General features: G+C 37.7%; 20 protein-coding genes, 1 non-coding gene and 1 pseudogene across 29 annotated transcripts; 7 read left to right on the top strand and 15 right to left on the bottom strand.

Moving 5' to 3' along the window:
- Positions 1-1,353: 1,353 nt before the first annotated feature.
- Positions 1,354-10,496, bottom strand: LOC132790239 (protein kinase C, eye isozyme). The gene is made up of 12 exons (XM_060798710.1): positions 10,114-10,496; positions 9,873-9,904; positions 9,622-9,816; positions 9,027-9,155; positions 8,816-8,972; positions 8,535-8,763; positions 8,082-8,479; positions 7,344-7,545; positions 7,088-7,276; positions 6,895-7,035; positions 6,594-6,834; positions 1,354-1,480 (listed from the first exon to the last, which is right to left on the bottom strand). Exons 1-11 carry the CDS (start codon positions 10,413-10,415, stop codon positions 6,682-6,684), a joined length of 2,127 nt encoding a protein of 708 aa, XP_060654693.1. The 5' UTR covers positions 10,416-10,496; the 3' UTR covers positions 1,354-1,480; positions 6,594-6,681.
- Positions 10,497-13,786: 3,290 nt separating this feature from the next.
- LOC132790240 (protein dissatisfaction) lies at positions 13,787-39,412 on the top strand. 5 transcript variants are annotated; one of them, XM_060798711.1, is made up of 6 exons: positions 13,787-13,904; positions 15,771-16,213; positions 36,624-37,678; positions 37,739-38,172; positions 38,250-38,341; positions 39,044-39,412. In XM_060798711.1, exons 2-6 carry the CDS (start codon positions 16,064-16,066, stop codon positions 39,167-39,169), a joined length of 1,857 nt encoding a protein of 618 aa, XP_060654694.1. In that variant the 5' UTR covers positions 13,787-13,904; positions 15,771-16,063; the 3' UTR covers positions 39,170-39,412. The 5 variants fall into 5 exon arrangements, with proteins under 5 accessions (XP_060654694.1, XP_060654698.1, XP_060654695.1 ...); XM_060798715.1 differs by lacking the exon at positions 13,787-13,904 and adding an exon at positions 14,056-14,187; XM_060798712.1 differs by lacking the exon at positions 13,787-13,904 and adding an exon at positions 14,298-14,342.
- On the bottom strand, positions 29,305-33,702 carry LOC132790266 (phospholipase A1 VesT1.02). The gene is made up of 6 exons (XM_060798749.1): positions 33,375-33,702; positions 30,838-30,937; positions 30,621-30,775; positions 30,074-30,547; positions 29,864-30,017; positions 29,305-29,802 (listed from the first exon to the last, which is right to left on the bottom strand). The coding sequence occupies exons 1-6, from the start codon at positions 33,424-33,426 to the stop codon at positions 29,619-29,621; spliced, it is 1,119 nt and encodes a 372-aa protein (XP_060654732.1). The 5' UTR covers positions 33,427-33,702; the 3' UTR covers positions 29,305-29,618.
- Positions 39,413-39,471: 59 nt separating the features above from the next.
- Positions 39,472-41,453, bottom strand: LOC132790242 (lysozyme 2). The gene is made up of 3 exons (XM_060798716.1): positions 41,358-41,453; positions 40,427-40,603; positions 39,472-40,369 (listed from the first exon to the last, which is right to left on the bottom strand). Exons 1-3 carry the CDS (start codon positions 41,443-41,445, stop codon positions 40,113-40,115), a joined length of 522 nt encoding a protein of 173 aa, XP_060654699.1. The 5' UTR covers positions 41,446-41,453; the 3' UTR covers positions 39,472-40,112.
- A 218-nt stretch (positions 41,454-41,671) lies between these two features.
- On the bottom strand, positions 41,672-42,304 carry LOC132790243 (lysozyme). Its single transcript, XM_060798718.1, has 2 exons — positions 42,053-42,304; positions 41,672-41,951 (listed from the first exon to the last, which is right to left on the bottom strand). The coding sequence occupies exons 1-2, from the start codon at positions 42,294-42,296 to the stop codon at positions 41,683-41,685; spliced, it is 513 nt and encodes a 170-aa protein (XP_060654701.1). The 5' UTR covers positions 42,297-42,304; the 3' UTR covers positions 41,672-41,682.
- Positions 42,305-42,359: 55 nt separating this feature from the next.
- On the bottom strand, positions 42,360-43,261 carry LOC132790244 (lysozyme-like). Its single transcript, XM_060798719.1, has 2 exons — positions 43,126-43,261; positions 42,360-43,068 (listed from the first exon to the last, which is right to left on the bottom strand). The coding sequence occupies exons 1-2, from the start codon at positions 43,193-43,195 to the stop codon at positions 42,710-42,712; spliced, it is 429 nt and encodes a 142-aa protein (XP_060654702.1). The 5' UTR covers positions 43,196-43,261; the 3' UTR covers positions 42,360-42,709.
- Positions 43,262-44,078: 817 nt separating this feature from the next.
- LOC132790975 (invertebrate-type lysozyme 3-like) lies at positions 44,079-45,110 on the bottom strand. The gene is made up of 2 exons (XM_060799741.1): positions 44,995-45,110; positions 44,079-44,926 (listed from the first exon to the last, which is right to left on the bottom strand). The coding sequence occupies exons 1-2, from the start codon at positions 45,074-45,076 to the stop codon at positions 44,511-44,513; spliced, it is 498 nt and encodes a 165-aa protein (XP_060655724.1). The 5' UTR covers positions 45,077-45,110; the 3' UTR covers positions 44,079-44,510.
- A 330-nt stretch (positions 45,111-45,440) lies between these two features.
- On the bottom strand, positions 45,441-48,570 carry LOC132794431 (invertebrate-type lysozyme 3). Its single transcript, XM_060804888.1, has 3 exons — positions 48,355-48,570; positions 45,876-46,046; positions 45,441-45,799 (listed from the first exon to the last, which is right to left on the bottom strand). The coding sequence occupies exons 1-3, from the start codon at positions 48,434-48,436 to the stop codon at positions 45,567-45,569; spliced, it is 486 nt and encodes a 161-aa protein (XP_060660871.1). The 5' UTR covers positions 48,437-48,570; the 3' UTR covers positions 45,441-45,566.
- Positions 48,571-48,695: 125 nt separating this feature from the next.
- On the bottom strand, positions 48,696-49,638 carry LOC132794530 (probable elongation factor 1-beta). The gene is made up of 2 exons (XM_060805047.1): positions 49,463-49,638; positions 48,696-49,348 (listed from the first exon to the last, which is right to left on the bottom strand). Exons 1-2 carry the CDS (start codon positions 49,540-49,542, stop codon positions 48,757-48,759), a joined length of 672 nt encoding a protein of 223 aa, XP_060661030.1. The 5' UTR covers positions 49,543-49,638; the 3' UTR covers positions 48,696-48,756.
- A 375-nt stretch (positions 49,639-50,013) lies between these two features.
- LOC132791986 (protein preli-like) lies at positions 50,014-51,803 on the top strand. The gene is made up of 4 exons (XM_060801164.1): positions 50,014-50,345; positions 50,437-50,617; positions 50,675-50,888; positions 50,978-51,803. Exons 2-4 carry the CDS (start codon positions 50,517-50,519, stop codon positions 51,407-51,409), a joined length of 747 nt encoding a protein of 248 aa, XP_060657147.1. The 5' UTR covers positions 50,014-50,345; positions 50,437-50,516; the 3' UTR covers positions 51,410-51,803.
- Positions 51,804-52,273: 470 nt separating this feature from the next.
- Positions 52,274-57,502, top strand: LOC132794527 (chromatin-remodeling complex ATPase chain Iswi). Its single transcript, XM_060805043.1, is given in 8 exon segments — positions 52,274-52,446; positions 52,580-52,797; positions 52,856-53,110; positions 53,167-53,545; positions 53,547-53,615; positions 53,617-55,281; positions 55,358-55,518; positions 55,585-57,502. Coding segments are annotated over 8 exon segments (3,069 nt in total). The 5' UTR covers positions 52,274-52,398; the 3' UTR covers positions 55,859-57,502.
- On the bottom strand, positions 57,395-63,302 carry LOC132794528 (proton-coupled amino acid transporter-like protein CG1139). Its single transcript, XM_060805045.1, is given in 8 exon segments — positions 57,395-57,945; positions 57,947-58,127; positions 58,339-58,466; positions 58,524-59,004; positions 59,577-59,698; positions 60,481-60,709; positions 60,775-60,881; positions 63,153-63,302. Coding segments are annotated over 7 exon segments (1,416 nt in total). The 5' UTR covers positions 63,153-63,302; the 3' UTR covers positions 57,395-57,777.
- Positions 63,303-70,011: 6,709 nt separating this feature from the next.
- LOC132794529 (methylglutaconyl-CoA hydratase, mitochondrial) lies at positions 70,012-71,363 on the bottom strand. The gene is given in 4 exon segments (XM_060805046.1): positions 70,012-70,531; positions 70,533-70,801; positions 70,943-71,132; positions 71,134-71,363. Coding segments are annotated over 4 exon segments (912 nt in total). The 5' UTR covers positions 71,278-71,363; the 3' UTR covers positions 70,012-70,222.
- Trnaa-ugc (transfer RNA alanine (anticodon UGC)) lies at positions 70,868-70,939 on the bottom strand. Its single transcript has one exon. It is a non-coding gene; the product is annotated as a tRNA-Ala (tRNA).
- Positions 71,364-71,690: 327 nt separating the features above from the next.
- On the top strand, positions 71,691-74,794 carry LOC132790033 (proton-coupled zinc antiporter SLC30A9, mitochondrial). 3 transcript variants are annotated; one of them, XM_060798452.1, is made up of 8 exons: positions 71,691-71,979; positions 72,055-72,904; positions 72,967-73,093; positions 73,154-73,560; positions 73,617-73,945; positions 74,008-74,082; positions 74,144-74,257; positions 74,321-74,794. In XM_060798452.1, exons 2-8 carry the CDS (start codon positions 72,079-72,081, stop codon positions 74,363-74,365), a joined length of 1,923 nt encoding a protein of 640 aa, XP_060654435.1. In that variant the 5' UTR covers positions 71,691-71,979; positions 72,055-72,078; the 3' UTR covers positions 74,366-74,794. The 3 variants fall into 3 exon arrangements, with proteins under 3 accessions (XP_060654435.1, XP_060654434.1, XP_060654437.1); XM_060798451.1 differs by having other exon boundaries at positions 71,691-71,964; XM_060798454.1 differs by having other exon boundaries at positions 71,691-71,816.
- A 266-nt stretch (positions 74,795-75,060) lies between these two features.
- Positions 75,061-79,101, top strand: LOC132790034 (arylsulfatase B). The gene is given in 8 exon segments (XM_060798455.1): positions 75,061-75,351; positions 76,110-76,277; positions 76,801-76,960; positions 77,019-77,106; positions 77,509-77,900; positions 77,951-78,689; positions 78,745-78,772; positions 78,774-79,101. Coding segments are annotated over 7 exon segments (1,713 nt in total). The 5' UTR covers positions 75,061-75,351; positions 76,110-76,142; the 3' UTR covers positions 78,945-79,101.
- Positions 79,102-79,848: 747 nt separating this feature from the next.
- On the bottom strand, positions 79,849-82,669 carry LOC132792711 (pro-resilin). Its single transcript, XM_060802161.1, has 2 exons — positions 81,575-82,669; positions 79,849-81,009 (listed from the first exon to the last, which is right to left on the bottom strand). The coding sequence occupies exons 1-2, from the start codon at positions 82,586-82,588 to the stop codon at positions 80,314-80,316; spliced, it is 1,710 nt and encodes a 569-aa protein (XP_060658144.1). The 5' UTR covers positions 82,589-82,669; the 3' UTR covers positions 79,849-80,313.
- A 1,611-nt stretch (positions 82,670-84,280) lies between these two features.
- LOC132791018 (vitamin K epoxide reductase complex subunit 1) lies at positions 84,281-85,627 on the bottom strand. The gene is made up of 3 exons (XM_060799792.1): positions 85,154-85,627; positions 84,983-85,095; positions 84,281-84,894 (listed from the first exon to the last, which is right to left on the bottom strand). The coding sequence occupies exons 1-3, from the start codon at positions 85,567-85,569 to the stop codon at positions 84,677-84,679; spliced, it is 747 nt and encodes a 248-aa protein (XP_060655775.1). The 5' UTR covers positions 85,570-85,627; the 3' UTR covers positions 84,281-84,676.
- A 2,495-nt stretch (positions 85,628-88,122) lies between these two features.
- LOC132792854 (actin-like protein 53D) lies at positions 88,123-89,747 on the bottom strand. The gene is made up of 2 exons (XM_060802366.1): positions 89,446-89,747; positions 88,123-89,383 (listed from the first exon to the last, which is right to left on the bottom strand). Exons 1-2 carry the CDS (start codon positions 89,531-89,533, stop codon positions 88,236-88,238), a joined length of 1,236 nt encoding a protein of 411 aa, XP_060658349.1. The 5' UTR covers positions 89,534-89,747; the 3' UTR covers positions 88,123-88,235.
- An 86-nt stretch (positions 89,748-89,833) lies between these two features.
- Positions 89,834-90,897, top strand: LOC132792855 (superoxide dismutase [Mn], mitochondrial). Its single transcript, XM_060802367.1, has 3 exons — positions 89,834-89,909; positions 89,976-90,038; positions 90,185-90,897. Exons 2-3 carry the CDS (start codon positions 90,004-90,006, stop codon positions 90,798-90,800), a joined length of 651 nt encoding a protein of 216 aa, XP_060658350.1. The 5' UTR covers positions 89,834-89,909; positions 89,976-90,003; the 3' UTR covers positions 90,801-90,897.
- Positions 90,898-91,363: 466 nt separating this feature from the next.
- Positions 91,364-107,653, bottom strand: LOC132792856 (uncharacterized). 3 transcript variants are annotated; one of them, XM_060802368.1, is made up of 4 exons: positions 107,499-107,653; positions 92,047-92,271; positions 91,821-91,991; positions 91,364-91,764 (listed from the first exon to the last, which is right to left on the bottom strand). In XM_060802368.1, exons 1-4 carry the CDS (start codon positions 107,592-107,594, stop codon positions 91,657-91,659), a joined length of 600 nt encoding a protein of 199 aa, XP_060658351.1. In that variant the 5' UTR covers positions 107,595-107,653; the 3' UTR covers positions 91,364-91,656. The 3 variants fall into 3 exon arrangements, with proteins under 3 accessions (XP_060658351.1, XP_060658353.1, XP_060658354.1); XM_060802370.1 differs by lacking the exon at positions 107,499-107,653 and adding an exon at positions 96,034-96,062; XM_060802371.1 differs by lacking the exon at positions 107,499-107,653 and adding an exon at positions 92,398-92,451.
- LOC132790434 (superoxide dismutase [Mn], mitochondrial-like) lies at positions 94,212-94,885 on the top strand (annotated as a pseudogene).
- Positions 107,654-112,624: the final 4,971 nt, after the last annotated feature.

A 112,624-nucleotide genomic window follows, 5' to 3' on the forward strand; every position in this document is an offset into this window, starting at 1 on the left:
TGCAAGCATCGCCCATTGCGCCGTTAGATAGCACAGTCCACAGCCCACAACCAACACCCACACACCAGCACACACACATACATATACACACACACGCATACATCAACGCCATCAGAGTGCGCTTTTAAAGTGCGCTGAAGCGTAACGAGCGCAACGACCGAGCAACTTAGTCGAGTTACTTTGTCTATTCTATTGACGCTTTTATGCTACAACAGAAAATACTGCGAAGTTGGTCTTTTATTTTACTCGCTGTTGTTGTTTGTGATTTTGTTATTTTTATTGCAGTTTATAACTTTATGACGGATCGTGTCATAAATTCGTTTATAGCAATCGAATGAGCTGCCTCGGACAACGTCTCCATTTTTACATTGCCTACTTTAATTAAACACACGACTGACCACCAGCTGGATATATTCTGCGCTGCACGTCACTGCAGCAGATAACAATAAAATTCTTGCTGAGCTAACTTGCTCGAACAAAGTCGCAACAAAACGAATCGTGCGGAAATTTTTAAATGCGCCTAAAGTTGCCCAAGTATAAAGAGAGCTGCCGTGGCACACTCACACGCACACACCGGATAGTTATCAATACACAACATGTACATAGCTGTGTGTGCTTGTGTATTCGTGTAGTTGGCTTTGGGACTGCCATTGGGACTGGGATTGGGGGTCTACTACCTGTAGCATATATGTATAAAGTAAAGTCTGCATAATTATTTCATGCGCGCTGTTTGACTTGGGATTGGGAATAAGAGACGCACAGCAGGCAAATATGCAAAAGGGGGAAGCTGAGACTGCTCTCTACGTTCCAAACCAACTACATATATGTATGTATGTATGTATGGTATAAATCTAACTATACAACAAATGTGCACATGTGCGTGTTAAAAGCAGCCAGAGACATCCTATAAAATACCTAAAGAGGGTGCTAAAGTTAATACTAGTTAGTGTTGTTCGTTACTTATTTAACGTTCCTCCTCTTCAATTCGCTTTATTTGTAGGTACATTATTATATTTATTTATAGTATTATATTTATTATATATTTAGTTTCATAAATGTTTGCATTTTTATTTCGGTTCGCATCCTGCATCTCACATTTCAGGTCATCAAAAGCGTAATCAAATGAAATACACGAGAATAACAAACGTAGCAGAAGCAAACACGTAAATAAAAGCAAATATGCTACAAATAATTCCACTGAAATCTGAAATCTTTTCAGAATTTGCATAATTTTTGCCGACATGCGTCCACGTGTCGTATTTTTTTCTCGTTCAGTTTTCTCTCCTTGCCGTGTCCAGGTCGTTCAATAAAAAAATAAAAAAAAAATATAGATATAAAAAAATGCCACAAAAATGAAATTTCAAATATTGCTTGCGCATTTATTTTCAACATTTCCGTCGCAGAACTACTTATGGCATACGTTGTTACTAGACCAAGTATTTTATGTCTTGCCCAAGGGCTTCTGTTTATGTTTCCATCTCTACGTCGAATTCATAGTTGGAGGGGAATAAATTGAGAGACACAAAAATTATTGCCTAAGTTTTGAATGTACAGCACTATATTTATGGAATTTTAACTGCAGTCTCTATAAAGGTAAAGTGACGTATTAAATTATAGCTACGCTAAAATATTCACTAAATTAATTAATATAAAAAATAAAATAGAAAGAATATTATTCATAATAAGAGAAAAAGTGAATAGATTGTAGTGTGAAAGATAACTAACATACTTTAACCCGTAACATAAATTCTATTGCATCGATTTTATATGAAAAAATTAAAGGTATAAATTTCTAATTAAAACTCTGGATGTATGTATGTAAATATGTAAACATAAATATTACAAATGTTTTCTTATGATAATTTTCTGAAATTTTAAATTTAGCAACCTCCGAATAACAAACTTTCTTGTTGATGGTGCTACAGGAGTATGAGGGAATAGAATTTGCGTCACGAATTTAAAGGCATTGCTGCAAATGACAAAAAAAAAAACTGAAAGCGTTCTATGTTTGTTTATATAATAAAATAGAAGAAATGCGCACCTTGTGCATATTTTGTTGTTGTTTTTTCAACTGTTGAGTTGTGCTTTTGACAGGAGGGGAAAATGCAAATCGTTTTGGTCCATTGATGGGCACTGAAGCCTGCCGAGTCCCGGCTTAAAATTGAAGCTGTGCACTCACCAAATTGCCGGCTGTCGCCTGACGACTGCAAACTGCAACAGCGAGCGTATTGTGCTGCCTCTGAGGCAGCTAAATGACAGTAGCAGAAACAAAAAAAACAAAAAACAAAAACAATAAGAACAACAAAAAAAATGGATAAAAGCAAACAAGGGCATACGGCAACAGTTTGTTTGTCAAAGTGTTGAAAGCGCGCAACGCATGCCCGAGGGAACCGTGAAGTGGGGCGAAGATGGGAATACAAAAAACAGTCGTAGAAAGAGATACAGATACAGATACGTTTATATCTACAGATAGAGATAGAGATGCAGATAGGAATAAAAAAGACTGAGATACATTTACAAAAACAAACGCTGGCATAGGCATGTTTGCATTGCAGATGAGCAACTGGAGGCTGGTGGGCACGGAGCTTTAAATATTTAGGCAGCACTTACAGAGGATAACAGCAAGAACATCAACAACTAGCGTAAAGTGTAACCAATGAAATTAACCTGAGAGGATCAAATTCATTGTCGCAAGAACACATTGAACTGAGCTCGGCTAATTTTGAGCAATATTTTGTGGCTTTTGTGGGCCTTCAGAGTGGGAAGACCAACCATCAACAGCCCCATAAAGAGGGAGGGTCTGGTCTGGTCTGGTCTGAGAGTGGTGTGCCACAAAAAAAGACAAGCAGTCTGCCACTGGCAGAGACCGAGCCCGAGACTGAGACCGGGGCCGGGGCCGGGTGCTCAAGCGGAAACGGAAGTGACAGTGTATGAAAAAGATGGACGGGCAGCACTCGCAAGGACGTCAAGGGAACGAGAAGTCTGCAGGGCCTGAAAAAGGCACTGAGATGGGACATGAATATGAAACGCACTTCGTAAATCGTAACAATTTTTATCTTTATCGTTATCGTTATCGCTGTCCCTGGCAAACGAACTGACAAAACCATATGCATAAATATCTAAGTATTTACATGCCATATTGTATGCGGGCACTCTCCTAATGTGCCTCTTGAACAGAATGTGTGAGTGTAGCTATGTGTTAGATAAGCTATTCAGCACCCTGCACTTGACTGCTGTGATATTTTCTTTAAGCTTTGCCATTTCCAGCCTCTTAACGACAAATACAAGCTTTATGCAAAGAACGTTAATCATATAATTAAAAGGAAGTATTTTAATTTAATGCATGCTAAAACTAACTCATAATCAGACGCTGCATAGAATTTCAATACGAACAATTCATGTAGTTCATAGATGTTAATAGATTGTACGTAATAAATTAAAGTGAAAATATTGTTAAGAACAAATTCAGATAATTGATGAATTTCCATAGAGAAGCGCAAATAATGATTCGTAGGGAAATGTTTTCTTTTCGACTCTAAAAAATTTTATAAATTTGAATTCCAAATTCATTAACTTTAGCATGTCCGTCTATCTATTATTTATTGTTGCTCGGAATTCAAGTTCGTTTTAGATTTTTATCATTTGCCGTGGCAAGATCTGATAATCTGGAGTATTTTGTACATATATAAATATATGTATACCAATTATATTAGTTTTCGTAATTTTGAATGCAACTGAATATCAGTATACTAAATGTATCATTTGGTAAATTTCGTTATTTATCGATATATTTATTATTGTTTTGCTTTCACTAAAAATGGATAGCGTGTATTTTACAGCCGAAAACACTCGATGGTAGCTATCTTACTTATTTTATCTAAAACTGTAAAATTTAATGGTTATATTGTGTTGTGGTTATATTGATCTTCCAGCACAATTAATATATTTTTGAGTTCGAAAATAATTATGAAAGTTCAGAAATACTAAACGAGTACATATAACAAAATCAGATTGATAATTCACCATCGTTGATACCCCACAACTATGTTATTTAATACTCACATTAAAATTATATAACTAATCATGTTTATTGTTATACATGCATTGTTTATACATGCATTTTCACTTCCCTATTTACGTCGACTGCTACTCATCACGGAGCTTTGCTATGCTCGTAATTGTGGTTTATGTCTTAGTTAGCCTGAGATGGAAATCTTTGAGTGCTGATTTATGCATGCTGTACTCTGGACTAACTACTTGAGTGTCATCTATCGGCGCATTTATCTTGTGGCAGGTCAAGGCTTCCTAAGCATCAGCAGAAGCAGTGAGCTTCAGGGTTGTGTGAGCTGAGGAGGATGTTCCACACTCAGTTGTGTCCCATTTTATTATGCAACAGCTTCCAATTGCCACAGCTACAGCTACTGCCACAGCCACAACTATTGCCACTGCTATATACATCCTCAGCCATCCGTTGTCATCTGCTATGCTATTATTTATATTGTGTTAAGCACTTTAGTACATCCTAATGCGTAGTGTTGTCCCCGCTTCCCTTCTTCTACTACTTCTGCTCCATCTCTCTTTTCGCGTAAGTCAAAAGAATGCCTCAGGCATTAGAAGTGATAGAAAGAGAGCTGCAGACAAAGCATTCGGCAGCTCGTCACCCAACGCTTCCAATGCAGCATTATGACAAACAGGAAATGGGCAACCAGAGCAATGCTCAGCCAAATACATTGAAAAGCTTGCAACGTTCCTAACAGCCACGAAAAGTGCACGTAAAAGCTGTAAATTGCCACTAATAGAGTGCAAATAGCTTTAAAGTCGAAAGACGCAAAGGGAAAAGGACGGAAAGTGAAAAGTGAGAGCAAAAGCATTAGACAATCGAAACTTAAATACCCTCACTTATATTGTGCTGTATATTGGAAATGCCAAAAATTTATCTTTCTTTTTAATTTAATACGGTAAGCTAGAATAATTTATAAAGTTCTTAAAATGCTCAAGTACTTTAATGTATCTTTTTAATTCTTTTCTTTTCGTTAAATTCTGAAATAACTTTTTAAGAAATATTTTAATATGCTTGCATCAATATACATATGTTGTGTGAGTAAAATAGCCTCCTAGGTCTTACAGCCGATTTATAAGGGGATTGACATTTTTATCAGTTAATGGTTCACTCATTTAGTCAGTTAAAACAAAGAAGTTAACATACAATACAGTACAACTCTACGCACTTTTTGATATATGTATAATCGCTGATTAAATGAATCGATCTACAATTTTGAAATCTTTATATGATGATGCACGCGTCTTGAATAACATGAAATAATTCTCTTTTCGTTATTGCACAATCCATTATTTAAAGCGAATAGTGCTATCAAGATCTAACTAGCCAAATACCTGTCAAATGGCTATCTCAAATTGGGTAATTTCATTGCGAATTCCCACTTTTATAGCATACCACAATTTCCACTAGCTTATTGTTGCTTTTTTCTAAAGTCTGACCTTTAACGAAGCAGCGTTGTGTGCCTGTTGGCTGTGCCAACATTTTGGCCATGGAATTTGTATTAAAATGTCTATGGAAGACGAGCCAAGAAATATTTGTTCTGCCAAAAACTATTGCGAGGGTCCACGAACAACGCAGATGCCATAGTTTTCATGTAAAGCCACAATAAAGCAAAAGGCATCTGCCCCATGGCATGTGTGTGTCTATGCCTTAGTATATATGTAAGTGTGCGTGTGTGAGTGTGTATGCGTGTGTAAGTGTGGGCGCCAGGAAAACAATTTTCGAAGAATTTTACAGCTGAGCGCGCCACTGGCAGCTATTGGTGGCTATCAAAAAACGGTGGAGGACTGGGAAACTGGTGGTCGAGTGGCAAAAATGGCAACTAAAGTGCGAAATAAATTTAATTTACTCAAGAGCCTTGACTAATTGTCATGGTAAATCAACGTGTGACAGATGCAACAAGTAAGGCCCAAGAACCTGTCCACCCACCACTGCTTACCCAGCAAATGATTAAATTTGACAAGACCTGTCAAATGCTGAACAGCCAGTTCATCATTTAGCAGCAGGTCACTCAATTAGCCAGCTAGGCTCAGACACAAGTACCGCAGTTGTTAGTCTACAACACCGACACGTCGTCTTAAGAATTCAAAGCACATGGTGAGTTTCATCTAGCGTCTATTCCCCTGACTAATTTCATATGCGAACTTCCCCTTTGAAGGTTAAAGTTCAGTATACATACATACATATGTATATAGTAGTATGCTACAGGGGAAACCGTAAAAACCTCATCGTTAGCTTTCACCTGGTCATAACTGGGGTGGAAGCAGCTGAGCAGCTTCAGCTCGATGCGACTGGGTAACTGGGTGACTCTGAGCAGCTCGGAGACTTGGCGACTCTATTCAGAAACTGCTCGTCCAGGAGTGCGGGTTTGTTTTCATTTACTATCTGGGATTTGAAATGTTAGCAGTTAACAGCGAAAAGCAGAGAGAGCAAAGCCTGCTCTCTTTTTTTTCTCAATCTAAAACTGTTATATTGCCAAGCTTATCGATTACACAATAGCTTTTAAAGCTTGAAAGCTTTCAAATAGCTTTACCTCGTCGTGGTTTCTGCCTCAAGTTTAACGCAAAGTTTTATTATCCAGTTATTTTAGAGCTTTTAAGAATTCACAATAGAATCAAAGCTTAAATAATGGTTATGAATTCTGGATTCATGAACGAAAATCCAATGAAATCATTTTGATCCAAGTTCATCATGAAAAGCTTATCTGTAGGAGTCAGGTCGGTTTTCTCTTTGGTGAAAGCATCATCAAAGTTGCTAATGTCCTTGCGATGTTTCTGTAAAAAATTAAGGAATTACTTAAAATAGTTGATTATTATATCGGTCAAGTAACACACAATCTTGGGCACAATAGGTGGTTCCATTTCTCCAGCTTCGGCCTTATCCCAATCAATCAGACGGTAGAAAGGATGTGTAGTAATTTCTTGCTTGGCATAGCGACCAGCTCCCAGACGATTGTTAGGTTTCTTTGCTAGAAACTTTGGCAGAATATTACAACTTTTAATAGAATATTTTTAGATTTATGCTTACACTAGTGATAATATCCATGGCTTCCTGTGAAAAGTGCTTGGGGAAGACAGCCTTCTTTTCCTTGATATTTCGGAAAACGGCGTTATCATCCTCACCTTCAAAAGGCGCCTGACCTGCCATTAATTCGTATAGCAGCACTCCAAATGACCACCAGTCAGCCGTAGTCGAGTAAGGATCATAGCTCACAATCTAGAAGCAAATAATGAAAAAAAATGCATTCTTGAAAAAAATTCATACGATTCTAATAGAAGCCCACCTCTGGTGCCATATAGTTGGGAGTGCCACAGAAAGTGCGTGTAGTATGTCGATCAGTGACGCCTTCTTTGCTGAGCCCAAAGTCCACCAGCTTGACGTGTCCTTCGGCATCAAGCAACACATTGTCAAGCTTTAGATCGCGATAAATAATCTCACGTTCATGTAGAAAGAACAAAGCAATTGCAATTTCCACCGAATAGAAACTATAAAAGAAAACTCAGTAAATATATTAAACCAGTAAGAAGTCTACAGTCAAGTTTGCCCGACTGAAAGGTACTCGATCAAATAATAAGATTTAAAATACGTGCTTTGATTAATAATTGTAAAAAGGAGATATTTCAAATGTTTCCAAAACAAATGAACCCACAGAAACATTTTTTTATAAATAAGATGTGATATACCCGCTACCCATTTCAATTATTGCAAAACAGTGTGGTACTATTGTTAAAATATAGTAAACCGAAAAATTATAAAATATACCAAAGCCTATTTTTGGTATATCGATTGACTATTACATTCGAAGTAAAAAAAATATACAAGATTGTCAACCAAAGCAACTAAGACCCGAATGCAGTTTTTCTGCGATATAAAATTATTTTTTAGATAACTTCTATGACTATTGTTAATATTAAAATCGTGACTATAGAAAAAAGTCTTTAATCCATGAGCAAAAACATCTGGTTCTTAGACGAAAGAATTGTAGAAAAGTGGTCGGAAAAGAAAAATTGATATAACTTACACGGCCACTGACTCCTTGAAACGTCCGTATTGCTGCATGTGATACATGAGATCGCCTCCTTTGCAGTACTCCATGACGAAGAACAAGCGATCCATGGTCTGGAAACAAGAATGCATTGCAACAAGGAAGGGAGGTCGACCGGACAGTGCAAGGATGCGTTTCTCATTCATTGGCAGCTCCATGTCATCTGTTTGAATGATGACATCCTTGCGCAACACTTTCACTGCATATAATTCGTCAGTGCCACGGCGCTCAGCTAGTAGAACTTTGCCAAAGGATCCTTTTCCGATGACCTTAACAAAGTTAAAGTCCGCTGCACGTATCATGTCCCGTTTGCTCATGTTATGTGGCATGTCCTTGTTGTCCATGCGACGCTTCTCATTCGGTTTACGCTCATGCTGCGCAGGATGCGACAATATACTGGTTGCAACTAAAAAATCAGACTCTACTCACTTGGACCTCATCTCGTAGACGTGCCATGTCATTAATGACATCCACGCAGGGAATGTTGTAGTGCTCGCCCTCCACTTGGGACAGAAACTTGTACCAGCCATCGATGGGCTCCTTTTGCAGCTCCTCCAAACTGAATGAGAATGAGCCCATGAAATCATTGCGCGAGGTACGATCCCAATCCCAGATCTCAATCAGCAGTCGCTTCTCTCTGTCCTGCGGCTGCAGTTCACTTTAAAATAATAAAATAAGTATAATTTCTGAAGCTATCAAGTGTCACTTACAAGGTCAAGGTTTCGTTAAAAACAGGATTGAGGTTCTTCTGTATGGTCTTGGTTTTCTTTTTAGTGCGACCCGAACGATCGGGATGCATTTGAACCGCCACATAAGGATCACTGAAGCCATTGGTATCCATGGGAATAAGATTGGCAGCTTCTTTGACTGCAAAAATGTACAGAGATAAGTTAAGTTCAATAATTTTAAGGTCACACTCACTTTCCACTTTGAGATTGTTACCCTTGAGCTCCACATAAAGCAGCAGCTTGCCACGCACTTCACTAATGTCTGCACCACACATGGGCGGCACTTGGTCCTTGCACTGATGATGCACATTCAAATTGCAGTCTGCGACGCAATAGGATAAATAGGTAAGGATTTGTATACGGCAGCTTTATTTTATAATTAACGGTTAGAGTAGGGCACCTTAAACCTCATAAATTATACATATATATCCTTGATCAGCCAAATCAGTCAACAAGTAAGAGAATAAAATCAGTATGTTTAAACAGCTAAACAAGAATTATAAAAACTAGAAGTAGTGTTTTTGGTAGATCAAGTTTTTTTTCAAATTCCTCCAAGTTTGAGAGAGATGGAATAATAAAATACATACAACTTTTAAAATAAATATATATACATATATATAATAATAAGGAGACACTGATGGATTCATCAAAGCGCTATTTGGTTCTAACCCTAACATTTAAACTTCCTAAACCTAAACTAGTTCTGCACTACCAAAAATGTTGCATTAAGCTCTCACTCTTCGCCACACTAGACTTGCCTCATTATTTGACTTTCATCCATCACTTACTTTCGCACTTGACGCCTTGATGGGCAACACCATGAAGCAACATGCCGCACTCATCACAGAAGGTGGGCGTTGTGTATGTGGTCGAGATCCAGCCGTGTTTCACCTTCGCACAGTCAGCATCGAAATCGGTGTCCTTGCCAGGACACTTGAAAACCACAAATTTGCAGCATTTCTGATGAATATTAAAGCGGCATTCTGTGTAGCAAAACTGTTGAATTTAATTTTGAATTGCTAGATATTCTTTAACATACCCTCGCACTGAAAACCTTGTTTTCCAAAGCCCCTGAAAATTATCCACGGCGCCGCATGCAACAATGCAAAGAGCAACAAAACGTGTCAACTTACAGAATGCTAATTAAATTAGGCGACGCAGCGCTTGCAAGCAAGCGGCAAAAAAAAGAAACTTGCACAATCCGAGGGTCGACAGCACAAATAAATGGATCGTGGCTATATTTATCTTTTGCGGTTTTTGTGGTCCTCCAGCTCACTCACCAGATGAAGTCCTTGCAGTGGCCGCAGTACGTTGGCTGCTTAAAGAAACGCACTGTGAACCGATGTCCGTTCACAATCTCCAGACCCTTCCGCTTCATGGCACCCTTACGCAATCGATTCTTCATATAGTTGACAATATTCGCTTCCCCTGCGATTTCCAGCAGGTTAGCTGGTGCTTTTCCACCAGCTGCAGCTCCTGCTGTAGCTGCCGCCGGTGCTTTTGGTGCGGCAGGACCTGCTGGTGCCGCAGTTGCTGTGGGCAGCACTGTAGCGCCAGGTGTTGCCACTGCTGCGGCCGCCATGGCTCAAAAGGATACTCCAAGGATGTCAAAAGAAATATTGCCTCAAGCAATACCGCGCTATTCGACGCGCGACTGTCAACTGACCCGCTGCAGTCGATAGTTAAACGCTGTTGAACAAAAGAAGCCATCCAAGTTTTTACCCAGCAGTTGCAATGCTTCTCCAGGTCTAGAGGTCAATAAAGTACTTATGCTCGGACTTGCATTTTATTTTTGTTTAGTACTCGTATGAATTGCGCCTTTACTAATTAACAACTATGTAAAATATTGCAAAAGAAAACAAGACAGACAGCTACCGTCGAGTTTTCTCGACTTCAAAGGAGGTATTATCGTTAAAAAATACCAAACTAATATATTTAAATAATAAAATATGCTAAAAATATGGCTTATATCAAAATATCACGGATTTATTTTATTTTTCATTCAATATACAACATATGAAACAAGCAATACAAAGCAATTAAAACACTACTGTTGTAGTTGGTTTTTGTCATATACTTTTAAAAATAAAATACAATATTGATATAATAAGTTGATATATATTACGTTAATATATGTATTTATTAACACAACAATTTAAATTGTAATTTAATTAATTTTATTTTTTTTAGTTTTAAACTAGTAAGAAAACTACAGTCGAGTGTACTCGATTATCAGATACCCGCTAGCCATTGTGAATCAGAGCAAAACCGAGCGGTATTTATTTTAAAATTTACCAAAAATACTAAAAATATACGAAATGGTGTATTTAGTAAAAAGAATATACCAGAATGTTAGCCAATGAAAATAAAGAAACTTTTGCCCATACATAAGTATTTTTATTTGATCGCAACCAAATTTTCAGGAATCATAAAGACTATATTTAATTCAAGTTGTGTTAATTAGAGTTGAAATCACAAAGCTAGTTATTCGCTCAAAATTAATGTTTTCCTCCAATAGCACATTTTACAGCCACGAATTGCTGCAAGTACGCCAAAAATTAGTAATTGGCCAACGTTTTGTGAAAGCATTTGTCATGATAAGTGTAAACAATTTGAGGAAGGTCAGTCAAGTGTAGCAGCTAGCTGATGCTAGTGCTTATGCTTGTGCCTCAAGCATCATTGCAATGCGACAATCGGAGGCAGCAATCACTGAAATCAGCAGCTGGCACCCGCTCTCTATGTGTATGCGTGCTGAGCAGCGTGCATGTGCAGCTGTGACGTCAATGGTTTGTCTGTGAACGGGGACGTCAACAAACTTGGACAATGCCAAAGACAATCACAGAGGAAATGTCTGATGCGGGTGGGTGTGTGTGTGTTTGTGTGCTAAGTAGCAGACTGTCTAAGTGTAAGTGTGTGTGTGCGGATATTCGCCAACAATGTCGATTATTTCTATGCCATTGTTGATTAATTTATACATTTTTGGCATGAAAAATTGCTGCTAGGGCAACAGAGAGAACGATAGAAATAGAGAGATAGAGACAGTGAGAGTGAGAGAGAAAGTGAACGTAGCACATGGCGTATGATTGATATAGCAAATGCTTTGAGCCAGTGTTGGCTAAGAAAAACCATTAACCTTAGCGTGGTAAAAAATGTGTGCAACGAGCTGTGCGGCCTAAAAATAGAAATAGAAACGCAAACGCAAACGCAACAAAAAACCAAATTGAGCACAAAGTGCAAAAGTTTTTAAGGACGCACACAGAGAAATATGAGACACTGAGTGTGAGCATGTGTATGTATGTGTGTGTATGAGTGAGTGAGTGGATATCCTGCGAAGGACACATACAGCAAACAAAGTCAGCAAGCAAACAAACCAACTGCAGGTCGCATCCTGCAACACATGAAACTTGATTTCATTTGAGATTATAAATAAAAGAATAGATTTATACTTTTTTAACTAAACAGGAAAGGTTAACAACAAATTATATAATTTAAAAATATCTGATATGCTTAAATATACTTTTAATAATATTTTTATTTAATATTTTCATCAAAAAAATGTTTGATTGCTTCGCAAACAATTGTAAATATGAGTGGTAACTGTATCCGCATTTAAAAAGTGCACTTGGCCGAACGAATCGACAAATGCTCGACAAACAAGCGACAGCTGAAAGCACACGAGCAGAGCAAAGCAGAGCAGCACCTGAACCTGAGCACATTGCGTGGCAGACAGACAGACAGACAGACAAATCTAAGACGGCAGACGTACAATGCAAATATATTTTGTTTTTTCTTCTTCTTGTTGTTTTTGTAGTTGTTGCAGCATTTGACTTGCTTTCAATTTACGTCATCATTTCCATGGCGTCGAACAGTGTAGTAGATGCAGTTGTTGTTGGCAAAATTGTTTTTGCATATGGCAAAGCAGGCCACGAGAGAGCTTGTTCTCTCTCTCTCTCTCTCTCTGCCTCTCACTGTATAACAACTGCTCTCTCGGATTCAATAGGCTTGCGCTTAGCATGTATAACACTTTAGGTTTGCATTTGCCGCTCTTCCAGTGCTTGTGTGTTTTTGCTTTTGTTTCTGGCATTCGTTCTTTAGTTTGTTTGGTCATTTGGCAATTTGTTTTACTGTTTGTTGTTGCTGGCGCTTAGTTGACCTGCGCTCTTAACACCTATTGATCTGCAGCGTACGTGTCCATATATATGCAGGTGTATGAGTTGCATTTCATTTTTGCTGGGAGCGATAGAGAGAAAGAGTAATAAAATGTTTGCGATCAAGAAAAATAATGATCGCTTCAAGCAACTTAAATTTAACTTAGCGAAACTTAATGCAGCAGTCATTTATATTATTTGTGCTATAAATAAGACGTATTAAATTTGCAAAAACTGACCACCACACACATTGCCTTGAGGGTATTTCTGGTCTTCATCGTAAAATCAGGGGCAAACCGCAAGCTCTAATAAAGGCCACAACAATTAGTAGAAACAAGCAATGCCAACAATAATTAACAAGCTGTCGTAAAATTGAATTGTACCAATCGTCCGACTACAAAACCGCAACAGCAATTGGCCGAGTCTGAAAGTGTCGCAAATGTAAATGTGCCCCCTGCTTGTGATTTGTTTATATTGTTGGACACACACTCACACACACGCTCACACATGCCAAGTTATATACACAGCTGTCCAAATGTGATGACGTTTTGTTTACGAGACTGAGACTCACTCAGTCAGCTCGAGTCCCCATCCCCTCGATATAGTATAAACAACAAATTGGCAAGAACTTTGAAGCGGGCGCTCAACTGTTATACCAAATTGCCGGCTAACTGTCCTCTTTTCCACGTTTGCGCAGTGACTGCTTTTGTTTTTTTTTTTGCTTTTTGCCAGCTGGAAGTCGTAATCCTTGCAGCAGCAGCAGCAGAAGGCAGTCTGTCGGCACCAGACAAACAGTGAGCAGTCAGCAATCGTATGCGAAGGCGCCAAGGCGAATGTTGCAACATACGCGGAACACGCGACGTATACGTAACGCTACAACGTGCCCCGTGCAGTTCGTGAGTTGAGGGCGCGCGCAAATAAAGGTCAATTAATGAAATCATTTGTCAGCGCACAGCTCGACAATAGACAAAGAATTGCGTGTTCGCACAGTCATTCAATTAGACAACAATGCAGACAACAAAACAAACGACGAAACAAAAACAATGTAACGTGTAAAAAATAAATACAGAGAAATGAAAAAGCAAAAGCAAAAATAATAAAAGAAAAGGAAAACTAAAAGGCAACCGCGTGCTGCGAAAATAAACAACCTGCACTGGAAATGCTTAGAGACTCCACCTCCGAATTGTGTTTGCAAGCATACTGGAAGTGCGTACACACATATACACACACAAGCGCACACACACACACACAGATGGGCAGACAGACACGCAGCTTCCAGGATGGTTGCGTGGGAAACTGCGAAGTCTCTGTGCGACATTCGACGTTCTGCGTTGGCCATCGACGCACGTGGCCCACGTAAAGTAACGGACTAAAGCTAACTAAGTCGTGTTTGCTCTCATTCCTTCTCCGTTTCCTCTATCTCCTCCTCCTCCATAGCTGCCTCTTTGTGTGCAGAATTTCGTGCGTGTGTCTGCGTGTGTGTGTGTGTGCGAATAAGTCTTAAAGAAATAAAATTTGCCGTCAAGTCGAAACTAAGCGCAGCGTATAATCAGCCATAATTTCAAAACCAAAAACTCTGGCCCTCCTCAGACAGTTGCCAAGTTGTAAATGTGTCTGCTGTGTGTGTGTGCGAGTGTGTGTGTAATTTCTAATTGAAATTAATGTGTGTCTTCGCCATGTAATTGAATGCTTTGAAAAGCCCAATCATAAAATCCGAAAGTGTTATGCCATAGCTTGGCAGATAATGATAAGAGAACTTGCAACTGAAAAACAAATTAAAAAGGACAGATATAAATATACATACGAGTATATCAGCACTTGAGCAGGATGGCCAAAAACCAATTATTACAATTTTGTTTTTAATTTAAAGTTTCAAACTTATTCCTTTGAAATGTAAACATTTAGTTTACATACAAATGAAATGCACTTCATTAAACTTTCTTGTGCTATCCAAATAATAGTAAAATGCTGATTTTGTAGACTACAAAACTTTATTTTCTATTTATTGAAAGTTGGATTTAAAACAAGAAATTGCTAAATGAAACCTTTTAGAATTTTGTATTCGTCACATACGTGTTCATAGCTGGATCTAAACCTCGAATACTTTATCAACACTACAATACTTTTTCAATGTTTACGTAGGTCTTCAATATTATTCATCATATAAATGGATTTAATTTTTCAACAATTTTATATACTCTACTTTTAATGTCTAATGGAAATAGTTATTCAATATTATTCGTCATACAGATTAATCCAATTACCCAACAATATTAAATTCTCCATTTATTGATTAACTAACATAAATATTTTTTCATATAATAGATGAATCTAAATATTCAGCAATATTTCGTTCACTAATTATTTATTTTATTTGTTAACAACATAAATAGCTATTCAAAATTATTTATCAAATAGATGGTGATTATTGTTTTTTTTTTATTTATTAACAACATAAATAGTAATTCAACATTATTCATCAAATAGATGGTGATTATCTGACAAATTGACAGCTGATCAATAATTTGCAGATGCATCTATAAATACTTGAGCGAATATGTTTTGTAGAAATTTGGGTCGAAGTCAATGTTAGAAACACAACTCATCTGCTCAAGTGTCTGTAAAAACAAACAAACATGTGTTCATGCTGCTGACTGAACTGAACTGAACCGAACTGAACTAAACTGAGCCCCCGGGATATGAAAAACACTTACAACAGCTCTCAAAATCAAGAGAATTGCAATCACTGATACGAGTCTCAATGGTAAATGGTTTTGCATCATTTGCAGGTGAATTGCAATCGAATGCTAAGTGATTGCAGTCTATCAGCATGCGCAGAAAAAGGAAAAACACGATGAAATACAAAACTATGCGAGTCGAGAAGTAAACAAACTGCTGAATATTTCGCTACTAAGTGTATACTGGCAGTTCCCTGTTGGCTACAAAAATGTTCAGATGTTCGATAATCGCTGAAATAACGAGACACTAGTCAAAACTCAATTGTGTATAATCGACAAGCAATAATTTAACACTCGCCAGTTACAAAAGACTCCCCCAAAGAATCCAAAACTGATAACCAACCATGCCCTTTGGACGCAAGTCACCTTTGGAGGCACTCGCCCTGCCCGGCGTCATGCTTGCCTATAAGTACAGCCAGTTCCGGCAACGCCGTCGGGAGGCAGCCAGTCGACGTGTCACCGAACGGGAGCTCTCTGCGCTGCATCATAAAATTGTAAGTAAATCTCAACCGAAAGAATTTTAAATACACTGACAAAAATAATGTTATCGAAAAGTATTAAAATCCATGAACATTTTTAGAATAAAAAATATAAATATTACTAAATATTCAAAGTATTTGTAATATATTATTGGTGTGCAAATTACGCTTTGTGAGATGTCTGGTTTGTTCAACTCTTCAATCAAAACTGATCACGACGGTTTAAATTATTCATTCGAAAGCACAGAGTCTCGAATAGAGAGTTGTCAAGAGAGATTTGTCAGAATAGCTAACGCAAAGTTAATATAATATGTGCGAGTAATCATTATTTAATAAACTTTATCGTTAATTTTAGCGAACCAAATTGTTTATTCCGCATCGTATATTATAATTACTGCTACTTGTACCTTAGAAAGCTTTTCCAATTTATGATCTATAACATCATCAGTTTTTGTCTGGAGAAATCAGCCAAAATCAAGCGGCAAAAAGAACTATCAAGTTTTAATTTGTTAAATGTTATTTGGTCTCTATTATTAATCGAATATAGAAAATTATTTGAATTCTTTAAGCATTACATTTTCTTGTTTATCTCAATAATAAAATATTACCACTAAACATCAAACTTCATTAAGTGCTGCCCATTGCAAGACTCTATGCATTACTTTTCTTCAGTGTTTTCGCAGTTTTATGCTCCGCACATAAAACATGCAATAAAACCGAAGACCGATGTCCCGGGAAGCTTGCTTTTATCAAAGCTGCAGGCATCATTAGCTTTAGCTATGGCTTCAGCCATAACAACAACACAAGCAACAACTACAACAAGTCTCCTAAAAGCAGCCGAGCATTTAAGTGCCTACAAAAAAGTGAAGGAGCAAAGCGAGAGCTCTGTTTTTGCTTCTGCTTCTGCTTATGTTGTTGATGTTTGTCGTTGTCCCTTTGACATTTTAAAACGCTTCCTGTTACGTTACGTTGTTGTTGCTGTTTTATTTGTTTTTTTTTTCTCCTTTTTTTGAGCTGACTTTGGTCTGCCATTTGACGACAGCAAATAGTTCGTAAAAATACGTATAAGAATCGCCAAAGGTGAGGTTTAGCTTCATTTTTGCCATACACAAAAAAAAATCGTCAACCATAAAAAGTGCTCTAAAATGTGTGACATTTCATATGTGTGTGGCACACATGTTATGTGGTTGTGTATAGAAAGTGTGAAATAATTTGCATATCAATGGTCTAATACTATACAACACATTTTCTTTATGCGCCATTTGCCACAGGATGTGATGAATTCAAATATTTAGTAAGATTTCAATTTGAATAATGTTAGCTAATACAGTGAAACTTCCTTCGACGAACAACTCCATTAAGAAGTCCCCTCCTAAGATATATCAATATAACTTTCCTGACTTTTAGACATAATTAAGCGAACTTGAACAACAGACTTGACAGTATTAAGAGAACAGTATTATGTGAAACCTGAATAAACAACAAAAATTAAATTAAATTTTCCTGATAGATTTTTTACATAGAATAATAACTATATTCTACATGATCCTGAAAATTTGGTTTTCAGTTTCAGTTTTAGTTTTGTATAGGGAAAAACTCCTACTTACCAAGTTTTATTATTGTGGTATAAAAATTTGGTATATTTTTAAATACTGTTTTGCTTTCATTAAAAATGGGTAGCGGGTATCTCACAGTCGAGCACACTTTACTAGAGCTTTCTTTCTTGTTTAATTTTAATTTAATGTTATTTAGGAAATTAGGTATCGTGTATTTCACCGTCTGTAGACTCTCATTTGTTTATTTTACTATACTCGCAGCCCATGGATTTATTACATTTTGTCCACACCCACTTTTTTTTAAACAAATTGTAAAACGTATTTTTAAAGCTAAATTCAATTTTGCTCAGACACAATAATAACTGCAGTGTTTGTGTTTCCTGGGATCAAATAAAAAACTTAGTAGGTATTCAAGAATAAGCCCAGAGGATACGAAATATATCATTTGCTATAACTTAGTATGTTTTCGGTATAATTATTCGGTATATTTTAATTATAAAAGCGCACTGTATTGATTTATATTGAAAATGGGTAGCGATATCTCACAATCTCGAACATTCAACTGTAACTTTCTTACTTATTAGTATATTAATTTGCGAATTTTTGCTTCTGTTGATAAATATTATGAAAATTATTGTTGAACCTTTTAAGTTTTGCAACTTTGGAAGATATCTTATAAGAATGTCTAATACATTTTCCTACGATCCCATAAATTATCAGAAATTTTCAGCTGCAAGCTCACTAGCCCTTCAAAAAATACTACGTTATGTTCTAGTTGCTTGGACTTGTTATCAACAGCTCTATTCATAGACTTTTCTCTCGTGAAAGTCATATGCATATCGCAGAACAAGCTACTTGAAAGGAAAAACAAACATTTCTCGTTGCTCATTTACATGGCACTAGCAACAACAACAACTTGAGTAAAATGAACAACGCGACACTGGAAAATGCTAAGCTTACTTGAGATTTCACAAGACTTGTTTGAAATTTATGACTTTCTTAAAGGCATAAGTGGAGGCACACATACACACACTCACATACACAAGCTCACTTCTACTTGTATAACAACAACTTGGCAATTGCGAATGCACAAAATACTTAAAAACTGAGCCCGTTCACTGTTTTGCATAAAATCTGACGCGTGACTGTAATTTCTTCAGGCGACCTTGAAAGCAACACCAACAGAACATACATATACATGCACACAGATACGCACACACACATACACGCACACATACGAGAAAGCTTTTATGTAACATTAAAAAAGTAGAGAGAAAAATGGCGAGTTGCGTATTAAAATGCTTTTACAATTAAATACGAAACTAAAATTGCCCTTTACCTGTCCGGCCTAACAATTAGGCTAATGCCGAGGGCCATGTGCCACTTTTTGGGGCCATCAAATGGATACCCAAATTTATGCGCAACGCCTCAAAGTGTACACAAATGAGGCAGCTTGGGAATGGTTCGTAGAAAGCTAGTTGAAATGCCAAATGGGATGTGAAAGGAGACTTCTTTCTAGCCAAAACAGTTGGGTTCTTCACTGAACTGCCCATTTAATCAGCTGACGACGAGACGTGGCAAATGGGATGGGCAACCAGTGTCCAGTTCACCAGTGAGCTCATTATGGCTATCTAGATACTTATATCATAACGTTGGTCAGAATATCCCTCTGTTAGCAAAAGTATATTTCGTTTTCCTGCTTGTAATGAAATCTTTCTAAGGTCAAATGCAGTAAATAAACAAATTTTTATTATATCTACTTATCCGATTAACTTCAAATAACATACGTAACCAGATAATATGTTAATATACTTGCTTTTATGATTCTGAAAATTGTGTTTCTTTTTATGGGCTTCACATATCCAACTTTAAAAATTGTAACCTTGAAAACTTGCTTGCTGTCCCACTAGAGACCACTTTCATAATGATATTCAATATAAATTCTGTCAAAATAAAACAGCAATTTGAGAAAGGCAAGACAATAACTTAAAAAGCGAGAGCTCGCAAGTGTCATTGCCGCTGTGCTGTTAATCCCCCAAAGTCTGAATCGTTGCGTATACGACATGTTGAGCCCAGTGACTGTCGCTTGACATGGCTTGAAATTTGTTGTTGGGATAGTAGTAGAGACGCAGCTGATTGCCAGCGTTCATGTTGTCTAATTAGGAGATGCTCATGCGAGATATGCATAAAAATGTACTGTTACACGCGGCGTATGCGCGATGTGTTATTAATGCTAACTCGCATAAAATATGATGAATATATGTGACGCCCAGTGTGTGTGCATCCTCGACGAAAGCCCTAGCCATTAAATGTTGATTAACTAAGGGGCGTGGGCGTGGCGTGGCGAGGGCGCTAAACGTTGCGAAGTGGGCAAGGCCTATCTGCCTACTTAAAAGCAGAACGCTGTCAAATGTTAACAAGCTACGGAATTTTATGTTTGCTAGTCGCGTGACATTGAAACATAAACAAACAGAGACAGAGAGAGGCAAACAAAAACAAATACAGCAACAACAACAAGAAGAGCAGCTAGTAAAATAATAATAATAAAATACAAGAAACACGCTTCACACAAATATTTTCCATACATTCTTCGGACAGCTATAAAAGCCTGAAATTTATAATTTAGTTGAGCGGAAGTTGCAAAAAAAACGACGAGGACTCGACTTGACATTGAAAATGGCCTGGAGAATTAATGATTTGCTCATTTCAAAGAATTGTCCTCGTCGCCTTTGACGAATTGCACACGAAAATTGTCGAGCCATCATTGCTGATTATTATTAGGCGTAGTTAAAAAATTGCTTCGTCCTATGCAATTTGCCAGTGGCCAGCTGAGCAGCAGTTGCTGCAGATGCTTTTATACAAGTCTTGCCAATAAATGACCACACAATTTGACTTGGCACCAGCCACTAGCCAGTTGCCAGTTGCCAGTTGCCATTCAGCTGGCATTTTGGGCAAAAATAAGCTTAGTCATCCAAATGCCAAAGCATTTCCCAGGGCTTGGCCAGTGTCAAAACCGAGAGTATGTGTTTTGCGAGTATGTCCTAGGCCTTACCTTGCTTCGCCTCGCTTGTGCTTTTTTGTGGTCTGGTCTGGTCCGGTGCACAGACAGTCAAATAAATCACACAAAGCGTTTGAAAATAATTTCGTTTTTAGTACCGACGTCCTCACATCTACTGCAAACTCCGCCCGCATAGTTTTCCTAGAATGTAGTACAACGTTATAAATGCGATTTTGATGTCTCGCTTTGGGTCTTCAAGTGTTATTTTTTTTCGTAGCTGTTTACGTAAGTCGCTGGCGCTTTTTAGCCAGGTTTTGGCAATAAAGCAGACTGAAGTTAGCCGTTTGACGGCTGCTGAACAGCAGACGCGAATAAATAAATCATTAAAATCAAACATTAATCAACTTGATGACCGTTAAACACGGTCTCTTTTGGCCGCGCCATGCGGTAAAACACACGCAAACTAAACCGGATATCCGCATGGCGGCCATTGCTTTGTTACCCAGCCAACGCCAAGTGGTTGAACCTTAGTGTCCTCTCATCACCGCCGCGTCGCACGCAACCTAAACGCAGTCGCACAAAGGAGCATTTAACTTTACTTAAATGCTTCTGCACTGAGAGAACGTGCGCGAATGCCTTAAAATTCAGATGGCATATAATGCGTAATAAAAAATGTAATTTATTAATTGATTTTAATTGCACAATTAATCTATGAATTTAACATTAAGTTAATAATATAATTGCTTGCCATTTAGAAAACACTTTGAATGTTTCTTGTGTCTTATTTCTGCGAGTGTAAAGTTTAAAATTGCGCTTTGATGACGCACTTTGTCGCTTTGTCGTCTACTCGCTTCCGTCTAGTGTAAAACGCTCCACCTCTTCCCACTCCCCTCTCTTGGCACTTTTCGTGCAGCCCCTGCAATTAGAGTGCATTAAACTTTAGTGTTTACGCACCGAGTTCAAGTTGCAGACATTTTTGTGTTGTGTTGCTGTTGTTGTTGCCATGGTTTCATTGTTGAATTCCTTTCACAATCGACTTCGCCATCGACTTTGACTTCACGTGCTGCACTCGACGCGCGAATATAAAAAAGGATTACACCCCATGGCTCCTCATCGTCTCCTTGGCCTCGTCAACGCCCGCTCTCATAGCTGGGTGTGGCAATGCATTAGTACAACTCACGCGATGTCTGGGCCATTATATCGTAGTATATATAAGTATAACACGTATAGCACATATCCATATGAACATGCTCGTTGTGCAATTGTTGTTGTGCATTTACTTTAATTGCATTGATTGAAGAGTCTAGTGTGGGTCCTGGCGGTCCTCTAAAATGTACTGCACTGAATGGCGTTTCCAAGGCGTGTTAAGAATCATTCCTGATAAGTTTGCTATGTGACATGATTTGTTAAGTGTGCTTCTAAGCAAAGCGTTCGAAACGATTGCCTTCTGACTACGTTCAGCACTTTTGGGAGGTATTTAGTAGCGTTGAGTCCTGCACAAACGAAAGAACACAAAAGTACTATTCAGTAACGTGAGCAAATAAGTTCATGTTCATCATTCTTTGTTGTTAAGTTGTTCAATTTTGTTATTCAGTTTGTTCCTGTTCAATTTTTAAATAAAATACGTAGTGAACTAAGTTCACTAATTCCAAATGAACAAACAAACTTATTCAGTCATTTAAACGGACAAATACAAAGCTTGTCTTGCCTACTTTTTTTTGAAAGCACTAACATTAAATAAAAACATTTCTAACTCGTAATCAAAATGCGAACTTAAACTTTTCTGTTGCCATTTGCATTGTTAACTTAAACCAAACAAAATCAGTTCCATTTTATCTATTCGGTTTTCATTCTCTTGTAGCATATTGTTCGTTTCTGTCTTTTTCTGCCCAGCAAAATACAATCTGTTGTGGTAGATGTTCCCCGTTGGGCTGTCGTTTCATTATGCGCTGCAAGATTAAAGCCACAAAAGTTGCAGCTATCGTTTAGGGCAGCATTGACAATATCGCCATATAACTCAAGCCTGCTGCACAAACTTTTCCTGTAGAGCAGAAACTCTACTCAAAATACCCTGTAAAACGATTGATTGTGAACTGATATTGAAATTCGATTCTAACTTAGAAGTCAACAATGAAAATTAATTAAAAGATAAATCATTAAATTGAATTACATTATACAAATAACGATATATAATATTATATTTGCTTTATAGTTTTGAATTAGAAAATCTCTACAATGTATCCTATCTTACTCACCTTAACTTATCACAGCGTCTCCTAGGGTATTGAAAATTGTTGAGAAAAAGTTTACACAAAACTAAAAGCTTGGAGTAAAAATAACAGGAAAATGTCATAAATTTGCAATGTACTCCGCCGCAATGCCCGGAAATAGGAGACGCGAAATTGGAAAAGCGCCCGCAAATCTACAAACACATACACACACATACCCACAGCCACCCATTTTTGTAAAATGCAGAACAATAGCTGTGTACAACTTGATTTTCTTTTTTTTGGTTGCTTTACAAAAAATAACAAAAATGCGTGTGCTTTAGTTGGTTTTCTGTATGTTCCCCCAGCTTTGGTCCAAGGCCACATTTCAATTAAATCTATGATTGTGTCTGCCAAAAGCAAAGAATCGAGCTACCATCGCGTTGTCGACAATTGTTTTAAATGGGATGAGCCCAACGCCTACGATAAGATGCAGCATTCACTTTGAGCTGCGCCCCAAAGTAGGCAACACTTTAGAGTTTTTGTTTTACTCGCGGTCCATTTAAAAGCTATTAATGCTGACAGTTGCTGTCTTTATGCAGCACTTGTCATACAAGAGCACACTTTTAACTTGTTAAGGTGGCATCGTTGTTCTCACCCCATCAACTACTGCAATTCATCGTTTGCTACATGACTCAACACGCCACATGGCTGCCCCTAAATGCGCGGCAACTGCACATACACAAAAAAGCAAACACCACGTACTTATTCTATACGTGAATTACAATTCAGGCTTTGCTTTTAGCAAGCCCCTTTCACATACCTCAGCTTGCCTTTTACAACTTTAAAATATGCAATTTGCTGAGTCACACAGCTAACTAAGTTAACTAGTATGTATATCATTTACACTCCGGTACCGTCCCGTCACCTCCCCTGGCTCTATCAGTCACTCTCACTCTTCCTGTCAACTGCTTTTCAATGAATGAACCAAAATGGCATCGCAGCGGCAATTTACACTTTTCACTTGCTCGTTGTATGTGCTAAAAGCCATAATTACGCTTGATGAGGCTGCTCTATATGTATGTGTATAAGTGTATGGGTGAGAGTGTGTGTCGCGTATAAGTTGTACGTATGAATGTGTGTGTGCTGTCTGGTTGGCAAATTTGACACTTTTGTCGCAAATTTCTATGGTTGCACTTTAGTTTGCAGTCTGCATGTACATATATGTGTGTGTTCGAGCAGCCTGTAAAGCCCACATTGCATTGTCATTTATGTTGCTGTTGCTTTTGCTGTTGTTGTACTGTCATTGTTGACTATGCTGTTAGTTGGACTTAGTTTGCAATTAGCCAGCCTGCCTATTGATAAATAACAGCAACAGTGGGCAATAAATAGTATAAAAAAATGTAGTCTAAATGTTATATTGTCAATTTGGAAAGGGACACTTGTGAAGTAATATTTACCAAATATTTTACAACAAGCACCTGATATTTAAATTTCAAATATGCATTATTAAAATTATTACATGATAAGCCTAAGTTTACTAAATTAAATTTCCTTTAGTATTAATTATTAAGTAAAGTGCTTTATTGAAAAAAAAAAAAAGTTTAGTATATTTCTTACAATACAAAATAAAAGAAAAAAAAACAAATTTTTGGAATTATTTTTATTGTTCTGTTATTTTTTTTTGAACTACTCAACACTTAACTATGTTATTTTAAGCACTACATAACTCTAAAATGAATCATTACTTATTACTCAACTTTTAAAGTAAGAAAATATCGATAGGAGAAAGAATAAATTATTGAATCTCTACTAAAGCGCTACTTGTGAATGATCGACAATTAGGTAATAAGGCCAACTAATAAACATTTTAAAAACTAAATATATCAAAGGATTTTCCTCTTTCAACAAATTAAAATATTCTTTTCTTTAGTTATTAGAATATATGTATGTATATAATATTAGCATATATTTGTATAGAAATATTTGCCAGAATTATATTTAATTAATATTTTTCGTGACACGAAACTGTCTAACATATGCGTTCTGAACACAATTAACATTGGTTCTTTCCCATTACGGACTTCAATTAGGCGGCATATACATAGATTTGTATGTTGATATGGTTTTAGGTAGTTAATTGGATTTTAATGTTGGCAGCAGTTAAAACGTTCTAATTGCAGCCAGGGAGTAGCCTATCTTTAAACTCCGTCTCCTCCTGGTCTCTCGCCTCGGTCGTTTTAAACATAGTTGCTGTCCGCAGTCAGCTTAAGCTTATTGGTGTCCGTCAATATATAGAGCTATATAAATAGAGTTACGTTCTGTGTGACATGAAAAGCATATTAAATGCAATAAATTCACTTAGCGACAACATCGCATAGACATACACACCTATACCAACATACATGGATATATGTATCCATAAAGGCATATGAGAATGCTGTCACGTAAATGTAATATATGCAATTTTCATGACAATACTCCGCCCGCAAGTATGCAACAAATAGGCACACAGACAAGAAATATGGCACACAAACAAAAACTAAGAGAGAAAGAGAGAGAGAGAGAGAGAGCTTGAGATAGATATAGAGGCTTCTGGATGCATACTCGTTGAATAACTTAATGGAATTGTTTATCGTCTTGCTTTCACTTACTCATCCCCCATCAGATGGTCTCGCTCGCTCTCTATTCTTATGCAAACCCATTGAAGGCAAAATGCATTAGAAGCCCAAGCACCAAGTACAGCACAGTAGCTCAATGCAACAATGCTGAAGGCTTTCTAAGGAGATATTCTGTAAATAACATATATACGAATAATGCAATCATCAGCAGTTGTGTATATGTTGTGAAAGAATGTTTGTTTGATAAATTCTAGAAAATTAAAACAGCTTGTTGGTTTTCTGTAAAACAGGTTCGTTTATTTTTATACTAAATTAATAGTATTACTCAATATAAATATTATTATTATGGTATAGAAGGGTAATATTTTCATTTTAATGTTATTCCTCACACTTTAATACAAATACATATTTTAAATTGTTAAGACATACAAAATTAAACATAAAAATGACTCTCTAATACGCTTCACTATGGAATTTAAACAATTCAATGTAATCTTTATGCAATTCTATGAAACGGAGCTAGAATGCCTTTGATTATTGAATTTTTTCGAACTACAGTTAAAGCTTAGGATAGCAATAGCATGCAGGTAACACATAAAAGTGACGACGAAAGTCAAAGCGCAAATCCCTATCGATTTAATTAATTTTGTGAACCCTTATCGGATCGAGGGCATAGCTATTAAAATGTAAACTTCAAAACAAGCACTCGAAGTCAGATTGACTGACTAAACAACTGACTAACCGGCTGAGTTAAGTAATACTTCCAAACTCATGTTTTGATTAGCCTACTTTGAGGTGTCAAAACGTCTGACACACTTATCATCACCAACGACGAGAAAAAAAGTATTAAATTTCACGAGAGTTGAGCTATAAATAAGTTATGGATACAAGCCAAATAAGAGGAGGAAACGACAGCAATAGCAACAACAACAATCAATTTCAACATCAATCAATCAATCAAGCAGTCAGTCAGTCTGGCTGTAAAGTGGCAGCTGGATCTCAATGCTCCAACGCTCGAGACTCCGTATTCCAAATTCCAAATTCCAATTCCATACCCTCAGAAGGTGCCCAAACAGCTCATTAGGCAACGCCCATGAGTCAGCGTGTCCTGCACGTATGTGTCCCATGTGAGCAAGCCACGTCCATGTGTGTGGGCTGTGGACTGTGTTCGCTTATCAGTCCGTTAGTCAGTTTCATTTTGCACGTGCCTGTCTTGTTTATAAGCTATTGTCATTTGCGACACGGTCGTGGCATGCCACACAGCAATAGCGGAGGAACCCAGACCCCAGCCTTAGACCGAGAACGAGAACGAGAACGATAATCATAAGCACAACTCACACTCCATTGGCCTACTTAACGGGCGCTTCCATTGCTGGCCACAACTCGACCACAAGCCTGCAAGTCCTGCTGCCGCATATAATTGATATAGCAGTTAGCTAACAAATAAGGAACCTCACAAATCAAACGACTCAACGACTGTACTCGAGCATGCTTGGAATTGTGGTAGCTTAAGTAAATTAATTTGATTTCTCAATAAGCAAATTGTGCTTATAAATAGCATTAATTTGCTTCCAATCACAGGCTGTAATGCATTTTCCTTCGGCTTTTGCTTTTTTCCCTAACAATCAGACGATTTTAATTTGAGCCCGCATTTAATATTATTTGCATGACCCTCGTCACAGACACGTTTTAGTTTTAGCAGTGACTCAGGCCAAAAAAACAAAAAAACTACAACCTAAGTAATTTAATTTAGTTGCCCGAAAGCCGAAAGAAATCTAAATAAATATAAACTTTTCGTATACTCTACCAAAGAATTATAAATTATTTACAAAGCCAAACTATGATTATATAAAAATATACTTAAACAAAATGAAGCTGACGAACTCTGAAAGTAACTTAAAACATTTGAAGTGTAAAATTCCTTATGCCCTTTTTGTTAGGGTGTTGAATAACCAAATGTGACATGCAAAGTGCTTTGGGCAGCGACGATGACGCAACGGGAAACCTTAGAAAGCAAAAGGCAGCTGGAAATGAAGAAACAAAAAAAATAACAAAAATATACATATAAAATTAAGTATACGCCCCAAGGGCAACCAGCAAAAATATTTGTACTTCGGTCAGGCCAAAAGAAAATACACACAACAGAAATTCGCCAAAGCCAAGACTCGATACTATCCCCAAATCGCAAGCGTAATTAAAACCTGATTAATTAATAACGCTGCGAGCGCTGCGAGAGGTTGCACAATAACAAATTCCAAATTGCTTATTAGCCACCTGAACGCTCCTCATAAAATGCAAGCGCCTATAATTATGGTGAAAAAAAAAGAAAGAAATGAATAAAAAACAACAACAACAACAAAAAGCCACAAGCATTGCAGACCGGCAGGATGTGCGCCATAATGTGCAATGAGCTGCGGCAGCAGGCGATTTTCAACTCATTTCATAGGCCATCGCTTAACGAGCGGAAGCCGCGGCAAGTTCCAAAGTGTGGCAAGGGATGGAAAATGAAGCCAGTTCTTTGCCACGTGTGTATTGATGCCACCTACGTATGAGTGAATGTGTGTGTGTGTGTGTGTGTGTGTGAATTCGCCTGTGATGTGTGTTGCATTATTAATGAGAACTTTGGCTCATGCCTCGCAAATGCTTCGTTGCAGATTTGCAAACATCGACGAACGACGCAAGTCACACGTGACAGCTTTACTGCAGTTGCAGCGCCACTTTGAAGCGGCAGTTGTAGTTGCAGTTGTAACAACAACATCACCTACAACAGTTAGCGTTTGCAACATTTTTGCAGTTTTGACTGCTGGGCAAATATAATCCGTTCCATTTGAATGATTTGTGAATTTTCTTTGCCAACTCTGCTTCAAATTTTACTGGGTCAGCACTAAGGAAGAAAAAAGCTGTGGAGGAAACGATGAAACGAGGTAGCTGGCATCTGAAAGCCTCATCGAATTTATATTTTATGTAGCAGGTGCCGCCATTGCGAATGACTCTAAAATTGCTGATGAAGGATGTAAATATTCTTGAAAATCGATACAAGCCTGCGAGGAAGGAAATAAAATCAACTTGTTTATTTTACGGCTACTTTTACGGCATTCAAAAGAGCATCGATATTTAAGCGAAGAAGCATTTGCTGAAGAAATGTTTCTTGACATTAAAGCGAGAAATGCTTTAATAGTTAGCTATACAATACCCTGTTTAGACTGGGCTGAATCATAGAAATTTCCGTTAAGTAGAACATTCCGCTTTTTAAATGCCCTCAGTGATGCACAAATTATTAAATTGCTAATTTCCGGTTGTTGTTTCTATTGGTATTCTTCTTTCAGTCTGAGTTTACCTCTTTTACCCCTAAACAGCTCTTCACGTGATGCAGTTTGGTGTAATAGAACTGCATTATTAAAGCAGATTAGTATTAGAACGTGATGTAAATCATAATTAACATAAAATAAACTTACAAATACGTTATATAAGTTCATTATATGTATTTAAAACTAAATCGATATTGTGTATTTTGTTTAAAAACTGATATGGACAATCGAATAGAATGTTAGTCAATAAACCCATAAAAACTGTAGCCAAGTGCATACTACAAAGAATTTTAGACAAGTGACACTTGAGCAACGAAAAAGTATTCATAACATTCCAATTCCCATTCAAGCTACTTAAGTGCTGCCACTGAAGAAACGCCCAATAAAACAGCTTATGTTTAATACTATTTGCTTTTTATGTGCGAAAAAGTGAATAGAGAGCAAAGAAACGCTGCTTACGTGCTAACAATACTTATAAGACAGATCACAAGAGAACTTACAACAACTTACATAAGTTACAACTACGACTACGAATTACAACTACTACAACTAGAGAGTTAACTGTGGGGAACCTTCAACTTTGCGTAAGTGAACGTCCAAAATCACGCAGCTCACATAAATCTCGTGTTGAAAGGACGGCTGAGGAGAAGCCGAAGGAGCATGATGAAAAGATAGACACTGAATGGAGGGAAGGAGGTGCAGTTTCCGTCTGGTTGTTTTCGACATTTTGTCACGTCAATGCGATGTTGTTGCTCAGCATGTTGTTGTCATCCTCCTGCAGATCCCTTGTGGTGTTCACTGGCATTTTATACGAGATGGGCAGCTGAGGCGCAGTGGATGCTGCTCCTGGGCTCTGCCTGTGCCTGCCAAATGGCTTGGCATCGTTCGTCTCCAGATAAAACTTGCCGCGCAGTCTGTCAAGTAGTTGACATAAATGTGTCAAAGTCGCTTCCATATATATCGCCTTAAACTCACCTCGGATCTGCGCCGTAGCCCATGTAGGCACGTTCGTAGCCAGTGCCGCAGTTGGCAACATTTTGCGATGGCTCGCAGCGTTCGCTGGGAAAGGCCAAAGGTTGCTGGATGCTCTCCTCAAAGTACTCCCAGGCTCGCTGATGACTGCAGCCAACTACAATGAGAATCAAGTATTATTCCCGATAACATTTGACTTTACGCTGCACTCACTAATGATGTTCAACCAGCGATTATTGGCGATCTCCTGGCGCGCACAGCCCGGCTGCAAAGGTCGCCCGCCATTCGGGTAGAAGTCCGCATGTCCCATGGCCGTGGGATTGCCCAGAATGCCGCCATCAGTGTGTATGACATCCACGAAGCGAGCATCCTTTGGACTCAGTCGGCGATTGGAACTGTTGCCCTCGAAGAGCGGCAATGCCGGATCCAATGCCGTAATCCTAGTCAGCTTGATGCCCCACTCCTGCAGCTGCTTGCCAGCAAAGCCTGCCACCTCGGCCCCCAGGCTGAAACCAATCAAATGAATATGCTTCACGGCATACCCACTGGTCACCAGATAGCGCAGGAAGCGGGCCAGATAGCGTGCCGTCACGGGTAGATTCTCCACAGCATTGGAGTACCAGGGCACTGTCACCATGGCGCTCCAGTCGACCAGTATCACATTGTAGTTACCGCGCCGCAGAAAAGCTGTGGCGAAAGCAAAAGGATGCTAAGTGCTAAGTGTGTGTTGACAGCGCCTGAGGCATTATGAGTTACCAACCATCCTTTAGCTGCTGACTGCTCTGCTTTTCCCCGGTGGCCGACTCAGAGAAGCCGTGTAGATAGATGGCCAGCGGGTAATTGAAATTGAAATTGCTTCGCGCCAGTCGCGCCTCATCGCTCAGTTGTAGCTGCTGTGGCGCGATGCGGTTTTTTCTGCAAAATGTTGCATCAAAAATGATCCACTAAATATGCATGAGATGCCAGCCGGCACTCACCTTGTGTATAACAGAAACTTGATGTCCTCACGTTCGCGTATCGTGCAGCAGCTGCTGCAGCTGCCACGCGGTGCGGCACTGTAGAAGATTGGAGAGCCCGCTGCAAGCAACGCAATTAGAAGCTTCAGAAGATGCGAATATTTGATTGAAAAATTTGCAATTTAGCATGTGAAAATGTGTGAGAAATACCTGTAATTCTTTAGAGCTAGCTAATTGTGTTATTAACGAGCTAATAAGCTAAGCCACAGCAACAACAACAATGGCTTCGAATAAAACCAACTCCAAATGAAACCAGTCAAGCGTCGCTTTGCTTGGCTTAGCCGTGAACTTGAATCATATACATTTTTTTTGTGTTTGTGGCCACCATAAAAAACACAAGCGACAACAACAGCAACAAAAGCAATAACAATAACAACGCTACAGCTGACAGCTAAAACCAGCAGCACGTGACGTATACGCAGCGTGTTACGTCTTTGCAGTCACTCTGTATGTTAAAGTACACAAAGGCCGAAAGCTAATGAACTGCGACAACTTGAGCATACTCTTTGTAAGCATACTCGAAAACTAGCTCGTTATGGCAAATTAATTTGATGACTACAAATTGAAATTCAAATACTTTGCAAAACATGGCAACAAGAAATATGTAACATTTATATATTGGATTTGACTATTTATAAATTGAAAAACTAAAAAACAATGTTTTCATACCAGCTACTCAAATGGTAGAAGCGTATTATAACTTTGTGCCTGCAGGAAATATATGTAACACACAGAAAGAGACATCTTAGGCCCTCTATGGTATATATTGAATGAAGTATTATACCAATATACCAAATATACTGTATGTTTCAGTATTTTTACGATTTTATTTGATATATTTTAAGAATAATACCCTAACAAAAAGTTTAATGATAAATAAATAAGGAATAGAAATATTTTTAATGATTTATTTACGAAAATTGCAAGATAAAAATATAAATTTTTAAACAATTCAAAGTGATATTCTAATTTCAATTAAATTAAATTTTAAGCCAACATTTTTATTTTCAAGTTTTATTTTTAATTGCTTACCAAGTTAAATCTTTAGTTTAAAATGAAATTTTTATTTGTCATTATTATAATTATCTTCAAATAAAAAAGTGCGTGTAATTTATAAATAACATGATTTAACAAGCATTAGCTCCACTGTATTCATTAAAAGTCCGCAAATTGAGTTACTATCAAGCTATTCTCGCTGTCAATACGTTCAATAAAACTCTGTAATGGGAGGCGGGGCACTAGGTCAAAAATGCAAAGTCAATGACATCGCAGTTACTGCATATGAATGTTTTCCTCTTGCTTTTTGTTTTGCTACACAAGTTTAGCGTTGATTTTGAATTGATTCCACTTGATGAGATGCCAAATGATAGCAACTAAAGTACAACAATAATAATATCACGACCTTCGGCAAGGACAAATTAGTTTGCAGCTTATGGTTTGGTCAACACTTTCCGTTTCGCGGTTCAGACTCAATTTTATGTATGTAGTTTAAATATCTTTTATTTATGTAAATTTACTACCAGTTTTTTTTGCTTTGTTGCTGGCTGCAGAGCGGAAGACTTTTTACCTTATGCTTATGTTAAGTATGTATTTTTTTGTCGTAGTTGTTGTTGTTAGTTTTCTTTATTTTGTTTTGTTCACTTTTGCTTCCACATTTGCGTCACGTTGTGCATTTTATTTAATTATTACTTTGTTAACTTGTTGTTGTTAATTTAAATGTGTTTTTGGTTTTTGGCTCGCACTTATATAACAGCCTTTTTTGTACTCATTCTTTAATGAATTATCACATCGTTATATGACAGATTTATATACGATTTAAGATTCTTGATATGATCTGTTATGGCATTGATGTGACGGAGCTATCAAAATGATGTTAATAATGAAGACTGCAGTTGAAGGAAGAAATGTCAGATGATATATTTGATTAAACTGATCATTAACTATTGTTTTTAAGTAATGATGACATAAATATATGAGTACTATTTGGTGCCAATCAATTTTAAATAGAGTCATTTATATTTCAATATTTAATGCGCTGAATTTTGCAAACTCTTTTTGAGCGGCAACTTGGCCCATATTTTATATAAACCTGACATCAATCGAGCGAAGGTAAATAACTCAGCCTTGAATTGTTGTACAACTTAATACAAGTACGTCGATCAGTTGTGCCATTGTTCAATCGGTTGCCCAGTCGGTGCCAATGAGACCTTACTTCATGGCTCAGTAAGCTCTCAAGCCCGAAGCAAATTCATGCATCAAATGTCAACAATATATCCACATGTCTTATCCACAAACAGATCTTGCACTATTATTTACAACCAACCCACAACACCTTGAACTTATGAACAAATTTGGAACTAAAAGCAAAAGTAAACATTTTTTGATAGCAAGAAAAGCCACAGCTTAGTGCTAAGTTATGATAATAAACGCTAATTGTCGAAGAACACAAGAAAAGGTCTGGGACCACATCCATATTATATGTTCAAACACAAACTTACCGAGCAAAAATGTAAATACATTGCACAATGTTGAGGCAGTTGGTAAAATCATTGCAAATTCAACTTGAAGTTATATTTATCACCGTTTTGTTGATTTTTATCAGGCAGGGCCAGTGGATATAGACGTTCAATGAACTTCACACATCAACAAAATCGCAAAATATATATCGCACTTTGATAACTATTTAAATTTCGTATTTGTTTTTGATAGACGCTTCGGCATTGGCAGAGCAATAAAACAAACAGCAATAACACATTCACTCTTATTTGGGTGCCGCCTTTCGCATTTACTTTGGCATTACCGACAACAACGCTCTGTTCTGGCCGAGTTCCGTAGACGAACTGAACGCCGCTGCTCAAGCTGCTGGCTGGGAACGTTGCCTAGAAGTTGTCGAGTTTCGCGTTGTCTTATCGTGTTGTATGCGTAATGCTTGTTGACTGTCGTCGGCTGTCGTCAGTCGTCTGTCCGTCTGTTTGATAAATCAATTCGCACGACCCTATGCCAAAAACAAAAGACTGAGGCAACGAACTTGATCGCCAAGTGTTCCGCCTCCAACATGTGCCAAATATTTAGATTAGCTAATCATGCATGCCAACCATTCGTTCGCAATTGCTGGACACATTTAAGGGACGTAGTAGGCGGGCGACAAATCGTAAAATTGTATTTTAATTTCCTCATGTCGCGCGCCTGTCGCCTGCAAAGCATACAAATTTAGTCAACTACTCAGAAGATCACCGGGAGTAATTACAGTATAGGGCTGATAACCACATAGCTGTCACAGATTCAGCAAAACTGATCATTATTTTCTGGTTGACGAGACAGATGGAGTTGCGGTAAAATATGATCACTTTTATGTTCGTATAGAAACTAGTAAGCGCTGCAGTGCACAGAATGGAAATTAAATTAGTTTCAAAAACATTAAGGTAGTTAAGTAAAATATACAGCTCCGAATTAAAAATATTAATTCTTTCAAAATTGTTACGCAATAAAAATGTTAACATTAATTTCCGGCTTAACATAACATCTCAACTTAACTTTTACTACATTAAAATATAAAATAATATAATAATAATAATATAATAATATATATATATTTTATAATAAATATAAAATAATATTAAAATATAAAATAAGTATAAATATAAAAAATATATTAAAGGTTTTCGTAATTTCACAAGTGTATATCAAAAAAATACTTAAATGTTAAAAAAATACTATAAATTAAATATAGAATACAAATTGAATTCCATTTTTAAATTTAAATTGAATAAACAGTAAAATTATAAAGTTACAATGCACAATTATTGCTATAATTAAGTATATATCGCTAGTTCAAAAATCTCTCTAAATAACTGAAGCAAAGTGACAAATTTAATCGCACCTGAACTTTCTTTCAAAAACAAAGCTCAGAATCTAACATAGCTTTATGTTTCAACAATATTGATTAAAAATATTAATTTAATTGAATTATTGGCAATTCAATTATTGATTATTAGCTTAAGACTGGAATGTTTTGTATTTTCTACGGTGTATAACTTCCAGGCTGCTCACCTTGACCGAATGCTGACTTTTGGGTTTCATTATGCCAATAAAATGCTCTCAGTTTCAACAGCTGGTGATGCTTATCGCCTTTCGTTGACCGACACCACCAGCAACAAGTCGGAACAACATCAACAGCAACAGTGAAAATACATATTTATACACTCAAACATACTTGTGTATACTAGTATTTATGCTTCAACCGATTCTGAGTCTGACCATCCTCAGTGCCGGGCTCTTCTCTGGTTGCGGGTCAATTAGTGAGGCGACGAGTTTAGCATTTTGAGCGCATTAATCATTCAAAATCATTTAGCAAAGTTGCGGGCGTGCAATTTAGCGGTTATGGGTGTATTGTTAAAGCTGCTTGATTTATGCAAAGATTGAATCTGATGTTGAATCTCAATCTGGCAAAGATAAGTAGTCGGAGCAGTCAGGGTCGTAAAGATGCACAGTCTACGACTGCGAGTAAATGCCATGCAGCTTGGCATTCGAAACTCAATTGCGTTGCGAGAAACCTCAACTCAGTTGTAAAATTAATATCTAATTGGCAATTGCAAATGCGCTTGTATAATATTGGGCACCTTGAGCCTAGCGCTTTTGCTGTTGGCCATGAAAGCCGCCAAGTGCAAGGTCCATTCTGCAAAAGTTCTAGTCCATATGTTGCTCTGAAACCCGTCGAACAACTTTAGCTTGAGTCATAGCTCGTTCTTTTACGACTTCCTCGTACCTTGAAAATTGATGACGATCTTAAAAGTACATTGCACAGCAATAATGCAATTGTTTATCAACGATTTAAATACAAGCACGAGCTATCTACAGTTGTTTAAAATTAAAACCGGCAACTCATACAACAATAATACATAATAAAAAAGTTGCTGAATCACAACACTTAATGACCCACAAAGCAACAAACAGCAAACAATAATAACTGTCAAGTCTGTTGAATGAAACAATTCTTAAAAATTGAATAAAATAGCCTTTGGTATCGATGAAATTATAATAAAAAAGAGTCTGAGGTCGAACACCCACCCAGTTGCGAATATAAACAAATGCAAACAATAAAGCGAACTGACCTGCGCCATTGGCCAATTCTCATCTCAGCTCAGCTCAGTTAATTATCAATCGAAGCTGACAACCCAAATCGCACAAAATCAGCCATCAAACTGACTTGAAAGAGGCTAATTTGCATACCATATAAATACAGTTAGCCAATACGCAGATTGTTCGTTGCATTAATTATTTATCCAAATTGTCAATATGAAAATCTCAATTTTATTGACTCCAATAAACAGTGTTATATTTATAGGCATGCCAAGCGGCTTCTGACTGCGTCCTTGGCCAGCCAGCAAATTGCCTCCGTTTGTAATGCGGTTTGATAAAATGTTTTATATATTATATTGCCAATATATGTGTGCTATAATTACAAAAATGGCATGAGGAAACTAGATGAACACTTGAGCAATAAATCAGCACATAGGAAATTTGAAGACCAAAAAATGTTCCCACAATAATTATTCAGTTTGATCTTAAGAGAGTTGAATACTCAGTTTGTAAAAAAGTGTAGCATACTTTTAAGCAGTCTTCTAAAATTCCTTATGTGAGCTCAACTCACAGCTAGTTAACGGATTTTAATAGTTAAAAAGTATTGCATACTTTTAGGCCGAAATTAATCACTATCAATACTTACGAATACTTACTTAAACTTGCAGGACAAGCTGCTGAGTAAGCTGGAAGAGGAGAGCGAACCCGATCCTCCAACCTCACAGGAGGATGAGTGTGTGATCTGCATCAACGCGCGTGCCACAATGCAGACATCGCCCTGTGGCCATCGAGTGGTCTGTCGTCGCTGCTTCGTCAAGACCATACAGAGCGCGGTGGCCCAGCGATTGCTGCCACTGCGATGCGTGATCTGCAGGGCACGGGTGAACAGACTAACGTCATCATCGGGCAGCTGGCGCATACAGGAATCAGCCAGCAGCTACTCTATGGGTGCCAAAAGCTGGGCCTCAGCGGGCGTGCACGCCGGTGGCGTGATCACCTCGGCCAGCTCCTACTCCATGAACGATGCCCACAGCGAGCACCATGCATTCCATCAGCCCACGTTGCACACGTCTGCCGCTGCTCGTCATCACTATGCAGCACCACGTGGCGCCCACGGTCGGGTGTCGCAATCGGACAGCCTTTACTCGATGAGCTCGACAGGCTCAGCGGGGTCGAGTCTGTCGGGTTACTCGCATTATTCCAAGACGTCTTCCATATCGAGCAGCGGACCCTGCTCGCCCGCCTCGCCAGCGGCGATAACCGGGACAGCTGCTAGTGCCAATCACCTGGCGCCACCATCGCCCAATGCACACCATCATCAGCATCATAATCAGCATCAGGTGATCTCACCCTCTGGCTCCTCCTCGTGTTCCTCGGCCAGCGTTGGCTCGCTTTCGCCGCGTGACACTGGTGCCCATCACTCTCATCATGGGGGCTGCCCCAGCGGATGCTCTGGCGCGGTGCCACGCAAGCCGCTGCACATGCTAAGCAATTCCATCTCCGCCTCTGCCTCAACATCCTCATCCAGCAGCAGCAGTGGCAGCGGAAGTGGTAGTGGTAGCGGCGCCATGACGCCGTTGCCCACACATACCTATCCAGGGCGGCGACACGTGAAGAGCCGCCTACTGGATCTCCAGAATCGACTGCCACCCATCAAGGAATTTCGCAGTCCTGCCAAAGTGCCACATCCTTCGCCCGTGCACGTCAGTAATCCACGTTTTCGGTGAGTGCAGCAAAATGATCAAGGATCCGTTCCTCAATAATTTCAAGAATTATTTCACAGCTACGCCTCGTATACAAAGTCAAGCGGCCATGAGCTGGCACCGCTGCTGCGTGAATCGGCATCGCCGCCTCCGCCACGTCGACCCAGTCCTATGAATATACAATTGAGCTGCACGGCATTAGCACCGCCGCCACTCAAAGCGGGCGGCGCCAAGATTTGCCCGGTAACCTCCAAGAATTCGCTGCCCAAAAATGCCTATGTGATGCCCAAGGATAAGAAGCCCCAAAGTACGGGAGGAGCAGCCAATAGCAAGGCGCCAGGTAGCAGAAGCGCACCATTGGGTGGCAGCAACAGTTCCGCATCGAAGGTCACATCTGCAGGTGCGTCGGGGAGCTCTGGCGTCAGCTCTGTCGCCGCGGGTGGCAACTGCAAACCACACTCGAGCGCTTCCAGTCGCAGTTTTCCACTATTCTCTAACAGCAGTAACAGCAGTAGTAAGTTGATCTCGTTGCCTGATAGATGGCGCCAGGGATGCCAGAAATTAATTAAGTTCCGCTCGACAATTTTACAGAAGAGAAAGCGGACAACAAGAAGAACGAGTCTATGGAGCGTAAGAAGAAGGAGGAGAAGCTCAAGATGAAAGCTGAAAAGGAAGCCAGAAAGGTAACGCCATCACTCTTCCACTCACTTAATCAGTGCATAGCTCTATCTTGCTTTCACATGCTGTTATGCGACTTTATTGTTTTGCCACCAGGGGGCGCCACACGGCGCCCATTCGCATTGTTTGTAATTGGCCTCGTTTGCTTCCGCTGCCTGCAAAGTTTTTCATTAAACGTGGGCCGAGCGCGTCTTTTGTGCTGCGGGGCATAAATTTTAACATCCCACCGTCTCATTCCCCCTTCTGTCTCCACAATCCAGGGGGTGGTGCTGGGAATTGCTGGTGCAAAACAAAAAGCAACTCATAATCCGCAACCTCTTTTTGCATTTGATGCACTTTTTAAGCTTTCTATTTATTGCATGTTAAACAAGCAAACATTCCGTAATCACAGGCAGACATTTCTACATACTCTATGAAAAACTTTGAAATTTTTTTATTCATATTCATATTTTTTAATATTCATAGACGAGAATTAGGATGTGTTTATTATTAGCAGATCTTTTTTCCACTATGTGGAATAAATTTTATCCTTGGTACCAAAATGAACTTTAATTAAAATTAAAGCACAGAGAGAAACTCTACACCTTAAAAATAGAATTACGTCATTTCATTTATAAGAAGTGAATAAACCCGCTTCTAAAGTAGATATCATAATCCAACTAAAATGAGGAAAATAAACTTATAATATTCGCTTCATTTCATGACAGGAGGAGAAACGGTTGGCCAAGGAGGAGGAGCGTATGGCCAAAATACTTGCCAAGGAAGAGAAGAAACGCGGCAAGAAGGAAGCTAAGGAGCTATTATTGGCTAACGACGGCAATAATAAGAAATAAAGTTAATTAACGTGCAATGTTTAAGTCATAAGAAAGAATAGAAGAATATATTGCATATGTATTATATCAGAGAAACACAAACACACACATACACATGCATACATACCATAAGTAACGAGCTTGATTGTATTTATGAATATTTGTTTAATTATCCGTATAAGTCATATGAATAAATTAATTTTCTCAACACAAGAACTACCTTAAAATATGAAACACAAACAAAAAATTGTTTTTTAGTACAACACATTTAAAGAACAAATTTTTTGTTGTTTTCTTTAATAGTTTTATTTTTATTAATATCTCAAAAATATATTTCATCAACTTTCGTGACTCTGCTTAGATACAGAGTCTCATAAAAAGTTACTCTATTTTATAAAATAATTTTTGATTATCATTAATACGAGAAAACTCTCATCTGTCTCATAATTTGAAAGGTTGTTTTTAAAAAAATATAGTATGTAATGAGTAATATGCAAACAGTTTAAGCAGTTTAAAGTTTAAACAGATTCTAAACTTAAGATTCAAGTTATACAATAATGAAACAAATAGAATTCGTATCATTCAATGATTTCTTCAATGCCTAATAGATTTTAATACCAAACCAATTCGTATCTGATATGAAACAGAAGCTATATAGCAAATGGGAGCACCAATAATCGGGTTATACTTATGTACTTAAGAACTCTTTGATCCAATAAAAAAAGTATTTAGAGAACGTTAACAAATTGTTGAAAGATTCTAAAGTAGTTTTCATATACCTAAACTAAATATTACTTAATTACAAACATATATATACTATACTATATTATGTATTGTACTACAACTACAACATCTATATCTATAGAATCTATATTGGAAACTGTTCAGATGCAAACGTAAGCAATGTGTATTAATAATTGTTTTCGAAAAACATTCCCAACCAAATAAAGACAAAGTTATTTAGTTAGATCTGTGTCAGATCCGATGATCCATTTTTGTTCTTTGCTTCCTGTTGCTCCTTTCGTTTTAGGCATTTATTAAATACCTTGGCGAAACTGTACGGCAAATCAGCCCGACAATTGAGATTGCCCAACTTATGCAGTGCTCCGAAGTCCTTGCAATTGATCAGATCATCGCCATTGCAATCTTGGCCATATTTATGCATATAATTCTGAATCGTATTCGCGGCACAGTACGGATCATTCACGCAGTTGATAAAAGCTGCTCTTGATAACATAAACTAAGGATAAGGATTGATTGATAGCTGAATGAACTTACCATCCACGGACAGAGAAGTGTCGTTGGGCAGCGTCAACTGGCCTGACTCGATCCAGAAGCCCAAGGTAATCCGAAAGATGCCACACGCCCCATTCACACAAATCTTTGAGGCATTGCAACCGGTCTGCGTCTCGCATAGACACTCCAGGCAGTCTTCCGTGACGGGTTTGTTAACAACTAAGCGAAAATACATTGGAAGAGGGTGCAGAGGAAGTTGTTTTTGTTTAGCACATTCTATTGAAATCGTCGAATTCAATTGAAATCGATATACTTAGTATATAAACTAGCGAGTACTGCACCGAAGCCGATTCACATTATCATAATAATAGACTAGATAATGTGTCTAGCAATAATTATCTCACTCTGCCGCCGCACAGTGGTACGCAATGCAATATACTAAGATTAAATTAAATTTAATTTTCATAAAATTGCTAAACTAATTAAGTATTTCAATCTAAAAGAAATTAAATGAAACATGTAAGAAAGCTACAGTCAAGTCTATCAAAGTGGAACATTTTGGTAATATACCAAAAAAAGGTACCGAATAAATACTAAAATATACGCTATTGCATTGCACTGTATTAAAAATATACCACAGAGTACAAAATATACCAGGTTGTCGACCAAAGGTACCAAGATTCGACAGCAGCAGACAGACTGGTTAAAACTTTATGGAGATCAATACTTTTGCCTTTTACATACGATACATCCCGTGTAGTCATGAAGCAATAATAATCTTCTAGGGTTAAATAATATTTAACATAAAAAAAATAAATAAGATCGAAAATTTAAATAATTTATTTTGTGAAAAAAAAGTATAATACAACATAAAAATAACTAATATTCTATAAAGTTGTAATTAAAAAGGTTTAAATTAAATCCAATAAACAAATTTTTCGCGATAGAAAATCTAATTTGTAAAATCCCTTACCATCCTGTGCTGCTGCTCCTCTCCAAATACATAGGAAACTCCACAATCCAAGGAAACTAAACAACAAAATGGGACGATAAGCAACCATATTGATCAAATTTTGATTAACCGAACTCGATTTTTGAAAAGCTCCGAGATGCAGCCTTCCCTATGCTGGAAGCACAACTGAGCCAAGTAAACAGATGTTAAGATTTTAAATGCAGCACTAACTGGAAATGCGGAACTTCATATACTACTTAGTAGTGTTAGTAGTGAAAACTATATTCTATGCAGCCAATCGAGCGTACTTTCCTAGAATAAATAAAAACTATTAAATCTAATTAATTCAAGCCGGTTGTTTTTGCTCTTGTTGTTGTTTCTGCTGCTGCTGCTTCTCTTCTTCCTCACGTTGCACTTGCTTGATGCACTTTTTGAAGGTGTGCTCATAATTGAAGGGCATATGCTTGCGACAACTGAATGGGCCCATGTAGTGAATGGCATTATAGTCCAGGCAATCCTCCTTGTCATCATTATTGCAGTCCTGGCCATACTTAACCATATAGTTCTGCAAGGAATCCGCCGCACAATGTGGATCATTTGCACAGTTTATGAATGCTGTGGAAATTCCATAAGTATATTTAATATCGCAATTATTACAAGCCATTAACAAATTATTATTAAATGCAAATACAATTTTAGGTATTTTCCCTACTTACAGCTTTCTGATAAGGGCGATTCTCCGGCCAGCGTCAAGCGTCCACAATCGACCCACTGGTCCCAGGTGAGTCGAAAGATTCCACATGCTCCATTCACACAAATCGCAGTATCATTGCATCCACTTAATGCCTCACACATGCAGGTCAAGCAGGATTCTGTGATGGGTTTCTTATCCACAGAATACGCAAATATTGCAGACAAAACTAAGCAGCCATTCAACATAAAGCTTAAGTTTCTCAACATTTTATATTTAGTTTTTGTAAGCACTTGTATTAGATTCAATATGTTCAACAGTTTCAAAGCAACTGAAAGTTTTCCACGATTGTTTATTCATTTTTATTCGCTGTCGCAAACGAAAACAAGCTTGTCTATTTCTATAGTTAGTTAATAGTGTGCGATCCGGGGAATTACATCGTACAAATTATTTAACCGGTTTAAATTAATGCTGTCTAACATTGACAAAGCAAATGACTTTGTAAAAAACGATTTATTTCCGATTTAACCGTTTGAACAAGTGCGATTAACTATACTTAAATTAAGCTTGAAAGCAAATAAAATTAAAAACATTATCTGACTTAGAAGGGACCATCTGCTTTTTTTACTCAAATCCTTGATCCTCGTAATTCTCAATGCATTCCTCGAATGTGCTTTGATAATTATAGGGTAGATCCCCCCTTGCAACTGTAGGCACCCAGCTTATGTATTCTCGCATAGTCAAGACAATCCATTTCACCATCATCATTGCAATCCTGATTGAACTGTTTCATGTAATTCTGGACAGTGTTTGCTGCACAATGTGGATCGTTGGCGCAGTGGATAAACGCATGCTCTGACTCAGGAAGTTCCCCATTAATTGTGAGTTTTCCGGCATCCACCCAATAGGCCCAAGTTATGCGAAAGATGCCACAAGCGCCCTTCTCTGGATTGATGCAAATGGCAGTTGCATTGCAGCCACTGATTGCTTCACAGATGCAATTTAGGCACAATTCAGTGACGGGTTTATCAAGCACATGACCTTGGAAATAGTTATTTGATTAGACCCGAGATGAATTAAAGTCAAATTTAAACTTACCCTGCCCACTCACCAAACTTGGCCACAAAATGCAAACAAAGCAAATGGAAAAAAGCCCAGATATTTGCATTTTAGCAACTAGATAATTTAAAGCACGTTCTAGCAGCTTCACAATTGAAACGTAAATGCAACTAAACTCAAGTTGTTCAGTTGAACGCAACTCGGAAAGATTTGTTATACCGGTTTCTGGGGAAAATGCGACAGTTTAAAAAATATTGTAAGCAGACCTATTTCTAGCACCTCGTCTTCTAACTGAAGCGTCATATTAACGGCAATAAAATAACATTAAATTAATACTACAATTTTCTTCAATATCAAATTTAATCTTAAGCATATTAAAATCTATATATACAAATCTAAATCTATACACATACATACACATGTATATTCTAAGCCCATATATTACTTCTCAAGAACATAATTTCAAGTGCTTTGAAAACGTTATTTTACCCGCGTGGAACTTGTTCCGCGGCTGTAGCAAAAGCTTTTAGTGGTGACACAAACCTATCGATTTTAAAAAGCAAACCGTTATAGTCGTTAACCGTTATATACATATATTTCACATTTCCGATATATCCTACACATTAACGATACATAAAACATAAAGTTATTATTATTATTATTTTATATAAATAAACTAGCCAGACCAATTAAGCCCTTCAGGATGAAACATAAAGTGAAAAAAGTTAATCAGAGTAATAAACTTTATTTCGGATAATGCATTTATTACAGCACGTTGATCCCTGTTTAACTGGTCCATGTATTCGGGGTGAAGTGATGTAAAAATGTTGGAGCATTAAAACAAATTCATGTATTAAAACAAGCTATACCACTAATAAAAATTGTGTGTTTAAGATTCACATAAACAGCTGCGAATTTACAGTCCAAATTCCATACCCTCAAACCGAATAAATCAACTAACATATATTTAGTAATACATACATATACATATTTAATAATCGATATAACTGAGAAATCATATTATACGATGAGAAATTTTATTTTATTGAGTGAAAACAAATGTCGGATGCCTCAGAATCAAACGCACTTGACTAACAGCTTTTATCTTGTTATAGGTCACTTCAAAACGGGATTTTTTAATTCTAAAATCTTGTTAGTATGCGAATATGTAGAATATAGATTATATAACCGGTTTAAATAATTACATTTAGATAGTTATGTAATTACCCAACGTTAAAAATTTTATTTCTATGTTAGGACTTTATAATCGATTAGCAAAAGATTTTCCACACAGCAGAAATTTATTGCTGGTTTTATTTTAAGACAATTAGCGCAAAGAACAAGTTTGCAAATTATCTAGATATTCCACATTAATTTTTATACTTAAAAACAATTTCAATAATATTAATACTTCGTTATTGTTTTCACTCGAATCCCTGTTCCTGATAATTCTCAATGCACTCCTCAAACTTGCTCTGGTAAAAGTACGGCAACTCCCCCTCACAACTAAAGCCGCCCAACATGTGAATTCTCGCATAATCATGACAATCCATTTCGCCATCGCCATTGCAATCCTGATTGAATTGATGCATGTAATTCTGGATTGTGTCGGCTGCACAATGCGGATCATTTGCACAGTTGATGAAAGCATGTTCCGTGTCGGGATGTTCCCCATTGATTGTTAATTTTCCGGCATCCACCCAATAGTCGTTGGTAATGCGAAAGATCCCACAGGTGCCAATCTTTGGATTGATACAAATGGCAGTAGCATTGCATTCAGAGAGCGCTTCACAGAGGCAGTTAAGACAGAGTTCCGTGACAGGTTTATCTAGCACATAGCCTGGTAATCCGAAATCCGATTAAATTCATTTTTGAATTACATTTATGTTTAACTTAACTTAAGCTCACCATTTCCATTACCAAGCACTGCACTTGGTAAACAAACACAAATGCAAAGAAACCAAACGAAAAATAGCCCAGGCATTTTCATTTTAACTAGACCAGCCAGAGCACGTTGGAATAACTTCAGCACTAGAACGCAAATGCAACTATCTGAGACCGGTAAGTCGATCATAGCACGAAAAGATCTGTAATACTGGTTTATAGGGCATCAGCGACACATCGGAAATAGAGGGAAGTGTTAATAGCAATCAAACAAAACTGCATGAGATCCATCTAATCAATGCAGCTACTCGTAAAAAATTTATTGAGACCCGCACATACATTACCAGGGTATTTAATTGTCATCATCTTTGCAGCAAATAGCAAAAGCTTTTAGCAAAGACATGAACCCAAACAATGAGTTACAATTCGTTACTTTTCAAACGTTATTTTATTAAATTATCAAATACGTGTTATTTTAGTTTCAATATATTTCGATTGTTAATTGTTTAAAATCGATTTTGCACAATTCAAATGATTTAATATAAGTTCCAACTCAAAACTGCATATAAATAATTAATATATATAGAGCTAAGCGATTAGAATGAACCGCGAACATCCAGACCCGAGAAGGTTGCTAGGCACTGATCGAGAGTATTCTTATACTGATAGCTCAATTCGCCCTTGCACCCGTAACCACCCAGCTTGTGAATAGAAGCATAATCATAGCAATCGACGCCGCCATCTCCATTGCAATCCTGACCGAACTTGGTCATGTAATTCTGAATCGTGTTCGCAGCACAGATTGGATCGTTCACACAGTTGGCAAAGGCTGAACATATTAAAAAAAAGCAGATAAATATTAAAATAAAGATATTAATTATTTATTCTTATAAACATATATTTACCCTCCTCAGATTGTGGACTATCGTTGCCCAGGGTCAACTTGCCGCCATCCGCCCAGTAGGCCCAGGTGATGCGAAACAGTCCACAGACGCCGCCGCCGCAATAATGTGTCTGATTGCAGCCGCTGATGGCCTCGCAGATGCATCCAAGGCATACATCAGTCACAGGCTTATCTGTAATGAGGAGCAACAAGTCGGATCATATAATAATATGCGTAATACACGTACGTAACGTATAGAACTTTTGCGTAGCCTGATAAGACATTTGATTAAATGACCTATAAATTCACGACTACGATGACGATTCAATGCGAAACACACGAGACAAGCTTTTGAGTATTTCCAGAACCTCAACAAAACTGGAATTTTGTCTCACATATTTGACTACACATGTCATTATTTTAATTTGGATTTGGAAATAATATTTTAATTGTAAACAAACAAATAAAAATGTGTGAGATGTAAGTCGAGCTAATAAAGTATAACGTATGAATATTTTTAAAGATAATACTAAATTAAATACGAAAAAAAAACATTAAAAAAAGTATTATTGAAACCCATTCTGATGCGTGTACGCCCATGAACCTTAAGATCCGTTCCGTTCCGTTGTATAGCATCTGTCATCTCACAGCCAACGCCGAACTAGTTTTGCAACTTTCAATGGCAACATTGAGGCTTCTACATTTTATAAGATTTCTGTATTTTGATACCCTGTGTTCACATAATGGAGAGTCTGTCTGTATTTATGGTATTTTCGATTTAACAAGGAGGTAGTAATTAAATTTATTACAAAGAAATCGTATTCCGGTATGCTGTAATTTTATAATAACATTAAACTTCCTTTAAATTAAACGGAGTAATCATTTAAAATGTAAGTTATTATTTATATTTATACCAACTATTATTCTGTCATTTAATTTTACGCAACTTAAATCCGGGGTATCCGTTGGATGTAGCATTTTAAATGTTTGGTAGTGTTCGATGAGTCAATTTTGTGTTATCAAAGCCCACGGATTCAAGCGAATCGCCATATTCTCTTCTTATTTTAACTGCTTCTCAATTTTTGTTTTTTTATGTTTCTCCAAGGTTACATCAGGGTGCACGACAATGTTTCTTTTTAAGTGGAAAAATTAATTTTAACACTAAAAAAACAATATTTGTATGCAAAACGCAAATCGAACCGGCTTGTCAAATGCCCAACTTGATGGATGTACTCTGGACGTTTCTGTTTGGAATATGATTATATTCATATTTCTGTAATACTTTCTACACTAAGCAAAATTGTATATTAAAAAGCAATTCCAACTTATTCTCAATTTTAATTTTTTAACGAAAAATATTAAAAAGCAATTTCGACTTCTTTTCACACTCAAGATATTAATACACAATTTACAATTTCTTTTCAATTTTATTGTTAATTTAAGAATATCGACTGTTTATTGTTTTTTTTTCGCCTTCCCTTTATTTTCTATTCGCCCACGCCCGAAGCTTGATCGGACTTCTCTTTGTCTTATATTCTTTTATCTTAGAGTTCAACAAACTACACATCTTTTTGCCATTAATTGGGTCGAAATTTGAATTATCAATCTATTAACTAATTAGCTGATATATGAAATAATAGTTGGGGAACTACGATGACTAACTGATCACTTTAATAATTATCAATCAATTAGCAAATTTATTTAAAAAAAAAAAAAAAAAAAAGAATACTATAAACAAAAACTATTCCTGAAAACTAGCAAGATCAGATAATAGTTGTCACGAAGAGTAAGTCGCAGAGTACGTCATTAGAAATTAGGGGTATTTTTCAATGATCAGTGTCACACAACATATCCGTGAATTTTCCCCGGATTTAATAAGAATTTCACCCAAACAATAGTAATAATATATTTATCGCAGATAGAAATTCACGAAGTGTAGTTCTAGTATTATGTACTATATAGATTCACTATCAGGTTTTAGTTTAAGCCATTTGCGTAATCTTAACTTAATGGATGATATAAATTGTTTATTTAATAATGCGATTAATTCATGGCAATTGAACAAATTTATTCAATTTGTTTAAACGCAAAAAAAAACTATTTATTTCGCTTAGTTCCGCTTCGTGAGATATCGGAAGTGCATAGCAAATGCCCGTGTAAATAATGGGAATCTCAGCCTGTCAATGCCCCTAAACATCATTATGTTGCGAGCACCACCTCAATAACAATAGTCAATTAAATGAATTGCTGAAACCCACTATATTTGTATAACACCTAACACCTAACGCATCGTAAGAATTGTCTAAAAATGGAATTTCCCATATGTTCGGTTAAAATGGCTCAATAAAAGAATCTTGTATTCGCTCGATTGCTAATTAATGTTAATTAAATGCACGAATCTGGTGGACAGGTATTTCCATTTCGCATTTGAAACAAATTTGACAAATTGTATGACGGAATCTCTGACAATGAAATTCACTCATTCCAAATGTTTCACTTACTTTGAGCTTCTATCAGCACCGCAAATCCCAGACAGAGAATGGCACCAAACGCCAAAGTGCAGCTCAATTTGTTGGATGCCATTGAAAATGTATTGATGACAGCTTCAATATAATTTGTTAATAAATTTCTAGAGAAATGCAACAACGCGATGAGAAACACTTTGATGAGACAACTATTTCTTAGTTGAACCAAACGCTTTCGCGATTCGCGAGTAACTAAGCTTCAGTTCGAATAACAATGCTCTTATGTCGAGCTCAAGCTTTCGCTCAAACGAATAACTATGGACACGAACTTGAGCGAGCTTACAAGCACAGAAAAGCACGACAAAAAGAGATGGGTATAGTGGTTGCTTGAGTTTTATTAAATTTGCATCGAGTTATTGGTTGATTGGTACAAAATGCTTAGATCTTGTTGAAGGCAGCAATATCGACGGACTGAACAAAGTCCTCGAACTCCTCGATCTTCTCCTGCAGCAAATCGATGGAGACCTTGTCGTCTTCAATGACACACATAATCTGCAGCTTGTTGATGCCGTAGCCGACGGGCACCAATTTGGATGCACCCCAGAGCAGACCGTCCATCTCGATGGTGCGCACATTGTTCTCCATCTCCTTCATGTCGGTCTCATCATCCCATGGCTTCACGTCCAACAGCACAGACGACTTGGCAATCAGGGCGGGTTTCTTTGACTTCTTGGCAGCGTAGGCAGCAACACGTTCCGCCTTTAGACGCTCGGCTTCCTCATCCTCCTCATCATCGGAGCCAAATAGATCGACATCATCGTCATCGTCAGCAGCTGGCTTAGCTGGAGCAGCAGCCACTGTGGTCTTGCCACCAGCCAGTTGGGGCAGAGCAGAACCGCCCCAGGCAGAACGCTCGCCGGCTTCGAAGGAGGCGATGTGACGGTACCAGCGTGCAATATGTGCGTATTCACCAGCTGGTGCCTTGGCCAACGCTTCGAACACGGACAAATCGGCTTTGGAGGGCGAGTAGCTACAAATTAGAAAAGAAAAAATAAATACAATTTATATATAGAGCTTACTTCACATGCCGACGTGGTTTCTGCACATAACCTCACATCGAGTGGCGCATGGTGATAATGCTTACCCGCTGATGTAGCTGTTGTCAGCCAAGAAGTTGTTCAGCTCCTTGAGTCCTTGTGGAGTCTTGACATCACCGAAAGCCATTTTAATGCGTTTACTGTTATTAAATTCGCTTTAAAACAATTTGTACCGTGCGCCGTGCTGCGTCTACGATGGGAAAGTCTGTGGAAAAGAGCTTCGGACCAACGTGACCGCAACTTGAATTTCAAACTGCACTTTCTAGTGCGTCAAAATATATCAAAAATATTTCACGTCTGGTTTCATTTTTTTATTTATTTATTTTTTTTTTTTTTTGTATGATATATTTATACAAAAATGTGAGTAGTAAACCATTTTGTGATTGCTATTTTTTTTTTTTTTTATTAGTGATTTAAAAACGCGAATCTAATCAAAAATTATTTGCACGTTTGAAAAAAAAATAATACCAAACTTCTCGAAGGAAGTCACCCATCTCTAATAATTGTGTGACCAAGACGTTTTATGAATTATTTCAAAAATGAGACAGTATATTCATATTTGCAACACAATGTTATTTTTCGCAATTGAAGCGGCGGCCACGCTACTCAGTAGTTAAATTGGCTTAATTCGAGAAATTACATATACCAAAATATGTTGCAAAACAATTAAAAGACAATAAACATAGTAAATGAAGGCTAACTCCAGAGTCTGCAGAGACGTGTAATTCAAAAAACTGCTTCAATTGGCAATTGTAGTAGCTCATCAGGCACGGGAAGCACCCTGTGCGTGACGCAGTTACACAACGCAAAGAGAACACAAAATTCTCAGTCTGGACGATTAGGCCTCGAGGGGGGCAACGATTGGGGCGCAGATACAACAAAACGGCAAGAACAACAGTCTATTGGAGCTGTGCAGACGCTTCGAAGAAGGTACGTTTAGTGGTACGACACACCCGATTGCTATTTATAGCAATCATGCGAGCGGCTATTGATTTGTCTTCGGGTTTCATTTAAATATCAGTTCAGGGTCGCGGTGCACATGCAGTGATTTCACTTTCATTCTGGCAACACTTCTAATATTCTTCGATCAGTGTTGTCATCATGGTTGTGACCGCATCAACATGCCGCACGGAGACGGTTTTCGACTACAGCTGGAAGCATGTGGTTAGCGCCTACTGGAATCGATATCCAAATCCGTCCAGGTGAGTACAATTTGCTTATCTTATCAACTACAATCATAATACCATATCATGTCATAGCACTCATGTTTTAACCGAAGACACAATTAAGCGGGAGGTGCGGGATGGAAAGTTATACTCACGTCGCTTGCTTTCGAAGACAAATCCTGTGCCCAAGTGGGGGGCGCGATTCTACAACAATGTGCCGGTCAAGATTGTTGAGGACTCTGTGCTGGATCCAGTGAAAAAAACATTTACGACATTTACCCGTAATTTGGGAATGAAAAAAATAATGGTAAGTGAACTTTGGAACACAGGGTGATTCGTGCACGGCTCATATCTTTTGTTGCCCATCATCATGATCATCGATTTTGGATTTTGCAGAAAGTTGACGAAATTGTGGTGTACAGCGAGCAGAAGGACGGACGCACTTTGGCTGTACGACGAGCGTACATCAGTTCTCAAGTTTTTGGCTTCTCTCGTGCGATTCGCGCCTTTGGCATTGAACGCTTCAAGGCAAACGGCAACAAAGCGTCCAGTGGCTTCAACTACGTGTTGCGTCGCATGTTCCCACAGCATCAGATGGCGGCAACGTCAACGCCAACGACAACATCCCAACAGAGCACACAACCAGCCGTAACAACATCAGCATCGACTCAATATGGTGACATGGCTGTGGCAGTTAATCATAGCAGCACTAATAGCAACAGCAGCTGTAGCAAAACGGAGGCACTGAAAAGAACAGCGAAAATCGGTTACGAGTTTTGCAAGTGTCATGCTAGTAAAATTACACAACTGTTCTCCGTGAGAAATTAAGCTGTCATTGAAGTGGATTGTTGGAATGCTGCTGGTTCTATGCTTCTGTTGACGTTTTAACTGTGCCAAGCGGCCGTATATACATGTATTCCAAAATACTATACAATTTGATGCATTTCATTCCGTGTGTTGAGTTGTTAGACGGACGGACGAAAGGAAGCGGAGCAAGCACAATGCTCAGCACATATGTAGATGTAATCACAGAAAAAATGTCATTAATTTTAGATCGTAATATGAGTACCAATTTCATAGCAACACACGTGTGTAAAAATTTGGTTTTTATGTAACATACTGTAAATACATACATATATTTTATAAAAAATATATATACATATAATAATTTGTAGGATAAAGCATGATAATATATAATGGTCATTATAACCTAATAAATAATTATTACTGGGTTAAAAACGGAACTAAAACTAAATCATTTGTTTTGGATACAGTCTTCATCAAATCGGCAGTTGTGCCGCCTTTTCGGAACAAAGTAGCCAGTTGTTCGTTTAGAATTGGCGCGAAAAATTTTGTTTACATTTTTGAAAATCTGCGTCGAACTATACCGATAGCAGATAAAAGTGATCGATAAGCCGGCAAATACTAATGGTTGTAATATACCAAAGAATTTTCTAGAGCCTGCATATAAAATCTTCGAAAAGGCTTAGGGGATATTTTTTTACAAAATAAAAAAGTGTTTTAATTTAAAACTAAATATGTTGGATGATTTTTAAAAAATCTCTCGTTCTTAGCATAAATAAAGAGTGACCAAAGTAGTCATTGTAAATGTTGTGCGATTCGGGTTGGTATTTTTCGTGGTAATAAGGTAGTATATTTGGAAACTAATCGTAGCGCTGTCCCAACGCCACTTTTTCCCGCTGTCGGTACACTCACTCACACAGACGCAACAACGCACAACGCTCGTGTAAAATAATTTGGAAAACTCAATAATTTATAATTAAACCAACAAAAAGCAATCTTGCGACATTATAAATATGTCGAAAGCTGAAACAGCTACAGTGGAAGCCACCGAGGAAAACTCGGTAAGTCTATATTCTGCGAATTAAAAAGCTGCAAATTTTCCAGCACAAGGCCTGCAAAAAAAGACGCCGCATGCCGCTTGCGGCAATTATGCAGATGTTAAATGAGAAATTAAAACAAATACAAATTTTACAGAATGAGACTACCTCGGAGGCGGCAACCAGCTCCTCTGGAGAAAAGGAGGCCGAGTTTGATAACAAAATTGAAGCCGATCGCAGCAAACGCTTCGATTTTCTGCTAAAGCAAACAGAAATTTTTACGCATTTCATGACAAACAGCACAAAGAGTCCCACGAAGCCAAAGGGACGCCCCAAGAAGATCAAGGACAAAGACAAGGATAAGGATGTTGCTGAGTAAGTCGATTTAAAAGATAATGCATAAGTAATCCTACAATGTATTATCTCATAATAGTCATCGTCATCGAAAAACTGAGCAGGAGGAGGACGAAGAGCTACTCGCCGAAGACTCCACGACGAAAGAGATCATTCGCTTTGATGCATCGCCAGCATATATTAAGAGCGGCGAAATGCGAGACTATCAGATTCGCGGCCTCAACTGGATGATCTCGCTTTATGAAAACGGAATCAACGGAATTCTGGCTGATGAAATGGGTCTGGGTAAAACGCTGCAGACCATCTCATTGCTGGGCTACCTCAAGCACTTCAAGTAATTTAAATTACTACAGCCATTTTATTAGTTTTAATATGTCATCTTGTCCTTAGAAATCAGGCTGGTCCGCACATTGTTATTGTGCCCAAGTCAACGCTGCAGAATTGGGTTAACGAGTTCAAGAAGTGGTGTCCCTCGCTGCACGCAGTTTGTCTCATTGGTGACGCTGATGCACGTACCACTTTTATACGCGATGTGCTGCTGCCCGGCGAGTGGGATGTGTGCGTCACTTCATACGAGATGTGCATTCGCGAAAAGTCCGTGTTTAAGAAGTTTAACTGGCGCTACATGATCATCGATGAGGCGCATCGCATCAAGAACGAAAAATCCAAACTCTCGGAGATATTGCGTGAATTCAAAACGGCAAATCGTCTGCTTATCACCGGAACGCCGCTGCAAAATAATTTGCATGAATTGTGGGCACTGCTTAACTTTTTTGCTGCCCGATGTATTCAACTCTGCAGAGGACTTCGATGAATGGTTCAACACAAACACTTGCCTGGGGGGATGATGCGCTTGTGACTCGTCTGCATGCTGTGCTTAAACCTTTTCTGCTGCGTCGTTTAAAGGCCGAGGTGGAGAAGCGTCTTAAGCCCAAAAAGGAACTGAAAATCTTTGTAGGCTTGTCCAGAATGCAGCGCGATTGGTACACCAAGGTGCTGCTTAAGGATATTGACATCGTCAACGGAGCTGGCAAAGTGGAAAAGATGCGATTGCAGAACATTTTGATGCAGCTACGCAAGTGTACCAATCATCCATATCTGTTCGATGGCGCCGAGCCGGGTCCACCATACACAACTGATACGCATTTGGTGTTCAACTCTGGCAAGATGGCCATTCTGGACAAATTGTTGCCGAAGCTGCAGGAACAGGGATCGCGTGTGCTAATTTTCTCGCAGATGACACGCATGTTGGACATATTGGAGGATTATTGTCATTGGCGTAATTTTAATTATTGCCGCTTAGATGGTCAGACGCCGCACGAGGATCGTAATCGTCAGATCCAAGAGTATAACATGGAGAACAGCACGAAATTTATATTCATGTTATCAACACGTGCTGGCGGTCTTGGCATCAATTTGGCGACCGCCGATGTGGTCATCATTTATGACTCTGACTGGAATCCACAAATGGATCTGCAGGCTATGGATCGTGCCCATCGTATTGGCCAAAAGAAGCAAGTGCGAGTGTTTCGTTTGATCACCGAAAGCACCGTCGAGGAGAAGATTGTGGAGCGTGCCGAAGTGAAGTTGCGACTTGATAAAATGGTCATTCAAGGCGGTCGTCTTGTTGACAATCGTGCCCAGCTCAACAAGGACGAAATGCTTAACATTATTCGCTTCGGCGCCAATCAAGTCTTCAGCTCCAAGGAGACAGACATCACTGACGAAGACATAGATGTTATTCTCGAACGAGGCGAAGCGAAGACAGCTGAGCAAAAGGCACATCTGGACAGCATGGGCGAAAGTTCGTTGCGCACCTTCACCATGGACACCAACGGCGAGGCTGGCACATCTTCTGTCTACCAGTTCGAAGGAGAGGATTGGCGTGAAAAGCAAAAACTAAATGCTCTGGGCAACTGGATTGAACCACCCAAGCGTGAACGCAAAGCTAATTATGCTGTAGATGCTTATTTCCGAGAGGCGCTACGCGTGTCTGAGCCAAAGGCACCGAAAGCTCCGCGTCCACCGAAACAGCCAATTGTTCAAGACTTTCAATTCTTTCCGCCTCGCCTCTTTGAGCTGCTAGATCAAGAGATTTATTACTTCCGCAAAACGGTCGGCTACAAGGTGCCCAAAAACACGGAGCTCGGCTCCGAGGCCAGCAAAGTACAGCGCGAGGAACAACGCAAAATTGACGAAGCCGAGCCGCTGTCTGACGACGAGATTGCCGAAAAAGAGACACTACTGTCACAAGGCTTCACCGCTTGGACTAAGCGAGATTTTAATCAGTTTATCAAGGCCAACGAGAAATATGGACGCGACGATATTGAGAATATTGCAAAGGATGTCGAGGGGAAGACACCCGAAGAGGTCATCGAATATAATGCGGTGTTCTGGGAACGCTGTACCGAACTGCAGGATATCGAACGCATCATGGGACAGATTGAACGTGGCGAGGGCAAAATTCAGCGAAGACTTTCAATCAAAAAGGCTCTCGATCAAAAGGTGCGTTTTATCAATTTAAGGGCAATTAATTTAAATATTTTTGTACTTATATTTAATTCTGTTTTTTTTTTATCAGATGTCACGCTATCGTGCGCCATTCCATCAGCTGCGCCTGCAGTATGGCAATAATAAGGGCAAAAATTATACAGAAATCGAGGATCGCTTCTTGGTCTGCATGCTGCATAAGCTGGGCTTTGACAAGGAGAATGTATACGAGGAGCTACGCGCCGCCATACGGTAAGCTTTCTTGTTACGAGACTATATCATGAGACTAACAAATGTATATATATTTTTTTGATATAGTGCATCGCCACAGTTCCGTTTTGATTGGTTCATAAAATCGCGGACGGCGTTGGAGCTGCAGCGTCGTTGTAATACGCTGATCACTCTCATTGAACGCGAGAATCTCGAGCTGGAGGAGAAGGAGCGAGCCGAGAAGAAAAAGAAAACGCCCAAGACGTCTGGCAGTAGTAGCAGTACCAGCACTCCGGCCCCACCCCCGCAACCTAAAGCGAATCAGAAACGCAAGAGCGAAGTGGTTGCCACCAGCTCAAATGCTAAAAAGAAGAAGAAGTAAAGAGATGCAAATGATTAAGAAGTGAACTCATAAAGCAAAACAATGACGTCGCGAAAGACGAGAAGATAATAATAATAATGAGATATAATTAATAACACACTTTTCACATGAGATTCAGCTCCGTACAGCATTAGTTGGTATTCAAGCACATAACACCTTCAAACTTACACACACACTCAGAAACACAGTTTATATATTTAATGATCAAATGTGTTTGTAGCTTTTAGTTCATCCAGTTGCATCTCAGTGGGGCGCAATTATCCAAACAAAATCGATTTATTTTATTGCATACTATTATTAATACTATATACTAAATGCGCGCCGCTGTATTCTATTCCACTTAATTGTACTTCGTTTTTTAAGTTCCAATATTATATGTACCGTATATGTATGAAAAGTAGTGCTACAAAACGAAAAAAAAAAAATATGTTTTACTTTTACTTGGAGAATTACTCGTAACCAAATACAATTCTTATGATCAGTTTTAGTTTGGTAATGGATAAGTTAGTTGCACATTTAAATCCTTATCTACAGTATGTATACAAAAACATAAGGAACATGTAGGGTCCTTCGGTATGATTAGGTCTTATTTTAGAGACATTCATATCTCAAACAGAAGCTTTTCTTTTCGAAAATGCATTAAATAAAGTATACGGTGTTAATCTTTAAATTAAAATCGGGTTGCGCTGATCGTCAAATCCAGTCAAATTCTAACCATAATTTTCAGTATTGGTATTTTGTTATTCATAGATTATGAATGTTTTAATGCAGGCGTAATTTACCTTTCATCGAATTTAATTTATAATTCACTTAGTAAAGGTTAATACTGCCAAAAAAGCGTGACGTTACGGTCCAAAATAATTTAAAAATAATAATATTGTTTAATAAGTCATTTCAGTTTAGTAGACCCATTCAAAATAAAAATTTAAAGCCTTTTGGACTGAATCAAAGTTAGAGCCAAAACAAGGAAATACAACTATTTTCCTCTGAGAACACAGAGACTATAATTTTCGACAGCATTTGTTATGTTTGCAGGCAGATCAAGTTTGTTTCAAATTTTTACCACGCCCACTGCCGCCCTTCCGCGATAAAAATCGAATAACAACGCCATGTAATTTAACGCCATGTGCGAATTTTGGTATATACAATAATAACTATAATCTATGTGCTTCCTGAAAATTTGGTTGAGATCAGATAAAAATTGACGAAGTTATTAAAAAAATACTTTTGAATGGGCAAAAAGGTCTACATACTAGGCATCTTAGTTGTTTTGAAATGTGGTTTATTTTACTAGTATTTTTGTATATTGATATATTTGTAATATTTTGCTTTTATTCAAAATGCGTAGCGGGTATCTCACAGTCGAGCACCCTCGGCTGTAGCTTTCTTACTTGTTTGTTTCGTTTTTTTTGTGAAAAAGGTATCGTGTATAAACAAATTAACCAGATTAATTACAAAAAGTTTCAGCTGAAAAATTGATGACAATTTTAAAATGTATTTTGTAAAACATTTTTAATTTATTATGTCAACGCGTAGAAAATAATGTGTTTCTATTTGTTGTGCTTAAAATGTAGTATTATAAATTCTATGGATTGCGTTCTCATTAAAATAGCACATACAAATACATATTTATGTTATACCCATGTAGATATGGTACAGTTGCAGGTACTGATACTTACTAAGCACACATAAGACAAACATATGTGTGCGGGTGTGATCGGTGTTAAAGCTTAAGAATTAATATCATCTAGTTAATGCAGTCCCAGCGGCAGCTGTTTAGCCATGTTCAACATAGCTCGTTTTCAAAGTTTGCTGCTGTTGTTTGAATTCTATTCTCGCTCTCCAAATGGAGCACCTGCATCTCAGTTAATACTACTTAAGTGTCGTGGCAGAACTTCTTTGTGACAATAGATTTGCTTTTAATCCTCTGTCTTTGGATTAATCATTTCATCAATACTGGCAGCAGCGCCAGCGATGAGCGCCAGAATGGCGAAGATGCCAAGCAGAATGTTCTTGATCAGCTTCCATTTGCCCCAGCCAAGACGATCAGGCCACAGATAAACGGTCTCCACAAAGCTGGGCACAAAAAATGCCGAGCAGCGAGAAGAAGACGGCGCCGACCAAACTAATGAATGGTTCCAGATTGGGAATGCCAGCTGCGACGCCACCACTGACAAGGATAATGCCGGTACGCAACAGAATTTGGGTGATGTTGTGATTCTCAGGCTTGAATTTGTGTTGAATCTTGCGCCACAGAACCTCATTAGGTCTAAGGGAGAGATGAAAAAATAAACGCAGTATAAATTTAAATTGTTGATGAGAAAACAACTGATGGATACAGCAAAGTATGTCCTCAAACGAAAAGAAATTAAAAGAAACAATAGACATGTTAACCTCCTTGCTTTTCTTAAGTCGCGTTGTGAGTGATCGAGGAATTTAAAAAAGTGGCCGTTAAGTGCAATAATGTACAATGAACTTACACGTAGAACTGCAGACCGTAGGTGAAGAGAATGGCAACCGCCATCAACAGCTTGGCACAATCTGCGAGCCAGTCTCCTTCGGGAAGATTGAGTGTAATGCTGCCTCGCACCTCATCGCCGAATCTCACCTAGAAACCAAAATCTCGATTGGCATCAAAACAATAGGATAACAAGCAATTACTTACATATCCAAAGAATCCAATGACAGCGTACAAAAGGACGACAGTGATCATGGCAGTATTGAGCACACCGGGGCAACCAAGGAACTGCTGGGGCTTCTTCATTGAGTTCTCGACAGGCATAACTGCACCAATACCCTCCATAGCAAAGATCACCGTAGCGAAGAAGAGAGGAATGTGCGCAGCTGGCGCGATCAGTGGCTTATCAGAGTAGACCAGAGGCTCGTCGAACATGTAGTACAGTGTGATGGCAAAGGTGACCACAATAAACACGTTGGCCATGAACGAGAAGGGAACCAGCCACTTGAGGCTTCTGATCTGACCGATGAATAGGCAGGGTATCACAGTCATTGCGATGTAGATGCGCACATCCCATTTGAGTCCGACGTCATAGTTGATGACATCGTGGAATGAGGTTGCTATGAAGACCATGTACACACAGGCGGCTGCATAGTAGGTTGCCATCAAGCTAATATCCACAAATTGCCTGTGAATAGATTAGATAATGCGTTAGAATCTAATGTCAATCAATCACACATAAATTATTGCGTTCCTATTGGGGGTCGGATAAAAAAATTCTTGTCACGATGTGTGGAAAGTTTTTTAGATTCTATGGATGTAAAAGTTTCAATGGATAGATCATCATTATGTTGATAAGAGAGGATTATCAAAAAAAGTATGGTTAGATTATCAATAAGTTGATAAGAATACGTTCGGCTTTTTAAAATGGAAGTAACAGATTAAAAACCATTCAAAAGGCGAATTAATGGATTTATGCCAACAAACTTCAATAAACTCATAAATTCTTTGCGATTAGAAATACATGTTCTTTGACCAGGAAGTTTGCTTAAGCTCACTTAAGCTCACTTAAGCTCCTCTCTTCAAATCAGTTATCTAATCTAATGGAACAATTATGAGATAAAAAGTATTTTAAATAATAGGATATTAATGTGAATTTAAGCTTAAATTGCAATTATCAAATGTCCGAACAAAAGGAAATGAACATTCATATGCTAATTGATATGCCCCGCACCCCTTGAACATTGAGTTAGTACTTACTTGGCAAAATTTGAATAGCGGCGGATTCCTTTAGGTCCATATTCGAAGACCTTTTCAGCAGTTTCGGCAAAACCCAATGAAGGTACTTTGGCATCTTTGCAAATGTTGTGGGATGTTCTCACCTACAAAAAAAAAAATCGAGTCGAGAAATTAGCATATTTTCTCATATGTCTGCTATGTCACTATTTCATTTTTTTGCATTGATGTTCTTGAGTGCGCTGTTTACTTTCATTTAGTAATTGCTCATATACACGTAAGTACTTAGTACCCGATTATCAGACATCGATCGAGATTACTTTGTCAACTGTCTGGCATTGCGGAACATGGACTTGACTACGTAATAAGTACGTCTCACTAGGCAACTCTTTCTGATAACACCTAACATTGAGTGCATGAACATAACATATGTTATATCTGTAACTATAAATATACGTAGCATAAGTAATCGCTGCCATTACTCTGCTTAATCCGTAAGTGAGTCGGCTGAAATTTAAGCCATAAATCAACGACTAAAGTGCTTCCATATTTATAATAAATATAGAAATGCTTGAAAACGAGAATAATTTATAATGCCAGCTTTTATGGAGTCTGAAAGACTTGCAGTTTCTAGGAAAAAACTTTGGAGAACAGCAAGCAGATCGGTCATAAATACAGACATACTGTTTGTTGTACCAATTAAAACTTCAGACAGCATTTAGAAACAAATGCGCTTTGCTCACGTTTTAAGACTTTATGGTGCCCTTATCAAGGCCTTTTAGTCTGCACATGCCGATTGCTTGCAAATGCTTACACGATGTTGCATTGAAATCGGAAATGAGTGTCTGCGGCTACTAAGTAAACCTCAAAAATCCCCATACGATTAATTTATGTCAATAGCAGTGTCAGGTGCTAAAAAACCACTTACCAAAATGTGAACACAGTGGGTGCAAAGAAAGCCCACGATCAGGGTCATTACAGAGCCAAAGACCAGACCAGCATTATGGAAGGCCATAGGCATGGCCAGAATTCCAGTGCCCAGAGAACTCTTAAGCAAATGCGCCAAAGCGCCGCCAGAGCTGGAGCCATTAGGATCACGATTGTCAAAGGGGTTGTAGTCCGCATTCTCCAGTTGATCCTTTTCCGTTAAATTGGCCCTGCAAGTAAGGAAATCATTCTTTAATTTTATCTAAACCATAATCAGTGCAACTGTTAAACTTACTTGGAATTGAAGTCATTCAAGGATCCGACAGAACTGGTGTAAGCTGGTGGCTGGGATTGCGTTGATGCCGGTTCCGAGTCCGGCGTATACGCCTTGTTATCGGTCATCTGCAGTTCAAGAAAGTGAATTGTTTAGACATGGGTGTTGAATTTTTTGCATTTTTCATGGGACTTGTGAGAGATTTTAGTTGCCATGGCTAATCCACTCGTGCGATTGGCGAGACGCATGCCAGCATTATCTTATCGAGGCAATTTTGAAGTGCCCAGCTTTACTATAATATTACACCCAGTTGGGCCAGTTTCCCTCTAACTATATGATCGTTATCGCCACGGTCCGGCTAACAACAACAAGCCAACTGACTGTTTGGACTGCATTCATAAATTTTATTTAATGTTTACGGTTCGATGAGTGTAATTCCGATATTGAAGTCATAAACCCCACACAGAATTCGCAGTCTAAAATAACCGTGGGGTATAAATATATGCTATGTATGAATTGGTCGCCCGATATCCGAGTGCATACGGATTTTTCATGGCCACATGGTCAAAGATTCAAAATGTTTCCAATCTAACATAATTTTGGGGATACACGTCATTTTCTATTTGATTAGTTAATCGCTTGAAAGTATTATTTATGGGACCCCTCGAGTGGTATATAGAATTGTTATATTGTATTATAACTTAATTATTGGGTTATCCACACTTCTTACATTTGCGGACATTCTAAACCTGATTAGATTTTAGTCGCACTTAGGTTCACGTGGTTTCTTTATTAGATTAAATTATCATTAGTCAAGGTCCTAAAGTCATAAAATTCTCAGGAAATAATAAAAACAATGTAAAATGCTTATCAGAAATGGAAAGTGGTAAACTCGAGCACGTATTCGTTGTGATTGCGAAAAAAATTCAATGAACAACATCGCTGCATGCAGTAAATAACATTTATTTTTCTAAGTATTTATGAATACACAGAAATTTCATCCACTTCACACTTTATAGTGCCATAGACCTCTTTTTTCAGTGTTTTTTTAAATTATTGTCTATTTTACCAGAGTTATGGCAACAACAGTGTTGAAACAATACTTTTTACAATATGAGTATTTCTCTGGAGGAACTTGTCGCGTGTGGTTTTATTTAAACTGAAACTATTTATTTAACAAAATAAGTAAACGTTTTTCCTATAGCTCAGGACTAGCACTATATTTAGAGCTAAGATTGATTTTAGGAACTTTTTCTGTTTTATGACATAATATAAAAATTATATAAATTTTTTGGTCATCTGAATCATTATACAACAGAAAAATATTTTCAAAATCATTCTTACCTATATTTAAAGTGCTAATCAAAAGCTAAAAGTTTCATCTTTACACAAAATAAAAAAATGTTTTGGTATATGTTTTTTTTCACTTCAGATAGTGTCGCACGCGACATTTTCCAAAAAGAATTACCCGTACATATGTAATAAGCTATACTAATCCGTTAAAAGTGTTAAGTGTATTACATTTTCAGTAAGTTTTAAAAAAAGTTTAACACGAACATGAATGTAATTTTTTTCTCAAGAAAATTGATGTGCTGTGTCTGCATTTAATATACATATACAATTTTACTTAATTGCAAATATTATTATCGAAACGATATTTCTGCATGTCTAAAATATTGACCCATTTATGTATAAGATTGTCTAATTTAATTCATCTACTTATCAAGAAATTTGCATAGGATTATTAAAGCTTAAAGACAAAATTCCTGAACTCCAAAAATGTATGTAGAGATTTTATTATATCTCTACTATTTTCACATTTTACCTAAAATTATTTATCCATTCATGTATCGTTATTAACTATAAGATTGTCTACGCTAATGTTTATATTTGTGAAGAAATTAGCTTATAAGTACCAACCAGTTTAAAATTAAACTTTTTAAAATAAATATTCATACGCAAGATTAAAAAATTGAACTTTGAATTTCTGATCGAATTACTCAAAAATAACCAAATACTAAGTAAAAATAGTAATTAATTCGAACAAATTTAAATATTATAATTAATTTAATAAAATGAACCTCATATAATAAATAATTCAAGCAAATTTCGTTCAGAGAAATGCAATTAGTTTTAATTTAAAAATAAACAAATTAAAATGCAGCAGTTAATTGACCGGATTCAAGAAATTTCGTTTGCTTCAAACGAATCATTTAAATTGTAATCATTTGTATAATTCAATGACGTATGAAATTTAATACAAAAGCGAGTTTAATAAATTCGAATTAACCTAAACTGAATTATCTTGCGACATTATTGACCTTGATTTATACACTTCAATTGTAGTATTACTTTTCATTGAGAAAAACATTCTTAATTGGCTAATCGAGTTAACTTACGTTTCAACCAAGATGATTTAACGATCGAGAGGAAGTTTTTATTGGTCGAACCGAACGCGTCCTCAGGCCAAGAGCAACTGAAATATTGGTCGGCGCCACTGACACGAATGAGGCTCGAAGACGAGAAATGGTGTCGGCCAAGTGATAAGACTGTTAAAGGCAAATGCCAAGCAGTTGTAATTAATAAAGCAAGAAGCACAAACAACAAGCAGCATTTTGAAATACTCGTTATAAATACTCAAAGCTACCTTTAAAATCAATTATAACACTACTGATAACTGATAACCAAGTGATAAGCGGTTATTGGCAACGCCCCTAAGCCGAAGTGCAGAACTGATTTATGTAGTGATCGCCAAGATGCCAATATATATGTTTTGTATATATTATATGAATTGTTTATTTTTGAATAATTGGCAGTATATGTTTTATTTGACTAATATGCGATTAACAAATTCGACGATTATTATTATGTGTTGTTAACTGATTAGATTGGTCGTGGTCGTGGCCCAAGTGTCAGGCGATTGCAGATAAAGTTGTCGCAAGTATAAGATATATAATTGATACATTAGAGTGTAAAACTCAGACTGGACGACATTGACACCCTTTATAATTATTAGTTTTGGCTGTAAAAGACAATAATAATTATTGGTATCTATCAGTCTTCAATTCCAATCGATGGGGGTTACCTAATTATTGGGAATTATGCCCCAATCTTTACGGCCCACAATTCAAACGTAATCGTAATTTATGAAATCATGACTGCCATTTAGTCGATACTGTATTTTTTATTATTTTTACTGAGTTTTTGGGCAGCCAGCGATTGTGATTACACTCGTCGATTTATACGATCGTTCCTATCACGCGTACGACATTGCTGGCGAATCACAACGAGCATTTGATTAGTTTTCTATGTCATATCACTGTCCACATATATAGATGTATTATTTATGCTCATTAGCACTTAATTGGTAACGTGATTGGACACATAATTTAATTAAAAGTTTGCCCAAAGTGCGTCATTAGTTTATGATTATGCTAATATTCGAAAATCAGTAACAGCTTTTGGCTGGTATTTCGCGATACTTGTTAACCAACCAACAGGATATACTTAAGACTTGTTAATGGAGTGGTAATTGGCGGAACAATCGCCATAAATTGAGAAAAGATTTATACAATGAAAAAAGTTAACGCTTTTAATTTTATTGTGCAATAAGATGACGTTTTTACTAAATTACAACTGCAAGTGGATCAAATTAGGGATTAAACTGTAGTTTTCCGATTATATAAAGAGACGCAGTAAATGAATTATAATTTTTTGAATTATTTAAGCTCTAGACGTGTTTCTGTATTTCTAAGGCATACAAAGCAAGTTCGGGGTTAAAGTTTGAAAGAGTTGGTAATTTATTTTCCCCTTAATTTATATTTTAGAATCCTCGTTTATATAATATTTAATTTCAAATATATATTCATCTTCATTACGGAACTGTTTTATCTGATTTATTACATTGTCAAGCACAAGAGTCGAGGTTCATTTCCCTCTGTCTTTTACATTCCATCCTTTCCTTTTCTCCATAAACCTGATCCCTTCGCTTCCTTTCCCTGCATTATGTAAAAAAAAAAACAACCTTCATTAAATCAGCTTAATACCCATTCATTACTTTCGACTACACTTGACTCGTGAGTTATGAATACAATTAAGTTGAGCACCATTTTTTCTTCCTTTTCGCTTACCTACACATTAAGATCTTAGGCAACGCCCTACTATATAAGTGGGTCCCGTTAAATGTTAATTGCTAAGTGAATTTCAATTAAGAGCTGTCGAACAGATGAAGTTTTGGGTCAATGCATTGCATTATAGCCAAATTAAGTAAAATAAAATAAAACCAGCTTTTTGTTTCGCTTCTTTGCGAAGATCTTCAACATTTCTTGTTTGGGTTTTTGCTTGTTTCGATTTCATCTTTTTTGTAACTTGATTAATTCACGTGATTGCAACTGTTTGTCTACTGCATATGAAAGGAGCGGATCATTAACGCAATTCGTCAATTCTCGAGTGGCATTCGACGACTTAGTCTCTGCTCTTGATGGGGACAGGTTCACTTTCGATATGCAAAAATTGATTGACGCATGCGTCGCATACATAATGAGGGATCTGGCGTAATATTGAACTTGCTTATGCCATTATATCTCATTATCATTGAACTGAGGATAGCCTTGTTGCACTCTCATTATGTAAGATCGCTGAGAACATTCAGATTAATTGGGTTTATTGCGCCCTTTAGATGGCATTTCAAAGCTAAGTAGCTGTCAGATAAAGCTAAGTCAATAATCGTTTAGGATACCAAATGAACTTGTTGACGCCTCTTATCTACATATTTCAAGCATTAGAGGCCACTGACTTGCGTTTCGAATTTGTTAAAAAAAAATAAAACTGCACCTCTCGCTTTTTTGGCGAATCTCCATCCCAAAATTAATATTATTTGTTTCATACGATTATCGTGATTGGTTTCTCACAAAGCATTAATGAGAAATAATTAATGAATTAATTCATCACGAACGAAAATATTTTGGTAATTTTCTTGTCAACAAAAATTATTATATATTATATTCTTATATTCTTAATATATTTCATATTAATAGATTTATATTACACGAATTTAAACATATTTGTTCTATTTTTACACCAATTTGAATAAATTACATATGTATGTAGAGTAAGGGTATCCTACAATTAATTGAAGTGGAAACTTTTCCTATTGATTTGTTGACAACACATTTGACTTACACAATATATAATTATTTTTGTAGTTTTTTTTAATGATTGCACTGTATTTAATTACAGCGTTACACTTCCCATACCATTTAGACTAATCGTGTACATCTGTTTCTAATTTATTAGAAGTTTAGCAAGTTATTTTCAAATTTAAACATCACTCTGAGAATTGCAACGCTTGTAAAAATTGGTTTTAAGATCTTTTCGTAATTACCTCTGAAAACTGTTTGTTAATTTGAATAAATATTCAATTTATTTATTTTTTTTCACAATGTTTGGCTTTATTTGATCATGCGTTGACCAATTTGTTTGATCTTAACATTGACACAATTTGATTTTTGGCACCTGTTCGTTAATTATCACCAACAAATCGCACGGACTAAAACCGCCGAAATCGCGCGCGCGGATTGCAAGTAAACAAAAGAACTTACAGCAATTAGTAATAAATATTAATGATCATATGGCAATTGCTTAAACGATGTGGCATGTGTGTTTAAATAACTGTTGCTTTGTCACTTAATAGTGGCCCGAGGATTTGAATTTATTTTGAGAAACGCGCGCGATTCCTTTATGCTTTGTTGTTTGTTGTTAACTCTCTGGCGATCACTTAGTGACTGATATTAAGCCAATGTTTGTGCTTGAATTTGTGCTTGTCCGTCTACGACAGCGGCTGCTGCCAACGACAGCAGCAAACTGCGAAGCCCGGCTATAAAATACACTCACATGCACACCTGTCTGATGAGAGACAAGGGGACAAATCGGAGCGGGCAATTAGCGCAACTGACAATAAACACCAGCGTGACGCAGGTGGGGCGAAGTCGGCCTCTCTCTCTCGGCATGTACTTGTGTATTTGAGCATGTCTCTCTGTGCTTTCTATATCAACTGAATTTTAGGCCTATTTTACCAGACAAGTCTGCCAATGGTTCCATTGCTCATACGCGGTGTTGTCGCTACTCAAAGCAGGGTGGCCAAGCAAAAAAATGCAGTGACAGGCACACTAACACAAAAAAAGTAATAGCTACTTATAGCAATTAAGATAAACTACACAGGCGGACTATATTTATATATATTTGTGTTCATAAAACAGAGTATTGAAATTATAACTGATAAGTGGCGTCTTGAATTAAGTAAACCACATAACAAAGTTACGTTATCTATGCGTAGTAACAATGTACTTAACAAAAATAAAAAGTCATTTAGTTACTAAAAATATCAAATTGTGAAAATAATAAGACTCTTCTAGTTAGATTGATGACGAAATCCTTTGACCAATACATTTCTTTTTTGATTAAATTATAATCTGCAAAATGTTTTTAAATAAATAAAAATAATCCAAGTGATAGAAGTAAACAAAAAGAAGTTAAAAATAAATAAAACCAAAAAATGTAATTAACGAATTATTATTTTTTTTTTTATTGGCAAATAGTGTTCTTGAATTATGATTTCATAGTTAGTTTTAAATGTCCTTATTAAAAGAGCTAATTGAAAAATCAAATATTCTTTAAGTCAATTCAAAAATGAGCACCCTGTATACCTAAGAGACATTGTGTCTACCATCAGCACCATGATCATAACGATCATCATGATCGATTGCTGTTGCTTTTTCACCATTAATCCAATTTGGTGAACTGCAAAGAGCGGAGAGGCAAGCGAATCGGCTTTGGAGTGCATTGAACATTGCATCTTAAGAATTTGTCAGCCACCTTAAGCAGCTGGTTGTGCTGGTGTTTGTGGCAGTGTATGTGATTGTGAATGTGAGTGGGGTTGGGTGGTTCCCTGCCAAGGCACCGGCCAACAATCAAGAGTACTTTAACATAGCAATTACTTAGTGCGTGTACATTTTTGTTGTTGTCGCTGATGTTGCACTCGCCTTGAGGCGTCTCTTTAACTCAGATCATGGAGTTTTGTGATTAACTTGTTTCAAGCAGTCAATTGTTTTTTTTTGCTATTACTTTAGCTGTTGTTGCACTCGATTGCTCGATTTTGTTGTCTGTCCATAAATATTGAACGTTTAAAGTGTGGTTGCCTTTATTTATCATTCAGTGGGGCAGTGGAAAATTTATCCACACTAATTGAAATGCAATTTTCACGTGCTGCGCATTTTCAAATTTATTCGAGTTCAGTTAAGTTTAGCACAGTTTAATGAATGCCTGAAATCATGTCGCCTATCTATCGTTGATTCATGACACTCAGTTTAAAATATTTAATGTAAGCGAGTAATTACAATGAAATTATAGAAAACACAAAAGAGATTTCTAAACTCAATTTCAATGAAAAAAAAAACACGAAAATTGTTAAATCTAAAACTGACGCAATCCCACAAATTGATTTCTTGTTAATTTGTTACTTGATGTTTCTTTAATTAGTGCTGTGAAAGATAATGTTCTATACAAGTGTCAAATGAAATGCGCAACACATGACGTATACGCAATGTTAAACCCTTTGAAGAATGTCATTCATGCTTTCGTCGCTGCAGAATGCAATGTCACGAGATACATATGTGTATCTGGAAAATGCCATCAAAAGGGCACTTTTTATCAGACAGTTCAAGTGCTGCGATATTGACCAAGATATCAAGTATTATATGGATGTTATAGGATAATGTTTATAAATCAAATGAAGGCGACCAATATACATACATACATATATCGATTAAGGGTGTTTGTTTTATCAATAAAATCGCATCGGAAGTCGTGACTGGATTTTGTCGTTATTTCGTTGTTAAAGTGTTTTGTAATCTCATCAACGGCAACCACTTGAAATGTCTCGTTTTTAACGTGCTTAATTCCTGGAAAATGTTTCATTTGCGTGAATTGTAACTGTGGTCTACAGGGTGCTTCCCATTGTTCCTTGATTGCAATGCAAATCACGGAACAGCATATATACTTGTATTTTGCCCAACAAATCGCGTAAAGATTTTATAAAACGCTCAAAACTCGTTTTGTGCTGGATTTTTTTCTGTTTTTCTTTGAACTCAAATTCCTCAACGCGTAATATCGTTATTGTTTATAGTAGCATTAATGTATATAAACAAATTGATATGCTTCCGCAATTGGTTCCGGAATTGCCTTCAGCTTCTAGCCATAATCATTCCACATAGCAGTGCAACGATGTGGGATCGGGTTTAGGTCACTATTCGAGTTCAGCGTTAGTAATTAATTAGCTAATTGATTAGTATGCAAAGTGTGCTCTTTAGATTGTCGCATCAGATTCGCAGATCTATATACGTATGTACATATGTATGTGTGTGTTTGAGACTGAGTCAGCAGTGTCATGTCTGAAATACTGAAAACACAAATACTCATACACCCCGACGATCGAGTCAAGACCCCAGCCACTGACCTTGCATGATGTCAAATACTTATGATGTGGCATGTTAATTAAATGGGCGTTCGGTGTTCTCCAGTGCTTACCTAATGGGCGTAATGGCAACACAAAATGAGGGCGTGTGGCAAAATGGGTCATCAGCCATAGGAGACACTCGAATTGATACTCGCGATTCCTTGACAAAACAGAGCCGAAGCGGTTTTGTTTTGTTTTAACTACCAGTTAACGCCTTCCATTCAATAAATACATTTCATATTCACTTTTATTTATTACTGTTTTGTCTATTTGTTGTTTTCAGCACCCACCTCAAAACAAAAGGTCTTTGTGTGAACTGACGCCCAAAAGAAAAAATTAAATGCAAATACGAGTATTTTGTATTTATGTAGTTTTCAACAGCATAAATCAGTGGGTAAGGAATGCTAGACACACATATGTAGATAGTTATATCCAAGTATCTCGTGAATGAGAGCTTTCTAAACACATTTGACAAGAGTTCTATGAGTATTTGTGTTTCCGCATAGTTGGAGGTGGCTTATATTATATGTTTGTTCCGATACCAGATGAGAAACCAAATCACGAGGAAAACTCAACGGGGTTTTAATTGCTGTAATTAACATTTGGCATGACTAAGTGCAACAACAATTTAGAGCTGCATCAACTTTTATTTGAATACATTATACCTACATGAACATATAACAATGACTGTTGACAGCTTGATTTTCGATCGCATCTGTGAATATATAGAAATGATTTACAATTGGTTTTAAGTATATTCTCCATACATAGCACTTAAAATGCAGTATTCCCAATCGCTTTATTCATTCCGTTATTCATATTTCATCTAATTTTCATCTACTTCTATGATCAGGTTTAAGTTTTCTCTTAAGTTTTTTTTTACTTCAGCGAAACAATCTAAATTCAACAACTAATAAATGCATTTATGTAACTTAAGATTGAACAAGGAAATTATGTTTATTCGCCCTTATAGACAGGCTTACGCTTCTCAGCGAAAGCAGCGAGACCCTCCAGACGATCTTTAGTGGGTATAACCTGGGCATAGCAGACTTCCTCGATAGAATAGCCAGTATTGAGATCCACTTGCATGCCTTTATCTACCGCCAACTTGGCCATGCGGACACCCACTGGACCATTTGGCAGGATCTCCTCGGCAATTTTTAAGGCCCGCTGATAGGCGGCATCTTTGGCTTCGTTTTGTTGCACCACATGATTGACTAGACCCAGTTCTTTGGCTTCGGCACCATCAAACACACGTGCTGTAAAAAATCAATTCCTTTGCAAGTGCTGGGGAGAGAATACGTGGCAATCGCTGAGTGCCACCTGCTCCTGGTATGATGGCGAGGCGCGTTTCCACCAGACCCATTTTCGCATTGTTGGCAGCTGTGCGAATATCACAAGCAAGGGCCATTTCAAGACCACCTCCCAAAGCAGCTCCATCGAGAGCTGCAATCACAGGCATTGGTAGTTGTTCAAGGCTGATAAGCAAACCTCGCAGTTGTGTCACGAATTCGCTTGTCTCTTCAGTTGTCATGCCTAAAAATATTGCAATTTATATAAAAAGTAAATACATAAATAAAAAAAAAGCAAAAAGTAAGCTGCTGGAGATGCCGGGGATTGAACCCGGGGCCTTTCACATGCAAAGCGAACGCTCTACCACTGAGCTACATCCCCTACCTTTACGTTCTTTTAAATCTGCGCCAGCACAAAATATCCCTGGTGTGAGACTGCGCAACACAACCACACGCGACCCATTGTCACGCTTAATATCTTGCAGGATATCACTGAAGGTGTTCACGAGCCCACGACTGAATGAATTCTTTGCAGTCGGCCTGTTGAGACCCAACACAGTTATGCCTTTTTTGCGGGCCCTCCAGACGTTCGACAAGAACTTCAGTGCCGTCGCCTAAGATAGGGTCGGCTTCAACGGAGTAGCGACATCTACTGGTTGTTGTAAGTGGCAGCACATTACGACTGATAAGTTTCGCAGCACGTTGTAATAACAGAGACATATTTAATTATTTAAAAACCAAAACAACTTAAAGAGGTAAAAATTGTGATTATAAAACCGGCCGCGACAACTAAAAGCTCAAGAAGATAAGAAGAAGACAAACCATTGCAGACATAGTCGACGAACAAATTCCCTCCTAGGCGCTATTTATAATATAAGAGTAAAAGTTAACATTTCAATAATTTTTAATGAATATTAGTCAATAACTAATTATGCATTTTATGTATAAATTGCTAAATAAAAAAAAAAGGTATAATAAAAGCCCATATATGGAAAAGTGTTGTTGCACAACATTTCTAGTGGCTGAACTCATGGTTCCTAACTAAGAAAGAGTAAAAATCAGCTGTTTCCCACTAGTGTTGACTAACAGCAGTAGCACAACTTGAAATTATCGATAACGATAAATTGTTCGCCAAACTGTTCGAGTTGCGTTTTCGGCTAAAGTTGCCACTCTTAGTTTGTTATTCATTTCAATTCGTCAATATGACGCAGTAACTAAATTTGCGAGTGAATATTTAAATTGATATCCTTATACTAAAGGTATTTTGATACCCAAACCTACACCCGATTGTCCAGCAGCAACTATAATTACAATAATTGCCCTATTCGCATGACGTAGTCCGGCTAAAAAGTGAAACCGCAAACCAAACGTTGGCTGACGAGTCGTGACATCAAGCGATAAAAATCTGTGAGAAGTGCCTGTGTAACCGACAATATTATCACTATGAACTCGTAACACCATTCATACTTATGTTAATGTAATTAATTTCTATTTTAGAGCGCTCTTGCCACTGATGTCAGGATGTTGCTGCGCTGCTCACATCATCAGTTCAGTCGGGCATTGTGCCGGCAGTGGAGACATCTACATAGCTTGAATGGAGTCGGATTCGGTGCCCTGCAAATCAACAAGTGTGCTCCACTACGGTTGCAGGCCCGCAGTCGTCTTGGTGGAGGGGAACTAGCTGGCAATTACAAATGGTTGTGGATAATGCCACGTCGTTGGAGTGCAAGTGATGGGAAGGACACCAAGGACCCGGCATCACAGGTTACGGTGGAAAAAGTTGGCCAAGCTAAAAAGGATGACACCGGTGGCACTCAGACGAAATTCGAAGTGAAAACGCCTAAAGGCATTCTATCCATCACAACCACTATTGAGGACTCGAAGATCAATGAAATTGTATTCGAAAAAACCGATCTGTCACCACTAGCCAAGTTAAATGAGCCGGCTTTAAATATCATTGCTACGGATACCATTGCAACGGTATCTAATCCACCGCCCGTATCCGCAGCGTCCGTGCTCCCGACATCGCGGACGGAGAACATTGAAATAGAGGCCACGATACCTCCTGTGGCAGCGGCACCAAAGCGACCTCGCTTCGATTATCGAATCTCGCTCGAGCGTAATTTTGTTACACCCGCCCGGGCCATTTCCGATTTCATGCTATCAGCCTCGGATCTAGAGAAGTTGCCCAAGATTAAACGCCGATCGCCCTACGAGCAAGAGCCACCTATGACCGTGTACTGGCGGCGAGATGTTGAGGCAAAAGCCTTGGAAGTCTGGGGTTCACGGGAGAGCATTGTGCGAGAGCGACTGAAACGGGAATTGGAACGCAAACAGTACCAGCAAAGTAAGTTCATCATGATTTAAATAAATGATGTTCAAACTATGCTTAAATTTTCATCATCTAAGATGTGTTTACGGTAAAGCGCCGCTTGCGTGACTACAGAAGGGAGATGGGCTCGCGCACCAAAGTGATGCTGGAAAATAGCAAGGATGCTGAAAAGTCTGGTCAAGTGGTTGCCACCGCAATTGCCATGTAAGATTGCATAGGATAACTTATTTACTATACTCAAGTAATATATTTTATCTTTCTCAGCAATGCTGCTAATCTTCTGTTTAAAGCAGGGGGTTGGTTATACAGTGGCTCGCACAGCATGTTTGCCGAGGTCATACACTCGCTGGCGGATCTAATCAATCAGCTAATCCTGGCCTTTGGCATTTACAAGTCATCACAGGTGCCGGACACGGATCATCCGTATGGCTACATGAATATGCGCTATGTATCTTCTCTTATCTCTGGTGTTGGTATCTTCTGCGTTGGCAGCGGATTATCCATTTACCACGGCATCGAAGGCATCATTCATCCGCAGCCGATTGCTGATCTCTTCTGGGTCTACTGCATATTAGCAGGCTCGTTAGTTTCCGAAGGCGCCACTCTTGTAGTAGCCATTAATGAATTAAAACGATCAGCTCGTGTCAATAATATGAGCTTTAAGGATTACGGTAAGTTTGTCTTTTGAGTCATTGATGGTCAACAATAAACGCGCACAATTTTATAGTTATTAGCGGTAAGGATCCTTGCGTAAATGTGGTGCTCTGCGAGGATGCTGCAGCTGTTGCTGGCGTCATGATAGCTGGTACTTGCATGGGACTGAGTAGCTATACTGGATCACCGCTCTTCGATGCTGCCGGTTCGCTGGTCATTGGAGCTCTATTGGGTGCTGTCGCATCGTTTATTATTTACACAAACGCCAATGCGCTAGTTGGAGTTTCCATATCCATGGAGCGCCTAGAAAAAATCAATACTGCGCTTGAGGCTGATGTCATGATTCGTGCTATTTACGATGTAAAGGGCATTGACATTGGTAATGGACGTGTGCGCTATAAGGTAAATTCAAATTGTGTTTAATTCAATCTGAAAACAAACTAAGAATTCTTTTCCGGTTTCAGGCTGAGTTGGACTTTGATGGAAGAGAATTGACGCGTTCTTATTTAGACAAACAAGATCTTAACAAACTGCTAACGGTGAATTTTCATATACAATTAATAATAAAAATAAATCATAATATAACATTAATTTTTGCAGACTGTACGAGGCTTTCGTAATGTAGATGATCTCGAGAGCTTTTTGTTGGATCAAGGAGAAAACATTGTTGACCTCATGGGCGGTGAAATTGATCGCATCGAAATGAATCTGCGCGTGAGTACAAACGATTCCTATTGTTGTGAATGAATCCAACGAATGCTTTCTTTATCATTGCAGACACAATTCCCAGAAATTCGTCATGTCGATCTTGAAATACTCTAAAGCATTTGTGGCTGGCTTTGTAAATTAGTTGGCGCAATCAAAATTACCCGTGTAGATTCTATTTATTCCGATAGTCGTTATAGTTTTCAACAATAAATTGCAGCTGTTTTTTGGGGGTTGATACTTAATTAAGCTTAAATGTGTAGTCGTTGAATAGGATAACATTAGATTGGCGCTCACTTTTTTGATTATTGTTTTTTTCTACTTGTCAATGTAAACGAAATTCTTGTTAATAACTGGGTATTGAAAATTGTATCATAATGTGATCGAGATCTTCTAACTCTTGTTGGCATAAGGCACTGAATCAATCACTTGCCTTGGGCTAATTTGCGTCAGAAGATTTTGAAGAGTGAAGAGAACAATCGAAAATAGCAGCTTTGTATTACTGTAAACAATAAAAATTAACACCGTACAAATTTATTTCATTCATTAACCTCTCCAAACGATAAGCTCTCGTATATCGTAAACAGCTTTGCTCTCCCGCTCACTAAGTGTTCGGCTCTCTGTTTACGCTCTCGCTGTTGACTTCGCATTATCGATTCATCAAGCTGACATTTAACAGCGCACGCGGCTTTCCCTGTTATCGCTTTGCAGAGAGGCAGCAACGCCGGCGCAAATATGCCGCTAACAAACAACACAGCAAGGAAAGCGGAGAGCTTTAAAATTGGGCTTGTCGAATCGTTTGACTGCTGGTCACTTGGCAGTCTTCGTTGGCGCGCGCATTGCATCGGACATAATCTGTGCGAAAGAAATGAATTGAGTTAATAAATGAAATGCATACAATTAATATTACTCGTTGAATGCATGCATAGTTTGTAAATTAAATCAATTTGCTGGCACGCACTCATTATAATTAGTAATAAATTAAAAAGAAAGGCTTTAATAGCTTGAAATATTCCAAGATCACACATATTGCTTGTGACTGTGTTTTGCAATTAAAAGTAAACATAAATGCTGATAAGTGAAGCGAATATAATTTCAAAAGTGTGAGTGAATTACAATAGTCAGCAACGAAAAGAAAAGTAAACTTAATGGTGCAAGCTTTTGTGTACATACATTTATTGTGCAAGATTTGTTTATTTTCTACAACGAGGTGCAAGGGAAATCCATAGAGCTGTCACTGTTATTTGACCCATTAATGGGCTAGGGTCGACAAACTTGACGATCAATTCGCATGCTAATTAGTTGGCTCTGACTCTGGCATATCCAGTTTTTGCCTGGTAGCTTGAATAATATGATAAAGACATTCCCCAAAATGTTTGTTTATTGTTGACATTTTCAATGGGTCTCTAGAGTGTCATCTAGAATTGAGACGATCGATTCACACATACATATGTATATGAGTATATTTATGTACGTAATGGCGTAATCTTTTTGGAATCGCTTAAAGTGGTATCGCTTACAAATTGAGATCGACAAACTTGACATCGAAATCGTAATAAAGACGAACGATGCCGCATTCTGCTGATACAGTTCCACTCTGAGCCCACTTACCAAGTGAGTCGGCACTTTTATTATTTTTAGCGACTCGAAATGTTGCTGTAATGGAAATCAATGTCAATCGGATAGACAAAACCCAAATGGGCAATCAATTGCTTGATGCCGCTGACATTACATAAATACGAGAGTATTCTTACGTAATAGCTAAGTCTCGACATTGTGCAGCAATTAGATTGCTAATGAGCTCTAATCGCAGCATCCCATAATCACCCATCTTCCCTCCCGCTATCATTCCATGTTGCAGTTCACAGGCAAAGCACAAGCAAAACCAAATACAATGCAAATGAGTCTCTTGCAACCACCCACAATTCGAATGGGTCTGTTGCTCATTGTCATCAGCTTCGTTGGTATATGTCAATCAGCGGATACACAAAGGCCGCCGAACATCATCTTTATTCTTGCGGATGATCTGGTAAGTAGGCATAACAAGCCAATGGCTTAGCTTTCCGATTTAATACCCTAGCTTAGAGTTTATTGCACCTATCGTTCGAAAGTAGTCTCAATTTCAGAGGTCGAGTCTATGTCAAATATTTTAATAATTCAATAAATCTAAACACAAAATATTTTAGTTTTATGTTGATTTTTTTAATTATTTACTAAGGTTTTCAAAGTTGTGATTTATTCAACTTTTGATTTTATAATTGTATATTATTTTATTGCTAGTCAGTACGTATTTACCAACTAAAGTCAGTAATTATTTACATTAAAAAATTTGTTAATATAATTTAAAAATATAATCAATTTTAATGTAAAAAACTGTAATTAAAAATATTTGAAAATTATATTATTTTAAGTATAATTGTTGATGCAACAATATCTCTAACTAAGAATAGACAAAAAATGTATACTTCATAATTTCAAAAGAGTATTTAGGCATCGGCTTCTAGTTAAATGATTCTCCCACTTATTTTGAGTTTCCCTTCGATTCCGTGTAGGGTTTCAATGATGTTGGCTTTCGTGGATCGGCGCAGATTCCCACGCCGAATATCGATGCTTTGGCCTATTCAGGTGTCATACTGAATCGTTACTATGTCAACCCAATTTGCACGCCCTCGAGATCAGCTCTCATGACGGGAAAATATCCGATACATACAGGTACTAACAATAATATTACTACTTGACGGTTAATCTTCTTGACGTAATCCTTGTGCAGGGATGCAACACACGGTGCTTTATGCCGCTGAACCGCGAGGCTTACCACTGGATCTGAAAATATTGCCACAATATCTAAACGATTTAGGGTAAGTCTGTCAGTAATATATGTTTTAATTATTATTATTATTCTAAAATAATATATAATTAATTATATGACAAAAAAAGATTAAATCAACTATCCATATAATCCATCTTATACGTTTTCGCAATAAATTTGAAGTTAGTGCCCTTAAAACAGACCCAATTATGAATTATTTTAATTGCTTTAGAGTAGTGTTGTAGATAAATAATCATTTTTCGGCTAAGAAATCGTAAATCATAAATAATCACATCTTGTTTACACATGGATTTTGTTTTTATTATTCATTAATTATTAATGATTATGGTCTTAAATTTATTTGACTGTTAAAGCTAATCATTATTGTTGAGAAAAACATAAAAATTATATTATAATTATACTCGTATACTACTGTACCATGTAATTGCAGCTACACTTCGCACATTGCTGGCAAGTGGCACTTGGGACATTGGAAAAAGGTTTATACGCCTCTTTATCGCGGCTTTAGCAGCCACATAGGTTTCTGGTCGGGTCACCACGATTACAACGATCACACAGCAGTGGAGCACGGCTACTGGGGCCTGGACATGCGCAATGGAACCGATGTAGCCTACAATTTACACGGCCAGCCGACGACAGACGTAATCACAAAGCATTCCCTCAATGTAATTGCTTCGCATAATGCGACAAAAGGTCCGCTGTTTCTTTATGTGGCTCATGCCGCGGTTCATTCGGGGAATCCGTATAATCCACTGCCAGCCAATGATGACATTGTCTCCAAGCTGAGTCACATTACAAAATACAAAAGACGAAAATATGCGGGTAAGTGCATTAAATAAATGAAAGTAACGCGTCATTAACTGATTTCAAAGGACTTGTAATGGAAATGGATGATTCTGTCGGCAAGATTGTGGCCCAACTTCAGAAATATCACATGCTCGAAAATTCCATCATCGTCTTCTCCACGGACAACGGTGGTCCAGTTGAGGGATTCAATTCGAATTTCGCCTCCAATTTTCCATTACGTGGTACTAAAAATACTCTCTGGGAGGGTGGAGTACGTGGTGCAGCCCTGGTTTGGTCTCCGCGACTCACAAAGTTGCCACGTCTAGCTGAACAAACTATGCACATCTCCGACTGGTTGCCCACATTAGTCGAAGCTGCCGGAGGAAAGCAAGCGCTTGGCAATTTCAGTGCAGCAAACTTGGATGGAATGAGCTTGTGGTCCGCCCTGGTCAACGATAGTATATCACCACGCAAGAGTATTTTGCATAATATCGATAACATCTGGGGCAGCTCGGCAATCACAGTGGACGAGTGGAAGCTGGTGAATGGCACCAACTACAATGGGGCTTGGGATGGCTGGTATGGAATGTCAGAGCTACGCAATCCCAGCGACTACAACTGGGATCAAGTGACCAAATGTGTAACAGGTCAGGCTATACAAAAGTTGAAGATGCTACCCTCTAGAGCCGATCAGATTCGATTACGGAGAGCAGCTACACTCACTTGCCAGAACGACAACCGCGGAGCTGTTTGCAATCCTTTAATTGCCCCATGCCTCTTCCATTTGGCCAAGGATCCCTGTGAGAAAAATAATCTGGCAAAGCAGTAAGTAATCATCGAGTGATCGTTGATCCATTTAATGATTGATTGGTTTTCGTAGATATCCAAAGGTGCTAGAGCTATTGTTAAAAAGAGCTACAATTAGCTAATGCTACAGCTGTGCCACCATCAAACAAACCCGACGATCCTCGCGGTAATCCAAGACTTTGGAACTATACGTGGACAAATTTCGGAGATTATTCTGATAGCAAGAATAACATTATAACTAATTCTCCAATCCTGCTTCAAAATTGTATATGATATGTCTAAGGAGTTCCCAATTCTCAAAAGAGAAAGAACTGAGTTTCATAACATTAAGCAATTAGATCATAAAGAATTTTGGGCACTGGTAATATTAGGACTTAAGATCTTTTGAAACTTGTAACATATTATACATTAACTACAAAAAGATCACTTGGTTTTTTATTTTTAAGAAAAGTTCGAATTTAAGGTAAGTGTGAATAGTACATTACTGAAACTTGGAATATTTATTTTTTTTTTAAAACTGCAAATGGTAGCTAACTATTAGTTATTATATGTAAAAACCTTGATAACTGACAAATCATGATTATTTGCTTCCGTCCATTAGTTTCTTTTTCAAATTTCTGTACACCAAGAGATTAAATAAATTGAAACTTGTTCATATCGCATTCCTCGAGTGTGCGAATAACATGTTACCCATTATCAATAAAACAAAATGCCAAAGCGGCTCTACAGTTAAAATAAGCAAAATAAAGCAAATACAAATATTGTTGAAATATATTTAATTATATATTTAATATATATGCATTACATTAAAAAAATACCATAAATAACGAAATATACCTCATATGAATTCAAGTTCAGAAAAAACATTAAGTTCTCTGAGTTACATACGGTTGTCGTCACATAAAAGTATTTATTGAATAACTTCAAAGTTTTTCATTTGATTACTCCCAAAGTTGTTTGTATTCTGAGAACAGACGAACTGTCAGACATGGCTATATTGTCTAGGCTCTTGTCACTCTTGGGAATGGCCAAGAAAAAATATATAGCCTTGTACCCAATGAAAAGAATGTCGTAAAAAATTGTATTATTTATATTATTATCTTCATTTTTGAATATATGTATATCAATGCCATCATAAGTAGAATATTATGAGTTGTTAAAGAAAATGCAATAGATATTTATAAAAATATGTCTTTATTACTTCACATACTTAAGGGCGAACAATTCTTAAATTTAACAAATCTATTTCTTTTGCTTGCGCATTATTTTGTATTTTTTTTCTTTGTTTTTTAGATTCCTTGCCACTTGTGAGCAGAATATTTTTTGTGATTTGCAACATGTTTAAACTTATACTAAATGGAGTTGGATTTGGGATTATGAAATATGTTTGTGACCAAAAGATAGGATGAGATAGCGTGAGATGTGTATAGAGAACATATATAGTCAGGATGATAGACCAAGCTGTAGCTTTGAGGGCAACTGTATAGGTTAAGATAACGGTAATTGTAAATGGTAATGGTATGGTAATGGTAACTAGTTCATAGTTCTAAAGAGTCTTAAACTTCTAGATATTGATCTACGTCTTCCTATATTTCGTATCAAATGCTAGCTAGTGTGTGTATCGGAGTCAGTTTTGCCGTATCTAATATCTGTAGCCGCTGCCGTCGTTATCGCCATTCTGGCCACCGGGTCCGAAGCCATTTCCATTGCCATTGCGTCCCTGGCCAGGCTTGCCGCTGGAATAACCTCGGCCATCAATGTTATCCTGTCCAAAGCCACCATCCTGGCCATCGGGACGACCGTTTGAGTAACCCTGACCATCACCATTATCCTGACCAATGACACGGCCACCGATGATCACGCGACCTCCGTCAGAGCCACCATTTCCACTTGGGCGACCGTTCGAGTAACCATTCTGTCCCAAATCTTGACCACCGGGACGACCGTTCGAGTAACCATTCTGGCCAAGATCTTGACCGCCTGGACGACCGTTTGAGTAACCACTTTGTCCCAAATCCTGACCACCGGGACGTCCATTAGAGTAACCATTCTGACCCAAATCTTGACCACCGGGACGTCCATTAGAATAACCATTCTGACCCAAATCCTGACCACCGGGGCGACCATTGGAGTAACCATTTTGTCCCAAATCCTGACCACCTGGACGACCATTGGAATAACCGTTCTGGCCGAGATCTTGACCACCGGGACGTCCATTAGAGTAACCATTCTGGCCCAAATTTTGACCACCAGCGCCGCCGTTGCCGTCAGCGTTAGCATCTCCTTCATAACGAACCTGTGGGCGATATCCTTGTTGATCGGCCTCATACTCAACGATCTGAAATTGAATTGAAATAAGATAATCAGTTACGTTCGAAGTGACATTATATATATCCTGCGTGGGTAAGTGTGTGTGGGTTGCCCCAATGTCCAACTTAGAGCATCTAGACCAGCTCGCTTACTTGCTTCCTTCCATCGGGCAACAGAACATTGTACTGGCCGGTGGTGAAGTCACCGTCGCGCATCTCTGAATGACCAAATGAGAGCCCACTTGGAGCGTCCTCAACTTGATAATTAAATTCGTATTTAGCGGGTTCCTACAGGTTAGCGAGACAGCGTGTTGGAGGATGAAATAGAGAAAGAAAGAGAGAGAGAGATAGGTACAGATAGAGATAGTTCAAGATAAACTATTGACAGTGCGAGGCAGAGAGAGATAGATAGATAGAAAGTGAGAGAGCGCGGGTGAGCGAGAGATAGAGAGGCGCAAGCAAATCTGAGCGGTGCAAGAGATCTGAGGTGCTGTGCAGCATAGACAATTGAGATGGAGGATTCAGCTCTTAGCGTGGAGCCAGCCAATCCTTGATTATGTGTGAGTGAAAACAGCCAGCCATCGTGCTACTTACGTCGTTGTCATAGTCAGCGCCACCACCGGCACCACCAGCGCCGCCAGCACCGGATCCTGAAGCTGGGGGACCATATGAGTCGGAGGGTTTGCCACCGAATCCACCCTGTCCTTGGCCCTGTCCAGGAGCACCATAGCTACTAGATGGACGACCGTTACCATTGCCATTGCCAGGAGCGCCATATTGATCCGAAGGTTTGCCACCAAAGCCGCCGCCCTGTCCTTGACCAGGAGCACCATAGCTGCTAGATGGGCCGCCATTACCCTTACCATTTCCTGGAGCACCATACTGATCGGATGGTTTGCCGGGGGCGCCATATTGATCTGAGGGCTTGCCACCAAAGCCGTTTTGGCCCTGACCAGGAGCTCCGTATGTGCTTGATGGACGACCATTTCCGTTACCACGACCAGGAGCGCCATACTGATCGGAAGGTTTGCCGCCGAATCCATTTTGGCCCAGACCCGGAGCACCATAAGTGCTGGATGGACCACCAGTGCCCTTACCGTTACCAGGAGCACCATATTGATCCGATGGCTTGCCAGCGAAACCGTTTTGGCCCTGACCAGGAGCACCATAGCTGCTTGAGGGACGACCGTTGCCATTTCCATTACCATTACCGGGAGCACCATACTGGTCCGAAGGCTTGCCACCGAAGCCGCCCTGTCCCTGACCGGGAGCACCATAGCTGCTTGAGGGGCGACCGTTGCCATTTCCATTACCATTGCCTGGAGCACCGTACTGATCGGAGGGTTTGCCGCCGAAACCTCCCTGTCCCTGACCGGGAGCACCGTAGCTGCTCGAGGGACGACCATTGCCGTTGCCGTTGCCATTGCCCGGAGCACCATACTGATCCGATGGTTTGCCGCCAAAGCCGCCTTGTCCCTGTCCACCTCCCTGACCCGGAGCTCCATAGCTGTCGGAGGGCGAGGGTGGCAGGTAGGAGTTAACCGGCGGCTCAGGGCGTGCCAGCACCGCTGCCGTCAATAAAAGCGTTAGGCCAAATAACTTGAACATATTCCTCGAGTGCTTTCTTGCTAGATGTCTTCTTCAAAGTATTTTGGGTGATCTCTCTACGTTTGCGCCACAGAGCAGCGCCAGATTCTGACTGATCTCGATGTGCAGCCACCGCAGGTATTTATATGAAACGCTTGCAAGTTGTCGCTGCTCTCCAATCGCGAAATGAAACTGAAAGTCTAGGATACACACACACACACACAGACAGACAGAGGCACAGTCAGTTATGAGTTGTTGTTGCTGGTGGCGGCGGCGGTGGCGGCTGCTACGTGTGGCAACCGCAGGCAGCAGCTGCCACATACGATCATCTTCAAAGCGCCAACTCAGCTGCAGTTGTACTCGTAGTTACATTTTAGAGTTGAGGCATTGTTGTAATAGTTGTTGTTGTTGTTCTATCGCCGCCTGCCAGAAAATCTCAATCTCAATCAACGCGCGCGCTCTGGCTTCAAGCTTGAATCGTCGCAATTGTTTGTCGAGCTACGGCAGCAGCAGCAGCAGCAGCAGCAGCAGCAACAGCCTCGACTTCAACTCCAGCTCAGCCTGTGTCATTGCCGTTGCTGCCACAGTCTTGTTGCCACGCAGCTGAATCGCCTTCTTTTTGGTGGTGGCACATCATTTTCGACTAGAGATTGTGTTGCCCCTTTTGGGCTCTGCCTCTGCAAAACAAAGTAACTCCAGAGTTACATACGTTGGCGCAAAGTATAGTAAGTAGTCTACTCGGTCGCGAGGTGAATGTTTCAACGTTTTTTGCCACACAATGCTGCCACAAAGCTCTGCAGATTTTGCGACTCTTTTGTGACAAGCTCGCAACGCTTTGCGTTTTGTTTGCCTTGTCAAAAAAAATACAAAAAAATAAACAAAAATTGAAGAAGATCGTGCCACATGCGACCCCAATTGGGAGTATGGAGCTCTCACTGTCTCACATATGTGCACCGATCACAATCACAGCGCATCGCATCGCATTGCATCGATGGATGGATGTATAGATAGATGGATCGTTCATGAGGGCGCAATTCAAATGCGTTTGATGGGTTTTTAGTATAGGTAACAATTTGTAACGCCTTGCAACAAATCGAACTTCATGACGATACAACGATCTATGTGAAACGATTTATTTTGCTGTCAATACGTTTGGCATTACTTGAGCAGTAGTGAATTGATTGTTTTGGCCAAAGACTGATTGATTATTGGTAAATCATTTATGGCGCTTTTCAAGGTTAATGTGACATTCCAAATGAAGGATTCTTTATGTAACTTTTCAAAATAAAATCGTAAGTTGAAAATATTTAATTACCTTGGAAATTATATTACTCTTAAAGCATTCATTGTAAGTGTAAAATGCTTATTACTAATTGAAAACAATATTTTAAATAATTAACTGTCTTAAGTAACAATGATGTGCAAAAATATGTAGTAATTGATGGAACGTCTGGGACTTCTTTAAAAGTTTCTGAAGTGCAATGCAATGTATTGAAAATATGATATAGAATAACAACATATTTAAGTACAAATGGGTTTATAAATAAATTTCAGAACTCGAAATAATAACTTAAATATTTTCGATTGATACCACTGTGTACTCAAAACGATGAGCTAATTGATCCATACTTGCCATGCTATCCTGACTTTACGATTTATGTCAAATTAATTGCGTCCAATTCTCACCTTCCACCGACTACCATGCAACAAAGTAGTCTGATTTTGAGTAGCAACATCAGCAACTCCCACACGCACACTCTCGCAGACAGAGTTGGCAAATTAATTGCTCGTGTACGTGATGATGAAGCTCCGCCTCTGCGTCTAGTCGCAAATGTGGGAACGTGATGGGTGACGGGTTGGCAACTCAAGTAGGGTCAAAAGTAAGCGATTTGCAGACAAAGCCCAATACAGATGCAGTTACGGATGCAGATATAATTGCAGATACAGATACAGATATGCGGATACGGATACAATACAGTTGACAGTAGACTTTTGGAGTCACGTCCGTGTCGGCAGCTTAACCCAATGTTGACCCACATAATTCAGCTAGTAGCAGCATCATATTTATCTTGAACTCTCTGGCAATTAACAACTTATACATATAAATATTCATTTGGTAGCTGCTTTTGCTTTTGTTGTATAGATTCGCCTGTAGCGTCCATAAACCTCCATAAGGAGCAACATATGAACGGCATAAATGCATACGCAGACCACACAGCAATCGTAGAGCACCAGGAGCAGGAGTCCCCCAAGATAGATGCATAGCAGAAGAGATACAATCGCGGACAGCAGCTGTAGTTGGCAAATCCATCGTCGTTCATAAAAAGCTGCGAAAAAATGTAAGTTAAGCTATACAAAATTGCTGCGGTAAAATTTAAGTTAAGCTATACCAAATTAATGAGTTCATTTACTTACAGGATATGAAGAGCAACACATAGAAGACGACACCAATGGAGCCATTGGGCGGATTTAAATACGTTGAGGAAGCACCAAAGATTAGCTGCGTCAAACCAAAACCACGCCCGTACCTTCCAGTGAAGGGTTAGTTAATTGGTTGCCTCAAAAATTATACGATAATTCACTTACTCCGATTTGAAAACTGCGGTGCAACTAACTTGTTCCGCCAGATCACACATGGCTGCGTAGCTATCATCATAGTCCAGCTGAACTTTTACGTACAACGAGTAAATAGAAATTACCAAACCACAGATGCACAACACTCGCAAGCGGGTGCAGTTGGGCGTGGCTTTGGGCGTGTCAAAAAAGGTCTTTTTCTCAAGATTACCTCCGTTGCTGCTGCACATCTTCGGGCGGGCAGGAATAATGAGCTCAGACCTGGTTCTATTCTTTTGACCAGCTGTGACTACCTGTTGGATTACAAAGTTGCCAAGATGCCAAAAGAAATTCATATCGAGATTTCCTATACGCAATGCGGTGTTATCTGGCAACCCTGTTTGCAGTTGCGCAGTGCAGAAAGGATGCTGCGCTCGCATGGACTTCATTGTGTTCTATTTTTAGCTGAGTAAATTTGTGTTATGCTTTCATTTAATTTGTATTGACAGAAAAGCAACAGGTGATAAAAGCCTTAATCATAAGGACTCCAAATTTGCATAATATGCTTTCATGCTTATTTTCGTTGCAACTTTAATATTGGGTCAAAATATTAAAGAGCTAGAAAAAAGTCTAAAATAATCAATGAACAAATTTCCATATTATGTTCCAACTTATGCTGAAACATATGAAGAACTAATTTATTTTCAAAATAAATTAAATTATGGAAATTTATTGGTGATTGACATTATAATTAAATTCAGAATACTTACTCTCTGCAGAATGAACAGAAATTAAAAAACAATTTTCTATTCGGTTTCAAGTCATGCCAGGCCCATTCGCTTATCCAAATGGCAAATACTTGGCAAATATTTCCAACACTCCACTTTCCGTTACACTCCAATGCATGCATGTAAAATTAGCAGTCGGGAGACATATTCACATACTACGGCCGGGAGAGACAACCAGATGGGAGACAAAATGAAATAGGCATGATCATCTTGTCTCTCGTATTCACGACACAATGATGCACCGCTTGGCTGATGGTTCACCATCTCCAACTCTTCATGCTGCCCAAATCTAGAGGCATGATTAGAGTGTGTTTTTTGTGTGTGCATGTCCCTTTTTAATTTATAGCGTCACGAATTTAAATTTATGTGTGTTCGAGGCTGTACTTAAATGAGATGCCAACTAATCTCAAGCTTAAGTCGCTGTTGTAGATAAAGATTTTGTCATATTCACAATCGCAAATTATATCCCAAATTGCAGTAGCCTCCAGAAGGCTAGAACAAAAGGTACGCTCTCTTTGAGATGGCCAAGCAGGCGCCCGTTGGCAAAGTGAAGTGATAAATTTACGCAACCTTGGATCGGGCGAGTGACACACACAGCGAACAGTCACCGCACTTTGCTGTGATGAGGCAGAAATGAATTTTAAATACCTTGCATATACATATGTAACTGTGAATATTAATTTACATGAAGCGATATTTCGTAATCTGAAGAATGCTCTAACAAAGAATGATAATAAAAATAAATTCTATAAATATTATATTCCAGTTTTTTTCTAACTTAATTTTAACTATGTTAATGAGCCACTAATAATTAACATAAACTCTAGACAAAAATAATTCTATATAATTGTATTTAAAATCTAGTTTACAACTTTATTAGACTTTTTTTTTTTAATATGATATGTTACAAGGAATAAATTACCTATGAATATACATTTTCTTGACTTGTCGTAAAAAGTGAACTTGCTTGGCAGACTTTTTGGTATTGCAGTGTATAACAACTTGGCACAGTTAAAAGCGCCCTTCGCAGCTGTCAGTTGGGCTTAGATTCCACTCGCAGTTGACTGGTTAACTGAAATGTGCGCAAATAATTTGACTAAAATGGAGCAGAAAGTTTATTGAACTTTAAACTTCAAATTGAAATTCAAAAAATGCGAATTGAGATCATTGTTGCGTTTAGAAGGGCTAATGCGAATAATGGTAATGTTAAATTAAAGTTGCTAATGCAGCTGCGAGATGCCAAAAGAAGTTTGCCTCAAGTGCGCCACGCGCGACCCTCGAGTGTTGCAGCTCTTGCTCTCGCTCGCAGATCCGCGATCAAAATTGTATAAATTTGAAGTGCACAAACAAAAGCACCGTAAGTGCAGCTGACGACGGTTACAACAAGAACAACAACAACAACTTTAGCACAAGCAAGATGATAATAATGACGATGACAAAGTCAATGATTATGTTGCTGTTGAAGGTAAATGCGTTGTCATAAGATTCGAATTCGTATTCGTATTCGGCTTTTGTTCTGCTTCTCACCCGCTGCACGTGGCCCAGAGATGGATCAGTGCTTGGATTTGGAAGGAAGCTAAGGTTACATCAACATGAACGGCACTTCAATCGTTGTTGTTGTTGTTAGTGATTTCGAGTTCTGCTTGCGTGGTGTTGCAATTTGGCAATTGCTAAGCGCCTCATTTGTATGCATTACTAGCTTAATAAATTCCCAATTAATTATGATCAATATTGTCACCGGAATATAATGCTAATGATTTACATTGTACATTTATGGCGCATTATTAAACAAATTATTAAGGAACTAGGTCTTCCACATATGTATGTATATTTAGTATTTGCTTAAGTTCAATTTTCTTAATTTCTAATTATACTTACATTACATTATTTAAGTGTTAATACATGGACTGTGTAAAAAGCTACATATATGGAACAGACAAAATGAACAATGTTAAAAAACTTTTCGAATATCAAACGATGTAGCTTTTCAAATTTAAAACGCCAGGAGGATGTGAATTTTAGAAGCAATGAAAGCATCTCGAAAACTGAGATTTCATTTTGATTATAGTTTCTGTTGTTTTATTTATGCTGACAAATGTACCATTAAAATCATACGTACAATCACCCTCATAATTCATATGAATGTACACTATTGATATAATCTTCATGCAGATTTAGTTCAATTTTAAAAATGAATGAATGATGTTCACATCATTTATTAAATTATAAATTTTTTGGCCTTTTGTAATTTAAACATATGTACATATGTATATATAAAATATATAGAACTAATAGAGTCAGTGTAAATAACATTCGAATTAAATTTCCTAGAAACACTTGCGGTGTATTATGCTCGGACCAACCTCATCATATTCTGATGCATCGATCCACATATTTTGGAAACTAGACAGCGACGCCAAAACTGAGCCACCCGACCAGACAGCAAAGCAACGCTCAGGATTGGCTGTAATTTTGATGCGCATTGTTGACGGCGCCATTGTCGAAATGTCCTGCTGCAGACGTATCTCGATGTTGCGGAACATGGTAGTACCACCCGAAAGTACGATATTAGAATACATATCCCTGCGCAAATCCATATCACACTTGATAATCGAATTGTAGATGGCCTCATGGAGACCCGGCGTCTCTTGGCCAAGCATGCTAGGCTTAAACAGCGCCTCTGGGCATCGAATGCACTCGCTGCCAATGATTATCTTTTGGCCATCGGGCAGCTCGTATGTTGTGTTCAGTTCACTCTTGTTGATTCCGAACTGTTGGAGTTCCTCATCGAAGTTGGTGGCTACGTAACACAGTTTCTCTTTAATTTCCCTGACGATTTCACGCTCAGCACTGGTGCTCAATGTGAGACCGCGTTCCATTAGTAATTTACCCATGTAGTCGGTTAAATCACGACCAGCCAAATCCATGCGCATGCACGCATGAGGCAAAGCGTAGCCTTCGTAGATGGGCACAGTGTGAGTAACGCCATCTCCGGAATCAACAACAATGCCAATAGTACGACCAGTGGCATAAAGTGAAAGCACGGCTTGAATGGCCACGTATAATGCAGGTACTCGAAAATTCTCAAACATAATTTCGGTCATTTTTTCTCGATTCTTTTTGGGATTCAATGGCGGCTCAGTGAGAAGGACGGGATGTTCTTCAGATTCGACACGTAGCTTCTCGAATGTGTGATTCCATATCTTTTCCATGTCGGACCAATTAGTTACTATGCCATGCTCGATTGGATACTTTAGCGTCAAAATTCCTCGCTTCCTGACCGCATTGTCGCCAATGACGCAATCATTGATAGCCGAGTCCAAAATGACATTTAAATGGCGTGGCCTACCCACAATTGATGGAAAGACAACGCGGGGCGTCGACTCAGTTGAGAAACCGGCCTTGCAAATCCCAGATCCATTATCGATGACCACTGCGTTTGCTAGATTGTCTTCCGTATTCATCTTGGCAACAGCTGCAGGTGCAATATAAGATTTGAAAGTAATTCTGACCTAAAAAGCAATGCCGAAAACTTACGAGGCGTTAGAGATTTGAACAGAATTTGTTGTGCCCTTTGGTCAGTTATATTGATTTCAATTCGAGAAGGCATAAAAATTCGAGACATATTTTGCTTTGTTCCCTGGGCATCTTTTGTTTATTTCAAATTGTAACTACCCAGAGCATTATGCACTGCTGTCGCGCTAGTGTTAAACGATTTTACTGTTAACGCGAAATGTTAAACTTGCTGAGCAGCAATCTTTTAGTATTTTCTTATAGTATTGATGTTTATGTCGTGCATTAATTGACTGTTAAATGCAATGACGAATATTGACCGAAAACCTGATTAACTTAACAGAATTTTTAAAAAATAATACAAAATAGCTCACAATAATTATGAAATCTTGGTAAACATATATCGATTATAAATAATCAGATGTTTCAGCAAATTTATCGATGTTTTCCCACGTCTATTGTTAATTTGCTGTCACACTAAACGTCGGGTAAGCGAACGAACTGAATAAAATTATTTGTTTTTCTTGAAAATAAATTTATTGTGTATTTTTCAGTTTGATTTTGATAAAAGCAATTCGAATAATGTTTTTGGCACGCAACATTACCAAAGCAGCATGGTAAGTTCAATTATATATTGCTACCAAAGAATACCGGCAAAATTAGTATTACATAAATTGCAACAACAGCAAATTGTATGTAGTATAATGGCGACAATGAACTTCAATTATCTATTTTTGTACCAATGTTTTGCTTCTTGTTGCAGGGCCACTGTGCGCTCTAAGCATACGCTTCCCAAGCTGCCATACGATTATGCAGCACTGGAACCAATCATTTGCCGTGAAATAATGGAACTCCATCATCAGAAGCATCATCAGACCTATGTCAACAATCTAAATGCCGCCGAAGAACAGTTGGAGGATGCCAAGAGTAAGAGTGATACTACTAAACTGATTCAGTTGGCACCGGCCCTACGCTTTAATGGCGGTGGTCACATCAACCATACCATTTTTTGGCAAAATCTATCTCCAAATAAGTCAACGCCAAGCGATGACCTGAAGAATGCCATCGAATCCCAGTGGAAGAGTTTTGAGGATTTCAAAAAGGAGCTGAGCACTCTTACCGTTGCCGTTCAAGGTTCCGGCTGGGGTTGGCTAGGCTACAATAGAAAGACTGGAAAGTTACAGCTTGCGGCCTTGCCTAACCAAGATCCATTGGAGGCTTCAACTGGTCTAATTCCTTTATTCGGCATCGATGTCTGGGAGCACGCATACTATTTGCAGTACAAAAATGTGCGACCATCTTATGTTGAGGCCATCTGGGATATTGCTAATTGGGATGACATCTCATGCCGTTTCCAGGAGGCCAAGAAACTTTTATAGATTTCTTACTCCAATAAACTCTATGTTTAATGTAATGAGAGGGCCTTAGGCTAATGCTATTGTCTGAAGACTAATAAATTGGTGATCCATAAACCTAGCTGCTTAATTATTTTGATTCTATTTTATATGACCGAATAAGCATAATATAACATGCGATCTAAATTCCATATTTAGACATGGAGGATACATATTTATGGAAATATATTTATCGCAATGGTATATGTTAACATATTAACAACACATTAAATGACTCGTTTCTTTTTTTGGTTTTTGTCGGACCCAACTGATTAATGGCTTCCGCAAGCAATCAATAGCTCTACACAATTTATTGACTTCACTATAACACCAATTTAAATGGAACTATCATTAAAGAAACAGTTTTCTTTTGTATGTACATATATGTATATTACCTCCTAAAATTTTATTGTTATATATAATATATGTTAGGCCATCGAAATGCTATTAGTTAAATAATAATTGATAAATTGCATGAACGCTCCAACTCTATGAAATATACAATAAGTATTAACCTGATTCTCATTTATAGCCTATTGCCACTGCCACTCAGTATTTTTTTTAAATTTCGAACCGACTTTTTTTTTATGGGTTTTTACCTATGTATGTTCGCCCTATGCGAACGTAACAATCGACCGGATCGGAAAAAATCGTTTTTTTTGGTGCAGTGCAAATAGGCTATTAAGCTGTTTACTAATCAATTGTTAACAAAATTTGTATCCTTAGTATTGATAAGTTAAGATATGATCAGACAGTGTGTTATTTACAGAGGATTTATTCTTTAGTAAGGCTTAGTGTTCATTCCTCTAATAAGCCCGTTACATCCACTTTAGTTTTCCATTCATTGTCCGTAGCCGCAATTATTTGAATTTGATACTCCCCAGATGGTAATGGCAAGAATTTCAAAAAAATCGTTCTGGAATACCAAATCACGCACCACGATTTCCTTCTGCAATGTAATTACTTTAATTTCTTACTTTAAATGAATATTTTAAATGTAAATACCTCATATGGACAAGAGTGGTTTAGATTTGATTGCGTAGAGAGAGCATCGAAAAATATTTTTTGAAATGACAAGGCGGTATTCGATGTTGACATAAATTTGCAAAAATCAAAGGTCACATTGAACATAAATGGACGAAAACCATTGAATTTACGCCAAAGACTGAGGTTTACCTAAAATTTGAAACCATTAACAATAAATATATGTTAATAGACCTATGGTACGAACCTTCGCATTATTAAAGGGTCCTTTTAACAGTTTTGCATCCACGTTTACTCCCACAATTCCTCGACCAAGTATTTTAAGGTGACACTTATCATATACGCAATAAGATGGATCCAGCACTTTACACTTTAGGTTTGTAAAACGCGTAATTCGGGTCGAAAAGCCGCCGTTGAAAAATAATATAAGAATAAACGGAGCCCACATGACGTGACCAACTTCAAAATCTACCTGTTAATAAAATGAGATCATTTTAATAATATGTAAAACTAGTACCATTTTTATTGTTCAGAATGACCGACTACAAGATACCTAATATTACTATTGATTTCACGAATTATTTTCGAAGTTCACTACCTGTAGTTTCACACGATTTTTTTTCTATTCAATTGTTGCAAAGAATAAATTGCATACTTGTATCGATGGACGAATAGAGATACAGATTAATTTTATTTTCTTAGTAACATAGCTCTTTCTACTCATTACATTTATTTTAGCTTTCCACAAAATCAAAATAACATATTTTTCCATTTCAATTAGCTATTATAATACGATAATAGCAATATCTGACAAATATAATAATTATAATTTTTATATTTTCGGATGATTGAATATACAATATTTTTGAAAACGAATATCGAAATACTCATTAAATTCGCCTCTATAAATTAGTTACTTAATTGTGGATTCAGCTACTATAAACGAACACCTACACAAGTAACAAAGCTACAGTCGAGTGAACTCGACTGTGAGATACCCGGCACCCGTTTTAAATAAAAGCAAAACATTGTGGTATTATTCTCAAAATATAGTAAAAATATGTCAAACGGTGTAAACGGTGTATACATATCGATATAATACCACATTCAAAATATACTATAGGTTGAACAATATACCAATTAAGACCCCTAGTAAAGTAAAGACCCATACAAAAGAATTTTTTTAATAACTTCGACATTTTTTATCTAATGGCAACCAAATTTTCAGGAATCGCAATTACTATAAATTTTATTGTATAACCAAAATGTGGCAAAAATCTGGAACAAACTTGATCTGCGTGCAAACATAACAAATGCTGTCGAAAAACTATTGCTCTATCTCTTATAGTCTCTGAGATCTACGTGTTCTTACAGACAGACAGGCAGACGGATAGACGAACATGGCTAAATCGCCTCGGCTGTTGACGCTGATCAAAAATATATACTTTATCGGGTCGGAGATGCCTCCTTCTACCTGATACATACATTCCCTGCCGGCACAAAGTTATAATACGTTTCTACTCTATGCGTGGCGGGTATAAAAATAAGAATAAATTCTAGCATTTGAAAAAATGTCTTAATATTTAAAATTTTTTATCGTATCGTTGTAGTGAGGAAAAAAGCTAGTGTAGGAAATAATGAAAGGGCATGTTTTTTATTAGATTTTTTCCAATTGTGTAATTATTACGTTGAGAAATTAATAATTTAAAATAGAATCAAAAATATTGTATGTATTTATTTTTGAGAAATTATTTTTGTAATTTATTTGTATAGTTAGAGTTTGTTTTTGTTACGTCACGAATTTTGCTAATGTGTAAAATTAAATCGGTTCGGTGACTTGACACAATAGTGTTTTGGGATTTGTTATTTTGTCAATATTTTGATATTCAATTTTCAAAATTTTCATATGGAAAATGTCTGTATAAAGTCTTATAACCTTATTTAGAGTCTGACATATATGCGTTCAGACATGCTCGATTGTGCGGTTCTGCTTGTTACATTCACTCTATGCAGGCAAAAGTTATAATATCCGGGTCACGGGTATAAAATTGAAATTTTAAATATAATTGTTATTATTTATTTATTATTATTTGTTTGCTATTTATTAGAAGGTGTTTGAAACCCATTTAAAGAGAATTATTACCTATCTTATACTGATAACAATTGCAGAGCTTCTAAACTATTATTAACAAAACTTGTTATGTAAACTTGGAAAACTTCGGGTAAGCGAACGAACTGAACAAAATTATTTGTTTTTCTTGAAAATAAATTTATTGCGATTTTTCAGTTTGATTTTGACAAAAGCAATTCGAAAAATGTTTTTTAGACGCAACGTTACCAACGCAGCATTATAAGTGTATTTATATATTGCTACTAAAGAATACCGGCAAAATTAGTATTACATAAATTGCAACAACACCAAATTATATGTATGATAGTATAATGGCGACAATGAACTTCAATTATCTATTTTTGTAACAATGTTTTGCTTCTTGTTGCAGGGCCACTGTGCGCTCTAAGCATACGCTTCCCAAGCTGCCATACGAACCAATCATTTGCCGTGAAATAATGGAACTCCATCATCTACAATCTAAATGCCGCCGAAGAACAGTTGGAGGATGCCAAGAGCAAGAGTGATACTACTAAACTGATTCAGTTGGCACCGGCCCTTCGCTTTAATGGCGGTGGTCACATCAACCATACCATTTTTTGGCAAAATCTATCTCCAAATAAGTCAACGCCAAGCGATGACCTGAAGAATGCCATCGAATCCCAGTGGAAGAGTTTTGAGGATTTCAAAAAGCAGCTGAGCACTCTTACCGTTGCCGTTCAAGGTTCCGGCTGGGGTTGGGTAGGCTACAATAGAAAGACTCGAAAGTTGCAACTTGTGGCTTTGCCTAACCAAGATCCATTGGAGGCTTCGACTGGTCTAATTCCTTTATTCGGCATCGATGTCTGGGAGCACGCTTACTATTTATGTTGAGGCCATCTGGGATAGTGTTAATTGGGATGACATCTCATGCCGTTTCCAGGAAGCCAAGAAGCTCTTATAGATTTTTTACTCCAATTAACTCTATGTTTAATGTAATGCGATGGCCTTAGGCTAATGCTATAGTCTGAAGACTAATAAACCTAGCTGCTTAATTATTTTGATTCTATTTTATACTAATGAATAAGAATAATATAACATGCGATCTAAATTCAATAGTTAGACATGGAGGATAAATATTTATAGAGATATATTTTCGCAATTGTGCATGTGAACATATTAACAACTCATTAAATGACTTGTTTTTTTTTTGTTTTATGTCGGACCCAACTGATTAATGGCTTCCGCACTATAACAACAATTTAAATGGAACTATCATTAATCACAGTCTTCGACTAGCTCTCGTTGCGGGCAGACGTCGCTTCTCTTATCAGCAGAGTCTATTCGGTGTATTTTCTTATGCGACCGGCGCTGTCTATCTTCTACTGATCTTCTCACATTCTTTCGCGAGTGCAGTAAAGCTTTAGCTCTCTAATCGAAAGCTTAAATCGTCCGTCAATGGGGCCCCCTCGGCCCCCCAATCTGAAGGGCAATCAGTTTGCGTTGCTTTCTGAAAGCCCCCAGTGAAAAAAAAGAGACAAAATCAAAAAATCGACATGACTTTTCCAGAACTTCCAACAATAAAACTTGAAAACCCCAAGTACATTGCTATGGCATCCAAAAACGTTGAGAAAAAAATCTCTGATTTATCCTGTATCGCCGATTACAACGCACTGCGTCTAATTTCAAAAAACATCACTTCCATCTCCAACTTGCGCGACGGCAACCTGCTGATGTTAGTTAAAAATCAAAGCGAGGCTGACAAGTTCATCAACTCACCTACTTTACCGGGCATTTGCGACATCACATGTAAGATGCATGAAACTCTTAACCAAGTGAAAGGCACAATATACGCCCCCTATCTCTCCGATATCTCCAACGAAGAAATTATAGAAGAGCTGCGATCCCAAAAAGTCAGTGATATTTTCAAGTTCACCAAAACCATCGACAATGCTACCAAACCCTCTGGAGTAATTCTGGTAACTTTTGACCTATACCACCTTCCCAGCAAAATCGATATTGCATGGCATTCAGTAAAGGTACGGGAGTATATTCCGAACCCAATGAGGTGTAAATCTTGCCAGCTGCTTGGCCACACAGCCAAGCACTGCAAAAATGAACCTCGCTGTGGTAATTGCGCTTTACCTCCTCATTCGCCTGACAACTGCTCACAAACGAAATGCGTCAACTGCTCAGAAGAACACCCTTTCTCCTCTCGACAATGTCCCAAATATCAGCAGCAAAGATAAATTCTGAAAATCAAGACAACAAAAAAAATGCACTATGCGCGAAGCTAAATTACTGTTTAACGGAGCTACAACAAAACTATCCAGCCCTTCCTCCTACGCTGCAGTAGCGAATGCTGGACACAATAACAACGGCAAAATAACGGAACAAAAAAATAACAAAAACAACCACACAAGTACAACTATCAATAAGACAATCAGAGATAAAACATTTACCGATTCAAAGAAAGGAAATACAACAGCAACAACAACATCATCATTTAACTCAGCATCTACATCGCTGTCGTATCATCAAAATTAACACGATAATAGCACTACCGAAACAGTCGATGATGACTATGACTATCTTGACCTGACGCCTAAAACTACTGAATACCTAAACAACTATCTAACAAAACTAAAATTACCTCTACCACCAACCTCCCATCTACTTCTACATATTTAAAACGAAATGATCTTAACAATATATTAGATGACTCTATGGATGATTCTGATATATAATATAAATCTAATTATTATCTTAATTGCATATAATATCCACTCCATCTCTTCCAAACAATGACGCTCAAAATTCTTCAATGGAACATAAGCGGATACTTCAACAATTACATTGAGCTTTTGTTATTAATTAATCAATCCAATCCAGATATTATATGCCTACAAGAGACTAATCTCTAATAATACCATTCAAGTCGCTACTCCCAAACCATTTATTGGTTATTTTTTTAATAATTCTGCCATTCTCCATGCGAAGCATGGCGTTGGTATACTTATACGACAAAACATCCCGCATAAAACTATCAATGTAAACTCTCCCACTTGCTCTATGGGCATTGAAATTTTATCCCACCCGAATATAATAATATTAAACTCTTATATTCCCCCCAACCAAAGCCTATTAGCCTCCGATTTAATAAATATTGTAAAGGCAGCTCTAAAACCTATAGTTTATGTTGGGGACTTGGAGTCCGCTTTGGGGGTCCTGCTCTCGCAACTCTAAAGGTTTTCAAGTCGAAGATCTCATAGTTAGAACAAATTTAGCTATTTTAAATGATGGTTCTGCCACTCACCACTCGACTCACAACTCCTTTACCAACATCGACCTGAGTATGGCTTCCGCTACCCTGGTACCATACTGCAAATGGTCAATGGGCCAAAACTTACATGGTAGCGATCACTTTCCTATCACCATCCTATCACCTCCTGACCCATATCCCACCGGAAAAATTCGCACCTATAATTAGGTTCAAGACTGACCATGCCAACTGGATTACCTTCCAATGCATTTGTAAAAAAAAAACTTTCAGCTTGAGTCGACCAATGATTTGAACCTTTTTACTGTCAGAATCACGAAATCTATAAAAACAGCAGCCAACGTAGCCATCCCTTAAACTAAACCAAAAAAACAAAGGAGGAACCCTGTTTGGTTTAGCCCATTTCTCCAAGATCTGAGAAAACAAAAGCAGGTTCTCTGGCACAGCTATAAAACCTCTCTTAACAGTACCAACTTAATAGCCTACAAAAAAGCTAGAGCCCTGTTTAAAAGAAAAGCTATTAAAGCAAAACCTGAATCTTTTGGCAATTTCACCTCCAACATCAACCCACTTTCTACAACCAAAAAAAATATGGTCCGATATCAACAAATTAGTTGGGATTTTCCCAGGGTCAATTAAATCCATAAGGGATAATAATATTCAGCTGCATAATTCGGTAGACATTGGCAATGCTTTCGGAGCTATGTGGTCCAATTATTCCAAGGACGAAAATTTCTCTAATGTATATATAGCTAGTAAAGAAAAATTTCTATCTCAGGCATATTTGCCTAACCACTTATTCGAAGATGCTAAGTTCCTCGAATCGCAGTTCACTTCTATTGAACTGGAATCAGCTCTGCAGCATGCCAAAGGGAAAACTCTTGGTCGTGATCGCATATCCTACACTATGCTTCGTAATTTACCTATAGAAGGAAAGCAAAAATTGCTAGAAATATACAACAAAATGTTAGATGCGGGTAGCTACCCGCATACTTGGAGGACTGCTACTATAATTCCTATCCTTAAGCCAAATAAACCTACCCATGAATTATCATCCTTCCGTCCCATATCTCTACTCTCCTGCCTAAGCAAAACCCTGGAAAAAATTCATGCCAGAAGGATCATGTGTTTTATGACTAAGAATAAACTTATCAGCCCCAACCAAACTGCATTCAAGCAACAGCATAGTACCATTGACTCTCTTTTGCATATCCATCATTACGCGTCTGATGCCCTTTCAACCAGAAATCATGTCACCATTTTGGCTACGGATTTCGAAAAGGCTTTTGACCGCGTTGGAGTGCACTCTGTTCTAGAGCAACTATCCTGGTGGGGGATAGGTCCCAAGACCTTCAACCTAGTGATGGCTTTCATGACCAAGCGATCCATCCGTGTTAGAGTTAATAGCACCCTAACTAATTTTTAAATATTTCACAACGGCATTCCACAGGGGTCCCACCTCTCTGTGGTGTTGTTCTTAATAGCTTTCCAATCCCTTAATAATATTATATTAAAACACAAAAAAATTCAGCTCTCAGTTTACGCTGATGATGCCATCATTTTCAGCAACTGCAAAGATAATAATTTACTTTCATTTACCCTTAAAAAAATTCTTGAGGATATCGTAGAATGGGGCAAACTCTCAGGAGCCACTCTGGCTCTAAACAAATGTAAACTATTTCATCGTTGTACATATCCAACTGTAACTGTAAATAACATTACAATAGAATATACATCTAGTCTTAAAATTCTCGGCCTTACACTCGACAGAAAACTTACGTTTAAGCAACATTGTATTAACCTTAGAGATAGCCTTAATAAACGCTTAAATATTATTAAGTTTCTTGGGTCTAAACGATCGCTCGTCCATCCAACCTCGCTAGTTCAAGCCACAAGAGCCTTAATGCTGGCCAAAATTGATGGTGCGCGCCTTCCAACATCAAATTGTTCTCCCCCGCATACCATGCAGCAGTACGGCGAAGCATTGGCGCATTTCCCACAACTCCGACAAAATGCTTTTTAGCTGAAGCTGGCTTTCCTGAAGTACAGACGAGAACTGCTCAACTGACTTTTAAGCTCATTCCAAAAATTCTTTGCTCGACAAACCAAATTCTTTTAAAGGATTTTAAAACAACGGTTAAGCAGCGCCGAAGATTTAAAGTCATGTCTGCTATCCGCAGATGCTTCAATTTCTTCAAAAAACATCAATTGGATATGCCGCATAGTTGGAACAAAATCAGCCCATCCCCTCCTTGGCGACTACAGGACCACACCGTGAATATGTCTCTCCACGTGTTAAAGAAATCTCAAACACCCATCTGTGTAATTACTAATTTAAAAAATAAACACAAATATTATTTTTATTTCATCTAAAAAATGTCTATATAAAGTCTTATTACCTGTCTTTGACATCTATGCGTTCAGACAAAACAAGTAGGAAAGCTGCAGTCAAGTATGCTTGACTGTGCGGTACAATTCCTAACATTTGTAAAATTAATACACTAAAAAAGGTCCTCGAATATACCAAAGTTTACAGTTGGTATATTGATCAAATATTACATTTGAAATCAAAGTACAGAATATGCTAAGAACCAAAATTATTTATTTATTATTTATTTATATATGTTAATTTTTATACAAAATAATATAAGAACTAAAAGAAGGGAGTGCTAGCTACTAAGGCCATGGACTAATTTATTTAATAACATCTGCAATTTTTATCTGATCGGAACCAAATTATTTACAATAGGCGTAACAAAAATGTAAAACAAACTTAATCTGCTTGCTAAAGTTATTAGAGCTGGCCAAGCTCTATCTCTTATAGTCAAATAGAAAGACAGACATCCTCTCGGCTGTTAACGTTGATTAACAACATATATGATATATTATATTTTATGAAGTAGGAGAAGCCTCCTTTTGTTTGTTACATTCATTCCCTGCAGGCAAAAAATTTTTAATATCCTACTACCGTACGGGTAGCGGGTATAAAATTGAAATTATAAATACAATTGCTATTTATTTATAAGGAGGTGTTTGACACCCATTTTAAGAGAATTATTAAATTACCTACATATCTTATGCACTTTTGCAGTGACTCTAAACTATTATTAACAAAATTAATTCAATAGTAATTCTAATTGTTCTTATAATTTTCCTCTGAAAAAAAAAAATTTACATCCACTTTAGTTTTCCAATCATTGTCCGTAGCCGCAATTAATTGAATTTGATACTCCCCAGATGGTAATGGCAAGAACTTTAAAAAATCGTTCTCGAATACCAAATCACGCACCACAATTTCCTTCTGCAATGTAATTACTATTCTTTCTTAGTTTCAATGAATATTTTAAATTAATATACCTTATAAGGACAAGAGTGATTTAGATTCGATTTCGTACTGAGAGCATCCAGAAATATTTTTTTGAAATGATAAGGTGGAATTTGATTTTGACATAAATTTGCAAAAATCAAAGGTCACATTGAACATAAATGGACGAAAACCATTGAATTTACGCCAAAGGCTGAGGTTTACCTAAAATTTCAAACCATTAAAATTTATGTAATAAAAATATTTTAATATACCTATTATACAAACCTTTGCATTATAGAAGGGCCCCTTTAAAAGTTTTGCTTCCACGTTTACTCCCACAATTCCTCGGCCAAGCATTTTAAGGTGACACTTATCATATACGCAATAAGATGGATCCAGCACTTTACACTTTAGGTTTGTAAAACGAGCCATTCGGGTTGACAAGCCGCCGTTGAAAAATAATAAAAGAATAAACGGAGCCCACATGATGTGTCCAATTTCAAATACATAAATGGTAGGCGGAATTGCTTTTAATAATGTGTAAAATTTGTAAGATCATTATACCCGCTACCCATAGGGTAGAAGGGTATTATAACTTTGTGCCGGCAGGAAATGTATGTAACAGGTAGAAGGAGGCATCTCCGACCTTATAAAATATATATATTCTTGATCAGCATCAATAGCCGAGACGATCTAGCCATGTCCGTCTGCGTGTCTGTCCGTCTTTCCGTGTGAAACACTGGATCTCAGAGACTATAAGATTTAGAGCTAAAATTTTTTTTCGACAGCATTTGTTATGTTTGAACGCAGATCAAGTTTGTTTCAAATTTTTGGCACGCCTACTTCCGCCCCCCGCAAATCAAAAAAATCGAATAACAAGCGTAAGAGCAAGAGCTGCGAATTTTGGTACGTACAATAATATTTATAGTAGTTGTGATTCCTGAAAATTTGTTTGCGATCAGATAAAAATTGTGGAAGTTATTAAAGAAATACTTTTGTATGGGCAAAAACGCCTACTTACTAGGGGTCTTAGTTGCTTTGGCCGAAAATCTGGTATATTATGCCGTCTATGGTATATTTTTAATGTGTACTATATGGATATAACGAAAATATCATTTGGTATATTTTTACTATCTTTGCATGTTTGGTATATTTTGAAAAAATACCGCAATATTTTGCTTTTATTCAAAATAGGTACGGGTATCTCACAGTCGAGCACACTCGACTGCAATTTTCTTACTTGTTTTTTGTTAAGAATGCACGACTGCAAGATACCTTGAAATACTATTGATTTTACGAATTACTCTTAAAAAGAAATCTTAATTTGTAACAATCTTAAACTACATTTTCACAAAAAAATAAAAATAAATACAAAAAATATTTGAATTGAATAATTCTGGGTAATTTGATGTCGAACACGCAAAATTTAGTTTTATTTTAGATCCTTTAACTGATTACATACCTTTTACCGTCCCATTTTTTTTTAATTCTAACAGGGTATTTTACTACGTCAATAACAATAATTTTTGACAAATATAATTTATTGATTGAAGATTAAAAATACGAATTATATTTCAAATCAAATGACAAAATAATTATTGAAGCTTCATGATTAATTAAGTGAGTTAAGTGGTATCAGCCGCAATGAGCAAACACACTGAGAGAAAATTTCGATATAAAAACTATAATAAATTTCTTAACTTGAGTTATATTTTGTTCACAAAAATAAATTCTTGAAATAACAGTTGACTTTTTTTCTAATTCCAGAAATTAAATTCAATTTGGTATTGAAAAAAATATAATTTTAAAATAAAACTAAAATATTTTATAAAAATAGAATTAAAAAAAACCTAAAAAAAATTCGAAAAATTAGTTTTGAAATTAATAAATTTACATTTACATGCCATTGATGTCACGATGATTTTCGTGATTTCTTGAGAAAAATTCATATTCGAATTTCGAGGATGATAAAATATGAGTTGAAAATTACATTATTTTGCATAAGTCAAAAGCTTTATTAAACATAATGAATTTTGTATTAAGCTTAAATATAACAAGTTAGAAAGCTAGTCGACTGTGCTCGACTGTGAGATACCCGCTACCCATTTTGAAAAAAAAGCTAAATATTGCGGTGTTATTTTCTAAATCTACCGAAAATACTACAAAAATACTAAAACTATACCAAATGGTATATTAGGTATATCGATATAGTACCACATTAAAAATATACCATAGACGGCACAATGTACCAGATTGTCAGCAAAAGCAATTAAGACCCCTAGTAAGTAGGCGTTTTTGCCCATACAAAAGTATTTATTTAATAACTTCCACAATTTTTATCTGATCGCAACCAAATTTTCAGGAATCTACTATATAACTACTACGATTATTATTGTATATACCAAAATTCGGAGCTCTAGCTTTAAAATTACGTTTGTTATTCGATTTTTTTGATTTGCGGGGGCAGGCTGGGGCGTGGCAAAATTTGAAACAAACTTAATCTGCGTGCAAACATAACAAATGCTGTCGAAAAATTATTGCTCTATCTCTTATAGTCTCTGAGATCCAGTGTTTCATACGGACAGACACACAGACAGACAGACGGGCATGGCTAAATCGTCTCGGCTGTAGACGCTGATGAAGAATATATACACTTTATAGGGTCGGCGATGCCTCCTTCTATATACCAATACCAACCAATACCAAAAACATTACCATAATAAAATAATGCTTTTAACAATTTTGTTTCCTCGTTTATTCATAACAATTTTTGGGAAATCATATTGGCAATAGGAACAGCAAAATATAATTATATATGTATAGCACTTTGCTTGTTGTGTTTGTTAAAAGAGTCCCAGTTGACAATAGTTGACAGTAATAATAATCGTAAACAGATTTCAGATGGCATTTCCAATTGATAACGCTTTCAAAAATGATGTAATGAAAGGTATACCAATTATATGAGATAATTATAATAATTATGATTACTTTAAAGTCTGTTTAATTTCAAAATTAATGTTTCTTATTGAAAATATAACAAACCCAAATCACATATATTTACGATTTAAGCACACAATGTTACACACAATGTTGATAGAAATGTATATTTGAGGATATTTAGACAAATACACATGATAGATATTATTATTGGCGGCTATGTAATATTTTGTTACTTCTCACACACTGTGTGAGTTTTTGTCCCACAACATTTCTTCGTGAATGCTACGCCACGAGATTGCTAAAATTGCTACTTTAATTTCTTTTCGTTTTTTATAGTCGACGAGGTACAAAGTTATATTTAAAAAGTAGAAGTTTTTTTGTTGTAAGCATGTCCATAAGTATCAGCATCGTTCAAATTATCGTTTATACATACATATGTATACATATATAGTACTAAGAAATCGCACATATTCCATTTCCTACACGGTACATGGTATATTCGAGTAGCATTTCTTAATTACTATCTTTTTTATTTGAGACTGGTTTTCAGATTGCTTTTATCATCGATTTAGAGTTTGAATTTGACTTGGTTTGCATCGAATCAGCCGCGTGATTCTTTGATTTGTTGCAGAGCGTTCTGGTTGAGGCTTCAGCAACAGCTGTAATTATAGCAGCAGTCATAGCTACAGATGCACCAGCGACTGCTCGGTGGCATTGGCCAGCGAGTTTCATGTCTGAGTAGACATCCACTTAAAGTCCTTAAGAAACGAATGCGCGTCAATTACATACGCTATGATCCACTCCATATATATTATTTACTTTATGCATGGAGTGGACGGCCACCACGACCATATTGCTCCTGATAGACATAGACCTGCAAATAGAAGTGCTCGCTATGCGTAAAGCTTTTGAAGAGCAAAAGCGGCGGTTGCGGTAAACTGAATTTCATCTTCTGTGAATCCGACACCTTAATCACCGATGCTCTAATAGCAACTTCAGCTGAAGGTGTTGAACCTTCCGCTGGTTGCGAGGCTACAATTGCTTAATCGTGTAACGGAATTTAATATCGTGTCACCACAGACCACGAAAATAGTAGCCATAGGTAAATCCTTTCCGACAACAGTCGGCGATACGGCAATAGATACATTCGCGTTGTTGTGCCGCCTCCAGTAGCAAATGTGTTGAGAGAACCAAACAAAAATAATTACATAATAACTGTGACATTATATCTTGTCTTCCAATCGCCATAGAGTAGGACATCGTCATCTTCGCATACCTCCACAAGATTGCTGGAGAAAATAGGCAAAATAAAATTTTTATTTCTATTTTCATACCCTGGCGCACTTAATTGTCAGCTGTTTGATGAGTGGTGAGCCTATTTTTCGTTGTCACATCGATAATATATCGCGTGATTACCAAAAAAGTGTGTTCGATATTTCTCCGTATGTTATCGATATTTTCATGTAGCTAGTGAACTTATAGCCTCTTTCCACCTCTCGGTTTTCTTTGGTTTTCTTTGGTTTTTTCACGTTCAGGCCGAATGTTACGTTCGCCCCATGTAAAAACCCATAAGAAAAAAAGTCGGTTTTTCTACGTTCGCGAGCTACGTAGAAATAGCGAACGCACTTTTTGGGTAATTATGCGATATTTTGATCGATATGACAACGAAAAAGAGCTCACCACTAACAAAACAGCTGACATTAAAGTGCGCCAAGGTATGAAAATAGAAAAATAAAAATTTTATTTTGCTTTTTAAAGCAAATTTTTTATATTTTAGATGAGCCAAAAAACTCGAAAGCCGTCAATATCGTGGAGTGTTATCCACAAGGCTATATTGTTCGAGTTATGGGAGGAGAAATGTAGTGCCTTTTTTGGCCAATCCACAAAGGCGCTCCACATGGATGCCAAACTCCTCCCTATTAATTCGAAAATTATCTTCAAAAATGATTCGTTGTTTCCAGGAACATCGCGCTCCTAAAAACACCCACGCCGTTGCTAAAAAGTAAATGTATTTATGTAAATATTACATTGCTGCCAGCAATGGCCTATACTCTATACTTCGCTAATTTTCCCTCCACTTCGTTAAAATCCACATAAAAATTCTGCAATTTAATACAATTTTCCATTTTCAAATGCGCGTGCTGTTTTTTGAAATGTTCGCCAACTCGTGTTTACATTTGAACAGCTGATATTTCAGAGCGGCCATATTGAGAAATTTACCGTTGCCCATATTTTTCGGTTCGTGCAGATGGAAACCCCGAAACGGGACTTTAAAAAACGTAGAAAAACTGAGTGAGGTGGAAAGAGGCTATTAGAAAACCCGAGTTTTTACATGGGGCGAACGTAACATTCGAACGAAAAAGAAACCAGTTTTTTGGTGCGGTGGAAACGGGGCATAATACATTATGTAAGGTGTGACATGCTACACCCTGTTCCAGCTGTTTTTACACTGCAGTTAAGCAACACTGTTTCCTAATACTCATTAAGATAGCGTCAGCTGTTTGCTGGCCACAACAAAAACAAACTCAGGCTGGCCGACGCCTGAGTGGGCGGAAAACTCACTTAGTGCGGCTTTTCCTAGTTTTCCCATGCCCCGGTGCGCAGCTGCAAACAATTTCCAGCACGCGTAACATTTGGAACATGCACGCATTCAGAGTCTCTTGGCGTGCGTTTGCGTTCGGTTCGCCATTGCGGAAAATTGCAATGCAATTGCGCTGCAAATGAAACAAAGACTAATCAATTTCAACATGCAATCGTTTTAAACAAATACAATACCAAAAACTGTGCAAACAAATTGAGAAAAAAAAAATCGTAAAGGTGTGCAACAAACATTGGTGCTGAGTGTGACAAGCTACTGTGACAAGGATTGTCTTCGAGTCAGCGAGAGTAATAGAAGAGGCAGCAGCTGATTAATTTGCATTGAACGTGAGTAGCGCGTTAATTTGTTTAAACTATTTTCGTTTTATCGATGGCATTCACTTTTGGTGACGGGGTGACTAAGCGGCCAACCGTGAATATGTATTCAAAGTTTTCTGTGAAAAATCAATATTCCAAGGCAGGACTGTAGCAGAGTCCTGATGTGCGCATACGCATGAATCCGAGACACACACACATATACTGATTGTGATTCCTTATCCTGTTGCTGTTGTTGCCAGCTGTTGTCCTTCCTCCCATTCCTTTTGGCCATCCTGATTTGCGAACTCCTTGCGACGGACTAAAAATAAACGCCTCTCACATTTTGTTTTTGCAATTTGCCATTTGCCACCGCGAGCATATGGTGCAACCTGTCATCAGCATCACCGTCAGCCAACAGAGAGACAACGAAGCTGCTATCAGACGCTTTCACATTTTCTATTGCCCACAGCCAGGCGCTGCCCACGCGTTTCTCTGTGTGTAGATTGTCTTTTTGTTGTTGTTATCGTAATCGTTATCATATTGCAAATTGACCGCGTGCCTCAACTGACAATTGACGTCAAGCGAACGCATTGGGTTGCAAGTGTTGCGAGGCGAGTTCTAACTATTTGCCACTCTGGCAGATCATTACGATAATGATTATTACCTTATGATTGTTTCATAATTAAGGCAAAAGTTGACAAGTTGTTGTTGCATCAATTAAAAAAATCAGAAGAGATACATTTTCATTGCCTACACTTGCACGTTTTGTCTTTATGTGATGTTGTACACAGTTGTCTTTAAATATATGAGATACTCTAAATTGTCTGAGATTTTGACATTTTTATAATATTGTTATACGCATTTACAAGTAGGTTTTGACAAAATCGATTCTTTCTTTAGGGATTCCCTCTAATCATACACCTATTTGCTAGGGCACAAATTCCGGCATTTTTGTTATTTTGTAATCACTTCATATATGACTAATATCACAATCTATAATGTATATTCTAGATAATAGATATTGAATCGATTTTATTTTATGTGTTTTGCTTATCTCGTTACAACAATCACTGCAAATATATTAATTGCTATATAAAAATGTATGTATATCTATATCAAATTAATTTTCTATTACATTATTAATTCTACACTGAATGCATGACCTTACTGTACTTATTTACCCTTTACCTTTTTACGACGTAAAAAGTAATTTGCGCTGTATCGCACAGAAGTATTGTTCACTCTCATGTCGGTGTCCAAGTTTCCTTTCCATCCGTCCAACATTGTGTGGGCGATCTGTTTCCTATTTGCGCATCAGTTGACAATGCAAACTTTCCAAGTGTGCGTCAGAAGAACAGGTTTTGATGGGGTGCGGCCTGGGATATTTTATATAGTATATACTTCTACCTATTTAAAGAGTATGTAACACTTATTTCTGGTATAATGCTAGATTTGGTTTAAAATATAAAAATGTGCACAAAATTTAAAAGATATGTTTCCAACTGTTTATTATTTATTAAATACTTGTACACATTGTGTTGTGTCGCACGCTACTAAAAAGTAAAGTATCTTTTTTTATGATAATTTTTCCATTTTTGAATAAAAAACAACTATATTTGATTTCTAAGAAACTTCAAATAACATATTAAAAAAATTACCTATTTTAAATTAAATAAGTATTTAGTTTTTATTTAGTAAACGACGTTACCGCAAAGTATAACAATGTGTAGTGCAGGTTACATTGTGATTTAAAAGTTTTTGTTATTTTAATAAGAGGGTTTGTAGGAAGGGATCTACATATATACGAATATGTATATTGCACAATGTAAAAAGATGAAGATGTATAATGCACAAAAATAATGTAAAACAAATCAATCGAAACAAGTAAAATTCTATTTTGTTTCCGAATATGTTTACAAAGTACGCCTTCACCGATAGAAATATGACGTATAACGTTTAGTGAAAATAATTTTAAAGAAAGTAGTTTCAATAGAGTTTTATTTTATAAAAATTGTTAGAAGATCTTAAAAATAAAAAAAAAAACACATGAATTAATCACAAGAAAAAATGTATTTTTGCTACATATTTTCTTATTCTTCTATTAACAAAAATATATAATGCAATCTTTACTTTAAGTTTTCAGAAGAAATAAAAATTTTAAATAAATTTAGAGAATTTAATTTTGTATGTACCATTTTTTTCTGCTAGTCTTTAGTTTTACCGCAGGGAGCCCATATTTGGTTTTAATGCCACAGAATAAGTGGCTGCTAAAAAGCATGAATAAGTGAAAATATACTTGAAACGGGAGCAAAGTGAAAAACAAAAAAGGAAAGAATGAAAAAAGGTTTCGAGCATACCGAAGACTGTGAACTTAAATAAAACAAGTTCAAGCGCTTTGAGCCGAAAATTCTCGGCTATTTTATACTCTATTTCAAATATTTGGTAAAAGATTTTGGATTTCTTTTTTTAATTCTTCTGATCAATACATTTAAACAATAATATACAGTAAAAACTATAATAATATATTTATATATTATGGTTTATTGATTATTATCAAAGCGATTCGATTTACTTAGTTTTAGTTAAAGCATAGAATGCATTTAAAGTGTACTAAAGCCATCGATTTACACGCAATAACATAGGTAATGTAGTAGATTGACTCTATGGCAATTGCTATGCAAAATGTAGAATACCCTGATTCTTTTTGGTTAGGGTAAAACAAACAGCGAAGCAATAAACATAAATTTCCGCGGTGCGGACGAAAAGAATAAAAAAGGAGAAGAAATGGAGGAATTCGAGTTGTGAGCAAACCGCACGCAGTTGCCTAGCTCACCTCACCTGGCCGAGCACTTTATGAAGCACAGAAGGACATAAAATGGCTTCCTGGTGCACACTTTTTGTGGGCATTTTGTTTTAAATATTGCAGAATCGTATTAACACCCGTCGGCGAGCCAACGCTCTGTGCGCTATGTGGTTTTTTACTCCACCATCATCACAGCGCCCCACTGCATAATTTGGGAAGCGACGCCGCATGATTTATGGGTCCAGCACTTTTAAGTGTTCTTAATATTCGCCACGGGAACAGCTCATTTTAGTCGAACAGGTCGCCCCATTTTTGTGGGGGGTTTGAACTGAAATTGCAGTTGACGTTGCAGCTGCTACTTGCAGCATAGTGCATGTTGTAGACAGATGCATTTAATGGCAATGGGGCGTGGCTAGTCACCATGTTTTTAGTAGTCAGCCCTGGCTTGGACAACTTTCGTTAGGTTCAGCACGCGCGCCTAAAAGTATGCTCATATTTGCACTCCTGCTGCTGTGCGTGTTTTGACTACACACACACACACACACATACGTAGAAGAAGTGGCGACAAGTCGGCACCGAAAGTTACAACATTGCTGGCAGCCCTGCCATTAGGGGTATTCGTGATAAAGAAATGACACAAAAAAAGAAAACAGGAAAACCGTAAACAGACCTTGAAATTATGAGTTACTTATGGGGAAAAACTAAAGCAAGTGCCAAACAACAATGTTGAAGTGGCCACTATTTTAGATTGAGTCAGAAATGTTTATAATATTTATGCCTAACAGACTATTTTCAACTCTATTTTGAACGTTTGAAGCTACAATTGATTTTGGCAGTACAAATTTAAAATCAAGTTGTTAACTTTAAGCTCTGATCAAGATTGCTACAATATTTGATTTGAAATTGCTTCTTTGTGTAACTGGCAGACGCCAGTTGGTTATTTGCCTCATAAAAACCGAGTGGCAAACAAAGTGTGAGTTGCTTCTGTGGGGAATTCGTTGGGTGGGAGCTGGGCAGGAAACGCGCGCGCCTCAAAAGATGATTCACCAGCTTGACTGCTGCTGCTCCTGCTGACTTGGTAGGTGCCAGTTCAAGCAGCAACTGTGGCAACAACAAACCAAGCAACAACCAACAACTTGGCACGAACATGCGCCTTTGTGTGAGGACTCGGTGAATGAGTCATCCGCTTCACTGTGTGAACTGTGAACTGTGTTCATGTGTATACATAAATACACATATATACACTTATGTATGTGTGTCTGTGTGTGTGTTGTGTTCTTGTTTTTGCGTGGGACTCAGCGCTGTTTGCTTCTTGCTGGCACTGCGATAATTTAAATAACAAATCGCATTTGGTTTATGTACTAGACATAATGGATAACACAGACGTCGCCATTTGCCGCTCGCTGTGCGTATGACGCTTTAAGGAAAGCATTTACGGTCAGGGGACGTGTTGTAGATACATTTTAATTTGAGCTTAATTAAAAGCTGACAACACACACTTCAGATTAATTGAATAGCCTCAAAGCATCAAATTAAAACACAATTTCAATTCATTTTAAAAATGCGCCTCAAGCTGTGCTTTAGATTTTCGCTAACAATTTTGAGGTAGTCAAGTGCGTCTTTTTAATAGCTTGAATGTCAGCGAACCTGCAGCATGACGCTGCCACAAATATCTCTCATCCTCTGTGGCGTACACCCTGCGTACAACAAGTACATGAACTGTCATTGACATTGACGCAGTATGTGCTCGTTTGGCACTTGGAATGGGCATGCGAATGTGCTTTAAGTCAATGGCTGTGTGAAGAGTATAAAACATAAAGAACCGCCCACGTGCTCTTCGAGAGTTGCTCTTGATGAAGCTGCTCCTACTACAGAATCCTTCACTGCGTCGTCGTTTTTTTTATTTCAAAATCCGTTCGATATTATTTGGGTTGGTTGCCGCCCCTACGTCGCTACGTTCGCGTGTCCTGTGTCCTTTACTGCGCAGCAAATAGAATTTCCATCATCGCCCCGCCGTAATTTACACACATGCCACAGTGATAGCCGTAGCGACACAGCCAAAATGCCACGCACAATGCTTAGAACGAGTTGCTATAGCGAAGGGAGGAGGAATTGAGAGAGAGAGAGAGAGAGCGAGAGAAAGAGTGGGAGGCACTCTGCGTGTGGGCGACGCGTCGCTCGCAGGATTCATCGTTCAAGTCTCGCAACAAAAAAATTCAATGGCTTATAAAGGATTTTGCTGCAGTTGTTTGTTATTTTTAAGACTTTATCCGTTGTTCGGCTCGTGGGATTGATTGTTATTTTTATTTGTAATGCGTTGTGTTCCAAGCAAAATGAATTTTTGCTTTCATTTTTGTTAAGACAATTTATATACCAATTATTTAAAATATCAATCAAAAATCGTAAATTTATTGTCAACAGCTCATATGCGTAACAATGCATTACAATATCAAATCAGATATTTTTATATCTGTTGCCTTGGTATAAAATAAATGAACGGCCGTATCCGTTTTGGAGACTTTAATAATTATTTTTTCACAAAAATTATTATTATTACTCACGATTTAGATGGTTTAACACATTTTAAAAATAGATTCTCACAATAAAAATTGTAGTCGGTGTACAAATTAAAATTATTTAAGAAGGAATGTTAAAGGTCAGGTACTGATGGATCCATTTTGTAATTTATGTGATAATTTGAAACGTAATTGTATATTTTAATATTGAATATATTTTAAAACGGAGTGTTTTACTTTAGCCCCTCTCACATTTTAGTGTGTTTCACTTTTATTCAAAACGAGTATGAAGTATTTCGATTGTCTTACGCAATAGCTGATTGGATGAATTAAAGGACTCAATATTATAAGCCATTCAATCATTTAAGCTGTGATATTTTTTCATTTTGCTCACTTAAATAAAGGGAACCGAAAAGTATTTTTTTTTTTTGCAATTTTTGTTCAAACAACATGTTCTATTTTAGATTCATTTCATGTATATTTCCAGTCTTTCAATGCTCAAACAAATTATTTGCTAACAATTTTAAAATAAATTGAATTACTTAGTAGTTGATATCATAGAAATTGACATATCCATTTCTATAATTTGTATATCAATTTTTTATTAGGCAACCAATCTCTTCGTCACATTTATTATTTATAATAATAATATGTATTTAGATGTTCAATCAATATTCCATGAAAGACCTTTCCCATACTTTAGATTTAATTGATCCATATGCAATCTGTCAGCTCATTAATTGAGTTAAGCTTGCTGCGTTTCAGAGAGTTTACTCACCAAATGGTGAACTGTCTTTGACAATATGCAGTAGTTTTGTTACCACCATTAACCATTCGACTGCGGTCACACATGTCGCCAATTTCAATGTCAAAGCAATTACAATGAAACTACCAGGCTAGAGCATAAAAAGGCTCTCTTAGGCAACCATCATTCTGCGTCAGGCTGGCTCGAGGTTCCCGACAATGCGATGAGAAATCAATAGGAATTTCATTTT

Source organism: Drosophila nasuta, chromosome 3 (genome assembly GCF_023558535.2).
Source record: "Drosophila nasuta strain 15112-1781.00 chromosome 3, ASM2355853v1, whole genome shotgun sequence".
Taxonomy (NCBI): Eukaryota; Metazoa; Arthropoda; class Insecta; order Diptera; family Drosophilidae; genus Drosophila; species Drosophila nasuta.

Coding starts and splice junctions, on each gene's coding strand:
- LOC132790239 (XM_060798710.1), bottom strand. CDS start 10,415: ATGGCGGCCGCAGCAGTGGCAACACCTGGCGCTACAGTGCTGCCCACA. Junction 9,905..10,113: donor CACTGCAAGGACTTCATCTG/GTGAGTGAGCTG, acceptor GATAATTTTCAG/GGGCTTTGGAAAACAAGGTT. Junction 8,973..9,026: donor TAACAATCTCAAAGTGGAAA/GTGAGTGTGACC, acceptor ACATTTTTGCAG/TCAAAGAAGCTGCCAATCTT.
- LOC132790240 (XM_060798711.1), top strand. CDS start 16,064: ATGCCCTTTGGACGCAAGTCACCTTTGGAGGCACTCGCCCTGCCCGGC. Junction 16,214..36,623: donor CTGCGCTGCATCATAAAATT/GTAAGTAAATCT, acceptor TTAAACTTGCAG/GACAAGCTGCTGAGTAAGCT. Junction 38,342..39,043: donor CTGAAAAGGAAGCCAGAAAG/GTAACGCCATCA, acceptor ATTTCATGACAG/GAGGAGAAACGGTTGGCCAA.
- LOC132790266 (XM_060798749.1), bottom strand. CDS start 33,426: ATGATTTTACCAACTGCCTCAACATTGTGCAATGTATTTACATTTTTG. Junction 30,938..33,374: donor TGTATTTACATTTTTGCTCG/GTAAGTTTGTGT, acceptor CGTTGCTTGCAG/CGGGCTCTCCAATCTTCTAC. Junction 29,803..29,863: donor GGCTACGGCGCAGATCCGAG/GTGAGTTTAAGG, acceptor ACTACTTGACAG/ACTGCGCGGCAAGTTTTATC.
- LOC132790242 (XM_060798716.1), bottom strand. CDS start 41,445: ATGGTTGCTTATCGTCCCATTTTGTTGTTTAGTTTCCTTGGATTGTGG. Junction 40,604..41,357: donor AGGAGCAGCAGCACAGGATG/GTAAGGGATTTT, acceptor ATTTTCGCTTAG/TTGTTAACAAACCCGTCACG. Junction 40,370..40,426: donor CACTTCTCTGTCCGTGGATG/GTAAGTTCATTC, acceptor TATCAAGAGCAG/CTTTTATCAACTGCGTGAAT.
- LOC132790243 (XM_060798718.1), bottom strand. CDS start 42,296: ATGTTGAGAAACTTAAGCTTTATGTTGAATGGCTGCTTAGTTTTGTCT. Junction 41,952..42,052: donor ATCGCCCTTATCAGAAAGCT/GTAAGTAGGGAA, acceptor GAATTTCCACAG/CATTCATAAACTGTGCAAAT.
- LOC132790244 (XM_060798719.1), bottom strand. CDS start 43,195: ATGCAAATATCTGGGCTTTTTTCCATTTGCTTTGTTTGCATTTTGTGG. Junction 43,069..43,125: donor AAGTTTGGTGAGTGGGCAGG/GTAAGTTTAAAT, acceptor ACTATTTCCAAG/GTCATGTGCTTGATAAACCC.
- LOC132790975 (XM_060799741.1), bottom strand. CDS start 45,076: ATGAAAATGCCTGGGCTATTTTTCGTTTGGTTTCTTTGCATTTGTGTT. Junction 44,927..44,994: donor AGTGCTTGGTAATGGAAATG/GTGAGCTTAAGT, acceptor TCGGATTACCAG/GCTATGTGCTAGATAAACCT.
- LOC132794431 (XM_060804888.1), bottom strand. CDS start 48,436: ATGGCATCCAACAAATTGAGCTGCACTTTGGCGTTTGGTGCCATTCTC. Junction 46,047..48,354: donor GGTGCTGATAGAAGCTCAAA/GTAAGTGAAACA, acceptor TCCTCATTACAG/ATAAGCCTGTGACTGATGTA. Junction 45,800..45,875: donor TAGTCCACAATCTGAGGAGG/GTAAATATATGT, acceptor TAATATGTTCAG/CCTTTGCCAACTGTGTGAAC.
- LOC132794530 (XM_060805047.1), bottom strand. CDS start 49,542: ATGGCTTTCGGTGATGTCAAGACTCCACAAGGACTCAAGGAGCTGAAC. Junction 49,349..49,462: donor GACAACAGCTACATCAGCGG/GTAAGCATTATC, acceptor TCTAATTTGTAG/CTACTCGCCCTCCAAAGCCG.
- LOC132791986 (XM_060801164.1), top strand. CDS start 50,517: ATGGTTGTGACCGCATCAACATGCCGCACGGAGACGGTTTTCGACTAC. Junction 50,618..50,674: donor CGATATCCAAATCCGTCCAG/GTGAGTACAATT, acceptor ATCATGTCATAG/CACTCATGTTTTAACCGAAG. Junction 50,889..50,977: donor TGGGAATGAAAAAAATAATG/GTAAGTGAACTT, acceptor TGGATTTTGCAG/AAAGTTGACGAAATTGTGGT.
- LOC132790033 (XM_060798452.1), top strand. CDS start 72,079: ATGTTGCTGCGCTGCTCACATCATCAGTTCAGTCGGGCATTGTGCCGG. Junction 73,094..73,153: donor GTTGCCACCGCAATTGCCAT/GTAAGATTGCAT, acceptor TATCTTTCTCAG/CAATGCTGCTAATCTTCTGT. Junction 73,561..73,616: donor TATGAGCTTTAAGGATTACG/GTAAGTTTGTCT, acceptor ACAATTTTATAG/TTATTAGCGGTAAGGATCCT.
- LOC132792711 (XM_060802161.1), bottom strand. CDS start 82,588: ATGTTCAAGTTATTTGGCCTAACGCTTTTATTGACGGCAGCGGTGCTG. Junction 81,010..81,574: donor GCGCTGACTATGACAACGAC/GTAAGTAGCACG, acceptor ATTCAATTTCAG/ATCGTTGAGTATGAGGCCGA.
- LOC132791018 (XM_060799792.1), bottom strand. CDS start 85,569: ATGAAGTCCATGCGAGCGCAGCATCCTTTCTGCACTGCGCAACTGCAA. Junction 85,096..85,153: donor ACCGCAGTTTTCAAATCGGA/GTAAGTGAATTA, acceptor CTTCACTGGAAG/GTACGGGCGTGGTTTTGGTT. Junction 84,895..84,982: donor TGTGTTGCTCTTCATATCCT/GTAAGTAAATGA, acceptor ATTTTTTCGCAG/CTTTTTATGAACGACGATGG.
- LOC132792854 (XM_060802366.1), bottom strand. CDS start 89,533: ATGTCTCGAATTTTTATGCCTTCTCGAATTGAAATCAATATAACTGAC. Junction 89,384..89,445: donor GTTCAAATCTCTAACGCCTC/GTAAGTTTTCGG, acceptor TTGCACCTGCAG/CTGTTGCCAAGATGAATACG.
- LOC132792855 (XM_060802367.1), top strand. CDS start 90,004: ATGTTTTTGGCACGCAACATTACCAAAGCAGCATG. Junction 90,039..90,184: donor AACATTACCAAAGCAGCATG/GTAAGTTCAATT, acceptor TTCTTGTTGCAG/GGCCACTGTGCGCTCTAAGC.
- LOC132792856 (XM_060802368.1), bottom strand. CDS start 107,594: ATGTTGGACGGATGGAAAGGAAACTTGGACACCGACATGAGAGTGAAC. Junction 91,992..92,046: donor GACCCTTTAATAATGCGAAG/GTTCGTACCATA, acceptor TTCAAATTTTAG/GTAAACCTCAGTCTTTGGCG. Junction 91,765..91,820: donor ACCACTCTTGTCCATATGAG/GTATTTACATTT, acceptor ATTACATTGCAG/AAGGAAATCGTGGTGCGTGA.